Source organism: Hyperoodon ampullatus, assembly GCF_949752795.1.
Source record: "Hyperoodon ampullatus genome assembly, chromosome: X".
NCBI lineage: Eukaryota > Metazoa > Chordata > Mammalia > Artiodactyla > Ziphiidae > Hyperoodon > Hyperoodon ampullatus.
Window position 1 is genome coordinate 133,004,760 of NC_136913.1, and position 144,179 is coordinate 133,148,938.

At 37.6% G+C, this 144,179-nt stretch overlaps 2 protein-coding genes across 3 annotated transcripts; one reads left to right on the plus strand and one right to left on the minus strand.

Moving 5' to 3' along the window:
- Nucleotides 1-15,341: 15,341 nt before the first annotated feature.
- Nucleotides 15,342-32,515, plus strand: LOC307069861 (protein eva-1 homolog C-like; the record flags this gene model as incomplete). Its single annotated transcript, XM_079728161.1, has 6 exons — nt 15,342-15,629; nt 16,965-17,088; nt 17,546-17,698; nt 18,434-18,571; nt 19,670-19,813; nt 32,133-32,515. 6 exons carry the CDS (start codon nt 15,342-15,344, stop codon nt 32,513-32,515), a joined length of 1,230 nt encoding a protein of 409 aa, XP_079584287.1.
- Nucleotides 32,516-42,057: 9,542 nt separating this feature from the next.
- On the minus strand, nt 42,058-89,713 carry TMLHE (trimethyllysine hydroxylase, epsilon; the record flags this gene model as incomplete). Of its 2 annotated transcripts, none has more annotated exons than XM_079727260.1 (7): nt 42,058-42,189; nt 42,882-43,020; nt 62,046-62,282; nt 65,424-65,543; nt 67,139-67,418; nt 67,686-67,862; nt 89,533-89,713. In XM_079727260.1, the coding sequence occupies 7 exons, from the start codon at nt 89,711-89,713 to the stop codon at nt 42,058-42,060; spliced, it is 1,266 nt and encodes a 421-aa protein (XP_079583386.1). The 2 variants fall into 2 exon arrangements, with proteins under 2 accessions (XP_079583386.1, XP_079583385.1); XM_079727259.1 differs by having other exon boundaries at nt 42,855-43,020.
- Between the last annotated feature and the right edge of the window lie 54,466 nt (nt 89,714-144,179).

Here is a 144,179-nt window from a genome sequence, read left to right on the forward strand (position 1 = left end):
ATAGACAAAAGAAACTGTACATAAACAGTGTATCTAAATGGCAAAGTTGTTTCTCAAGGGGATATGGGTAAATAATTTGGAAACAACTGTATATGAATACTAGCATTGAAAAATAAGTAAATGGATGGTGGATGGAAGAAACCAGGGTTTCTCATTGTCTGAAAGAAGTTACAAATAAGGAAGGGGAAAGGGAAGGCTACAATGAACCATGTGGTACTGGATTAGATTCAGAGACATCAGTATGTACTTATATTTAACTTAATATATATATATATATATATATATATATATAGAGAGAGAGAGAGAGAGAGAGATGAATAAATACAAAAATTAGATATGTGTATATACATGAGTCAATATACACAAGTAAATTTCCTAGCTCTGACAGCTGAGAGGGTCCAGAAGCAATGGTACTCTACTAACAACAAACACACCCAATACCAAGATACTGGTTTCACACCATTCTCCAAAGAAAAGAACAAGGGTTCATTGGAGAAGTAGCTTATTTTAGTGTTGGGGCAGGGACAAATACAAAATGAGCCTGGAGCATTTTGAAGAACCAGAAAGTGAAGAAGTGCTCAAAAAACAAAAGTATGGGTGCATGGCAAACGGACAGAGGAGCCAACCTGAAAGAACTCCCAAAGTTGGAACAATTTGAGCAACAAAAACAAATACTGTTGTATTGGATTATAACCCAAAGTATAAAATAAATACACATGAGTCTATATGGATATAAATAAATAAAAAGTAGAGAAGAGGCAAATCTCCCATAGAGAAGAATTCCAAATAATTTAGGAGGTACTCCCTTAACTCTAGGGCTTAACTCCTAAAGTGTGGGCTGCACTTAGTGACTTGCTTCCAAAGAGTATGAAAGTGGGGATGAGGTGGGAGTATTTGTCAGGGTTCTCCAGAAAAACACAACCAATTAGATAACTATAGATATATATGAGAGGAGATTTATTATTGGAATTGGCTCACACAGTTTATGGAGGCTGAGAAATTCCACAACCTGCCCTCTGCAATCTGGAGAATCAGGAAAGCTGGTGGTACAATTCAGTCTGAGTCCGAAGTAGGAGGCACTCACTGGTGTAACAGAGTCTGAAGGCCCTAGAACTATGAGCTCCAATGTCCAAAGGCAGGAAAAGATAGATGTCCCAGCTCAAGAAGAGAGGAAATTGGCCCTTCTTTTGCCTTTTTATTCTATTTGGGCCCTCAAAGGATTGAATGATGCCATCCACATTGCTGAAGGCAAATCTTCTTTATTCAGTTTGCCACTCAAATGCGAGTGAAACATCTTCACAGACACACCCAGAAATAATGTTTTACCACCTATTTTGGCATCCCTTAGCCCAGTCAACTTGACACATAAAATTAACCATCACAATTCCACCCCTTTTCTACTTGGCACCTATACACATCTCCTTACATCACACTTACTCTCCAAGTAAAGACAATAATAGATCATAATTCCATCTCATATGATATAACTTTGCTGCAGTACAAACTAAAACACACTAACGCCTTCCCCAGAAGAGGAGGTTAAGTCCTCGAGTGATGTTTCCAACTCTTCCCCGGTATCCTTAACTTGAATAATATCATGGAAAGTTAACAATACTTAAATACTATGATATAAAGTCAATAACCTCTATACGATATAGGTTACATAGTAAAGCAATAGAAGAATAATAAAAACAAAGATATATGCTTAATATATGTTTACATACACACAAACATATTCATAACAAAATAAGGAGGAAATACTCACGACAATTATAGCTCTTGTTTCTGTAAGTGGTCACATGTTCATCGCTGCTTTCATAATTACCTTCTTCCACTATCTGTTCCATATTCCATTTGTCCTCAGCAAACACCTCAACTGGTTGTAGCTCTTTAGCTGGTAGGATGACCCAAACTTCATTCCTCTAGGATATGGGCCATTAGTACTCCTGCCTGAATCGGGTTATTGTAGTTTTCCACTGGCTTTAATCATAGGGCATGGTAAGTAATACTAAGAGACACCCTAAAAGATGTCCCATATTCCAGACATAGTCTTCCTTACCTCCAGTGTGGACCAGCAGTCCAACTTCCCCTTGGTAGTCAGGATCAATAACCCCAGCCAGCACAGGAAGTCCATTCCTTGCCTGTTGATTCAGATGCATGAGGAGCCCAAGGTGGCTGAGTGACAGTTTTAACTTCCAGTTCAATGGAGTCATTGTTGTGTTTCCTTGTGGAAGCCTCCGCCCTCTGGAGCTGAGACCTTTAGGCCAGCAGAGCATAATGCTGCAGAAACAGGAAGCAAAGCTTTTGCCCGTGGGTCACTGGAGGTAATAGAGAGTGGTGCCACCCCCATTTCTAGCCCCTGATGCTTGCACCGTGAATCCTGGCTGTGGGAAAAACAGCATCGTACACTGAACGCTGACTCTGAGTGTATACAGCCTTCTGGAGAACCTTGCCCCTGCCCCAGAGGGTATCTCCACCTAGCTGTCACTGTAAGTGAGTCTGCAAGGAGCCCTTCCACCCATCTACCAAGCCAGCTGCCCTTTCCACAGTGGAAGTGGTCAAATGTAATCAACCTGTCACCAGGGAGCTGGCTGATCAGTCTGGGGATTGGTACCATATTGGGACTCGGTACTAGTCTCTGTTGCTGGCAGATTGGCACTCAACAGTGGCCATAGCTGGGCTGGACTTGGTGAGTGGAAGTCCATGTTGCTGAACCCACATATCACCTCCATCCCTGACACCACAGACACTTTGCTGTAGGAAAGAGGACACTTTGTGTCTGGGGAAAGAGGCCAATTGGAATCCACAGAACGGGTCACCCTATCTACTTGATTATTAACGTCCTCCTCTGCTGAGGTGACCCTTTGATGAGCATTCACGTGGGACACAAATATTGTCACATTTTTTTGCCCATCTAGAGAGGTCTATCCACATACCTCTTCCCCAAATTCCTTTGTTGCCAATTTTCCAATCATATTCTTCCCAAGTCCCTGACCATCCACCTAAACCATTGGCCAGGGCCCATGGACTGGTATATAACCACACATCTGGCCATTTCTCCTTCCAAGCAAACAGTCAGGTGCATTGCTCGAAGTTCTGCCCACTGGGAGCATTTCCTTTCACCATGTCCTTCAGGGATGTCCCAGAGAGAGGCTGTCGTGTTGCAGCTGTCCACCTGTGGGTGCTGCCTGCATATCGGGCAGAACCATCTCTAAACCAGGCCCAAGTCTTTTCTCCCCCTGGAAACTGATCATAGAGAATGCCCCACGAGGCCACAGGTGCAGGCTGGGGCAGAGAAGGCAGTGTAGCAAAGATAGGGACCATGGGAATTTGGGCCACTTCTTCATATAACTTATTGTGCCTTCAGGGCCTGCTTGGGCCTGGTTATGTATATACCACTTCCTTTGGATGATGGAGTGCTGCTGTGCACCCCAAACTTTATGGCTTGGTGGGTCAGATACCATCCAGTTTATGATGGGCAGCTCAAGTCGCATGGTAACCTCGTGGCCCACGGTTAAGCATTCAGCTTCTACTAAGACCTGGTAGCCGACCAAAAGCTGTTTCTCAAAAGGAGAGTGGTCATCTGCAAAGATGGCAGAGCCTTGCTCTAAAATACTGTAGGGGCCTACCAAAGTCTCCAAACAGCATCCCTATCTGCCGCTGACACTTTGAAGCACCATTGGGTCTGCTGGATCATATGGCGCAAGTGGCAAAGCAGCTTGCATGACACCCTGGACCTGATGCAGAGTCTTCTATGGTTCTGTGCCCTATTCAAATTAATAGCTTTCTGAGTCACTTAGAATGGGCCAGAATAACCAACACTGGACCCCTAGATATTTCACTGAGATAGAAGACCCCTGAATTGTAGTTGGATTTATTCCCACCTCATATAAGTAGACACCTTATCAGTAAGTCTAGGGAAGTTGCTACTTCTTGATCACTAGGTCCAATCAGCATAATGTCATCAGTGTAATGGACTAGTGTGATAGCTTGTGGAAGCAAAAGGTGATCAAGATCCCTGCTAAATAAATGATGACATAGAGATGGAGAGTTAATAGATACCTAAAGTAGGATGGCAAAGGTGTACTGCAGCCCTCACAAGCTGAAAAAAAACTGCATCTGGTGGGTCTTAGGGACAGGGATAGATAAAAACGCATTTGCCATCTAAGTAGCTCCATACCAGGTAGCAGTGGAGATCTCAATTTGCTCAAGCAATGAACCCACATTGGTACAGCACCTGAAATTGAAATCACCACCTAGTCAAGCTTATGAAAATCCATTGTCATTCTCCAAGACCCATCTGTCTTCTGCACAGGCCAAATAGGCTAGTTTAATGGGGATATGCAGGAAATCACCACTCCTGCATGTTTCTAGTCCTTGATGGTGCCACTAATCTCTGAAATCCACTCAGGTATATGCAATGCTTTTGGTTTACTATTTTTCTAGATAGAGGCAGTTCTAATGGTTTCCATTTGGCCTTTCCTACCAAAATAACCCTCACTCTGCAGGTCAGGAAACTGATATGTCGTGGGGTCTGCCAGTTGCTGAAAATGTCTCTCCTAATTTTGCCTTCCAGAACTGTGGACATAACCACAGGATGGGTCTGGGTACCCACTGGACCCAATGGAGATGGGCCTAAGCTAAAATCTCATTGATCACCAGACCTCCATAATCTCCTACTATAACTGATGGACCATAGTGACACTTTGGGTCTCTTGGAATCAGTGTGAGTTCATGGCCAGTGTCCAATAGTCCACAAAAGGTTTTACCCCCAATTCAAAATCACAGTGATTAAAAAGGTGTAGGTCCCTTTCGAGAAGGCCAGGAAAAAGATTAACAGTATACATTTTGGGGAGTGTACCAAGGCATGGAGGACTCACACTTCCCTATTCCAAAACTTAGTCCAAAGCTACAGTTATCAAAACTATGTGATACTAGCATAAGGATAGACACATAGATCAGTGGAGTAGAACTACGAGTCCAGAAATAAACCCATAGATCTATCCCATGGGTTGTAAACCCAAATGAGTTGAAAACAGGTGTTCAAGCAGAATCCTGCACAGGAATGTTCAACAGAGCACTATGCCCAACAGGCACAAAGTGGAAGTCACCCAAATGTACATCAGCTGCTGAGCGGATACAAAACATGTGTGGTCTAGCCACGTATTGGAATATTATTCAGCCAGGAATTTTATTCATTTGGAAGTAGATATATAGTCGTGATGGTGGCCCAGCACCGCCAGCGTATACTTGGTGTCCCTGGATGTTCCGCCATTAGCTGCCTTCTCTGTACAAAGTTCCCGTCCGGTGGACAGTGAGAGTTCCACCAAAGAGAGAGTCCAGCGAGCACAGCGAGCAGGATCCTGCCAGCGCCATTTCTTTGCAGGCCCAGGACCCCGGCAGTGGGGGTGGGGGCGGACTGGGGCCTGGGGTGAGGCCGGACAACGGAAGGCTCCCCCGTTGGCTCTGAGCAAGTCGGAGCCAGGCCGAAGTCCCCAGAGGGACGGGGTTCCTTGCGGCGGCAGTCGACACTGTGAGGGCGGCGTCGTGATAGGATGAAGGTGCCAAGGCGACCGACCGCCCTGGGTGCGGGAGGCAGGGGTGGGTGGACAGAGCGCTTGGCATGGACTCCCATGGGGCAGGGGCTTTGACGGGAAGATTGAGGCGTGATCGGGATTGGGGTGGGCCGGACACGATCAACACATAGGCAAAGTCGGAAGTAGGGTCACGCGGGGTCAAGAGTTTTTGGTTGTGTTCCCCTAGAGATGCCAAGGGATGCCCTGCTTGGCAACCTGCGTAACAAGCTGTCACCTAGCAACAGCGGGCGGGCGCCCGGCCAGGCCCCACCCCAGCACCTCTGGTTTGCATACGAAGCTTGCACCAGGCACGGCCTCTCCCCTCAAGATTCCTGCATATGAATCTTGCCACTGGAAAGTATTTTCTTCCAAACCCTCAATTTGCATATGTGACTTTCGCTGGACCAGGCTCCGCCTCCGATCACTGAATTTGCATGTCACCATGGAAATGGCGGTTTAGCATAGAAAGCTAGAGTAGTAACCACGTGTGAGACCCACGTTTTAAAATTAATTCTATTTCTTTATGCTTTACGTAGTTTTGATTAGTAAGAAACTTTATGCCTACTGCTTCCCTGATAGGGTTTTTAATGAAAAACCTAGCCTTTTAATGAAATTTAATTTCTTCATTTTTAATAATGAGAGTGCAATACCTGCCCACCATTTCAGAATAATGATTAGAAGAGTTAGAGAGAAATTACATATATTTGATATATATACATGATATATAATATATAACATAAAATATATTTTTAAAATATATAAAAATATAGTTGTGCTAAAATAAGAATTTCCCAAGTAGTGGGGATAGTACTGCATGCAGTCCATGGCACTCTGTTATTTCTTTTTTTTTTTATATTATGCAATAAAATCACCCTCTTTTGGCGCCCAGTTCTATGAATTTAGCACATGTATATATGTGTATATCCACCACCACATTCAGGATATGGAACAGCTCCAGCAACCCAGGAAAGTCCTTGGTCTGGTACTGCTGGCCCTGTTTAAGTGCTTGATTTTTGCTAAAATAACGTTTGTTAAGTAGAGTCCTGGGTGGGGAGTTGGATGGTGAGCCAAGCCTCAACAAAGACCGCAAGGGAAAGTGAAAGAGAGAAGTTTATTACTGTACTCACAGGTCCTGGATGAGGTACACAGCACGCCTGGAAGGCCACACAGGAGGTCAAGGCAGGGTACGGGGCAGAGGGCAAGCAGCAGGACCTGCAGCTTATGCCTTTATTAGGGTCCATAGGTGATGTGTTTCTGAGGTTCCCTGGATAAGGCCAGATTGGCAATTCAAAACCATAAAAAGAGCAGGGTTTTCGTAAGCTCTGTGGGAGTCCTATCTAAGGGACCCACAAGGGGAAGGAGCTGGGAGGCGGAAGAGACTGTTTTATCACCAGGGGCTTTGGGGGACTCATATCAGTTACACTTTCTTGTGACTTTGCTGGCTGTCATCCAGGGCATGCCCTTGAGGTTAGGTTTCTGCCCACCCAAGGCCCCTGCAGGCCCCTTAGCCACACAAAAAGAATGCAGAGGCTGCAATATTATGGAGTAGTTTAACTAAACTCTCAACAGTTGTCAAACTCTTTCTTCAGACCTAACCCTTGACAACCACTGCTCTGTTCTCCATCTCTAAAAAACTGCCTTTCCCATATGTCTTGCAAGTGGATTCATAAAGTGTGTCAGCTTTTGATGTTGGCTTCTATCACTAAACATACTGCTTTCGAGGTTCATCTAGATTGTTATGTGTATTAATAGTTATGTTCTATTGTTGAGTAGTATTCCATTGTGTGCATGTACCACAGTTTGTTTACCCGTTGGCCTATTGTAGGACATTTTGGTTGTTTCCAGGTTTTGCAAATTTTTAATAAAGCTGATATGAACATTCATGGATAAGTTTTTGTATGAACTTAAACTTTCATTTCTCTCGGGTAAATACCCAGGAGCTGGACTGCTGGGTCATATGAAAAGGCTCCTCAGGTCTCTTTCCAATTAGCCTCATCCTCATCCCCAATGGGCAACCGCTGTTCTTATTTTTTTCACCACATATTACTTTTGTCTGTTTTAGAACTTCAAATAATGGAATCATACATGTAAATACTTTCAATGAAGCCTCTTTTGAGATCCACTTATGTTGGATGTGTGCATCAATGATTCATTCCTTTTTATCACCTAGTGTTATTTAGCTATATTGGTAAACTACACTTGATTTATACATTCAACAGTTGATGGACATCTGGCCTGTTTTCAGTTCTTTATTATTATGAAAAAAGCTGCTATAAGCATTTGTGTTCAAGTAATTGTGTACACTTATCTTTTCATTTTCCTTGGGTAATTCCTAAAAGTGAAAGTGTTTGGGTAATAGGTTAGGTGTATATCTAGCTTTATGAAAAACTGATAAACTATTTTCCAAAGTGTTTGTACCATTTTACACTCTCACTATGTATGAAGGTTCCGGTCATTCATTTATCCTTGCCAAAATTTGATGTTGTCAGCTGGTTAGTTTCAGCCATTCTGGTGGATGTATAGTGATATCTCATGGTGGCTTTAATTTGCAATTACCTAACGACTAAAGATGTTGAGCATATTTTCAATTTGCCAATAGAGAGATATTAAAATCTCCAACATAATTGTAATTTTTCTAATATCTAAATAACCATCCCAGTTTTCTTAGGCCTTCTGTTTGTATGGTACATATTTATACTTTTACTTTCAGTCTTTCTTTGTCCTCATATTTAGAAAGCATCTCTTTTTAAATTTTTATTTTATTGTGATAACCCTTAAAATGAGATCTATCCTCAATACATTTTTACTGTACAATATATTATCATCGACTATAGATACAATGTTATACAGCAGATTTTGAACTAATTCATCTTGCTTATCTGAAACAATGCCCATTGATTAGCAACTCTCCATATCCCCTTCCCCTTAGTACTTGGCAACTACCATTGCAGTCTTTGATTCTACAAATTTGACTACTTTAGATACCTTGTATAAGTGTAATTGTGCCATATTTGTCTTTCTGTCTTATTTCACTTAGCATAATGTCCTCAAGCTTCATCTGTATTGTTAAGAGCATTTCTTATAGCCAGAATATAGTCAAGTGTTGCTTTTATACACAGTATGATCATCATATTAGTCTGCTATGTTGCCAGAGCTGAAAGTAAGTCCTATCAATATTTTAAAGATGTTGGAACCATGTTTTAGTTGGAATTCAGTTTCAAAATACTCTTTGCTCCTCTTTCCTTGGTGGCCTTTGCATAATAGGTTTCCACATGCTCATGTATTGGGAATGAGAACTCAGCATCTAATTCCCCATTCCACTTCTTGCTCCAGATATATTTCTTTTATATGTACAATGATTTATGGAATTTAAAAATCTTAATTAAACTCTTTAATGTTTAAAAAAATTAACAGTGTTTCTCCAGGCCTACCTAGGATTCCAGAGCCAAAGATAGAGTTGAGGGTTCTTTGTAAAAGGCCAAGAATTTGCTTCCTTTTTTAGCAACTTTCTCAAGGTTTTCAGACCATCAGATTGGTGCTGTCACATGTAGAGGCTTGGACTATCAGTCTTTCTGCTGAATACTCACTGAGTAGGGTAGATGGTCACATCTTATATTTTCCCATCTCTATCTTCTCTGGTCATGTTTACTTAATGTTACAGACTATTTTTACTCAGGGATTTTCCTCAGCCCCTAATTTATACTTAACATTTTTAGTTAATACTTTTCTTTATCATCATTTTAGACATTTTATAATGAGGAACTAATAATCTATACATATACAAACAACTTCCTAGTTTCTATTTTATAAAAAAAGATTTTCACACACAGCAATACAAACTCAAGTAATATTTGTATGGGACCCTTGAACTGGAGGTGAGTTCTTGGATATTCTTTGTGTATATGTTCCCTCTACAGGTAATGGTTTGACTTCATCAGCTGCAGTACTACAACATTAGGCTATAGACAAGAATTTTGCATTACATATCAAAATTACCTTATAGTACATTAAGTGGATGGGGTTAAGGCAGGCAGAGAAGTACATTATTTCCCTTTTTTTGTCACTAAAATATTAATTCATTTTTAATATACATTTATTTATTTATTTATTTATTTATTTTTGGCTGCATTGGGTCTTCATTGCTGTGTGCGGGCTTTCTCTAGTTGCTGCAAGTGGGGGCTACTCTTCGTTGTGGTGGCCTCTCGTTGCGGAGCACAGGCTTTAGGCACATAGGCTTCAGTAGTTGTGGTGTGCGGGCTCAGTAGTTGTGGCTCATGGGCTCTAGAGCCCAGGCTCAGTAGTTGTAGTGCACAGGCTTAGTTGCTCTGTGGCCTGTGGGATCTTCCCAGACCAGGGCTCGAACCCGTGGCCCCTGCATTGGCAGGTGGATTCTTAACCAGTGTGCCACCAGGGAAGTCACTACAACATTCTTAACTGACATCATTTTTCTAGTGAAAGCCAAATCCATAAACTAGTTCAATGCATAATACCTACTTAGGCTCTGTTGGCCCTTCAGATGATCAGTTAAAATGATGCATTTTGCATAACTGTGAGAAATAGTCTTTCTTTTTGCTTTTTCTTCTTATCTTTCCTTTTTTCTCTCTGGGTACAGATCTCTCTCTCTCTCTCTCTCTCTCTCTCTCTCTCTCTCTCTCTCTCACAAACACACACACACCCAAGAGACAAAGAATGGACTCTGTTTATAGACAATGAGGGTCTTTTAGAAGCTTGAGGCTAGTGATTCTGAATCCCAGTGCCATTGTGAGCTAGATGCGGGCAAGTGAGGAAACGCACCAAATGGCTATTCTAGGACAATTTCTGAGATGCACAGGCTTGCATTTTCGATCAGTGCTGAGTTGTCTCTATTTGGCAGTTGTGCTGGAAGCAGTCCCAGAATTTTCAGGTGAGTTGATAATTTCTGATGCTGTCTTTTCTTTTGATACTAGGACAGTCTCCATCCCTACCCACCACACGCTTAGTTATTACTGTTACTAGTTATTACATTTAGTTATTTTGGTATTACTCGTTACTGTTGTGGAATGAGTATAGAAAACATCTGTGAGTTGATACATCCTAATATCATCTGATCAGCACCAGTGAAGAGGAAGGGAGCTGCACTGAGCCAAAGTATTCTTAGAGCACAGAGAATGAAGCTGATTTTGGAGTGAAATGTAAGGGAGAATAAGAAAATTGAAGTGAGAAGATAGAAGATGAGATTTTCCTCATTATAAACCCAAGAGGCGCACTTGAAAAAAAACCCACTTTCCCAAGCATTTCTTGCTGTTTTGTGGACATAAGAGTCTTGTGTTTATATGCAGAAGGAAATTGTATGCTGTCAGGGAACTGCTAAAGCAAGAAAAGGAAGTCAAGAATAAATGGCCTATGAAGTCTTCTGAGAGAGATACCAAATACCTCTTTTCTGCAGAGGTCTGAATATTGTTTGGCTTTTGTGAATGTTTCAGAGTTAGGCTTCTTCCTGTTGATACTGAAACTATCCCCAGAGCCCAGGTTACAGAAAAATTATTTCAGAGAAAGAAGTGGGTTCAAGATTAAATACTTTCCTGGAGAACAGAAAAATGGAGCCTTCACCAGCAGAGCAAAGTAGATCCTCAACACAATTACCTTAATTATTTAGGCCAGATGTCTTGTCAGCGGGGGACAGACTGTATCAGATTTGGAGGATTTTATGCCTATATTAACAAAATTCACTACAAATATATCTTTCCATTTGGTTTATGTAGCCACAGCTCTTGACAGTCCTTCCCTCTGCTTCCCTCCAGAGGACTCTTGGGGACATTACATAAAGTGACACTGGTGAACATCAGCCCTGGCCTAAGTGTCAGGAAAATGTATTCTTTCCTTGCTATATAGATAGGGAAACTGTGATTGACTCTGGGAACAAGTAAGTGGAAAAGCCAAATCCACTCTTTTAAACAATATGATGATTTGTATTATTCACAGCATCACTAGAGCTTGTGAGATAACTAAATTTTTAACTGTTCTTCAGTTTATTCTGAAGCAAGTTGGTGGCTCATGATTTAATGTTGGAAACTTATTGTTACTGTTATTTAGTTGAGTCAATAGTTTAAATGCCACATTTGATGCTACTATCCTGTTTAATTTGTTTCATTTTTGAGGATTGTATTTTTGTTGTTGTTGAAAGTATAATAAGGTTCTTGTTCCAATTCTAGAAAATACGATCATAACTCAAAGCCACTAGGATCCAGAGCCAAACTCATACTCTTATTATTACCTTTTCATAGAAGAGTAACTTCAGACACAGAGAGATTAAGTAATTGAGGGAGAAAGGAAAGAGGAAGTCAGTGCTCAAGGTCTAGTAACAAGTAGCAGATGTGAAGAGGGGGCATCAGGGTATAGATAAGAGATGAGTTGAGGGTTCTGCACCTGAGAAGTTCAGAAATTGGTCAAGAGGTAGAGAGCACAAAGGATGGAGGGTACCAGTTCAGCAAAGAGGATGTGAGGAATTGAAAGCTTCTGTCTCTTCTGACTAGGGAGTTGTTTACATTTTACAAGGGCAGGATTGTTAGATTCCATGCCTGTGTGGGATTCCACCTTCTCCCCTCAGGCCTTCCCTGTTGGGTAGGTCATAGATGAACTATTTTCCATATTTTCTCAGTAAAAGGCTACATTGTACTCTGGAACAGATTTTAGGTAGGGTATGAGATTCTGTGAACTTGTATACCTTTCCCATTAAGTCATAGGCTGATACCTTTCCTATTAGATCATATATCAGAATTGGCTTTAATGACAAGTGATTCTAAGATCCCTACATTATATGATCTGATCCTCATCAGAATATATATGTTCTGGTCATTTGAATGGGTATAGGTGTGTAGAGTATAACAGGAAATTAAAATAAGCTAAATGTACCAATAAAAGTTGAAGATGAGTGGTTGTGCATGAATCCAAGAGCAGAAGGCAACAGTGTAAAGTCAAAAGCCTAGATTTGAGTTCTAGCTCCATAACATATTTGTTTATTTCTTATCAATTTCACCTGTTGATTCTCTCTGTATTCTGAAAGTATTTCTCATACTAGTCCTTCTTGTAATATATGTGATTTTCTGTAATGATGACTTATCTTTGCTGCTTATGTTGGCTTAATCTGTAATCATCTTCTTTCCTTACCTTCTCTCCCTAATCCATTTACTTCTTAGTTTCTTAACTTTCTTATTTGCTCCATTTTTAATTTGTGCATTCTCATGTGCATGTCTTTCATCAGCTCAGGAACGTTTTTCTTCCAGCTTTAAATTTGATTATTTCTTGTGCTTGTTCAATAGTAGGCTGTTCCTCAAAAAACATCAAATATCAACATATTAGCTTGCCATTGTCTGAAAAAGATTATCTAGTTCATCTTTATCAACAATTTGATTTTATACACCAATGCATTGTTCTTGAATTATTTAAGACTCATTTTTTTCATCCATAAAATAGATATTACACCAACCTTATTTTATGAATCTCCTTTCCACCCAACTTTGTTCTCTCCTTGTGATGTCCTACTACTATTGTAAACAGGACTCATTTTTGGAAAAAAAAATCAGAAAGTTTATTCTGTATTTTGTAGATTATTTTGAAAGATATGCTCTTTTTCTGAGTTAACTAGCTCCTCTTCCTTTCTCTTGTTCTTCATTAATTTTTAACTTAAACTTCACATTAGTTGCTTTTTTCTTTGTTCAGTTTCAGGAAATATTGAGATTTGTCCTGATTAATTGTCTTTAGCTAGAGTGAGTTAACTACCTTTAGTTCTTCTCTATGTCTGCTTGCATCTTACTCTACTTTACTTTTGATATCTACAGTGATATTTTAGCTTGACTAGAATTCTAAGTTTTCTGCTCACATTACTCTACAATACTGATATGACTGCTTTATCCTGGACAAAAGTCCAGGACCGAATGTCTTCACTGGAGAATTCTACCAAACATACAAAGAATTTACACCCATCCTTCTCAAACTATTCCAAAAAATGGAAGAGTAGGGCACACTCCCAAATTCATTCTATGAAGCCACCATCATCCTGATACCAAAATCAGACAAAGACATTACCAAATAAGAAAATTACATCTTTGATGAATATAGATGCAAAAATCCTCAACAAAGTATTAGCAAACTGAATCCAAGAAGATATATAAGGATCATACAACATGATCAAGTTGGATTCATTCCATGGTCACAAGGATGGTTCAACATATAGAAATCAAGTAGTGTGATACACCACATTAACAAAAGGGAAGACAAAAGCCACACGATCAACTCAATAGACCCAGAAAAAGCATTTGACAAAATTCAACATCCATTCATGATAAAAAAAAAACTCTCACCAAAGTGGGTATAGAGGGAACATATCTCAACATAACAAAAGGCATTTATGACAATCCCACATAATACTCCATGGGGAAAAGCTGAAAGCCTTCCCGCTAAATTCAGGAATAAGACAAGGATGCCCACTCTCACCACTTCTATTCAACATAGCATTTGAAGACTTAGACAAATAATCAGACAAGCAAAAGAAATTAAAGTTATCCAAATTGGAAGGGAAGAAGTAAAAATGTCATTATTTGTAAATGACATGATACTGCATATAGAGAACCCTAAAGTATCTGCACAAAAACTGTTAGAACTAATAAATGAATTCAACAAGGTAGCAGGATACAAGATTAATGTACAAAAATCTCTTGCATTTCTTTAATAATGAAATATCAGAAATAAAAAGTAAAAAAACAATTTCGTTTAAAAACACGTACAGGGCTTCCCTGGTGGCGCAGTGGTTGAGAGCCCACCTGCCGATGCAGGGGACAAGGGCTCGTGCCCCGGTCCGGGAAGATCCCACATGCCGTGGAGCGGCTAGGCCCGTGAGCCATGGCTGCTGAGCCTGCGCGTCTGAAGCCTGTGCTCCGCAACGGGAGAGGCCGCAAGAGTGAGAGGCCTGTGTACCGCAAAACAACAACAACAACAACAACAACAACAACAAAAAATAAAACCAAAAAAAAAACACGTACAAGAAAATAAAATACTTAAGAATAAACCTAACCAAGGCGGTGAAAGATCTTTACACTGAGAAGTATAAAACATTGATAAAGGAAATTGAAGATGATTCAAAGAAATGGAAATATCTCACTTAGGGTTGGGAAAACTGCTGCCACTCACACACAAAAAATGGGGCTTCTGTTAGTAAATAAAGGGAGAAATAAATACTGTGTATTTCATTAAAATTGTCTGATGCAGGCTGATAAGACTTGAGACAATGGAATAGTATCCTGAGTTTCAAAATAGAAGAAAACAGTAGCTGCCAGAAGCTACATTGTACTCTATTTTGTTCAGACTCATCTGATATTGTTTCCAGCACCTTAAGAAGTTTATTGTCAAACGAGACAGGATTCATAAGAGATTTCCACGTATGGTGAGGAGTTTGAAAACCATTTAGAAAGAAGAAAAGTTGAGAAAATTTGGTTTGTGATCCAAGAAAGTCCAAGAAAGTCACTGTGCTTAAACATCTAAGGAAGCTTCACAGGAAAGCGGGCTCAGTCCTGTTCTATGTAACTCCACGTAATAGAAGTAGGATCATTAAATAGAAGTTGCAGCAGGGAGGCCAGGGTTTCAGTCAACATGAGAAAACACTTTAACAGAACTATCCAACGACCATGTTTCAAATCCCCTGTTACTAAAAGGTGTTTAAGCAGATGCCAGAGGACCAATTGCTGGGATTCTGTAAAAGATATTCAGGGACTGTGTGGCAGGCTAGCCAAGATGAATTTGGAGGTCCTTCACCCTACACAAAATCCTTTGGGAGTTATACAGTATTTTGCTCCATTGTCTATCTCTAAAGTTCCCTCAGGCTACCTAAAGAAAGTCCTGAAGAACCATACAGCTCATGCCTGTGAAGGAGAGAAACTGGGAATCACTTGCCCACAAAAGACATCTATCAGCATCCTTTCTGCTTTTTATGGTCGTAAAGTCCCTGATGAAAACTTTTGTCCAACTCTAACTGGTAAGACCAGTGAAAATGCCACCTGTGTGTCAGTCACAGCTAGACAGGTAAGATCCAACTTCTCAGAAAGCAAGGGCCCAGGTAACTTTGCATTCAAAAGGAAACCTATCTAATTTTATTTGAGAAAATAGTAGATTAGATATGTAATTACCAGGGAAATGTGAGTAAAATGGAAAAGAAAGAAATTAATCATAGATGGCTTGACTACACCGTTTAGATTAGAACAGTTTTGATTTTAGTTACATAATCTTAATTTGACCATTTACCTTTCTCTCTCATATAATAATAGCTAACATTTTTTGAGTACTAACTATGTGCTAGGCATGTTGTTTGGCACAGTACATGAATTCTCTCCTTTAATACACATAACCATGTGAAGTAGATACTATCTTTAAATATCATTTTATAGATGAGGAAACTGACGATCAGATAGGTGAACTGATTCTCCCAAGGTTACACAGCTATTCAGTGATAGAGGTTATTGGTGACCTAGATGGAGCTGGATTAAGGTATCTATCATTTGGGAAGCTTCCTAGGAGCGCAGTATCTAATAGAAGCTAAAATATACCTGGAATCAATTGAGAACATTATAGTTCTCCCTAGAGGCTAATGTATAAGCAGCTTCCTGACTGACATCATTTAATCCTTATCTGCTTGAGAGAATACACTCTCCATCTTTACTTTCTTGGTAGCAATTCACTTAACCTTATTCCTGCCACCACTAACTCCACTGAAGTCACTATTGATCCTCATGAAGTTACCTTTGATGGATACTTTTATGTTTTAATCTAATGTGACTTCTTCGTGTCATTTGACATAGTCTACCATTCCACCTTTCTTTAAACACTCAGTTCCTTTGGTTCTCATGATACCATGCTCTCTTGTTTTTTTTTTCTCACCTTTAAGTGTTGCCTCTCTCATTCCTATTTTAACTAACCACAATAATTGTTAGGCCACCTGGTGTTTTTAACCATTTCCAGAACCAGAGAGTATTCAACTTGGCCATATATTAAAAGCTTTCATTTCTGTATAAATTAGATCTGAAAATAGCCTTTTGCTTAACTTGTGCCAGGAATTCGTATCTCTATTTAACATACAAAGAAATACAATTTCACAGAGGCAATTTGTTGATAATCACATAGCAAGTAAGTAACAGAGCTGTAATTCAAGGCCTTAGTGTTTATGTCTAATCCATCACTATACATACATTCTCTTCTCAGAGTTCAGGAAATAGAATGTCTAGATGTCAGGGGAAAAGGAAACATTTTATTGGAAAGTTAAAGAATTTAACTTTTTAAAATTTTGTAAAATTCATTAGTGGAAATAACACATTGATGTGAACTTTTATTCAGTAATTTCTCTCTCTTTTCCTTCTTCACAAGAAACTCCTGGATGAGTGCAAAGACCAACGCTGGTGTCAGATATCTGTGAATAGTCAAATGTTTGGACAAGATCCATGTCCTGGCACATACAAGTATCTTGTAGTATCTTATAAATGTAGACCAGGCAAGTTTCACAGCGGCATTTAAAATCAAGAGGGAATTTACCAAAAAGGATGGGACCTACATAGTTTGTGGGCTCATTTATAAGTGCAATTTCTGTTTTCATGCTTAGCAATTTAAAAAGCACTGCATAATACCTTAAGCTGTATAACCCAGAAACACAAAATACTTCTTGGTGACAGAGGCTTACTTCTATTCTATAATTAAAGAAAGATTTGAAATTTACCTAAAAGTAAGAGCTTTAGCCCTCCTCTTATTTAAAAATTTTTCATGGAATCCCAAATTTGGGTTGTAATCCTTCTGATAGCTGATTTCTACAAGTTCAGATGACTCTATTATATATTTCTCCTCATTTTAAGGAGGCTTAAACTATCAGTGCTTCAAAACAGTTTAAAAATATAAATGTTGGAATGTAATACTGAATTTGAAAGGGAATCTAAAGTATCAACCTTGTTTCCTAGTGAACTACCGAATAAAGACAGTATGTGAGAATGGTACGCTGAGGCTTCGGTGCAGAAATAAATCTGTCTTGACAATTTTCTCTGCAAATTATGGCAAATTCATGGAAGGAAAACAAGAATGTGATGTAATGAATAAAAATGGACCTGTCATAGGTATGTTGGAAATAGAAGACACACAAATCTACAAAAGACTTTTCCAAATTCTCTGTTCAACATTAGTGATTTACTGAACTTTAAATAATGGACTAATATATTCCAGATCACTAAGATATCCAACATATAAGCAATGTTATGAGACTAGCATTGAATACATAATATGTACATTCTCAGCTGGTTCAAAACTATATTATGAGCAAGAGCATAATCTTGATCAGCTAGTTCAGGGCCACAGAAATGTTGGTTTTGAAAGCTATGCCTTATATGTTTTGCAGAGACAGTGTGGGTGTAAGACAATGCTTAGTTTTAAAATGTGCAAACTCAGTAGCCTCTGCCTACTCCAATTTATCCTGAAGTGTATGCCACAGAAAAAATTAACATTCTTAAGAATTTAATTGGAAAACCCAGTTACACTGACATTCTCAGTTAATAATGCAACATTGTATCACATTATTGCTAAAGTGTGTTGAAATTTCAGTATCAATAAATAGAGTCTGTGTGCAATTTCCAGTGCTATAATTTCTGTCTTTGGCCTATACTGCTCTCATTTTCAGTGATGCTGCTCTGTGATTATTGTTGCATTGTGTTGCTTCCTGGTATATTCATGGTTCTGTAGAAGGCATGTTTCTTGAATGATTCAGGTCAAAAAGCTTTGAATAACCTTTGTTGATTTGCATAAACCTTGGCATAGTTCAGGGCAAAATCTTCATAAACCTTTTTCTTATTACACAGGATTATGCACAGGATTATTTAGTTTACCTCTGGTCCAGCGATTCTCAATCAGAGGTGATTTTAACCTCTTTCCCAAAGACACTGTGTCTGGAAACATGTTTGGTTCTCACAACCGGGGGCAGTTGTTACTGACATCTAGTGGGTAGAGGTCAAGGATGCTGTTAAACATTGTACAATGCACAAGACAGCCCCCTACAACTAAGAATAATCCAGCTCTAAAAGTCAATAGTCCCAAGGTTGAGAAACTCTGCTCTAGTGATAGAGCATAAGATACCTCTGACCTGGCTCCCTCATCTACACTTCAATTCCTTCTTCTGTAAGAGACAGAAGAAAATTAATATTTAAAAATTTTAGCCATAAACATTTTCCAAGTCACTAGTCAGTACTAATATCTTTAATTGCTAAATACATATAGTTGCTGAAAATCTAAAATAATACACTGCAAACTCTATATTCAGAGCAGTAAAAAGAATTTGAGCTGGTAGGAGCTTGGAGAAAATTAGAATCTTTAAAACCCTTGGCAAACAAAAATTGTATTGCACGTTTTCAAGTACAAAAATCACAAGAGTTTCTTTCATGCATTTCAGAGGAGAGAAAACCTAAGACTAGGCATTATTTGGTATTTGACAAGAACCTGGGAGGTCCTATGGTTTTGCTTCCTAGGGAAGATAAGCCAAGATGCTGGCTTCTCTCTAAGCCAAAAGACAATTCTGGACCTGGTGTTGTGTTAAAGCCTGGCAGTATGATGTGACAGAGAAAAAAAAAATCAAGATTACCCTTTCCATCCAAGAATAATGTGCATTTGTTGCTGTTGCCCAGCATCTATTTTCCCGTCCTACCAACATCCTGAATTTCCTATTAGGAAATTATTAACATCGACTATAGTCTAATGGGACAATACTATTCACTAGTCAAAGAGTGGGCATGCTAGCCAAGTCAGGCCAATCCAGTACATATTCTTTCCATGATCATTTGTGTCTCAAGTAAAGTGATAAAGAGGATAACAGTATCCAGATTCATTTACCCCAGTGGTGGTATCCTGAATAGACTGTTTTGACTGCAAGACCATCCTTTTAGTTCTGTTTCCTTGAGACCTCAAAATATTTTGCATGTTTAAAAAAAAAACACTCTCAAGGCTGCATTGCAGAAGTACCTATTCTTGTTCTCCTATGCGTTCTACCCCTTTTTTTCTTCCCAACTCTCAAATTATTTGTTTGTTTGAATCATAACCAACAGAGTGCTTAGCTCCTGATGCTCTACAAAGAGTCTTGAGACAGTGTCAAAAGAGAGAAAACTGTACGTTGTTTGCAGATACAGCTACTTTTGGTGAACCTTGTTTCCCAGGAGTGAAGAAACAGCTGCAAGTATCTTACATATGTGGTAAGAAAAACAGGTTATCTCTATCACTTAATAAATTACTGTGAGAAAGCTACAATATTATAAATTATATTTTACAATTACAATAATAGCTAAAATCTGTATAGCACTTTTCAGTTTTAAATTTTTTTGACATCCATGTTTCTCACTTGATCATTACAATAATCCTGTGAGGTAGGTATGTATTATTCCCATTCTATAGAAAAGCAAACAGAGGTTCAGAAAGAAGAAGTAACATGTTCAAGGTTATACAGTTATTAAGTGACTTTGATTCCATTCCTGTGAGATATTCAGGAGAAAATTATAAGTAAGCAGGTATATATATATATGCATATGGATCTGAGGGTGAGACCAGTACTGAGGGTATTAGGAGCTGTATCTTTTGGGGATGCTTAGGTACAAGCGGTAGAGGTCAACGTAAGCTGATTGAGCAGAAAAAGAGTTTATTAAAAAGGCAGTGGATGTCTCAAAGCCGTTATTGAGAAGGATGTATAACCTGGCTCAGCTATACACCAAAGAAAAATGCCCCAAACTGTACTTTGGAACTTTCTGGTAAGAAAAATGCTTATTCCACTAAACAGCTGCTGCCACCAAAGAGAGAAAACTTATGTCTCTAGCTTCCAAGTCAATCTGGCATAGACACATCTGATTGGGGGAGCCTAGGTCATGTTACAAATCCCTAGTTGTAAGGGAGATTGGGAAAGTCAGTATGTAGAATTTTCATCTCCTGTGATAGGAGGTAGATTTTTCTCTGCACAAAAACCCATAATGTGAGTTAATATTGCAGTCATAGAAAGGGGTTAAGGCTTTGAGTAGCCAAAGCGGTTAACATAGCTATCACTCATATATCTTAAAATATGCTTACATTCTCCTTAAAAGGTTAATGATGTTTATCCTACTAATATTTATAGAACGGGGAAATCTCCAAACAATAAGGTGACCTAGCATGATAACTGTTGTGTATAGTTTGAAGAGAAGAGGGGCTAGAACAAAGTCCAAAGGAATATTAGCCTTAAGATACTTGCAGAGAAAAAGAGATTTCAAAGGGGACTAAGAAGAGATAAGTAAAGTATGAAGAAGATGAGAAGAATGTGATGTGAAAGCATAAAGGGAGAAGACTGATGGAAAGGAAGAAGTGATCAACTGTGCCTATAATGTTAAGAGGGACAGTGAGATGAAAACTTAGAGATAGCTCTAAGGGGATGTGAGATCACAGAGAAATTTTTATTTTTGATTTAAAATATATCAACTTTTTTCTAAACTGAGAGGAAGGAGCCATTCCATACATCAAAAATATGGCCTCATCTTCTTTGGTTTTTGGCAAATCCTTATTTTGAAATTGCTTCAGTCCAAACTCTTCACTACTTTCCAGTTCAAGAGTCCTTAGTACTTAGTGTACACTCCTTACTTCTGTGCTTTGAAATTTCATTAGTTTATTTTATTTCTTCCTCTGTTCTGTGACAATGCTTAGACCATTACCTGATTCAATGCTTAGAAATTATTCCATGGAATAAATAGGTATGATAATGCTGTCATTTAAAACTCAGGTTTAACACTAATTTAGTCTCTCACAATATATTATTTTTTTAATGAATGTCTGCCAAATATCAACTTTCTATCCATCCCCACTATATGAACAGTAACTGCAATTTCCATGCCAAATTTTCTGTTTCTTGATGTTTTGCATTTCAGTGCCTATAAAGCTGCTGCAACAAATGGACCATAGCTCACTGGACCCATTTACACTGTCTGATTATATATATGGTAAGTATCAGAAGACAATCTGCATAGTAGGACTGCCTACAAGTGAATGATTAGAAATGGAATAGCTAAATAGTTTTATTTAACACTAACTTTTCTTTTCTTTATCCTTACCCCCCTTAAAAAACTTGGATCCAAGCTGATCTCTTTCAGAATGCCTTCCTATAAAATATCTCTTCCATTCTGACACAGTCATGGGAATTTAATCTAATCTAGAGAGTCTTAAGTACAAAAATAAAGCCTCATAAAAATAGAATTTAATATTTGAAATGGTACTTTATTGTCTAACTATTGGAAATCTTGCCTAGAATGTCTGACAGTGGAGAGCTTCTTCCATAGAGTAGATCCCTTCCATGCAAACAATCTCTGGGACTCAGATGTTATATCATAATTAGATATTTAAATTATAGAGTTAAAATATAGAGTTAATATATAATAGCAGAGTCTAAGGTGATTAGTCCAAACTTCATTAATATTTGACTCATTCTCAAATGGCAAACTTCCTCCAAAAAGTTTTCTTTTATTTCATTTTTTTGCAGATTTTTGGAGGTATAATTTACATACCATAAAATTCACCCATATTAAGCATACAATTAGTGATTTTTAGTATATGCACAGAGTTGTGTAACCATTACCACGGTCACATTTTAGAACATTTTATTACCCCTAAAAGAAATCCTGTACCCAGTAGCAGCTTATATTGGATTCCCAAGAGACCTATTGACTCAAAAATAGTTAAGAATACTGATATATTATCAGTCCAATGCAGTTTTCAAGTGACTGTCAAACGCCATAGACCTTTTTGGTGAAAGTATATGTAGAAGGGTGAATTTTTGAGTAGGTCCCTTATAGATGCTCCTAGATGACTCTGCCACTCCAACATACCCAAAGCTGGCCAACAAATTGGGGAGACAGAATAGGTTACCACTCCCTTGAGACACATTTCCCATAGGGTTGACTCACTTCCTATATGGTCGTCAGGAAAAGAAGTAACCCTGCTTCATCTTATACAAATTACTCTCAGAAACATGCATGCATCTTCATTCCTTGAAATCTCTGGCACATGGATGACAATTTTCTTTTCTGTAGTAATGAGTGAAGTGTTCTGTTTGTGACTATTAGATCAATAAATTGTGTTGAGTTTTCACATCCCTCCTTTACTCCTGTGAGTTTTTGATTATGGATGTTGAGGCTATGTTATCACTTGCCTAAGATATTACATCATCCTGGTGTATTGACCTTTTATTTGTATGTAGTGACCTTTTAAGTCTTCAGTAAGTTTTATTACCCTAATGTCTATTGTGTTTGATGTTAATATAGTTGCACCAACATTTTGTGGTTTGCATTTTCCTGTTATAGCTTTAAAGTTCCTATTGCTTTCTACATTTCAGGATTGGCGTATTTTCATTTTATCCTGATTTTCAAATTTATTTGCATAGAGTTGAGCAAAGTAGACTCACATAGAACTTTTAAACTTTTAATTTTGAAATAACTTCAAACATATAGAAAACTTTTAAGAATAGTACAAAGAACTCACCTAGGTTCTCCATTTAAAAATATTTTTTGTACATCATGCAGGGACTTCCCTGACAGTCCAGTGGTTAAGACTCTGGGCTTCCACTGCAGGGGGCATGAGTTCAATCCCTGGCCAGGGGACTAAGGTCCTACATACTGTGTGGCAAAAAAAAAATATATCACATTTGCTTTGTTATTATATCACCTAACCATCTATCTCTGGGTATATATCCATAATATTATTTTTCTGAACACATTGAGGATATGTTGTAGATTTGATGTCCCAGTATTCTAAAGTAGTTCAGTGTATATCTTTAAAACTACAAGCATCTCTCATTCATAAGCATGGAACAAAAACCATAACCATTGTATATCCATACAATCCATACAAAGACATACATACAAACAATTGTATATCCATAAAACCCTTGAAATCTGGGAATTAACAGTGACAAAAACCACCATTTAATCCAGATACCCTTTTCAAAAATTTCCAATTATTTCAATAATGCTCTTTATAACTATATTTTTTTCTGATCTAGGATTCAATACATGATCATATGTTGCATTTACGTTTCATGTTTTTAGTTTCAATGTAGTCTCTTACAATCTGTAACAGTTCCTTTGTCTTTTCTCTCATGATCTTGACATTTTTGAAGAGGCATGGACCCACAGTTTTGTAGAATGCCCATAAGTTCAGTTTTGTCTAGTGTTTCCTAATGATTAGATTCATGTTATGCACTTTTGGCAGAAATACCATAGAAGTGATGTATTTGTCCCATTACTGATCATGTTATCTTTGAAAACTTGGTTAAGGTCATGGGTTCCAGTTTTCTTTACTGTAAATAAATTTTCCCTTTGTAAGTAATACGTATCTTGTAGGGAGATGCTTTATATGAATGTCTTGTTCCTCAACAAACTTTCACTCACTATCAGTGATTTTTGCCTGAAAGAATTAATATTTTGGTTGCAAAATAGAGATTTTCCAATTCTCATTTCTTCTACATTTATTAGTTGTAATTCTTTTTTTTTTTTTTTTTTTTTTTTTTTGTGGTACGCGGGCCTCTCACTGTTGTGGCCTCTCCCGTTGTGGAGCACAGGCTCCGGATGCACAGGATCAGTGGCCATGGCTCATGGGCCCAGTCGCTCCGCGGCATATGGGATCTTCCCGGACCAGGGCACGAACCCGTGTTCCCTTCATTGGCAGGCGGACTCTCAACCACTGCACCACCAGGGAAGCCTAGTTGCAATTCATTTTTAAAAAGAGGTTTCCTTTCCCCTCATTTATTAAGATACTTCCATTGGTTTTTTTTTCTTTCATTGGTTTTTAAATGCAGTGTCTAGGTGTGGATTTCTTTTTATTCACCCCGATTGGCATTCATTGGAATTACTGAATCTGTGGACTTCATCAGTTCTAGAAAATGTAAGCCTTTATAACTTCATATATTACCTCTGCTCAGTTTTCCTCTCCTCTCCTTCTAAGCCTCTGATTAATCATATAGTAAAGTTTCATACTCTATCCTTCATGTTTTTTATCTCTTGTATTTATTTGTTATCTCTATGCTGCATTCCAAATAATTTCTTCTGGTCTATCTTCCAGTGCTCTAAATTCAGCTGTATCTGATCTGCTGTTAAACCTATCAGATTAATTGTAATTAAAATTACTATATTTTTATTTACAGAATTCCTTTCGGTTCTTCTTCAAATCTACTGGGTCATTTTTATGTTTTTGCTCTATATGCATATTTTCAATCTCTTATTTACATAAAATATATTAAACAATGTTATTTTATATAGTGTTCCTGATAATTCTTTATGCTCCAAATCACTATACTGCTTCTGGATCCTTCAGGAATTAGGAGTAGGTTGGAGTACGAGAGAGAAGTAAGGAGACAAAATGGTTTTAACTGAATAGTGCTGTTGTAATATGGTATTAGTGTCCTGTAGGTGGCAGGTGCGCTAATGTTGGTTGTTTCCCTTTGGGGATCCTTTTGGGACGTTCAATACTGCACTTTTTCTGGACATAATGATGCACTCTTTGTCTTAACTCTCATGAACCTACACAGCTTTTAAGTTTCATTAGGTCCCATTTGTTTATTTTTCTTTTTATTCTCATTACTGTAGGAGGTGGGTCAAAAAAGATCTTGCTGTGATTTATGTCAAAGAGTGTTCTGCCTATGCTTTCCTCTAAGAGTTTTATAGTTTCTGGCCTTACATTTAGGTCTTTAATCCATTCTGAGTTCATTTTTGTGTATGGTGTTAAGTAGTGTTCTAATTTCATTCTTTTACATGTAGCTGTCCAGTTTTCCCAGCACCACTTATGGAAGAGCCTGTCTTTTCTCCATTGTATATCCTTGCCTCCTTTGTCATAGATTAGGTGATCATATGTGCGTGGGTTTATCTCTGGGCTTTCTATCTTGTTCCATTGATCTATATTTCTGTTTTTGTGCCAGTACCATACTGTCTTGATTACTGTAGCTTTGTAGTATAGTCTGAAGTCAGGGAGCCTGATTTCTCCAGCTCTGTTTTTCTTTCTCAATATTGCTTTGGTTATTTGGGGTCTTCTGTGTTTCCACACAACTTGTAAATTTTTTTGTTCTAGTTCTGTGAAAAATGCCATTGGTAATTTGATAAGGATTGCATTGAATCTGTAGACTGCCTTGGGTAGTATAGTCATTTTCACAATATTGATTCTTCCAATCCAAGAACATGGTATACATCTCCATCTGTTTATGTCCTAGTCACATTCTCTGATGTCCACTCTGGCTCAAGGGAAGCAATACACTTTATCTTTCAACCAAAACTTGGGCAGTGAAGGCTGCTCCTCACCAACTGTATCTCTGCTTTGTTATTTCAAACAACTCCAGCTAGCCTCTTGTTCCTGGACTTTTTAAAAAAGAGCCCGTTACCAAGTTCTGTGTGCTTCAAACTCCAGGGGATACAGATAAAGCTTGCTCCAAAATTATCTTACATGTTTTACTTCAGTAGTAGTACAAGGTAGGCCTGTAAACTTATTTATCTCAGCACATCCAGCAGAGATGATGTGGGGTTGGAGGTGACACATCCATACTTTATGAGGGTAAAAATTTCCTCATGTGAAAAAGGATAGTGTATGAAAAGCACTTAACCAGAGAGGGGAAACAGCACTCCACACACTATCACCTGGTGGAAGATGCTTCAAAGAAATTTGTGCTACCAGCTTCTTTCCACAAGCACTCTCTCATTCTTTTATATAGCCTGGAGATGGATGATTACGAGCTAGAAGTCACAAAACTGTTTCGGAGTCAGCCCTTTATAAGTCTTGCTCAGATGTATGGTCAACTACCTCTCTTTAATGTGGAGGTACTTGGACCTATTGTTCTCAACAGCAATTCTGTGGCAGGAAAATTCCTATTCTAGTATCCGTTTTTATAGTGTATTCTAACTTTTTGTGCTCAGTGGCAAAAATTTAAGGTAAAGTTTTCATCACAATCACCTTCTAAGATAAGGCATAAGGCTACTTGAGGGAGCAGCTGTTGAAATGATTAGAGCTTTAGACTGAGAGATACATAAGTGAGTTTAAAACAAATTTTGTTCTGTGCGGTGTGTAACACATAAAGCTGATGTGCTTTAGTCTGTGAACAGTGTCATGTCTAAGAAGCACAGTTCAATAGCTGAATATATTTTTAAAAGAGGTAAAGTTCTTTACTTTCATTTCTTAAAATCTTGAAAGGGTATATGTAGACCATAGCAACGTTTCTTTAAAACTCCTTTTCAAGCTTCTGTAGGACTTTGTTAAATATTAACTTTTCAGAGCTTTTTTTGGGAAACATTTGTGTTTCTTTTACACATCTTACTGAGAATCTTCAGGGATGGGGTGGCAAGAAGGCTGAGTGTCATATGTCTATTGAGGAGACTGTATGCTTTCTGAGGGCAAAGACTTCATTCATCTTTATTGTGTCACCAGCAGTATAGTACCTAGAATTCAGAGGTGGGTAATAAATATTTGTTGAACATTTCACTGATCAAAGCAAGTCACGTGGCCATGCTGGGTTCAGTAGGAAAGGGATGTATAATGCTTCTATGGGAAGCAGCACTTCATGGTAAAAAACTGGAATATCTGGTGATGTTTTGTGCTGGTCTCGGACTATTGATAGTGATGTCATCAGCTAGAAATGTCTAGAGGCACTCACTTGGACCCATAATACACATAGTGAGCTCCTAAAGACATTTCCCTTTTCAGAGCCAATGTTGTGGCTGGAAGAGCCCTTGTGGTTATTATGATTGCAAGACACACCTCAACAACAAACATCAGGGAACGCTGAAAAAAATCAAAGCAAGTTTTATTATTTATAGATCCTGGATGCTACACAGCATACCTGGGGCCACACAGTGAGGTCCCAGGTAGAGAGAGGATGCGGGGTTCTGCCTTTATTGGGATTGAAGGTAGGGTGCCTAGAGTTCCACAGGTTCACTCTTTATTGGTGAATTTAAAACATAAGAATAGGAATTAAAGTGCAGGAAAGGAAAAGCCAGAGCTTTCTAAACAAAAGGAAACTTGGGGTTGGGGGTGCCCTGACTCTTTATCTAGTAGCTGGCAATGCGTTTGTTTGTGATGGATGTCTTTGAACATCAGAAATCAAAAGCTAATAGGCACTTACACCACGGGTGAACAATAAAACCATCTAGCATGAGTTATCCTTCAGGTCACCAAATATTCAGTATGGACAATACAATTACCTATTATCTATCAAACAATAAATCACTCATAAGTCCTAATCACTGACTGTATTGAGCTCAAAGTTTGGGATCTCTAGGTGGTATGTGGTAGTCTCTACATTAAGTCCAGATATGACTCCTCTTTTTTTTTTTTTTTTTTTTGCCGTACACGGGCCTCTCACTGTTGTGGCCTCTCCCATTGCGGAGCACAGGCTCTGGACGCGCAGGCTTAGCGGCCATGGCTCACGGGCCCAGCCACTCTGCGGCATGTGGGATCTTCCCGGACCGGGGCACGACCCCGTATACCCTGCATCGGCAGGCGGACTCTCAACCACTGCACCACCAGGGAAGCCCAATATGACTCCTCTTGATCCAGAAACACCTGAACTAAAAGTGACCGGAGGTGGAAAGTATTGTTTGATTAGGCCTTTGTTCTGTTCCCTGGGAGTAATTATCCCACTGTGTCCTTAGCTATGAATCTTAGCATTTTCCTTTAGAAAAATCTTTTTTTTTTCTTTTATTCTTTTTGGTAATATTTGAAGGTAGTATTGAAATATGAGGCTGTAGTTAGGGGCTGAGAAGCTCTCTGGGAATACTTCTTATCCATGAAAGGGTTATTTTAAAATCCACAACCATCATATTTTCCATTAGTTCAGACTTATTTTTATTTTAGCAGTACATTTTCTAAAAGTTATTCAACTTTTTAGCTATTTTGTTTCAGTCAGATCCATGTACCAATAGCTGTACCCATAATATTTTTTAATGTTAATTTTATTGGAATATAGTTGATTAACAACCTTGTGTTAGTTTCAGGTATACAGCAAAGTGATTCAGTTATACATATACATATATTCATTCTTTTTTAGATTTTTTTCTCATATAGGTTATCCCAGAATATTGAGTAGAGTTCCATGTGCTATACAGTAGGTCCTTGTTGATTATCTATCTTATCTATAGTAGTGTGTGTATGTTTATCCCAAACTCCTAATTTATCCCTCCTCCACCCACATTTCCCCTTTGATAACCATAAGTTTGTTTTCCATATCTGTAAGTCTATTTCCATTTTGTAAATAAGTTCATTTGTCTCATTTTTAAAAAATTAGATTCCACATGTGATATCATATGATATTTGTCTTTGTCTGACATTTCACTTAGTACGATAATCTCTAGGTCCATCCATGTTGCTGCAAATGGCATTATTTCATTCTTTTTTATGACTGAGTAATATTCCATTGTATATATGTACCACATCATCTTTATCCATTCCTCTGGCATTGGACATTTAGGTTGCTTCCAGGTCTTGGCTATTGTAAATAGTGCTGCAATGAACATTGGGGTGCCTGTATCCTTTCAGATTATGGTTTTCTACAGATTATGTGCCCAGGAGTGGGATTGCTAGATCATATGGTAGTTCTATTTTGAGTTTTTTAAGGAACCTCCATACTGTTCTCCATAGTGGCTGTACCAATTTACATTCCCACCAATAGTGTAGGAGGGTTCCCTTTTCTCCACACCCTCTCCAGCATTTGTTGTTTGTAAACTTTGATGATGGTCATTCTGACCGCTGTGAGGTGATACTTCATTGCAGTTTTAATTTGCATTTCTCTGATAGTTAGTGATGTTGAGCATCTTTTCATGTGCTTTTTGGCCACCTGTATGTCTTCTTTGGAGAAATGTCTATGTAGATCTTCTGCCCATTTTTTCATTGGGTTGTTTGTTTTTTGATACTGAGCTGCATGAGCTGTTTGTGTATTTTGGATATTAATCCCTTGTCGGTCACTTCATTTGCAAATATTTTCTCCCATTCTGTGTACCCACAATATTTTTAAAACATGTTCTCTCTCTACACTTAATTAAATCTTACAGATTTCTGTAGGAGAACTATAACCTTAATTTCTTTTCCCTGCATCATTTTTTATTTTATACACCATGAAAGGATTTAATAGGTACCAAATTATTTGATTCAGAGTTTAACATTTCTCCATCTTTGAAAGACATTTTTTTCTGGACATAGAACCCATTGTTAAAAGTCTTTTTCTTCTATCACTTTAAATATGTCATCCCACTGCCTTCTAGCCTCAATGGTTTATGATGGGAAATCAGCTGTTAAAATTATTGAGGATCCTATGTACATTATGTGTCACTTCTCATTTGCAGGTTTCAAAATTCTTTTCATCTTAAACTTTCAACAGTTTTGTTATGATATGTCTAGGTATGAGTATCTGAGTTTTCTAACTTAGAGTTTGGTGAGTTTCTTGGATGTGTAGTGTTATGTTATTCACCAAATTTGGGGAGTTTTCCGTCATTATTTCTTCAACTACTCTTTCTGCCTATTCAACTCTCTCCTCTCTTTCTGGGACTCCTATTATGCATATGTTGGTATGTCTAATGGTGTCCCACACGTCTCTGAGGCTATGTTAATTTATCTTCATTACTTTTTCTTTCTGTTTCTCAGACTGCATAATTTCAAAGAACTAAAGGAAAGTATGAAAATGATGTCTCACCAAATAGAGAATTTCAATAAAGAGAAATTATAAAAATTAAACAATATAAATTCTGGAGCTGAAAAGTATAACTAAAATGAAAAGTGCACTAGAGAGCTCACAGCATATTTGAGATGGCAGAAGAAAGAATCAGTGAAATTAAAAATAGGCCTATTGAAATAGGAGGGACAGATTCTCTAAAGAAAGCAAGTTGAAATAGGAATGATAAAATAGGTATAGGTATGGATTAGTTCAGATTAAGGAAGATGAGGGAGTTTGTTTTTGAGAGTCGAGATAGGAACGAATAGGTGGGGCACTGTAATGGTAGACACATAACATTATGCATTTATCAAAATCCATAGAACTGTACAACATAAAGAGTGAATCCTAATATAAACTATAGACTTTAGTTAATAATAATATATCACTATTGATTCATCAATTGTAACAAATGTATTACACAAATGAAAAATGTTACTGAGTTGGCCAAAAAGTTCATTTGGGTTTTTCCATAACACGGTTAGATCCTATAGAATATAAAGTCATTAAAACAAATTTAGAAAAATACCTGAAAGATCTACATCAAAATGTTAACAGTTAGCATTCCTAAGTGATGATATTGCCGGTGTTTTTTTTCCATTTTCTGAGTTTTATCATAATATATTTCATGTTTATAATTTAAAAAGACAAAGATAAAAAGTTAATCCATCTCTCAGTGGGAAAGAAAGGCTATCTGGTCATTTCATGAAAAGATCATAATATTGTGAACATAGAACTGCTATAAAAATAAAGTCCTTTTAAAAAAAAAAAAAGAAAAAAGATAATACTGTATATATAATGTTATCTGCTTTTTTCCAAGTAAACTCTCAGTAGCAGTTTCCCCTGTCATAATAAATAATTTTTAGATATCCAAAAAGACAGCTAATTATAGGTAAAGGTAATAAAAAGATAAATTCTTCTTTCTGAATTGATAGCAAGGGGAGAAATATGTGTCTCTCTGGTGCACTGTGTTGCATTTAATATGGAACTGGTGTGAAATAAGCACCTTCTTTGAAGGTAGGAATAGGAAGTGTACCATTTTATTCTCTGTACTTTGAACTTTGACAAATGAAAAATGCATATCCAACTACTATCTTTTGTTTGAGACATTAGGAAAAAATCCCACTGAACCATGCTTGGGCTCCACATTTATAAAGATTAAATAAACATGAAGTCCCAGTCCAATTCTTATTCAATGTCTTAGTGTGCTCAGGCTTCCATAAGAAAATACCATAGACTAGTTGGTTTAAACAACAGAAATTAATTTTCTCACAGATCTGGAGACTAGAAGTTTCAGATCAAGGTGCCAGCATGGTCGGTTTCTGGTGGGAACTCTCTTCCTATACTGTAGACATCTGCCTTCTCACTAGATGTCTTTAAATGGGAAAGAGAGAGAGAGACAGAGAGGGAGGGACACAGAGAGACAGAGAGACAGAGAGAGACAGAGAGAGAGATCCTTATGTTGTCTCTTGTTATAAGGGCACTAATCCCATCATGAGGGCCCTACTATCATGACCTTATCTAAACTTATTTTCCAAAGGTTTCATCTCCAAATACCATCACATTGAGGTTAGGGCTTCAAAACATGAATTTGGGGGTAGCTACACAATTTAATCTCTAGCATTCAGGAATACAAAACCATCAAGAGACTAAAGAACTGGTTTGTCATTTATTCTTTGTTAGTTTTAGTATTTCTCATATCTGCCCCATTACAGAGTATTCTCAGAAGGATCTACCTTCGCTAAGTGATGAGATCAATAAATACTTGTCTCCTTGAACAATGCCCATGATCCTTATGGGTGACTGGTTTATTGTTTTCCTCACAGGCATCCCTGAGAAAATGGGCCTGTATTTCCTGTGCGGTGTCTCCGGAGGTCTTATCTTTCTATTATGCATCTTTACTCCCAAAGTGACCTTTATCCAGGACTTGAAAGAAGTTTTCTGGTGTATAAATTCCAAGTTGGGCAAGAGAAAGCTACAGGACCAAGAGGAAGAAGAAGAAGATAACCACAACGATGACAGTTCTTCTGGCTCCTCTTTCCATCATTTTACTCACACCTATCCAGCCTCAAATAGCCTGTTTTGCCCTGAACTGACTGCAGTTTTAGAGCGTGCAGCTAAGGAAAGAAACCAAGAAAGAGATGAAATCTGGATAGCCAAAGAACCTAGTCCTTATGCCATTTACAAAGTCAAATCTGCCACAAAATAAAATGACCCAGAATATGCTATTTACCTGAGTACCAAGTGTAAAGACAGATGATCGTATGTTTTAAATACAGAAATGCCACAAAATACTGGGTAATAGGGATGGAAAAGTATTATTGTTAATATATCAGTTTTCAAAGGTCTGATTGAGACCATGAGCTTTCAGGTTACAGTAAGGCCCCATAAGCTATATGACCATACTAAATTTTTTAGAAAGGTCTACAAAAAGGAAAATAGAAATGAGGTCATTAGTGTGAAAGTTTATTAATAAGCAGGGGAGTAAGCCCTGGAATTTTTGGTAGATAGGGAAAGAAATTACAACATATAAGCCTAGGATACTACCTATATCAATGAGTTCACCTGATGAAAAGATACTTTTAAGCATATATTTAGGATTTTATAAAGGCTCAGAGATGAGGTGGAACAAACACTTGACAAGGAGTAGTTACAGGACACATGAACATCAAGAGGTCACTCAAGTTCTCCATTTTATAATCTATAAAATATACTTAAAGTTGTGATTGTCTAGAAAATCAAATGGATTATTGTATGTAAAGGTGTTATATAAAATGTAATTTAGGGTGGCAGGAGTTACTATGTTCCAATTGTTGGCACTTTAGAATCTATCTATATTCAAAGGCAAACCAGCAAAAATACTAACCTTATGTGGTACAGTGGATTATTCATTTGTGGATTGTCAGGTGTGAAATACTGCCTATTAAATGTCCTTTTAAAATAATTCATTCATTTAACATCTCCAAATGCTGGGTATTGGGGATATAGAAATGAATAAGACAGCCCCTGCTCCCAAGGAGTTCACAAATTAGTCAGGGGAAACTGGCTCTTAAACAGAATACGGGGGAAGCATAAGGTGCTAATGTGCAAAGGACTGAGGTCAGGGAGAAGGCAAAATAATAAAGAACATTAATAACTAAAACATACAGGGTAAAAAGAGGTGAGGCTACGATTGAACTTTGTAGGATGACTAAAAGTTTGCTAGGCACACTAGATGGTGGGAACATGGCATTCAAGGAAAAGGAAAAAGCATGTGAAAAGGCACAGAGGCAGGGGCAGGCATGGCACGTCGGGGGAACTGCAAATAATTATATATAAGATAATGTGGGGCTTCCCTGGTGGCGCAGTGGTTGAGAGTCCGCCTGCCGATGCAGGGGACACGGGTTCGTGCCCCGGTCCGGGAAGATCCCACATGCCGCGGAGCGGCTGGGCCTGTGAGCCATGGCCGCTGAGCCTGCACGTCCAGAGCCTGTGCTCCGCAACGGGAGAGGCCACAACAGTGAGAGGCCTGCGTACTGCAAAAAACAAAACAAATAATAATAATAAAAAAAACCAAAGATAATGTGTACAATAGTGTGCAGTTTTTTTTTGTTTTTTTTTTTTTGCGGTACGCGGGCCTCTCACTGTTGTGGCCTCTCCCGTTGCGGAGCACAGGCTCCGGACGCACAGGCTCAGCGGCCATGGCTCATGGGCCTAGCCGCTCCGCGGCATGTGGGATCTTCCCGGACCGGGGCACAAACCCGTGTCCCCTGCATCGGCAGGCGGACTCTCAACCACTGCGCCACCAGGGAAGCCCATAGTGTGCAGTTTTTAAGGGCCACTCTGGGTTCAGTATGGAGATTCAATTAGGAACAAGGACAAGAGTGAAGGCAGAAACATGTTAGAAAGAATATTTTTAAACCTTTTAGAAATGTTTAGCTAAAATATATATAAATACATTTTAATCTGTAAACTTGTATTGATATTGACAAATTGCCCACAAAATTTACTCCCATAAGATAGACATATACCAAAGAGTGTATGAATTCCCACTTCTCCACATCTTAACAATGCATACTAAAAAAAATACTAAGGGAATCTACCCCAAATATGCTTCTCACCTTCCCTCCTATAAGTCTGAATTCTTTCTATATCTTTATTTATTGTCTTTTTCACTCATGTCTGAAAGTGTGAAGCACAATTTCTTTTTAAGTCCAGCTCACAATAATTGCAAGAAGTGTGTGTTTATTTCTGCATGTTTTCTTTTTAAAAAATATTTCAGACATACAAGAGTGTAGATGATAATATAACAAGTAACAATCTACTTACCACCAAGTTTTAGCTCTAAAGCATCACAACAATAGTTGAAGCCCTTGTGCATTCTTCCTTGATCTCATGGCCCTTTATTCCTCCAGTCCTTATTCCCCAGAGGTCATCATCACCTGAATTTGTAATTTATCATCCACACAAAGATTTTTATTCTTTTGTTACATATTCATGGATTGCATAAAAATATCAGAGTGCTGTTCTGCCTTTTAAAAAACTTCATATAATTGGTAATATATTGTACATATCTTTGTGCAGGTTGCAGTGTTCACTTAATCTTATGTTTGGGGAATATGTCCACTTGGGTAATCATGATGATGCAAATTGTTATCAGTTGTGGCAGGATGATGTTCATTAGGAAGTCAAGACATTGGGATGTCAAGTAGCATTTACTACCTGTGCAGTGATTAGAAAGATGGTGAAGTCACTAGGCTTCTTATGTATCTAGAGATGTGCTGTCAAATAGGGTAGCTATTTGGCCACATGTGGCTTTTTATATTTAAATGCAAATTGAATGAATTTGAAAAATCAGTTTCTCAGTTCCACTAGCCATATTTCAAGTGCTCAAAAGCCACATGTGACTAAGGGCTACCATATAGGACAGCACAAATAAGAAAACTCTCCATCATCACATAAAGTTTCTATTATATACCAAATGGTGAGATTTCTATTATATCCCAACTTAACTCATTTGTTTCACTCCTACAAAAGACGGTTGGGTCCTGGAAAATGACAGCAGATCATCACAGATTTAATTCAGTGGCAATATCAATTGCAGCTGAGATTTCAGATGCGTGGTGAGTTCTGGAGCAAATCGACAACCCACAAAGTTTCTTTTCTCCAGTTCCCCACGATAAGTAAAATCAGAATAAGTTTGCATTTACAAGGAGTATTAATTTCACTGTCCATCCCTCAGGGCAATGTCAGATCCCTTGTTCTTTGTTGTGAGTTGTGATATATATATATATCTATCTATATCTATATCTATATCTATATCTATCTATCTATCTATCTATCTATATATATATCTGCCATAAGGAGGGAGACTAAACTCTGTGGAAATTCTACGGAAAGTCAGGATATTACTTCTTAAGTGAGAGCAAGTTGTTGCACCTCACACTACTTATGATTAAGAAAGAGGCACAATAATTGGTGTGTCTCTTTGGATTTTGAAGACTGTGTACATTGATTTTGTATCCTGCTACTTTACCAAATTCATTGATTAGCTCTAGTAGCTTTCTGGTGGCACTTTTAGGATTCTCTATGTATAGTATTATGTCATCTGCCAACAGTGACACTTTTACTTCTTCTTTTCCGATTTGGATTCATTTCTTTTTCCAGAATCCTCTAATCTCTCCCTCTTCTCTGACTAGCTCCTTTCCCTTCAGTAAGAAACATACTCAGGTCCACTCTCCCTTTCTGAAAATAAATATCCTCAACTGGATGGGTCTCCTCCTTCTCATCTTCCTCACAATGTCAAACTATATGCTTCACTGTACAGTAATCCAGCTGGGCCCTTTTTGGGGACACTTCAGTATCAATATCCTTAGATATTTTTCTCTTTCGTTGGTCAGATGGCCCACAGAATACTCCTTCAGCTGCCAGAATTTTAGGGTCAGAGTGGGAGAAGACTGGGGGTTTATAGCTTTCAGGGTGCATACCTCCACTTAAGCCCTCTGTTTTCAATATGAGACTCCAACTGTTGGCTATGTTTGGGAACTCCCAGTCCAGATTGTCTCTGCTTTACCCTCTCCAGAGAATAACACTTCAGACTTCTGTCAGGGCAGGGAAGGGCCGGACACTCAGTGCAGGCAGGCATCGACTACAGAAAGGGATTTTGAAAAGAATCTACTTCTTACTTTTCAAAAACCCTCATTAGTTTGGTACCCACTCCCCTTTCACCTCCCCTTCCAGAGTTACCTGTTTCAACCTTTGAAGATTCTGGTGAGGAGCGAAGGGGGGGTTAGTAAATCAGGTTGTTTTCTGGCTTTTCCCACTAAGGGCTTAGAATTCCTAGTTTGTGGACTTCTTAGTTGTCTCTTTTCCTGCTCTTCTAATCTTTTCAAATATCGTTTTATCGTAGTTTCAGTGGGATTTTGGAAGGTGGTGAAGTTAGATGTGGAAGTATCATTGTAGGCACGGATGTCTCCCTGCCTGCCTCATTCACCCTACACATCTTTGTTATCAAGCCACACTCCCTAAAACACTCCAGACTCAGCTTTTCTCATCAGGCTCTCTGATCTCTTCTATGACCTTTCTGCTCTTTCAGCTCTCAGCCCTTGGACAACCTACCCCAAACCAACTTCCTGTCCATAAAGGCCATGCTTGATGTTCAGATGTCTTGCCAGTAGTTCTGCAATTCACGACCTGTCTACTCTCTCTGACCCTTAGCATTCCACATACTTTTCTAGCTCTGACTCCCATAACTTTGCTCTTTCTAAGTAGAATGCTGATTTCTATCAAACTCACAGGCTAACCCTGGTCTCTGCTATTTGTTCAAATAATGATATTGGTGACAATGATAAACTACTAAGTACTGAGTGTTTATTATGCGCTGCTCACTATGGTAGACACTTTATACATGTGACCTCATTTCATTCTTTACCACACGTTTATCAGATAGATGTCATTTTTTACCCCACTTTGAAGGTTAAGAAACAGAGGCTTAAGGAGAGAAAGTGGCTTCCCAAAATTCGCCAGGCTAGTAAGAGACAGAGGTGGAATTCAAGCCAAGGTTTGTTCAAGTCCATGCTCTTCCTACAACAATATGCTGCCTCAGTCAAGGTATCAGAGAGGGAGTTAGAAAGCAGAAGGTGAGAGGACACTGAGTACCTGAATTGGAGGGAGTTAACCACCATCAATGGGGCAAAGGGTAGACCAGAGATAATGATGGGGCTAATAGAGAAAAGCCTTCACTGACTTCAAAGGTTTGCATAGCATTGACCCTTGTGATCTTCACTTGTGCACACGATAAATTACCATGCTTATCCACCCACATAGAAAGTAAGTTAGAACACCACTATTAATCAATATAATACACACATACATGGCTTAAGACAATGTATCACAATTGTAAGAGATGTTTGATTAGTTTTTTCGAGAAAGGAAGCTTGGATTCCGTTAATCAAGCTAAGACTTTATACTGTTTAATAGTCTGGCACAAAACCAGACATGATAGCGATAAGCCTGATCCATCAAGAAAGTGTGCAGTCATATTTTGCAAACTCAATTTAGGGAATCAGGGAAGAATAATATCAATATGGAAAAGATTTCCATTCAAGATGTTACAGTAAGTTCATGCTGTGGCTAGCCTTGTGCTCCAAACACACAGCAATGATGGCAAAATATAAAAAGGTAAAATAAAAAAGGAATGGTCAACATACACACAAAAAGGATAATTGTCTCTGTGCTGAAGCAGCAGGCTTTTGCTGCACTGGAAGCAAACAATGGTGTCTAAAAGTTAAGCTCCTGCAGTATATAATGGTCCAAAAGGACTATGAGCAAGATGGAAGCTCACTGCTTAAAGCCAAGAACCAGGATGGAATTATCCACAAACCCACCAACCCCTGAATGTAAATCAGGAAAAAAAAGAGCTACTACCAAGTCTCCCAGCATCTTTGGCTCTGGTGAGCTGCAATCTTGAAGAGGTGAGGACACAGACACAGGCTGACCTCACAACTAGGAGCTGAGCCAAGCCATCAGCTGGCTCTGTGAGTGGATCTCCAATATGCCCAAGTGCTGGGGCAGTGATGTGAATAGGTCCTGTAAGGTGGTTTTTTTTTTTTTTTTTTTTTTTTTTTTTGCTGTACGCGGGACTGTCACTGTTGTGGCCTCTCCCGTTGCGGAGCACAGGCTCCGGACGCGCAGGCTCAGCGGCCATGGCTCACGGGTCCAGCCGCTCCGCGGCGGGTGGGATCTTCCCTGACCGGGTCACGAACCCGTGTCCCCTGCATCGGCAGGCGGACTCTCAAACACTGAGCCACCAGGGAAGCCCTATAAGGTGCTTTTGATCTTAACAACTGACTGGTATTTTGCAAGATTGTTGTAAGAAGGAAATATGCTGAATAGGTTGATTGATTTCCTTCTATCATCAAGGTTCCACCTTTGAAAGAGGTAAAATTAGAGAAAGTGAAGAACAGTTTTTAGAAAGTTGAGGGGGGGTTGTTTGTGGATGTTTGCAGAGTATCTGAAAAACAAATGTAGATATTCTCATGGTTCTTTTAAGATTTTTTGGGAAAGACTGTGAAAGTGGAGATGATTATTATCCATGATTGGTCAGCTAGACTGTGTAAGTATGGGAAAGGGGGGTAGGAATTAACATTTATTGAGCAGTATGGCAAATTACTTTAAAGCACTGTCTCTGTGGCCAGACTGTGAAGGTTCTAATCCAAACTCTGACACTTATTTAGCTATGTGATCTTGGGTAAGCCACTTAATCTCTCATTGTCTGTATTTGTTTATTTCTAAAATGGGGATAGGGTTGCTGTGGGGATTAAAAGAACTTAGAACTGTGTCTGGCACATAGTAAGCACTATGTAAGAGTTAGCTATTATTATTGGTCATTATTATGTGCCGCAAACATCTTAGTTAATAATCAGAAATTTGTCACAAAACCCTGTAAGGTAGGTATTTTCCTTACTGTACCCATATAAGAAAACTGAAGTGATGAGAGGCCAAACAAAATTACAGAATGGCACAGCCTTTAGATGCTACTTAATCCAAGGCCTTCATTTTAAACTGAAGAAGAGAAAACTGAAGAGCAAAATGCAGCTAGCTGCAAGAAGGTAGGACCAACAGTCATGATTTGCGTGGGACTTTCCCAGTTTTAAAACTGTAAGTTCCGCAGCCCAGGAAACCCCTCTCAGTTTGCGCACACTTGAATGCTTTGTCTCTCTAGATGAAGGTGAACAAAATTCAGCGCCAGTTAACTGCCAAACACAAAAAGACATACAGAGAATGTGATATTTTCTGGTGAGTTTGTTTGAAAAGAATTCATTAATTTATTCTCATTACAACAAATCCGTATTATGATATGATTATGTTAGGTGCTATAACACCATATTAGGTGCTGTGCTCTTGACTCTCTACTGATCCCATCCCACTATAGCAAAAGGTAAAAGTGACTCTACAGTGAGCTTGGTTGACACACACCCATGCTTACATTTTCAGGGACACCAGAAAGAGATGTGAAAAAGAAATCTCTCACATAGAAAGTTGTCAGTGGCCATGATCATCACTCAAATAATTCCTTTTCCTCTTTCTTCCTCCGAGGAGAGTACACTGTAGAAAAGTATTGATTGAAAATTTAGGAACATGAGGATGAAATAATTAATGAATCAAGGTCCCAGGGAAGAGAGAAGGTAAAGGGAGTCCTTCAGTAAGGGAGAAGATTGATCTGTGTCCTTATCTCTCCAGGGCCATGAATATGTTCTTTCCTTGTCATAAAGCAAGGCTGACCTCAGTTATAGTGTAATTTTCAAGGCTAATTTAGGCAAAACTTCAAAAAAGGTAAATATCCTGATGAAGACTAAGGAATGGTAACATATTTTAAGCGTACATAATAGTACAGAGGAAAGGCAGTATGTTAAAATGTTGTTACTTTTCTATTCTAATTGCTAAAGGGTATACTCTTTAAGACGTGAACTTAATTATCAGTCCTTTGACCTAAGAGGAAAACACATTTCATGGAAGACCCCAAAAGATTCCTATATAGTACAATTAAAATGCAGAAATATTTGAGAACATATTTTGGAGCACTGGATGGGTCAATAAAATAATGTATAAAGTATTAAATGTGAACTAGGAACTTCCTGAAAACATCAGATTACGCTCTATTCTCTGTCAGAATACTGACTTTTCTTTGATTTGTGACTCCTAGCCTCACTAATAATGTTTTTTTCCTCTTGTGCACATCCTAGCCTGGACTGTCTTTCATCATTTTATAGCAGTCAATGTGGTTATTGTACAGCTTCGCTTTCAATGAAAGCCAAGGGAAAATAAACCTCACACCTATCTCTCTGTCTTTATCTCTGTCTCTCTTTCCCTCTCTCTCTCTCCACATATAAAGGAAAGCCATTAAAAAAATAAAAGAAACAAGGTATTATACTTAACCCAGTCAAATCTTGGCAATTAACATGTATAATATTTTAAGATAGGGAAAAAAAAGGAAAAAAAAAGATTAGCAGAAATGGAGGAAAACAGATTGTATCCTAAATTCCATCAAAAGCCAAAATGCAAGTTTGGATAGTAATCTCCAGTTCTTTGGAGGCACATTATCGATTGTGATGAATTCCCTGAACAATCTTAGAGACTAACCCTCTGTACCCTCTGTTGTGTTTTGTGTGTATGCACACACGCACGTGCATGTGTGTGTGAATTACTATATGGAACCTCAGAAACGTCTAAAGACTTTCTGCAATTATCTCTCACAGAATTACCAAACTGATGGGTTTGTTTCACAGGAGCTATTGTGACTTCTTAGTTTTATTCCTCAAGAGATGACTTAGATAGAGATAACTCTTCTCACAAGATAAAACACTCTGTATTCAGTTCCCACCTTATCACTGAGCTTGTAATATGAAGCAATTCCTACAATATCTATAGCTCTAGGAGACCACAGAGAAAAATTTAGGGTTCCAGTTAAACTCTTTAATCCATAGGCCTATGTAAAGGACTGTCCCAAGGTGTCCTGTAGCACACTGGTTCTCAAAGTGTGGTCTAAAGACACCTTTAGAGCAGTCCATGAGACCCATTTAGTGGGTTTGTGTACTAAAAACAATTTTTAATAACATTAAGATGATATTGCCTTTTTCACTCGAATTATCCAATGAACGTACAGAAGACTTTTCCAGAAGCTACATGACATGTGGTGATGTCATCTCTCTGATAGCTGATGGATGTGTGCTTTTTTGTCCTTAAATTTTAAACATTTCTAAGTTTTAATATCTAATACAATTAGTAGCAATAGATACGACCCATATCCAAGCACTCTTTGGGGTCCTCAATAACTTTTAAGAGTGATTAGGTGTCTTAAGACCAAAAATGTTGCAAATCTCTGCCCTATTAAGACTTTGTTATTCCTAGAATGCATTTCTTTTTAACAGATCCTGTTGAAACAAATTTTTACCTAGTGACTATTATTGTTTCTCTATCAATGTGGTGATTATATTTCTGAAGCAGATTGACCACAATGACATCAAAAGGTCCAAAAACCAAATGAGTCCATGTTATAACTTGGGGAAGAAAGCTACCATACTAGATGGCTGACACTGGCTATCTCAGAAGCCTCTCTCCAAGGTTTTCCCTATTAGAGAAAGGGGAGGTTTTTGTTTTGTGTGATGAGGTAAGGAGACAGTTTGAAGTCAGTATTGACACAGTAGTATTCTGCTGATATGAATTCTGGTAGCCAGGTTGTCAGGTGTGTTCATAATACCAATGCTGCCCATTTTAAGCCTGAAGACCCAAGAGACGAGCAGTGTTTAATACATCATCCCTTGTTAAATAGCAGCCACAGAGTTGTCGGTAGCCAGTGAAGGATTCCCTGCCATGTAGGACACGCCAGTTGTCTATAAATAGGACCTGTGAATGGGAAAAAAAGAGAGAAAAAAACACTCAGAACAAGGGCAGACCAAAGGAACCCTAAATCAGAAGAGATCATTTAAAATAAAAGCTTTAGGTTGTTCTCTGGTTACATTCAATGAGGTGTTTTTCTCTTGAGATTAAACAAACATTTGGAAACTAGGATGTACATAGCTCTGTAGTAGGCTAAATGGAAGTAACAAAGGTAACAGCAGGTTACAGGCCCTGAACTTTGAGGAGCTTTTATTCCTTGATTAATTATTCTCTTATCAAAGCAAACCAGATCATTGGTTTCATTTTTTTCCTTCTCTTTAATTGTTATTATATGTGTTCTCAAAGAGTTAAGCTATTTCATTATGTCTTATGCTAAGCTAGAGATATTCTTTATCCAGAGGAAATATCAAGAGCAAAAAAAAAAAAAAAAAAAAAAAGGAATCATAAAGCCAGAAGGACCCTTAGCCCATAGGGACTATCTATTTCAACCCCCTCATCATACAAATAGAGTCACTGAGTCAGTGGGGAGAACCTGCTTCTAGGTCATTTAGTGAGTGAGTGGTAGGACCAGGGCCAACACCCAGGACTCTTTTCTCTTTTTCCTTTGCAACATTTTGACTCACATATTCAATAAGTACTCATTCTTCACTGCTTCAGTATAACAAGCTTACTTGACATCTTTCGAGTTTGGCACCCACCCTGCCAGGCTTTAATTTGACCCAAAACTCATTCTCAGGTTTCCTCAACTCTATTGTTAGAGTCCGGTGTGCTGTATACCAACGATGGACAACATCATAAGGTACGGTATTGATGACAGCCCGGTCATAGTTGTTGTACCTAAGGTGAAATTGTGAGAAAGAAAGATCTCCTCAAACACATGTTAAAGACATCTGTTGCTTATTTAGCAATTTTATATAAGCTTTCCCTATACTTATTACTTGTCCCATGATGAGGTAACAATAATAATGTTCTCTCATGACTATAGGATTTTAGAGAAGAGCTCCACAGCCTGTTGACCATATTTTGTTTTCTTTCGGAAAATCTGAGGATAGGGGATAGAAGAAAGTTTCAGCTGGTTTCTACCATCTTAGAATATTATGTTTTATCTAAAGAACGTTCCCTTGGCCTAATTTCATAGAAACATTGGGGAAAGATCTGAGCTTTCTCCTCACCAAGCTGAGGTTGGCAAGAGTTTGTACTAACAAAGCTTTCTTTTTAATAGGATGACTTACAACTTTTCAGGTGTTTTCCTTCATGGGAGAAATCCTAGCTACAGCCTAGTAGAGAGTTTACCCAGGAATCTTCATTGATTCATTCATTCAACCCTAACATTTACATGAGCACTTGCTATGTCCTAGGTGGTGTGTCAGGCATTAAAGATATAATGGTGAACACAGCAGACATGATCCCAGCCTTTGGGGATTTTACATTCTATTGAGAAAGATAGATGATGAACAAGTAACAAATACATAACTAGTTACAGATGTTATGTAGAAAAAAAATAGTGTTAAATGATAAAAAAAAAATTGGGAAGTCTATTTCAGAAGGATTGTTGAGAGAAGGACTTTTTGTTTTTTTTAAAGAAATGACATTTGAGCTGGTACTTGTATGATAAGAAACCAGCAATGTGACAAGCTGAGAGAAGCGTGTTCCAGGCAGAGAAGAGCAAGTATAAAGTCTTAGGGTGGAAAGTAGTTTTATGTTTGCAGACAAGTGAGAAGGCCATGTGGCTGGAGCTGAGTAACCAAGGGGAATAATGGTAAGAAAGGGAAGTGGAGGAGGGTAGCCATGGGCCAGATCATGTATAGCTCTGTAGGCTATGGTAAGGACTTTGGATTTTATTCTAAGTACTGTGGGAAGCCACTGAAAAAGCTAAGGTATTGGATTTCTTTTTTACCTAAGGCAAATTAATTATTTTACTGAAGTACACTATATATACAGAAAAGTACACAAATCATAAGCTTGATGAATTTTCACGATGTGAACACATCCATTTCACTAGCACCCAGGTCAATACATAGATAATTACCTGAACCCCAGAACATTCCCTGTCCCCCTTTCCCATATTATCTCTCCCCTCACCCAAGGATAACTACCATCATGACTTCTGTCAGCAAAGATTAGTTTTGCTTATTTATAAAACTTTACATAAATGGAATACTACAGTATGTACTCTTTTGTGCCTGCCTTCTTTCATTTAACCTTATATTTAGGAGATTTATCATCATTGTGCTATATGGCAATAGTTCATTCATCCTTCATGTTGAATACAATTTTATTGTGGGACTATACCACCACAATTTATTCATCCATTCTGTTGATGGACATTTGAGTCATTTCTGGTTTGTAACTATTACAAATAGTGCTGGAGGTTCTGGTCCATGATGGAAATATAGGAGGCCCCTGAACTCACCTCCTCCCATGGACACAGCAAATCTACAGGTACACAGGGAACAATTCTCTATGAAGAAATCTAGAAACTAACTGAGCAACTCCTACACATTGGGTGAATGAGAATGTATAAGAAGGGATGAGACAATCTTGCCATGGCCCTACCCCTGATTCAGTGACATATAAACATATAATCATGTAGAAACTCACAACTCCCAGCTTCTCCCTGAGGATTGAAGGGTTTGAACCCAACATTTAGTGTCCCAACTTTTAAGACTTCCACCTGAGGGATGGGTCCCCAAAACACATAGCTTTGAAAGACAATGGGGCTTGCAATCATGAGACCCAACAGACTATACCAAACAAAGAAACACTTCTTAATAGGTTTGTGAGGACTTATTGTGGCTATCCACCCCCAGGCCTACCACAGAGACAGCAGACATAAACAGTCATATCCCAAACTTTCCCTAAAAGAGGTCTATTTGAATACCTTAAAAGCTGCTGCCTGAGGGTCAGGCTTCTAATTTAGCACACATCTATGGACAGACTGTGATCCTCCCTGGAGATGGGAAAGGCCAGTGGGCACCATCTTCACATTCTTCCTCTGGCCCACTCCAGGTCACCAGTGTCTCCCTGGAATGAGCTTGTATACATGTTTGGTAACCTGGTTTTTGTGACTGCTGCACAGGGGACACCCCCTTTGATCACATGGCTCTGGTAGCCAGTGGGGTTTGAGTTACAGAATCCACAGGACTGTAGCAAACAAAGAAACACTTCTTAACTGGCTATCTCTTCATGGCTTAGTGCAAAGAGCCCAAGCAGAAGCCCTCAGCTCCCAGTCTTTCCCTGAAAGAGGTCTACTTGTATACTTTAAAAACTGCTGTCTGAGGCTTCCAATCAGCCTGCATCTGGGCTGACTGAGATCCTTCCCTTTGGGACACTGACAGGTCTTGACATACCCTCGACTACTGCGAGCCACTGAGAACAAAGAAGTCACCTTAGACGATCACAAAGGTTTGAGAGACAATCAAGAGGTAGAGCTGGGCTGAACAATAAGGTTCATCTCCTACATGAGACCACTCTGTCAAAACTGAGAGAAGTGTGAAAAACCACAGAGAATCAAGGAAAATGAAGAAACAGAGGAATATGTTATAAACAAAAGAACAGATAAAACTCCAGAAACAGACCTTAATGAAACTGAGATTAAATGATTTATCTGATAAAGAGTTCAAAATAATGGTCAAAAGATTCACACCAGGTTAAGAGAACAATGCATGACAAAGTGAGAATTTAAACAAAAAGACAGAAAATATTTTTTAAAAATGTACCAAACAGAAAGCACAGAGTTGAACTCTGGGCCATTTGGGTTCACAGTTAATAGCTGGGTGTTAAGTGACCTTTAACAGATTCTGATTTTAATAACAAAATTTGATATACTTACATATTTCATTTAGTGTAGGATGTCAATGTTTACAAAACAGACATACTGTATGTAGTATTACAAATATGCTGCCTATTAAACTGCTACTTTCTCAACAACAACAAAAAAGAAAGTGCAGAGTTGAAAAATATAGTAACTGAACTGAAAAGGTCAATAGATGGATTAAATAGCAGAATAGATAAAGTGGAAGAAAGGAACAGTGAACTCCAAGACAGGAAATTGGAATTATCCAATCAGAGGAGAAAAAAAAAGAATGAAAAAGAGTGAAGATAGCTTTAGGGAATTATGGGACTCAATCAAGCAGACCAATATTTGCATTATAGGGGTCCCAGAATGAGAAGAGAGAAAGGATCAGAAAGCTTATTAAAAAAAAAATAATAATGGCTGAAATCTTCCCTAATCTAGAGAAAGAAACAGACATCCAAATCTAGGAATCCCAGGGATTACCAAGAAGATAAATCCAGAGACCCGCACTGAGACACAATATAATTAAAATGCCAAAAGTTAAAGACAAAGAGAGAATCTTAAAAGAAGTAAGAGAAAAACAACTTGTTATATACAAGGGAACCCTCATAAAACTATCAGCAGATTTTTCATCAGAGACTTTTCAGGCCAGAAGGGAGTGACATGACATACTCAAAGTGCTGAAAAAAAAAAAAATCCTCCAATCAAGAATACTCTACCCAGCAAAACTGTCAGCTAGAATTGAAGGAGAGATAAAGAGTTTTCCAGACATGCAAAAGTTAAAGGAGTTCATCACTACTAGACTGGTCTTACAAAAAATGTTAAAGGGACTTCTACAATATAAGCTGAAAAGAAAAGGTGCTAATTAGGAACAACAAAACATATGAAAGTATAAATCTCACTGGTAAAGGTAAATACATAATTAAATTCAGAATACTCTAATGTTGTAATGGTGGTGGGTAATCACTTATAAATTCAGTATGAAGGTTAAAAGACAAAAGTAGTAAAAAGGACTATAACTACAATAATTTGTTAATGGTTACACAAGGTAAAAAGATGTAAACTGTGATGTCAAAAACATAAGACACAGGAGAGAAAGTAAAAATACAGAGCTTTAGTATGTGTTTGAACTTAAGTGTTAGCTTAAAATAGACTGTTATAAATATAAGATGTTTTAGATAAACCTCATGGTAACCACAAAGGAAAACCTATAATAGATACATGAGACAAGGGAAAAGAAATCTAAGCATAACACCTACAGAAAATCATCAAACCACAAAGGAAGAGACAAAGAGAAGAAGAAAGGAACAAAGGATTACAAAATAGCCAGAAAACAAATAACAAAATGGCAATAATAAGACCGTATCTATGACTAATTATTTTATTTTTTAATATATATATATATATATATATATTTATTTATTTATTTTATTTTTGGCTGTGTTGGATCTTAGTTGTGGCATGTGGGATCTTTGTTGTGGCAGACGGGATCTTTTGCTGCAGTGTGCGGGCTTCTCTCTAGTTGTGGTGTGCGGGTTTTCTCTCTCTAGTTGTGGTGCATAGGCTCCAGAGAGCGTGGACTCTGTAGTTGTGGCATGTGGGCATTTACTTGCCCCGTGGCATGTGGAATCTTAGTTCCCTGACCAGGGATTGAACCGGTGTCCCCTGCATTGGAAGGTGGATTTTTTACCAGTGGACCACCAGGGAAGTCCCTATCACTAATAACTTTAAATGAAATGGACTAAATTTTCCAATCAAAAGACATAGAGTGGCTGGAATGGATTGAAAAATAAGACCCATCTATATTGCTGCCTACAAGATACTCATTTCAGCTTCAAGGACACACACAGACTGAAAGTAAAGGGATGAAAAAAGATGTTCCATGCAAATGGAAACCAAAAGAAAACAAAGGTAGATAAACTTATATCAGACAAAATAGACTTTAAGCCAAAGACTAATTAGAGACAAAGAAGATTATAATTTAATGATAATGAGGTCAATCCAAAAAGAGGATATAAGATTTGTAAATATTTATGCACTGAATTTAATAGCACCTAAATACATAAAGCAAGCATTAACAGACATAAAATGAGAAATTGACAATAACACAATAACAGTAGGGAAGTTTATCATCACCATACTTACTTCAATGGACAGATCATCCAGACAGAAAATCAATAAGGAAACAGTGGCCTTAAATGATACATTAGACCAAATGGACTTTATATATATATATATATATATATATATATATATATATATATATATATATATATAAAAAACATTCCATCCAAAAGCAGCATAATACACATTTTTTCCAAGTGCATATGGAACATTCTCCAAGACAGATCACATGCTAGGCCACAAAACAGGTCTCAACAAATTTAAGAGGATAGAAATTATATCAAACTACTTTTCCCAATTACAATGGTATGAATCTAGAAATCAATTACAAGGAGAAAACTAGAAAGTTCACAAATGTGTGAAGATTAAACAACATGTTACTGAACAACCAATGGGTCAAAGAAGAAATCAAAAGAGAAATAAAAAATATCTTAAGACAAATGAAAATGGAAATATAACACACCAAAACTTATGGGATGCAGCAAAAGCAGCTCTAAGAGGGAAGTTCATGGCAATAAACACCTACAGTAAGAAATAAGAAAGATCTCAAATAAACAATGTAACATTACATCTCATGGAATAAAGCCCAAAGTTAGTAGAAGGAAGAAAATAACAAAGATCAGAGCAGAAATAAATGAAATAGAGATGAATAAGACAACAGAAAAGATCAATGAAACTAAAAGCTGTTGTTTTTTAAAGCAGATACACAAAATAGACAAGACCTATAACTAGATTTACCAAGAAAAAAGAGGACTCAAATAAAATTATAAATGAAAGGGGAGATATTACAACTGATAGCACAGAAATACAAATGACAATACGAGACTACGATGAATAATTATACATCAACAACTTGGGCAACCTAGAAGAAATGGATAAAAATTCCTAGAAACATACAACCAACCAAGACTGAATCATGAAGAAATAGAAAATCTGAACAGACCAATTACTAGTAAGGTGATTAAATCAGTAATAAAAAACCTCCCAACAAAGAAAAGTCTATGACCTGATGGCTTCACTGGTGAATTCCACCAAATATTTAAAGATAAATTAATACCAGTCCTCAAAATCTTCCAAAAATTTGAAGAGGAGGAACACTTCCAAACTCATTTAATGAGGCCATCATTACCCTGATACCAAAACCAATAAGGACACTACAAGAAAATAAAACTATAGGCCAATATAATGGATGAATATAGAAGCAAATATCTACAAAATATATTAGCAAAGCAAATTCAACAGTCCATTAAAAAGATCATACACCATGATCAAATGGGATTCATTCCAGGGATGCAAGAATGGTTCAACATCTATAAATTAATATGATATACCATATTAACAAAATGAAGGCTAAAAATCATGATCATCTTGATAAATGCAGAAAAAGCATTTGACAAAATCCAACATCCATTCATGATAATAACTCTTAACAAAGTGAGTATAGAGGGAATATACCTAGACATAATAAAGGCCAGATATGACAAACCTACAACCAACATCATACTCAACTCTGGAAAGCTGAAAGCATTTCCTCTAAGATCGGGAACAAGACAAGGATGCCCACTCTCACCACTTTCATTTAACATAGCACTAGAAGTCCTAAGCACAGAAATCAGACAAGAAAAAGAAATAAAAGGAATGCAAATTGAAAAGGAAGAAGTAAAGCTGTCTATATTTCCAGACTATGTGATATTATATATAGAAACTCTAAAGACTACACCAAAAATAAAAAATAAAAATAAAAAAAAAAATAAAGACTACACCAAAAAACTGTTAGAATTAATAAACAAATTAAACTGCAAAATATAAAATCAACATGCAGAAATCAGTTTCATTTCTATGCCCTAACAACAAACTATCAGAAAGGGAAATTTAGATAACAATCCCATTTACAATTGTATCAGAAAGAATAAAATATCTAGGAATAAATCTAACCAAGGAGGTGAAAGATCTGTATACTGAAACCTATAAGACATTGATGAAAGAAATTGAAGATGACACAAATAAATGGAAAGATATTCCATGCTTATGGAATAAATTGTTAACATGTTCATAATACCCAAAGCAATCTACAGATCCAATGTAATCCCTATCAGGATTCCAATGGCATTTTCCAGAAAAATAGAAAAAGCAATTTTAAAATTTGTGTGGAACTACAAAAGACCCAGAATAGTGAAAACATCTTGAGAAAGAGGAACAAAGCTGGAGGCATCAAACTTTCTGATTTCAAACTATATTACAAAGCAATCATATCAAAACAGTATGGTACTCACATAAAGCCACACACATAGACCAATGGAACAGAATTGAGAGTCCAGAAATAAGCCCATGCATATAATGGTCAACTAATATTTGACAAGGGAAGCAAGAATCCTCAATGCGGAAAGAAGTTTCTTCAATAAATGGTGTTGGGAAAACTGGACAGCCACATGCAAAACAACTGAACTGGTCTCCTATCTTACACCATACATAAATATCAATTCAGAATGGATTAAAGACTTGAATGTAAGACCTGACACCATAAAACTCCTATAAGAAAATATAGGGTGTATGCTCCTTCACATTGGTTTTGGTGATGATTTTTTGTTTTGACAAATAAAGCAAAGGTGACAAAATAAAAAATAAAGAAATGAAACTACCTCAAACTAAAAAACTTCCCCACAGCACAGGAAATCATCAACAAAATGAAAATGCCACTTACAGAATAGGAGAAAATATTTGCAAATCATATATCTGATAAGGGGTTAATATGCAAAATATATATAGAACTCATACAACTCAATGGCAAAAAACACCAAAAAACAAACCCTTAAAAAGTGGGAAGAGGACTTGAATTAAAAAGTGGGAAGAGGACTTGAATTAAAAAGTGGGAAGAGGACTTGAATAGACATTTTTTCCAAAGACATATAAACGGACAACAGGTACATGAAAATGTGCTCAACATCAGTAATCATCAGAGAAATGCAAATCATAACCACAATGAGATATATCCTCACACCTATCAGAATGGCTATTATCAAAAAGACAAGAGATAACAATTGTTGGTGAGGATGTGGAAAAAAGGAAACCCTTGTACACTGTTGGTGGGAATGCAAATTGGTGTAGCTACTATCGAAAACAGTATGGAGGTCCCTCAAAAACTGAAGAATAGAACTACCATGTGATCCAGAAATTCCACTTTTGGTCATATATCTGAAGGAAGTGAAATCACTATCTCAAAGAGATATCTGCACCCCCATGTTAAATGTAGCATTATTTCTGATAGCCAAGACATGGAAATAACCTATGTAACCATGACAGATGAATGGATAAAGAAGATGTGGTAATACACACAGACACACAGACACACACACACTGGAATATTACTCAGCCATAAAAAGAATGAAATATTGCCATCTGTGACAACATGGATGGACCTTGAGGGTATTACGCTAAGTGAAATAAGTCACAGAGAAAGACAAATACTGTATGATTCCACTTATATGTGGAATAAAAAAACTGAACTCATAGAAACTGAGAACAGATTGGTGGTTGCCAGAGATGGGGTTGTGGGGTGGGTGAAACGGGTGAAGATGCTCAAAAGGTACAAACTCCCAGTTAAAAGATAAGGCCTAATGTACACTATGGTGACTAATTAGTTAATAATACTGCATTGTATATTTGAAAGTTGCTAATAGAGTAGATCTTAAAAGTTCTCATCACAAGAAATAAAAAAAACTGTAACTAAGTGGTAATAGATGTTAACTATTGTGGTAATCATTTCACAACATGTACATATATCAATCAACACATTATGTTATATACCTTAATCTAATACCAATGCTTTATGTCAATTATAGTTCAATAAAACTGGAAAAAGAAAACAAATAGTGCTGATAAGAACATTCTATTACTTGTCTTTTGGTGAATATATATATATCTTCATCTATGTTTGATATAATTTTAAGAATGGAATTGCTGGGTTATAGGGTATGTATATGCTCAGCTTTAATAGATACTGCCACAGCTATTCTTTTTTTTTTTTTTTTGTGGTACGCGGGCCTCTCACTGTTGTGGCCTCTCCCGTTGCGGAGCACAGGCTCCAGACGCGCAGGCTCAGCGGCCATGGCTCACGGGCCCAGCTGCTCCACGGCATGTGGGATCTTCCCGGACCGGGGCACGAACCCATGTCCCCCACATCGGCAGGCGGACTCTCAGCCACTGCGCCACCAGGAAAGCCCCAAAGCTATTCTTTCAAAAGAGAAAAAAACATTTAATGGTACCTTTTTTGGACATCATACAGTGTTCATTAGTGTTAGATAGTACATGGCACAATCTGAGCCAATACCCTTAGTTTTCTCACATACAAAAATGAGCATAACAACATCTGCTTAGCTGACCTCATAGAGCTATTGTGAAAATCAAATGAAAGAATGCATATAATAGCCCTTCATCCCAGGCTTCAAGGAGCCATGCGCACAGGGAAAAATGGGTGAGGAAGCATAGTTTTCACCAGGGTCTTGACACTCACTGTCATTTCCAGAAGCCCTCAGTGCTGTGTTAGGCACTCGATCAAATATTATTTCATTTAATCCTTTCATCACCCCAGAAGGGAAGGTGGTATTAGCCTCCTTTCACATGTGCAGCAACTGAAACTCAGGTTAAACCTGCCACAGAGTTTATAAATAGCAGAGTGGTTTTGAAATCAGGTCTCCATAATACTTTAACTCATTGTTTGTACCAGAGAGCAGAACAGTGATCTAATTCCTGTGTATGCTGGTTCATAAGGTCAACTTTTACACATCATAATTGTGATCTCTTGACTTCAAATAGAGATTTGAAGTTTATAAGTGTTTTCATATACACAATCTCATTGACCCTCTATCTGATAACCCTGTGAGGTAAGTAGCACAGCTATTAATTATTATCTTACTTTATAGATAAGGAACATAAAGATAAGATTTGTCCAAGGTCGAATGAGATCTAGTATTCACTATTTATATTATATTAGATGATGTTGTTTTCTAAGGCTAATAGCAAGAAGCAGCAGGAAAAGTTTATTACAGATTAGTAAAATGGATTTGCAATTTTTTATATTTAGAATAAGATGACTTCTGGACTTTTGCACAAAGTGATGTCATTATATTATTGCATAATTTGTCTGTTTGTTTTTTTTTTCCTGCTTTGATATGATGCAAGAAAGCCCTGGAAGTAGAGGAAAGAAAATAAAGCAGATACCTATCTGACAAGAATATCTAGGGAGTCCTAATGAAACTATTCCTCTTATTAGCGGACAGAAAATTAAAGATTTTCCAAGTACAGAGAGCTCAGTGATTGAATGGAAGATGCATTTGATGGGCACTGTACTTTGACAGATCACTGCTACAATCCCAGTTCAGATGTGTGACCTTAGAGAAACTATTTGATCACTTTGAGCCTCAATTTCCCCATCAGAAAACTGAGAATAATAATAACTTCCTTATATGCTTATCAGGATTATATGAAGTATTATATATTATGAACTAACACCGTGCTTGACACATAGGTGGTCAATAATGTTAGCTAAAATAAACACTAGTTAACTATCTCAAGCCACAAAAATGAGCCCTAGAAACCATGAAAGTCTTCACAGTAAGTTACACTCAGACTTGGAGGACAGGGTTAGACCAAGCTTTGAATAAGAACAGCTGAAGGATAGGTAAGTAGTTGTACCAAAATATTTGCATTTTAATACCTCTTGCTCTAAAATGTTTTAATAAGGTTTAAAATGTGAATAGGTATTGCACCTATTATAATGTCTCATTTATAGAAAAAGCTTACTTATATACAGAGCATGCCATATATATATAGCCGTGCCACGCAGCTTGCAGGATCTTACTTCCCCAACAAGGGATTGAACCCAGGCTGTGGCAGTGAAAGCATGGAGTTCTAACCACTGAACTGCCAGGGAATGCCTAAGCATGTTATATTTTTATTTTATTAAAAAATATTGAGCACTGTGTTCTGCTTCTGATAATGGCTAAGTAAACTCCTATTACATCAACCTGTTCCTCTCATAGGTGGCAATTTAAAACTCTGGACAAAATACAAAAACCAACTATCCAAAGGTACTGTACAGGCAGATATTGGAGGGGAGGAAAGAAAGAAACTGTACTGGGTGAGTTTCCCATTTTCATGGCATCTAGCCTGAGGGTATGCTACAGCCTTTACCATACAGGGCAGTTAAAACCCCAAAAGAAATCTCTCAGTCTTTCTGTCCTGAAGAATCAAACGACAGAGTTTGGGGAATCCACTGCCACTAGAAGGTGAAGAGGAAATCCTGGAAAGGAGAGAATCAGCGAAGAGGAGCACAAAGCTTTATAAGCTCTACCCAAATATGTGGATTACCCCTAAATTTCACATGTGCAAGAGAAACTCCCAGCATTACATCCAAAGCTAAAATAACTGAAGTTTGAACTATCAAAGAACGAAGTTTGAAATCTGAGCACAATTAAATTGATTGCCTACTAAAAAAAAACCCAAATCAACATTCTTTAGAGAAATATAATCTAGAGTCCTAATAACATAATATTCACATTCTTCAGAATTCAATTCAATATTATTCAATGTAACAAGGACCAGGAATGCAACCTATTATCAAAGGAAAAAGACAATCAAATAAGGTCAGCCCTTATATATCTCAGATGTTGGAATTATCAGACTTTTTTTTTTTTTTTTTGCGGTACATGGGCCTCTCACTGTTGTGGCCTCTCCCGTTGCGGAGCACAGGCTCCGGACGCGCAGGATCAGAGGTCATGGCTCACGGGCCCAGCCGCTCCATGGCATGCGGGACCTTCCTGGACCGGGGCACGAACCCGTGTCCCCTGCATTGGCAGGCAGACTCCCAACCAATGTGCCACCAGGGAGGCCCCAGACAACATTTTTAAAGCAGCTATTTTCACTACATGCAATGAGGTAAAGAAAAATATGCTTGTAATGAAGGGATAGAAACTCTCAGCCAAAAAAAAAAAAAAAAAAAAGAAACTATAAAAAAGAACCACATGTAAATTTTAGAACTGAATAATACAACATCTGAATTAAAACATTTACTACATGGACTTAACAACAGAATGATGCTGACAGATAAGAGTCTGTGAATTTGAAAACTGGCTAATTTCATTTGATCTATCTGAAGAAAAGATTTAAAAATTTTTTGAAAAGAAAATGAACAAAACATCAGGGACCTGTGGGGCAATATCAAAAGGTCTGACATGTGTGTAACTGGAGTTCCAGAAAAGAAGAGAGAAAAGGGGGCAGAAAAAATTTTTGAAGAAATAATGACCAAAATTTGGTGAAAGACATAAATTTACAGATTCAAGATGCTCAGAGAATTCCCATTTGGAAGAAAATAAAGAGAACCACACCTAGGAATATCACAGACAAATTGCTGCAAACCAAACATAAAATCTTGAAAGCTCCCAGAAAAAATGTTTACATGGTGCATAAATTAAAGTATAATTCAAAACATGTATTAAAATAATCCGTAAGAAGGTAGGTAAGGAGGAACAGAAAAAAAAGATCAGGCAAAAAGAAAACAAAAGATTAAAAATAATATATATTTGGTTGATTATCAATAAGGGTGCAAAGACCATTTAATAGGGGAAAGGATATAATCTCTTCAACAACAGTGTTGGGACAACTGAACACCCACAAGGTAAAGAACAACATTGGACCCTTAATTCACACCATAAACAAAAATTAACTAAAAAATGGGTCAGAGAGCTAAATGTAAGAGCTAAAACTATAAAACTCTTTGAATAGATCACAGGAGTAAATCTTCATGACGTTAGTTTAGGCAAAGCCTTCTTAGATACAAGACAGAAAAACACAAGCAATGAAAAAATAGATAATTTGGATATCATCAAAATTTAAAACTCTAGCACAACCAAAGAACACAGGGGAGTAAAAAGACAAGCCACATGCTGGGAGAAAAATAATTGTAAATGACATATCCAATAAGGAACTTGTGTCCAGAATATTTAAAGAACTCATAAAACTTACCAACAAGAATTCAAATGATTTGCATTTTCCTGATGATTAGTAATGTTGAACAGCATTTCCTGTGCCTACTGGCCATCTGTATGTCTTCTTTGGAAAAATGTCTACTCAGGTACTCTGATCATTTTTAAATTGAGTTGTTTTTTGATGTTAAGTCGTATGAGCTATTTATATATTTTGGATATTAACTCTTAACAGATGTATCATTTGCAAATACCTTCTCCCATTCAGTAGGCTGCCTTTTCATTTTATCGACAGCTTCCTTTGCTATGCAAAAGCTTTTTAGTTTGATGTAGTCCAATTTGTTTATTTTTGCTTTTGTTTCCCTTCCCTGAGGAGATATATCCAAAAAAATTGCTAAGACCAATGTCAAAGAGCATATTCCCTATGTTTTCTCCTAGAAGTTTTGTGGTTTCAGGTCATATATTTAAGTCTTTACTCCATTTTGAATTTATTTTTATATATGGTGTGAAAGAGTAGTCCAGTTTGATTCTTTTGCATGTAGCTGTCCAGTTTTCCCAACACCATTTATTGAAAAGGCTGTCTTTTCCCCATTGTATATTCTGCATCCTTTGTCATAGATTAATTGACCATAAGTGCATGGGTTTATATCTGGGCTCTCTATTATGTTCCATGGGTCTATTTGTGTGTTTTCATGACAGTACCATACTGTTTTGATTATTGTAGCTTTGTAGTACAGTTTGAAATCAAGGAGCGTGACACCTCCAGCTTTGTTGTTCTTTCTCAAAATTGTTTTGGCTGTTCAGGGTCTTTTGTGTTTCCATACAAATTGTATAATTATAGTTCTAGTTCTGTGAAAAATGTCATTGGTATTTTGATAGGGATTGCATTGAATCTTTAGATTGCCTTGGGTAGTATGGACATTTTAACAATATTAATTCTTCTAAGCCATGAGCATGGTATATCTTTCCATCAATTTGCATTATCTTCAATTTCTTTCATCAGTGTCTTGTAGTTTTCTGGGTACATGTCTTTTACCTCCTTGGTTAGATTTATTGTTAAGTATTTTGTTCTTTTTGATGCAATTATAAGTGGGATTGCTTTCTTAATTTCTCTTTTTGATTGTTCATTGTTAGTGTATAGAAACACAGAGATCACTTCACACTTATCAGAATGGCTATTTTCAAAAAGATAACAAATAACAAGTGTTGGAGAGAATGTGGAAAAAAGGCAACCCTCGTGCACTGTTGGTGGCAATGTAAATTGGTGCAGTCACTATGGAAGACAGTAGAAAATTTCCTCAAAAAATTAAAAATAGAACTACCATATGATCCAGCAATTCTACTCCTGGGTATGTATATGAAGAAAACAAAAACACTAAATTGAAAAGATATGTGCACCCCTATGTTCACTGCAGCATTGTTTACAGTAGCCATGATATGAAAGCAACTTGGGCTCCATCAATAGGTGAGTGGATAAAGACGATGTCACACACACACACACACACACACACACACACACACACACACACACACACACTGGAATATTCCTCAGCCATAAAAAAGAATGAAGATCTTGCCATTTGTGACAACATGGATGGACCTAGAGGGCATTGTCCTAAGTGAAATAAATCAGACAGAGAAAGACAAATACCATATGATAGCACTTATATGTGGAATTTTAAAATAAAACAAATGAACAAGCAAAACAAAAGAGAAACAGAGTCAAAGATACAGAGAACAAACAGGTGGTTGCCAAATGGGAGAGGGGAAGGGGGATGAGAGAAATAGCTGAGGGGCATTAAGAAGTACAAACTTCCAGTTACAAAACAAATGAGTCATGGGTACGAAGTGTACAGTGTGGGGAGTATACTGAATAATTATGTAATAACTTTGTATGGTGACAGATGGTAAGTAGACTTATCATGGTGATCGGTATGAAATGTATAGAAATATCGAATCACTGTGTTGTGCACCAGGAACTAACATAGTGTTGTAGGTCAATTATACTTCAAAAACAAACAAACAAACTCTCAGAAAAAGAGATCAGATTTGTGGTTACCAGAGGCAGAGGGTAGAGGGGGGAGCGGGAATTGGATGAAGATGATCAAAAGGTACAAACTTCCAACTGTAAGATAAAAAATTACTAGGGATGTAATGTACAACATGATAAATATAATTAATACTGTTGTATGTTATACATTAAAATTGTTAAGAGAGTAAATCCTGAGTTCTCATCACAAGGAAAAAAATATTTTTATATTTCTTTAATGTATCTATATGAGGTGATGGATGTTCACTAAACTTATTGTGATAATCATTTCATGATGTATGTAAGTCAAATCATTATGCTGTACACCTTAAACTTATACAGCACTGTATGTCAATTACATTTCAATGAAACTGGAAGAAAAAAAGACAAATGATACAATTTAAAAATCGACAGAAGATTTGACTAAAGAAGATGTACAAATGGCCAAGAAGCAAAATGAAAGAACAAATGAAAAGATGTTCAACATCATTAATCATCAGGGAAATGCAAATCAAAACCACAGTGAGATACTACTTCACACCCACTAGGATGGTTATAATCAAAGACAGATAATAACAAATGCTGGTGAGGATGTAGAGAAACTGAAGGCCTCATACATTACTGGCAGGGATGTTAACTGGTGCATCCAGTGTGGAAAACAGTTTAGCAGTTCCTCAAAGGGATAAATGCAGAGTTACCATATGAACCAGCAATTACATTCTTAGAAATCTACCCAAGAGAAATGAAAAAAACATGTCTACATAAAGACTTGTATGCAAATGTTCATAGCAACATTATCTGGAATAGCCTCAAACTAGAAATAATCCAAATGTTCATTACTGTTGAATGTATAAACAAAATGTGATATATATAAAGGAATACTATTCAGCAATTAAACAGATACATATTACAGCATGGATGAACTTTGAAATCATTATGCTAAGTGAGTGAAAGAGAGCTGACACAAAAGACTCTGTATTGTATGATTCCATTTACAGAAAATGTCCAGAATAGGCAAATCCATACAGACAGAAAGTTGATAAGTGATTGTCAGGGGCTGTGATGGGATGGGGCTGGGGTGAGGGAATGGGGGAGTCACTGCTTAATGGGCAGGAGGGAACTTTTTGGGTTGACAGAAATGTCAAAAACTGGATTGTGATGATGGTTACATGACTTTGTAAATACAATAACAATCACTGAATTATATACTTAAAACATATTAATTTTATGGTATACAAATAACTTTTAAAATGTTTTAAAGGTTTAAGAAATGTTAATGCACTTAATATCCCAATTAAAAGAAATTGTCAGACTGGATAAAAAAGCAAGACTGAAGTATGTATATGCCATTTATTTAAATACAAAAACACAGATAAGTTAGAAAAAGAAGATAGAAAATTAAATAGCATGCAAAGTGTAAGTATAAGAAGATTGGAGTGGCTATATGAATTTCAGATAAAATAGACTTCAAAACAAAGTTAAAGAGGGACATTTTATGACAAAAGGTTGTTTCATCAGAAAGACATAAAAATCATAAATGAGTATGTGCTTAATAACAGATACTCAAAAAACATGAAGCAAGAACTGATGGAATTAAAGGGAGAAATAGACAAAATCACCATATTATTTGGATATTTTAATGTTGTTTTCTCAGTGGCTGACGGAATAATTAGTCAAAAAAATCAGAGAGGACACAGAATACAAAATAACATGGTTAAAGAAAGAACACATAAGCGAAATCAGAAAATATTTCGTACTTAATTATCATGAAAATAAACATCAATATTTGTAGGATGCAGGTAAAAAGGCTTAGAGGTACAAATATAGTTTTTAACGATTATATTAAAAAAGACTAAATGTATAATATCAATGGTCTAAGGTTCTACCTTGGAGGACTAGAAAAATGAGAATAAATTAAACCAGAAGTATGTAAAAATAAAGGAATAATGAAGATAACATAAATCAATAAAATAGAAACAAACGATAGGGAGAATTAACAAAGCAATACGGTGGCTCTTGGAAAGGACGAACAAAATTGGTAAACGTTTAGCTAGACTAAACAAGAAAAAAGAGAGCTAAAATTACTAATACCAAGAGTCATCATTACAGAGACGATAGACATTATATGAAAAGAATAAGAGAATATTATGAATGACTTTATGACTGAAAAATTGACAACTTAGATAAAATGTACAGATTTCTTGAAAGAACCAGTAGAGAAAACAAAAATCTTACTAGCTCTGTATATACATAAAAAATTGAATTTAATATCCAAAACTTTCTCATAAAATAAACTCCATTCCCAGTTTCCCTAGTAAATTCTAACAAACATTTAAGGTGGAAATAGCACTAATATCACACAAACTCTTTGGTAAACCAGAGTTTTACAAAGTCATTACAAAACAAGAAAACTGTCGACCAATATCCCTCTTGAACCTAGATGCAAAACTTCTCAACATATTATTAAGCTGAAACCAGCTATGTATATGTATCAGTTACCAATTTATTGCTTCTCAGTTCTGAATGCATCCTTACATACAATACATGTTCTTGATTTAAGAATTCCCTTTAGCATTTTTCCTTTATAGCGAGTACAACATTAAACTTTCTCAGTAGCTGGCGTTGGAGGGACACTGCGGGAGAAAGAGGTTCTCTTGCTATTTCTGGCCCTAGCCAGGTCTCTGCTGTGTGGGTGTGAGGGCATCAGGTGGCACCAAACCTCAGGGCCCAGGACACGGTCCCTATGCCACCTTGCAGCCTCATCCTGGTGACAACCTTTCCATAGCCCTCTCAGCATAGTAAACCGGAGCCCCTGAATGACCTGCAGGAGTCCTCCTGTGTTCTGTGGGATCACACACTGAAAGTAAGTCTGAGTGCCAGTGAAAGCAGGAAGACTTAAGAGCACCTAGATTGCATGCTTTCACTGGCACCTAGGCTTCCGTTGCACACTCACACCACCAGTTGCTGATTGCCTGCTTCCCTGCCTGCCTGTACTCTGGAAGGGTGGCCTATTGTTTGCTCAGCAACTCTAGACCAGCTCCTGCCTGGCTAAATCAGCAAACTTCATTGATATCAGGTGGCTGAACCACTCTTTCTTACAGATCTGAACCTCTTCCATGTTTATTCTTCCTTGGATACTCTGCCCCAGCCCTAGGGTACTATAATGAATTTCCTCATATCTTTTTTTAAATTTTGTGATGCATGAAAATTATATGAATTTCAACTCTCAGTGTCCAGAAACAGTCTTATTGGAACATGGCCACATATATTCACTTATATGTCTATGGTGGCTTCCATACTACAATGGCAGAGTTGAGTAGTAGCAACAGAGACGTATGTGGTGCTCTCATCATTTTGCACCACTGCTCAGCACATTACAAATTGTGGTGATACAGTTATTACTATCAGCATTTTGAATGTTACATACTGTCATTCCATAATATTAAATTTTTTTTATTACCAGTGCATACCCATAATGTTGGAACAACAAAAGAGGAAAGTGGACTTAATTGTCATGTGTTTAAGGCACAGAGGAGTATGGATTATTTTGTTATCAAATTAGATGGCAAAGCATTGTGTTTAAAATGCAATGACACTGTAGCTGCTCTGAAAGAATATTATATACATTAATTTCCTCATATCTCATAGTCACTCTTTTATCCTAGTTCCTAATTCTTTATGTTAAACTTTCCCTGTTTAACCTACCATGTAGTATCTATCTATGTATCTGTCCCCTCCAATCTAGCATTCCTTGTCTGTTGGCCTATTTATTATTCCATGGGAATTATAATAAGAGCGGAAATTGTACTAATAGAAAGCTATACAATAGCAATATTAAAATGTGATAGACATAGGATATTAGGAATCTTCATTACATTAGAAGACTAATATCTGACAAATACATTACACTGAGAGATAGTTCTTTGGTACTCACCTGATCATATAGAGCTCTTTATTCCATGGGTAGATATTTAAGACTGGCCCTACCCCAATCATGTGGTTGTGACATTCTCCAACATTTTCAATATATTCATGCTTCAATGGCACTTTGCTGAGGAGTTCAAATTCCTCAGGTGCCTTCTGAAGTACCTGTTCTGCTGCATAGAATCCATCTACTAGCAGTGTCCTGCCACCTGTTCCTTCATGCTTAAGACAGTGAAACACTTGAATGCTAAAGAGGGGGAAAAATTAAATTATTCTGTTCAGTGGAGAAAAGAGAATATATCAACATTTTAGAAAAAATATATATGAAATGATTATTGACACCACTGTGTCATTTTCTTTTCACTAAGAAATAAATCTCATTTCCCAATTGTCTTCCCTTCATAGCCAGCTGTACTTTTTTGTGCTTTGAAATATTAATGCCACTACAGGTTCCTCCTAAGCATATTTAACATGTATTGATGGCTATATGTGACAGACCCGGGGAATACCGTCATGAATAAGGTATAGTCTCTGTTTTAAAGAAGGCCAGTCTACTAAAAAGAGATGAAGCAAGTAAGTACCGACAGGCACTATAATAAAGCTGTATACAAGATACAGTGGGGCCATAAACACAGGAAATTATTGTAGTGGTGTGTTGTATAAAGAAATGTTTTTGGAGGTGGATGAGAATGGTTTTGCTTAGTCTTAAAGAATGAGCAAGAGTTGGGCTGAAATGAGATTGAGGTGAGGAGAAGGCATTCCAGGCCAAAAAAAAAAAAAAAAGTATGACCAAAGATATCAACGTAAAACAACAAGGAGTTTAAACTGAGATGGGTGATGAACTGGTGGGAAGCAAGATGACAACAAACATGGAAAACAACTTGGATAACTGAAATAGCAGAGAAAAATACTGAGGGGTTGAGCTTAGAGAAGGGTTTTATAGAAAAGAGGACACACCTAAGCAACATGACAGAGGATGAAGAACAGGCAAATATCTAGAATGACTGCAGGTTTTTCACCTGGACAACCTGACAAATAATAATGCCATCTGCCAAGAGAATGCAGGCAGATGCATAATTGGATGATAATAAGGGGGTGAGAGGGGTTGAGGAAGAGGTTCAGTTTAAGGACATGTTGAAATAGTTGAGTTATATATGGCTGAAAATTTAACAGGAAAAGGAAATGCAACTATTAATGGACTGGAAAACTAAAGTAAAAATTTCAAATTAGCAAGAGGAAAATAAAATTAATAGTAATTTAGGAAAAAAGCAAAAATAAGGAAAAGTAAACAACAAAGTAAAATAAGTAATAAACATAAATAAAGATAGAAGGAATAAAATCAAGGAGAACCTAGGGTAAATACAATTAAAATGAGAAAGGTCAGTTCTGGCTATGTTGACCTTTCTGTGAAATTTCTAGGTTATGGATTACTTAGTAGCCAGTTGAAGATGTTTACCTTAGAAGAGAGGTAGATTTTGTAGTTGTCTGTAGGTGATAGTTAAAGCCAAGAGCATGGAAGAAGTCATTTGAAGAGATCATTTCAAGTAAGGAAAGAGGGAGAAGGAGAAAACCTTGAGACAACAATATTTACGACAAAGGACAAAGGAAAATAAGCTGGCACAGGAGACTGAGGGAAAATGGCTATAGATATAGAAGGAAAACTAGAAAAGAAAGGATATTTAAGAAGAGGTAGTGGTTAATGGCCCCAGGGGTCAAATAAGATGAAGACTGAAAGGTACACACTGGGTATGGCAATAAGTTAGTTGCTGGTGACTTTGGAGAGATTAATTTTAATTGGGAAGGGGGTGGATAAACTAGCTGACCACAGGTTTGAAGAGTGAATGAGAAGTGAGAATGAAAAGACACTGAATGTAGACAATTATTTCAATAAGTTTAGCTGTGAAGGTGAGGAGTAAGGTGGGGCTGTAACTAGAAGGAGATAGAGTCAAAGGAAGTGTACAAAAGTAGAGATTTAAGAAATGAGAAGCTGATAGGAAGGAGTCAATATGTATGGAAGGCTGAAGATACAGGAGAGAGAAATCCCCAAGGAGGTTGGAAAGGATGAGATCCTGAGCAAAGGTAGCTTTAGAAAGCATAAGGCATATAATGATGATGATGATGATGACAATGGCTAAAATGATAATAATGATAGCTAGTATTTATTGAACATTTATTATGTTCTAGGAAGTATGCCAAGTGCTTTAAATACATCATGTAACTTAATCCCTAAGCAATACAAATGGACAGGTTTTATTACTAGTCCCATTCTACAGATGAAGAAACTGAGGCACAGAGAGGTTAAGTTATTTTCCAAGATCGCAAAGCTAACCTATGTTCCAGTTGGGATACAAATCCAGGTCTGGTTGATGCCATAGCCTGAACTCTTAACCACTCTCATTATACTGCTTATGTACTTGGTCCTTGCTATTGATTAGAAAGGGTTAAATTAAAGGCACAGACAACTGTGTATCTCTGGTAGTAGTCAGAGAGAAAAGAGCTAGTCAATATTTGAACCTCAACCCCTGTCCAACTGTTCCTCATCCCATTTCCTCATATTCTTCCTTCTGCATCCTGTAGAATGAGGATGCAGGGCTTTTTGTATATCGATAACATTGAGCAGGATGTAAAAAAGATGCTTTATTCTTCCTCCTCTGAACCAAATATTCTTAGGTTCCAAACCCTTAAAGGAAATCAATGTATCATGTCAAATAATTACTATTTCTTTTCTGTGGTGAGAAGATTTAAGATCTACTCTCTGTTAGCTACTGGTGGTAATAATATTACAGTATATGACCATATCAAATCAACACATTGTACACCTTATATTTACACAATGTCATATGTCAATTATATCTCAATAAAGCTGCAAAAAAGTATGGTATACGTTATCTTTGACTCAATAGCTTCGGAGTCCATGTAAGAAGGTTATTTTTCATTCATTCCTCCCCTCCAACTTCTTGTAAATTGGATTTAAATTCCTCTTACTACCATACCCAAAGTAGCTGTGTTTAGAAGATTGACCCCTTTGCAATATAATAACTAAATATGAAAAACTGTACAAATTCCCAAACTAATGGTTAATCAATACATTTTTGGTAAGTTATTTGTAATTACTTTCAGAAAAAATGTAAATTAAACAAAATTTACATCCATTTATGTAGTAAGGTAGATTTTCAATCATTTCAAAAATTTTATTCCTATAAGTCTAAAAAAGACTGAGCTAGGGTGTTTAAAAATGATCATGTTTCTAAGGAGAAAAGAAAGGGTCACACAAATCAGCAGCAGCAGCAGATATGATCTTGGTTCAAATAAAACAGAGAATGATTAAGAAACTATTCAAGACCATCACACGTAATGATCTCACTTTGGAAAATTGTAATCCACCTACCCACAGGGCTCTTGAAAATAGGTAGTGTCAGTGTGCCGATCCAGAGCTAGCTTGGTGTATGCAGTGTCACCCCTGGAGAAGTCTGAAGTGAAATACCACATCCTCCCATAGATGGTTTCTCTGTTAAATGAAGTATAGGAAACCTTTCATTCTTATCATTCAAAACTCTTTCCAATACTTTCTTTACTTATTCACAAATAACAATAGATTGTTTGGCTCCAGATTTCCATCTATAAGGTAAATATGACAGTTGAACACATCACCAGTCTAAACAATTCCTCCACTGAGTAATATTCTAGGAAGCTGGGGGGAAAAGGGTGAAAGGATAATATAGTTTGAAAGCTTAGGGAACCATCCTACTCTGTTTATGTTTCTACTTTTAATAGCTTTCACACCCAAACTTCTGTCCTGCACTCACCTTCCTCACATAGAAAAAGATGTTTTTGGGTAGCTGCTTTTAGAAGTGATTAATGTAGATCTTCACCCATCTTTTAGACATGGAGGAATAAGAAAAAGAGAAAGGATAGTTTATATTAGCAAGTATTTAGTGAGAGTTGCTGTATCACTGTTATTGTATCTCTCCTTGAGGAGAGATACAATAACGTCATGGGTTTTGATTTCATAGTTATTTTCCTAGTAGGCTCAGATCTGACTAAAGGTCACTTTAATTCTTTAGCTTTCAGAGTTCATCTTATTCTCTGAACCCTCAAAATACAAACAGGAAATGGTCTTCCTTTTGAACTATAACCTCTAAAGCCTTGTCAATTTATTGCTTACTAGCACAGCTTTTTTACTTGAAAGTTCTCAAACTCTGTTTGAAACTGAATGGTTCACAAATGTTAACTATGCTCTACTAGGATAGGGCAAATGACCCAGCATACTGTCTGCTACACAATGAGCTATATCTGGCTCTTATGAAATAAAAGGAAAGTACTAATTATAACAAAGTTGGTTTACATCACTACAGAAGATAAATCTATATACTACCTAGAAATGCAATGGAAAGAACATTGTATTTAGGATCAGGAAACCTGAGCTATCTGAATCCCAGTTCTACTGCTGACTAGCAGAGCAGTCCTGGGCAAGCCATTTAATACATTTGAGCCTCAAGAGCCTCATCAGTAGAACAGGAGATAAAATACACACTTATCAGGATTACTATAATGACCAATGAAAATAATGGATTTGAATATGCTGGTTAAATGCTATACAGTATAAGGCAGTAGTATTAACAACCAGGCTCTGAATTAAGCCTTAGGAATAATAGAAGGTCAAAAGTAGATGATCTTTAGACACTATCTTATTCAATCCTGTTACTGATCAGATAGGAAAATAGAGGCTACTGTGGCGGCGGGAGTGGGGATTGAGGGTAGGGGTGTGTGTGTTATGCAGTTGTCTATGTTTACCCAACTGCTTGATGGTAGAACTCAGACTACTATCTGGTTCTCTTTACTCACAGTTAGTGCCCTTTCTCGTGTACAATGACTAACTCCTACTTTGAGCATCACTGGGCTGGAAAAAAATACCAATGACTTTGAAGTCTTCACCATATTTAACATGTAAGTGTCTTTAGAGATTAGAAATCTGGGCTTCAAATAAAGCACTATAAATGGGAATCCCGTTATTCAGGCCACAAAATATTCTGGAAAAACGAAGGTGACCATACCTGTCACTGGAAATTAATTTCTGCAGATATCAGGAAACTAATGGCTTACCTGATCAAGCTGATCCTTTCTGCCAACTTCTCTGTGTGTTCCTGAGTAGGAGGGACATTTTCTACAAAAGCAATTCCATAGAGCAGAAAGTTTTGTAGAAAGTTCTTCAGTCCCTCCTTGGTTTCTAAGAAGCTCTGGAAATCTACAGATGGAACTTGGGCTTGCTGGTAGATTTCTGCATTCCATAAGATTCTAGGCTGGATGACCTTTTGTTTCTGCCCTTCATAGCTGTTTTTCACCAGCCAATCCAAATCATATCTAGTCACATGACCATCTGGCCCTTTTAAGGGAAAAATCAAAGGCATTAAAAATAATAATTATAAATACTGCCAATAATTTACTGGTTAAGAATGATGTCAGCTGTAGATTAGGGCAATTTTATTTAAGAAGAAAAATAAAAGGTTCAAAAATAAATGCTTCCAAAGAAAGGAAAAACAAAGAGTAACTAAAAGAATACCCTGTTTTGGAAAGGGGCAAATCATTTTTTGTAAGACAATTGTTCTTTAAAAGAGTACCCCAAAGAAGACCAAGTCTCCTGTCCACTCACAAGTGAAAAAGAGTGTGGTCTCATCCAGACGAATGGTCTTTGGCTGGATACATAAATCCACACTGGCAGTGTCTAGGCTGCGCTGGTGAGTCTTAGAGTTGTAGCAAGATGCTGAGAGGCAGTGGTCTCGAAGCCAGACATAATCGAAGCGCATCACGGTGTTAGCATATTGCAGTTCTAAGGAAAAGATCACACTCTTTTATATTATTATATTATTTTACATTATTTATTTTATAAAAATAAATAAATACTTATTTAGGAAAACTAAAAAATCAGGACCCAGAGAACTTCCTTCAAAAAGTCTTCTACCAAGAAATAAGCAAGAGCAATGAGGGGGACACTAGCCCCCTACTAGATATTAAAACATAGTATAGAACTTCTATGATTAAAACAGTGTGATGTTGGTATAGGAAAAGGCGGTTAAAACAACAGAAGAGTATAAAGAGTCCAAAAATATACATGAATGCATATAGAAATTTGGTATGTAAAAACTGGCAGGTGTAATCACTGTGGAAAATATGAATTTTTAAATAAATGGTGTTGGGACAACTGATAATCATTTGCAAAGAGATAAAATTGAGTCCATATCTCATATTGTCACTGGGTGTCCATGATATATTCAAAACAGATCAGAGTTCTAAATTTGGAAAATGAAGCCATTCAAGTATATAAAAAGAAGACATGGATAGAGGATATAAAGGAGGTCCTTGTACCATTCTTGCAACTTTTCTGTTAGTTTGAAGATGTATCAAAATAAAAAGTTAGCAAAAAATCAAACTTTCTTATACATCAGGTTATTCATTTAGACAAGGTAAATAAAAAGGAGTTCAAATTTATAAGAGGAACAAAAACTATAAAGTGTCTGGGAAAAAATGAAAATGTGGAAGACTACTATGGAGAAATCTATAAAACTATCCTGAAAGACTTGAAGGAAACTTGAATGGAGAAATATGCTCACAGATGGGCAGATTCAATAATGAAAAGATAGGAATTCTCCCACAAATTAATACACAAAACTCCATGTACTTCCAATCCAAATCCCAGTGAAAATTTTCATGTACTGGACAGGCTAATTCCAAGAATCATACTCAGAATTAATAAAGTAACAATTTTGAGAAAGAAAAAGAAAGGCATGGAGGGGAAGTCTTACTATATATAAAAATGTATTATAAAGCTATAGTCATTTAAAAAGTATGATATTCATGCAGAATGGACTAAGAGATCAAGGGGACAGAATAGAGTCTCAAAACAGACTCAACTGTACATGAAAATATGGTATATGTTACAGGTGGCATTTTGTAACAGTGGTGAAAAGACAGATTACTCAATAACTAGTTTTGGAAAAATGAATTTTGAAAAATTGATTCTAGAGTCACGTCAGCCTCAGCAGTAAATTACTGATCGAGTAAAATATAAAACTATTATATGTTGACAACTTTGAGGTAGGAAAAGCCTTTCTAATATGACACAAAAAGCATAAAAGATAATTTGTGTGTATGAAAATAAAAACCTTCTGTTTTGCAAACAATGCAAAAAACAAAGTTAAAAGACAAGTAACAGGAAAAATCTTTTTAACATACAAGGGTTAATACCCAGGATATAGAATAAATCCTTGTGATCATTAAGATAACTCAATAGAAAAATGACCAAAGGATATCAATAGGAAAGTCACCAGAATTGACCAGTAAACACATGAACTCTTCTAACCTTAGTAGTAATCAGAGAAATGGGTATTAAGATATCATTTTTTATCCATCAGAGTGACAAAAATTTTAAAGTTTGATTAAAACATGTGTTTTCAAAAGATGTGGAGAAATGCATACTCTCAAACATTGGTAAAGTGAGTATAAATTGGTGAAGACACACTGAATGGCAATCTGGAAGTTTCTATGAAAATAGTAAAAAATATGTATATTTATTGCTTGACCCAGAAATTCACCTCTCAGTACTTACCTTATAAAAACCGTCACATATGAAGAGGTATGCACAAGGATATTCATAATAGTTTTGTTTATAATAGCAAAATAATTAGAAAATAAGACTAAACGTCCATCAGTGGGGGCAGTTGAGGAATAGCTGAATAAACTATGGTGTATCTACAATGAGATCCTAATAAACAGTTAAAAAATGCAGTATATCTGTACTCCTCAAATTGACTTTGTACAATGTTATCATTCTCACTTTAAGGACAGGAAACTAAAGGTCAGAGATGTTAAATAACTTTGTAAGATCATATAATCATTAGGTGGGGAACCTAGGACGTAAACTCAAGTTGTCCAACCCCAAAGTCCTATGCTAGTGTTTCTCAAAGTGTAGTCTTGGGAATCTCTGAAGGTGAGACTTCAGGAAAGGCAGAGTAAGGAGCTTGGAAAATCCTCTCCCCCAATAACAATGATAAAACTGGACAAAATTACCAATAACAACCATTTTAGGACCTGGAAATTGACCAAAGGCTTACAACAAATTAAGAAGCCTTTAGAGGCCGGAGGAAGATGGCGGAAGAGTAAGACGCGGAGATCACCTTCCTCCCCACAGATACATCAGAAATTCATCTACACGTGGAACAACTCCAACAGAACACCTACTGAACGCTGACAGAAGACCTCAGACCCCCCAAAAGGCAAGAAACTCCCCACATACCTGGGTAGGTCAAAAGAAAAAAAGAATAAACAGAGACAATAGGATATGGACGGGACCTGCACCAGTGGGAGGGAGCCGTGAAGGAGGGAAGGTTTCTACACACTACAAGCCCCTTCGCGGGCGGAGACTGCAGGTGGCGGAGGGGGAAAGCTTCCGAGTAGCGGAGGAGAGCACAGCAACAGGGGTGCGGAGGGCAAAGCAGAGAGATTTTGGCACAGAGGATCGGTGCCCTCAGGCACACACCAGCCCGAGAGACTTGTCTGCTCGGCCGCCAGGGCGGGCGGGGCTGGGAGCTGAGGCTCGGGTATCGGCTTTCAGTCGGAGCGCAGGGAGAGGTCTGGGGCTGGCGGCAGGAAGAGAGCCTGAAGGGGTTAGTGCTAGCCCGGAGGGAGTCCGGGGAAAGGGTCTGGAGCTACCGGAGAGGCAAGAGACTTTTTTCCCTTTTGTTGCCTGGTGCGCGAGGAGAGGGCATTCCCCTCCCTCCCCTCTGCCTGAGTGAGCCAGAGCCCCCGAATCAGCGGCTCCTTTAAACCCGTCCTGTCTGAGCGAAGAACGGACGCCCTCCGGCGACCTACGCGCAGAGGCGGGGCCAGGTCCAAGGCTGAGACCCGGGAGCTGTGAGAGCAGAGACAGGGAAATCTCTCTGTGCAGCCTCCGAGGCAGCGGATTAAAGCTCCACGGTCCATTTGATGTGCCCTGCGTCTGTGGAGTGCATGAATGGACAGCGAATCATCCCAAATTGAGGAAGTGGACCTTGAGGACAAGATTTAAGACTTTCCCCCCTTTTTTTTTCCTCTTTTTACAACGAATTATCTCAAATTAAGGAGGTGGACTTAGCAAGATTTCAGACTTTTCGCCCTTTTCCTCTTTTTACAACGAATTATCCCAAATGGAGGAGGTGGACTTGGAGAGCAAGATTTTTGATTTTTCCCCCTGCTCTCTTTTTGTGAATGTGTATGTGTAATCTTCTGTGTAAGATTCTCTCTGTATAGCTTTGCTTCCACCATATGTCCCAGGGTTCTATCGGTCCGTGTTTTTTTTCAATAATTACTTTTTAATTTTAATAATGCTACTATATTTCATACTTTATTCTATTTTACTTTACCTGCTCTTTCTTTTTTTCCTCCCTTCCCTTCCTCCCTCCCTCCCTCCGCTCCTCCTTTCCTTCTTTCTTTTTCTTTCCTCCATCCCTCCCTCCCTCCCACCCTTCTTCTTTCCACTTTCTTTTTCTTTCCTTCCTCCCTCCCTCCCTCCCTCCTGTCTTTCTTTCTTTCTTTCCTTCCTCCCTCCCTCCCTCTCTTCTTCCATTCACTCTTCCTTTTGCTGTCATTCCTCCCACCCTCCCTCCTTTCTTTCCTTCTTTCTTTCCATCCTTCCTCCCTCCCTCCTTTCTTTCTTCCTTCCTTCCTTCCTTCCTTTCTTCCCTTCTTCCTTTCTTTCCATCTCTCTTTCTTTCTTCTACTAATTATTTCTCTCTACTTTTTCTCACTGTTATTCTGAGCCGGGTGGATGAAAGGCTCTTGGTGCTGCAGCCAGGAGTTACTGCTGTGCCTCTGAAGTGGGAGAGCCAACTTCAGGACACGGGTCCACAAGAGACCTCCCAGCTCCACATAATATCAAGCAGCGAAAATCTCCCAGGGATCTCCATCTCAACACCAGCACCCAGCTTCAGTCAACGACCAGCAAGCTACAGTGCTGGTCACCCTATGCCAAGCAACTAGCAAGGCAGGAACACAACCCCACCCATTAGCAGAGAGGATACCTAAAAACATAATAAGGCCACAGGCACCCCAAAACACACCACCAGACGTGGACCTGTCCACCAGAAACACAAGATCGAGCTTCAACCACCAGAACACAGGCATTAGTCCCCCCCACCAGGAAGCCTACACAACCTACTGAAACAACCTTAGCCACGGGGGACAGACACCAAAAACAACGGGAACTACGAATCTGCAGCCTGCAAAAAGGAGACCCCAAACACAGTAACATAAGCAAAATGAGAAAGCAGAAAAACACACAGCAGGTGAAGGAGCAAGATAAAAACCTACCAGACCTAACAAATGAAGAGGTAATAGGCAGTCTACCTGAAAAAGAATTCAGAATAATGATAGTAAAGCTGATCCAAGATTCTATTTCCCAGATCCAAAATCTTGGAAATAGAATAGACAATATGCAAGAAACAGTTAACAAGGACCTAGAAGAACTAAAGATGAATCAAGCATCGATTAAAAACACAATAAATGAAATGAAAAATACTCTAGATGGGATCAATAGCAGAATAACTGAGGCAGAAGAACGGATAAGTGAGGTGGAAGATAAAATAGTGGAAATAACTGATGCAGAGAAAAATAAAGAAAAAAGAATGAAAAGAACAGAGGACAGTCTCAGAGACCTCTGGGACAACATTAAACGCACCAACATTCGAATTATAGGGGTTCCAGAAGAAGAAGAGAAAAAGAAAGGGACTGAGAAAATATTTGAAGAGATTATAGTTGAAAACTTCCCTAATATGGGAAAGGAAATAGTTAATCAAGTCCAGGAGGCACAGAGAGTCCCATACAGAATAAATCCAAGAAGAAATACGCCAAGACACATATTAATCAAACTGTCAAAAATTAAACACAAAGAAATCATATTAAAAGCAGCAAGGGAAAAACAACAAATAACACACAAGGGAATCCCCATCAGGTTAACAGCTGATCTCTCAGCAGAAACTCTACAAGCCAGAAGGGAGTGGCAGGACATAATTAAAGTGATGAAGGAGAGAAACCTGCAACCAAGATTACTCTACCCAGCAAGGATCTCATTCAGATTTGATGGAGAAATTAAAAGCTTTACAGACAAGCAAAAGTTGAGAGAGTTCAGCACCACCAAACCAGCTTTACAACAAATGCTAAAGGAACTTCTCTAGGCAAGAAACACAACAGAAGGACTATACCTACAATAACGAACCCAAAGCCATTAAGGAAATGGGAATAGGAACATACATATCAATAATTACCTTAAATGTAAATGGACTAAATGCTCCCACCAAAAGACACAGAGTGGCTGAATGGATACAAAAACAAGACCCATATATATGCTGTCTACAAGAGACCCACTTCAGACCTAGAGACACATACAGATTGAAAGTAAGGGGATGGAAAAAGATATTCCATGCAAATGGAAATCAAAAGAAAGCTGGAGTAGCAATTCTTATATCAGACAAAATAGACTTTAAAATAAAGACTATTAGAAGAGACAAAGAAGGACACTACATAACGATAAAGGGATCGATCCAAGAAGAAGATATAACAATTGTAAATATTTATGCACCCAACATAGGAGCACCTCAATACATAAGGCAAATACTAACAGCCATAAAAGGGGAAATCGACAGTAACACAATCATAGTAGGGGACTTTAACACCCCACTTTCACCAATGGACAGATCATCCAAAATGAAAATAAATAAGGAAACACAAGCTTTAAATGATACATTAAACAAGATGGACTTAATTGATATTTATAGGACATTCCACCCAAAAACAACAGAATACACATTTTTCTCAAGTGCTCATGGAACATTCTCCAGGATAGATCATATCTTGGGTCACAAATCAAGCCTTGGTAAATTTAAGAAAATTGAAATTCTATCAAGTATCTTTTCCGACCACAATGCTATGAGACTAGACATCAATTACAGGAAAAGATCTGTAAAAAATACAAACACATGGAGGCTAAACAATACACTACTCAATAACGAAGTGATCACTGAAGAAATCAAAGAGGAAATTAAGAAATACCTAGAAACAAATGACAATGGAGACACGACGACCCAAAACCTATGGGACGCAGCAAAAGCAGTTCTAAGGGGGAAGTTTATAGCAATACAATCCCACCTTAAGAAACAGGAAACATTTCGAGTAAACAACCTGACCCTGCACCTAAAGCAATTAGAGAAAGAAGAACAAAAAACCCCCAAAGTTAGCAGAAGGAAAGAAATCATAAAGATCAGATCAGAAATAAATGAAAAAGAAATGAAGGAAACAATAGCAAAGATCAACCAAACTAAAAGCTGGTTCTTTGAGAAGATAAACAAAATTGACAAACCATTAGCCAGACTCATCAAGAAAAGAAGGGAGAAGACTCAAATCAGTAGAATTAGAAATGAAAAAGGAGAAGTAACAACTGACACTGCAGAAATACAAAAGATCATGAGAGATTACTATAAGCAACTCTATGCCAATAAAATGGACAACCTGGAAGAAATGGACAAATTCTTAGAAATGCACAACCTACCAAGACTGACTCAGGAAGAAATAGAAAATATGAATAGACCAATCACAAGCACTGAAATTGAAACTGTGATTAAAAATCTTCCATCAAACAAAAGCCCAGGACCAGATGGCTTCACAGGCGAATTCTATCAAACATTTAGAGAAGAGCTAACACCCATCCTTCTCAAACTCTTCCAAACAATATCAGAGGAAGGAACACTCCCAAACTCATTCTACGAGGCCACCATCACCTTGATACCAAAACCAGGCAAGGATGTCACAAAGAAAGAAAACTACAGGCCAATATCACTGATGAACATAGATGCAAAAATCCTCAACAAAATACTAGCAAACAGAATCCAACAGCACATTAAAAGGATCATACACCATGATCAAGTGGGGTTTATTCCAGGAATGCAAGGATTCTTCAATATACGCAAATCAATCAATGTGATACACCATATTAACAAGTTGAAGGAGAAAAACCATATGATCATCTCAATAGATGCAGAGAAAGCCTTCGACAAAATTCAACACCCATTTATGATAAAAACCCTGCAGAAAGTAGGCATAGAGGGAACTTTCCTCAACATAATAAAGGCCATATATGACAAACCCACAGCCAACATTGTCCTCAATGGTGAAAAACTGAAACCATTTCCACTAAGATCAGGAACAAGACAAGGCTGCCCACTCTCACCACTCTTATTCAACATAGTTTTGGAAGTTTTAGCCACAGCAATCAGAGAAGAAAAGGAAATAAAAGGAATCCAAATTGGAAAAGAAGAAGTAAAGCTGTCACTGTTTGCAGATGACATGATACTATACATAGAGAATCCTAAAGATGCTACCGAAAAACTACTAGAGCTAATCAATGAATTTGGTAAAGTAGCAGGATACAGAATTAATGCACAGAAATCTCTGGCATTCCTGTACACTAATGATGAAAAATCTGAAAATGAAATCAAGAAAACACTCCCATTTACCATTGCAACAAAAAGAATAAAATATCTAGGAATAAACCTACCTAAGGAGACAAAAGACCTGTATGCAGAAAATTATAAGACACTGATGAAAGAAATTAAAGATGATATAAATAGATGGAGAGATATACCATGCTCCTGGATTGGAAGAATCAATATTGTGAAAATGACTCTACTACCCAAAGCAATCTACAGATTCAATGCAATCCCTATCAAACTACCACTGGCATTTTTCACAGAAGTAGAACAAAAAATTTCAAAATTTGTTTGGAAAAACAAAAGACCCCGAATAGCCAAAGCAATCTTGAGAACGAAAAACGGAGCTGGAGGAATCAGGCTGCCTGACTTCAGACTATACTACAAAGCTACAGTAATTAAGACAGTGTGGTACTGGCATAAAAACAGAAAGATAGATCAGTGGATCAGGATAGAAAGCCCAGAGATAAACCCACGCACATATGGCCAACTTATCTTTGATAAAGGAGGCAGGAATGTACAGTGGAGAAAGGACAGCCTCTTCAATAAGTGGTGCTGGGAAAACTGGACAGGGACATGTAAAAGTATGAGATTAGATCATTCCCTAACACCATACACAAAAATAAGCTCAAAATGGATTAAAGACCTAAATGTAAGGCCAGAAACTATCAAACTCCTAGAGGAAAACATAGGCAGAACACTCTATGACATAAATCACAGCAAGATCCTTTTGGACCCACCTCCTAGAGAAATGGAAATAAAAACAAAGATAAACAAATGGGACCTAATGAAACTTCAAAGCTTTTGCACAGCAAAGGAAACCATAAACAAGACCAAAAGACAACCCTCAGAATGGGAGAAAATATTTGCAAATGAAGCAACTGACAAAGGATTAATCTCCAAAATTTATAAACAGCTCATGCAGCTCAATAGCAAAAAAACAAACAACCCAATCCAAAAATGGGCAGAAGACTTAAATAGGCATTTCTCCAAAGAAGATATACAGACTGCCAACAAACACATGAAAGAATGCTCAACATCATTAATCATTAGAGAAATGCAAATCAAAACTACAATGAGATATCATCTCACACCAGTCAGAATGGCCATCATCAAGAAATCTAGAAACAATAAATGCTGGAGAGGGTGTGGAGAAAAGGGAACACTCTTGCACTGCTGGTGGGAATGTGAATTGGTACAGCCACTATGGAGAACAGTATGGAGGTTCCTTAAAAAACTAAAAATAGAACTACCATATGACCCAGCAATCCCACTACTAGGCATATACCCTGAGAAAACCATAATTCAAAAAGAGACATGTACCAAAATGTTCATTGCAGCTCTATTCACAATAGCCCGGAGCTGGAAACAACCTAAGTGTCCATCATCGGATGAATGGATAAAGAAGATGTGGCACATATATACAATGGAATATTACTCAGCCATAAAAAGAAACGAAACTGAGCTATTTGTAATGAGGTGGATAGACCTAGAGTCTGTCATACAGAGTGAAGTAAGTCAGAAAGAGAAAGACAAATACCGTATGCTAACACATATATATGGAATTTAAAAAAAAAAAAATGTCATGAAGAACCTAGGGGTAAAACGGGAATAAAGACACAGACCTACTTGAGAATGGACTTGAGGATATGGGGAAGGGGAAGGGTAAGCTGTGACAAAGGGAAAGAGAGGCATGGACATATATACACTACCAAACGTAAGGTAGATAGATAGTGGGAAGCAGCCGCAGAGCACAGGGAGATCAGCTCGGTGCTTTGTGACCGCCTGGAGGGGTGGGATGGGGAGGGTGGGAGGGAGGGAGATGCATGAGGGAAGGGATGTGGGAACAGATGTATATGTATGACTGATTCACTTTGTAATAAAGCAGAAACTAATAAAAAAATAAATAAATAAATAAATAAATAAATAAATAAATAAATAAAATAAAGTATCAAAAAAAAAAAAAAAAAAAAAGAAGCCTTTAGTCAAGAAAAACTATTGAACCTTGGGTAAGAACAGTGGGAATCTGTATGTTTTAGCTTGGGGTGCTTCCACTCCCTACCCCACCCCTACCAGCTCCATCAGCAATAGTTCTACCAAGGCAGGCAAACCAAGAAAGCCAGCAGCTTTGCTGCTGAAGGGGACTACATTTATTTGGAGCAGAGCACATAAAAACTCCATGCCCATGAGTGTTGAATACAATCAAGGAAGGCACACTGGTTGGGACAAGCAATAGATCCGCAGAACAGCCAGAAATCTATCAAGGGGATCAAGGGAATGAGACAGCTATAGTGGGCCTTGGAAAGCCCCCTCGCATCCCCGGTGTTTGGTAAGGCTGTGCACACAATAAGGAGAGATGATTGGAAAGGGCCCTAGTTATCTACATGTCCCTGGAAGAATGTGAGGCACAGTGGAGACATGTGAAGAATGGCAGAAACTGAAAGCCTGGGCAGACTAATAAACAGCCTAAACTTTGTGTGCCCCAATCCACACACACATCCATTGGCAAAAGGTGGAAGCCTTACTGGCTTAAGGTTTTTAGCTTAACCACTGACCAATTGTTAGCTGGCCACTAAACTATACCAGGGTTTCTCAAACCTTGGTACTATGGACATCTAGGGCTAGATAATTTTTTGTTGCAGGGCACTGTCTTGTGCATTGTAGGATGCTTAACAGCATCCCTAGTCTCCACCCACTAGATGTTAGAAGCATCCTCCTTGCCAGTTGTGACAACTAAAAATGTTCTCAGACATTGCCAAGTGCCTCCTGTGGTGGCAAAATCCCCCCAGTTGAGGACCATTGAGTTATGCTGACCCCACTGTGATACACAGAAGCCACAGTTAAAAACGAATTACTCCAGAGAAGTCAATAAACAAATAAACAAAACACACATACAGCAACAATCCCCCTGCGAGGTCAGAAATCAGTTTCTATAAGATATAACCTAAAATGTCCAGATTTTCAACAAAAAACCCTGAGATACATATAGAAACAGAAAAGAGTGGCCCATGCAGTCCATACAAACTATCTGAGAAGAGTATTACAAGAAATCCTATTGTCTAAGTCAGGCATGCTGCTAGTAGGTAGCTTATCACCTGGGAGGAAATGCCTTTCCCTTCTAACAGCCTTGGAAGAGAAGCAGAGTGGACCACTGGGGCATCACCTCCATGTACCTATAACATCTTCTAGTTATGAGTCAAAAGTTGGTGTTGAATGCTTGAAAATCCAGACACTGAAGTTAATTGAAAGAGTCTCTGATATAGCAATTGCTGATACTGTGGAATGGGGCTATTATTTGGTGGTGCTCTGGAGTTGGAGTTCTTGACCTAGGATCCATGGAATGATATGTAAAACTGTGTGTGTGTCTGTGTGTGTCTCTGTGTGTGTATGTGTGTGTGTAGTTCGGTATTTTTCTATAGAGAGGATCCATAGCTTGCAACAGAATTTCTAAGAGATTCATAAACTAAAAATATTGAGAACCACTCCCTTAGAGTGATAAAAGTGATTAAGTACCACCAACCCTCATTCAGATTGGTCATTACACTGAAGTAATCCAGGGTTTTGACAAACTATAACCTTCAAGCTCTTGCACATGCAGTTCCCTCTGACCAGAACATTCATCCTTACCTTCTCACCCTTTTTCCCTTGCCTAATTCATATTTAAATATTCATGGCTCTGCTCAAATCCTGTAGGCAGTCATTTATAACTCTTTAGTTTGGGTTAGGTAACTCTCCTCTTTGTTCTTATAGCACTCCACATGCTGTCTAAAAGCATTTATCACACTGTCTTATAACTGTCTGTGTGTTTGTTTTTGCCATAAGACGGTACCTTGAGGATAGGGAATGTGTCTTCTCCATCACTGCATGCTTCGCATTTATCACAACGCCTGGCTCCTGGTACTTGCTCATTCAGGAATGAGAATGATCCTGTCATCAAAACTATGAATGATCTTCTCCTGCCCTATTAGATGGGTGAGAATTTGCCAGGAACATACTGTACAGTAGTGGAATAATTTGTACTATGGGGATGGACTCATATCTTAAAAAGCTCCAGAAAATCCCCTTTATTTTAGTCAAGTTGGTATGCTTACTGTCCTTTCCATGGCTGGAATTCATTATTACCTCTGCTTTTGTCATTTTTCTCCTTAAAATTACAGGCTCCTCTAATTAAATGACCATCTTTTCTTTCAAAATCTAGCTAAAAATTAATTTAATTCAAGGAAGCTTCCTTGACTAACCCTACATTTTCTTTGAAATTAAGTAGTTGGTATGTAACAATTTAATTTGCATTTGCATATGGCATAAACTATTTATGCTTTTTATATTTATTTACTCATTTTATATTTTATGTTTACATTAAGGTAGGGAATATGTCTGCCATTTTTGGTTCTGTATAAAGTTGACACTGAACAAATGTTTATTAATTAGGTCTTGCCAAAATGTCAATACAGAAGAGAAACTTAGGACTCAACTCATTTGTCTTGTAACCTACATTTAATCAATCACCAAGGTTTGTTACTTCCGCCTCCTATATCACTCTGAAATCCACCTGACCTCTCCATTTCCACTTTTTTCTCCTGCCACCTTCAGCCAATCATCATCTCTAACAGTGGGCCTCTATAAAGCAATTTTTAAAATCAGAGTACTAAAACCTGATTGAACTTTGGAAAAACTGCTCTAGTTTCTAGATCACCAGGGAGCAAGGCAAGGCTGTAGTAATCCTGGTAGGATAGTTGCCTCATTGCTGCTTTGAAGCTCATGCTATCTATATAACTCTAAACTTCTTCATTACTCTAATCATGTATCTCCTGAGTCACTTTATTTTTAAATAAATGAAGATCAGTTTACTGTCTTTTACTGTCACCCCATCAGCCCTTCCCCTGTCATCATTCTTGGCAGCTTCATCATTATTAATTGTAATACCTTCATCATTTTCATTTCAAACACCCTATACTCTGACTACCTGTTGTTCCTTTTCCAGCTCAATTATTCAGGCACTCTTCACTGTAATAATCCTTCAGCTACACAAAGAGCTCCAATCCATTGACCATAAGCTCCTTTTTGTTATCCATCATCTTGCCTCCTTTAATGTCTTCGATTCCCTCCTTACAGGGCCCACCTTCCATGATCCGTCATTTTAATTAATTCCTTGCAAACACCCTTAACTCCCTTGCCCCCCCCCCCCCCATATCTCCCTCTGCCATGCTTCCCTGACAAATCTCTGACCCGGATACACTCAGGTCCACACCTCCTCTGTGCCTGCAGCCAAGCAGCTAAACATTGTAAGAGAAAAAAAATTTAAACTGTATTGGTTACTTTCATTTTAAAATCATCACCAAAAATATCAAATGAGTACTCAACGCTGCCAAAAAGTCCTTGCATAATTTCTTAGTAAAATCACTTACTCACTCTCCAAGAACACTATTATACATAGTCCCTTCTCTCCTCAAACTGCCAACACCACCTCTCCCTTCCCACTTTCAACTGATTACCTTGCTTACTCCTTCAAAGAGAATATGGAAGCAATTAGAAGACAATCTCCACAAACCCATGCTCCACATCCACCCACTTACATGCATCTGTGCCCATATATTCTGCCTTCCTTCTTGTTACTATGGTTGAAATATCTGTGCACTTAATCAAGGCCAACACTCTCATTTATGAATCAGATCCTCTCTCTTTCCTACTCAGGTACTACACTTCTGAAATTTTTCTATCCCCTTCTTTTGCATCATCAAAATTTCCCCTCCTACTGGATCATTCTCATCAGCAAACATGTTGCAATGTCTTCCATCTTAAAACAGTATTCCCCCTCCACTACCACTCCACCTCATATTCCCTTTCATACTGAAACTTATGGCTTGAGGTTTCCACTACCTCTCTGTTAATAAATTTGTTTTAAATTTTAGAATGATTTTAAGTTTACAGAAAAGTTGCAAATACAAAGAGTTCCTATATAGCCCTTGCCCAGTTTCCCTTATTACTAATATCATACATTAGTATGGTAAATTTGTCACAACTGATGAATACTGATACATTATTTATTAATTAAATCCCATAATTTATTTGAATCTTATTAGTTTTCCCCTAATGTCTTTTTTCTGTCCCAGGATACCATCCAAGACCCACATTACATTTAGTCATCATGTCTCCTTAGGCTCCTCTGGGCTGTGACTTCCCTTGTTTTTGATGACCTTGACAGTTTTGAGAGGTACTGGTCAGGCATTTTGTTAGAATGTCCCACAATTTGGGTTTATCTGATGCTTTTATCATGGTTAAAGTGGGGTTATAAGTTTTGGGGAAGATAGCCACAGGAGTGAGGTGCCCTTCTCACCATATCATATCACTGGTACATGCTGTCAAAGGTAGTGTTTGCTACATTTCTCTACTTAAGTTACCCCACCCTCCTTCCATATTCTATTCTTTGGCAGCAAATCACCAAGTGCAGCCTGCATTCTAGGACTGGGGACTTAAGATCCACCTCCATAGTTGGGGGAGGAGGAATATCTACATAAATTATTTGGAATTCTTTTGTATGAAACATTTATATGTACTCTCCCCATTTATTCATTTATTTATATCAGCATGTATTCATGGATATTTATTTTATACTTTTGGTTATAATCCAATATTACATTATTTATTTTGTTGCTCAAATTGTCTCAGCTTTGGCCATTAGAAGCTCTTTTAGTTAGCTCCTGTGTCCCTTTAACATTGCCTCATCATTTTTTTGAGCACTTCCTTACTTTCTGGGACTTCAAGATTCTCCAGGCTCATCTTGTATTTTCTCTGACCCAGCTCTGGAATAGTCCATTTTTCTAAGGAGCCCTTGGTTCCTTTTCTTGGAGCATGGTATTAGAAACCAAGATCTGGTTGTGCTCATTGCCACTGTGGTGTCATTGTTTCCAGGACCTCTCAGTGGCTAGAGCTAGGAAATATATTAATCTACGTGTAAAAACATATCTATACAGTCGACCCTTTAACAACATGGGTCCACTGCACAGGTCCACTTATACACAGAATTTTTTTTCAATAGTACATACTACGGTACTACACAGTCTGTGGTTGGTTGAATCCGAGAATGCGGAAATGTGGATACAGAGCAAATGTAGCAGGGAAGAGCAAAATCAGACTCCATGGTGGATCTGTTTCTTTTATTTTAACCTTTGCTCTCCGTTGTTTTTTGTTACTATAATCACTAAAAGGATGTTGTCTATAGCTATTGGCATACATAATGGCCTACCTCGGGGAACCCTGCCCCTCTGCCTGAATGTTAAACTAAAGTGCCTTTGTTCAGCTCACAGGGCAACATCCTGACCCTGCCCACCAGTGAATGGCTGCAAGAAAGAAGAAATTAACACATCCCCTCCCCGAGGCTGGCCAAACCAGGAGATGTTTTGCAAGACTTGTGGGCTTTTTAGTTTACTTCCTCATCTCCTCCCCCTCTCTGTTCTATAAAATAAACTGGCATCCAGACCCCGATAAGATGGTACTCTAGGACGTTAATCCACCATCTTCTCGGAGGCCCGGGTTTCCAAATAAGGTCACTATTCCTTGCCTCAACACTTCATCTCCTGATTTATTGGCCTGTTGTACAGCGAGCAGAGCGAACTTGAACTCAGAACTGTGTATACAGAGGGCAATCTACAAGTTATATGTGGATTTTTGACTGCACAGAGGGTTGGCACCCATAACTCCTGCATTGTTCAAGGGTCAACTGTAATTATTTCTGCATCTATCCATCTGTATCTATATTAGGCTAAACATGAGTTTATACTGATGTGTTCAACTATAATCCAGTACCACATGATTCATTCTAGCATTTCCCCTATACTTATGGGTAACCACACTCTCCAGACCCCTAGCAACCACTGATTTGTTTTCTGTCCCTATAGTTTTGCTTTCAACAGAATGTCAGGTCATACCTTTTGATTGCTGAATAGTATTCCATTGTATGGATGCACTATAGTTTATTAATTAACCTATTGAAGGATATTTTGATAGCTTCCTACTTTTGACAATTATGAATAAAGTGGTTTTTCATGTGTGGGTTTTTGCTGTGGACATAAGTTTACAAATCAGTTGGGTAAATACCTAGGAGTGCAACTGTTGACAAGTCCATGTTTAACTTTATAAGAAACTACCAAATTTTCTTCCATAGTGGCTATACTATTTTTGTATTATTACCAGCAATGAATACAAGTTCCTATTGCTCTGCATTCTTGTCAGCATTAAGTACTGCCAGGTTTTTTTTTGGATTTTAGTCATTCTAATAGGTGTATAGTGGCATCTCATTGTGGCTTTAATTTGCATTTACCTAAAGAAATCATGTTGAGCATGTTTTCATATGCTTATTTGCCATACTTGTCCTCTGGTGAAGTGTCTGTTCAGATCTTTCTACCCTTTTAAAAATTGGGTTATTTGTTTTCTTACTGTTAAGTTTTAAGAGGTTTTTCTAAAATCTGCATACAAATCTTTTCTCAAGCATGTGGTTTGTAAATATTTTCTCCACGTCTGTGTGGCTTTTCTTTTCATTCTTTTAACAGTGTCTTTCACAGGGAAAATATTTTGAATTTTGATAGAGTCCAATTTACCATTTTTTTCCTTTATGGATTAAGCTTTTGAAGTTGCATCTAAGAACTTTTTGCTTAATCCAAGGTAACAAACATTTTCTCATACAAGTTTTATAGTTTTGCATTTTACATTTAGGCTTATGATCAACTTTGAGCTATTTTTTACACAAAGTATGAGGCAGGTGTGAATGTTTTGTTTTGTTTTGCTCTTTTGCATAGGGATATCCAACTGTTCTAACACCACCTGTTGAAAAAAACAGTCCTTTCTCCATTGAATTGACTTTGCACTTTTGTCAAAAATCAGTTTACCATATCTGTGTGGGTCTATTTCTGGGCTCTCAATTTTGTTCCACTGTTCTATGTATCTATCCTTTTGACAACACCACACTGCCTTGATTGTAGTTGATCCTTGAATAACACAGGTTTGAACTGTTTGGGTCCACTTATAAGCAGATTTTTTTCAATAGTAAATACTATAGTACTACCTGATTTGCAGTTAAATTGATCCGTGGATGTAAAACCACATATATGAAGGAACTGTGTATATACAGAGGGCTGACTGTAAGTTACACTCAGATTTTTGACTGCTCAAAAAGTTGGCACCCTAACCCCTGTGTTGTTTGTGTCAACTGTACTAAGGTTAACTTAAGCCCTTTGACTTAATTTTTTTCCAGAAGTGTATTGGCTATTCTGATACCTTTGTCTTTCCACATACACTATTTATTTATTTATTTATTTATTTTAAAATTTTTATTTATTTTTGGCTGCATTGGGTCTTTGTTACTGCGTGCGGGCTTTCTCTAGTTGCGGCAAGGGGGGTTACTCTTCGTTGCAGTGCACGGGCTTCTCATTGCGGTGGCTTCTTTTGTTGTGGAGCACAGGCTCTAGGTGCATGGGCTCAGTAGTTGTGAGCATGGGCTTAGTTGCTCTGCAGCGTGTGGGATCTTCCCGGACAAGGGCTCGAACCTGTGTCCCCTGCATTGGCAGGCAGATTCTTAACCACTGTGCTACCAGGGAAGCCCCCTCCGCATACATTTTAGAATCAGTTTGTCAATATCTATAAAAAAGTCTGCTGGGATTTTTTGAGTGGGATTGCACTGAATCTATAGATCATACTGAGAATTCACATCTTAAAAATATTGGGTCTTCTAATCTATGAGCATGGAACGTCTTTCCAATTATTTATGTTCTTTCATTTTTTTATCAGTGTTTTGTAGTTGTCTGCACACAGATTGTGTGTGTGTATTTATTGCCATACCTCCCCCTCCAACCACTGCTTTCGTTGTTTACCACAAATTTTGATAAGTTCTATATTCATTTTCATTTAGTTCAAAATATTTTTAACTTTCCTTGAGACTTATTTTACTTAGACATTTTTTTGGTAGTGTATAGCTTAATTTCCAAATATTTGGGACTTTTCTGGTATAGACTTCTAGTTTTTTCTGTTATGGTCAATGTACATACTCTATATGTTTTTAGAGTCTTTAAAATTTTTGAGCTTTGTTTTATGGCCCAGAATGTGGTCCACCTTGATGAATGTTTCATTTAAACTTCAGAACAATGTGTACTTTACTGTTGTTGGATGGATTGTTCTGCAAATATCAATTGGGTCAAGTTGGTTGATGGTGCCTGCTTAATCTATCGATTACTGAGAGAGGTATTAAAACCAACTGAAATTGTGGATTTGTTTATTTCTACTTTTATTTCTATCAGTTTTTGCTTCATGCATTTTGATGGTTTATTGTTAGGAGCTACATATTTAGGATTGTTACATGTTCTCTTGGAGAACTGACCCCTTTATCACTATGTTATGTGCCTCTTTATCCATGATAATCTTCCATGTTCTGAAGACTGTTTTGCCTGAAATTAACATAGTTACTGCTGTTTTGATTAGCATTGCATGGTGTTTCTATTTCCATCCCTTAACTTTGAATTAAAAAAATTTAAGTAGACTATTTTTTAGAGCAGTTTTAGGTTCACAGCAAAACTGAGACAAAGGTACAGACAGCTCCATATATCCCTTGTCCCCACATCATCCCTTAACTTTTATCCTGAGTCTTTATATTTAAAGTGCGTTTCTTTTTTTTTAATTAGTCTCTGCTTTACAACAAAGTGAATCAGTCATACATATACATCTGTTCCCACATCCCCTCCCTCCTGCGTCTCCCTCCCTCCCACCCTCCCCATCCCACCCCTCCAGGCGGCCACAAAGCACCGAGCCGATTCCCCGCGCCATGCGGCCACCCCCCACCATCCATCCACCCCAAGCCCGGCAGTGTATACACGTCCATGCCTCTCCCCCGCCCCGTCACAGCCCACCCCCCCTCCCCATATCCCCAAGCCCACCCCCAGTAGGTCTGTGTCTTAAAGTGCGTTTCTTGTAGACAATATATAGTAGAATATTTTTTTGATCCATTTTGACAATCTTTGTATTTTGACTGGTGTGGTTAGGCAATTTATATTTGAAGAAATTATTGATGTAGTTGACTCTAAATCTACCTTCTTGCTGTTTTCCATTTGTTGTATTTACTCCTTGTTTCCTTTCTTTTTTCCTCTTTTTCTGCCTTCTCTAATTTCCCTTGGGTATTTTTTATGATTCCATTTTATCTCATTTCTTGACTTATTATTCATACTATTTTTTAAAAACTTTTTTAGTTTTCCTAATGTTTACAATGTACATTTTAAATAATCTAAATCCACCTTTAGATAACTCTAAAAGTGTCATCCAAAGTGGCTGTACCATTTTGCATGCCAATAGCAATGAAAAAGAGCTCTGATTCCTATTCATCCTTGGTAGAACTTGGTATTGTCAGTTCTTTTGCTTTACCTTATAATAGAATATTTCTAATTTCTCCCTCCTATCCTCTGTTACATTCTTGTCATTTGTTTCACTTTTATATGTGCTATGAACACCAAATACACTGCCATTACTATTTAAATAATTAAAATTTAGTGCAATTGAGAAAAGTTTATATTTTATCTTCATTCATTTCTAACACTCTTCATTGTTTTATGTAGATCCAAGTTTGTGACTTATATCATTTTTCTTCTGCCAGAAGAAATTCCTTTAAAATATTTTGAAAAGTTATATGAGAAAGTCTATTTCTCTCTCACTTTTGAAGGATTGCTGGATATAGAATCCCAGGTTGGCAGTTTTTTCTCCTTTTAATACTTTAAAATTGTCATGCCATTGTGTTCTTGCTTGTATAGTTTCTCATGAGAACTCTGCTATAATTCTTCTGTTTCTGTGTAAGTGAAGTGTTTTCTCCCCTCTGACTGCCTTCAAGATTTGCTCTTTTTTTGTTTGTTTGTTTTTTTGCGGTACACAGGCCTCTCACTGTTGTGGCCTCTCCCGTTGTGGAGCACAGGCTCCGGACGCATAGGCTCAGCGGCCATGGCTCACAGGCCCAGCCGCTCCGTGGCATGTGGGATCATCCCAGACCGGGGCACGAACCCGTATCCCCTGCATCGGCAGGTGGACTCTCAACCACTGCGCCACCAGGGAAGCCCCTGCTCTTTGTTTTTGCTCTTTTGCCTAAGTGTGGGGTTTTGTGTGTGTGTGTTGGGGGGGAGTTAAAAATGGATGCTAAGCTTCTCTAAGCTTCTTGGATATGTGGTTTGGTGTCCGTCACTTATTTTGGAAAGCTTTCAAAAATTATTTCTTCAAATATGTCTTCTGCTTAGTTCTTTCTTTCTTTTCTTTCTGGTATTCCATTCATGTATATGTTACAACTTTTGATATCGTTCCACACTTCCTGAATGCTCTTTTTTGTTTGTTTGTTTCCACTCTCATTTTCTCTGTGCATTTCAGTCTGGGTAATTTCTATTGACCTATCTTTATATTCACTGATTCTATTCCTTGTTGTATCTTATGAGTCCATCAAAGTCATTCCTCATTTCTGTTACTGTGCTTTTGATTTTCTTTTGATTCTTTCTTATATTTTCCATCAACCTGCTGACATTATCTATCTGCTCTTTCATTTTGTCTACCTTTTCCATTAGAATCCTTAAGATATTAACCATAGTTATTTTAAATTTCCTGACTGAAAATTTCAACACCTGTGTCATATGTGAGTCTAGTTTTGATGGTGTTTTGTCTCTTCAACTTGTGTTATTTCTTGCCTTTTAGCATGTTTTGTAATTTTGTTCTTGTAGTTGACAGCCAGACATGTATAGAGCGGTAGATACTGAGGTAAATAGGAATTTATGGGTGACTATATCAATCTGGCCAAGAGTTGGGCTATGTTTGACATTTATTGTCTCTATGGGTACCAGAGGCTTTAAATTTCTCTAGTGATCTTGTTTGTATCCCCCCTCTTGGCCTTGGCCCTTCTCTTTGTGCTTCACCTCAGAGACAGTCTGTCTTTTGCAGCTGTAATCCACTGCTATTTTAACTGGAGGCTTATTAGTTGGTTGTAGTGGGGGGGAGGGGAATTCTCTAATCTTTGCATTAAGTCTAAGTCTTTGGAGTGCATAGTGGGTCTATGTTTTGGGAGTGTGGCCTTCACGATTGTTTTTGTCCCTTTCCAGGGTGCTGTGAGTTGAACTGCATTCCGCAAAAAGATATGTTGAAGTCTTAACTTCTAGTACATGTGAATGAGACGTTATTTGGAAATAGGGTCTTGGAAGATAATCAAGATAAGATGAGGTCACACTGGATTAGCGTGGGCCCTAAATCCAACAAATGGTCCCCTTATAAGGAGAGAGAAATTTGAAGACACAGAAGAGACACAGGGAAGATGATGGAGGCAGAGAGTGTAGTGATGTTGCCAAAGAACACCAAGGATTGTTGGCAACAACCAGAACCCAGAAGAGGGAAGGAAGAGTCCTCTCCTAGAGTCTTCAGAGAGGACATGGCCCTGCCAACATCTTGATTTCAGACTTCCTGCTTCTAGAACTGTGAGAAAATAAATTTCTGTTGTTTACACCAATTAGTTTATGGTAATTTGTCACAGCAGTGCTAGGAAACTAATACACAGGGGTAAAGCTTTTTTCCCCTGTGCCACCCAATACTTTCCCTGGCTATAGAATTTCCAGTCTATGTCTTTGAAACTCTCTCCCCTTTATACTGAGGCTTTTCTTCTTTCTTTATTTTTTCTTAGATGAGACAGGGAGATAGAGTGTGGCTAGGGCACAGCAGACCTCCCTTTCCCTAGCTGGGATGAGATTTTCCTATTACCCTATATTAGTTTTGTCTTTCTTGCAACCTGTAAAATAATCCTGGAAATAAATGGTTAGAAGCCTTCACAACTCCACAGAAAGTACTTTCAGTGCACATGAAAAGTATCTGTCATTGCACAACAATGTAAATATACTTTGCACTACTGAAGTGTACACTTAAAATGGTTACGATATTAAATTTTGGTTTTTCTGTCACAATTAAAAATAAAGTATCTGCCTCTACACATCTTACCAAAATGATCTTCATGTTGCTGCCAAACACAATTCAGAGACTTGGAGGCTGTATGGTGCCAATGGATGGCTAATGGAAATAAGCTTTTGAAGTTGGGCCGTTGAAGGGCCCAACATGTGACTCGTCCCCTCAGCAGGTCCTGGAGCCTGCTTTGTAGATGGGACAACCCGCGGCACCACATCCTAGAAAATTTGAGAATCAGAGTGTTAGTAACAATATAAAACAATGTTTATAAGGCTATAGGAATGACACTACATATCTAACTATGTAAAAGAACAGATTTTATTATCTCAACCACAGCATTAAAGGAGAAATTCTGAACAGCTAAGCATAAGTGGTTGATAACCATTACTTCTATCTTCTCACCAGCCACTCATATTATGCATTGCAATCTTGCTTCCACCCCACTATCTAACTGAAGTGGTTCTTTAGAAAATCACTAATTTTAACCTTCCAACCACATATGGAAGGATTGCTTTTTAGGGCTTATCATTCTGGGACTCTCCACTGTGACACTATTGATCATCCTCATCCTGACTCCTTGAAGCTTTCTTTTCCACTGATTACATGTGATTGTGGGCAAGTTTCTTAAACTCTCAGTGTCTCTGTTTCCTGTTTTGTAAAACGAGGATGACAATAATATTTATCCCATGGGTTTAGTGTGAGGACTAAAGTACTTAGAACTTTGTTGTCACACAGTAAGTCCTATATATGTCCTATATATGATATGCTATCATTCTAATCATCATTATTATTGTGGTTATTATTAGGGATAAACTATATCTATTGGCAAAAGTACCTTGATAAACTTGCTTGGAGTTGGTGACACACTAAGTGTCATGGTTTCAGAAATATTAATAAAATAACTTCATTTGCATAATATCTTAAAAGGAATTAATTCATCCTGTGGGAAAAGATGGAGAAAGCCATGCCACTGCAGAGAAGCTGTATGGTGCTAGACATGAACCTTCTCAATAACCCCTTAAGGTCACTAAACCCGCTAAAAATGCTTATTTTGAGTGGATGTATACATGTTAAGTGTGTGGTGTAAGCTAATAAAGGGACTGATTGGTTTCATACACAAAGGCCATAGCTAGAGACATAATAGAATTTGCTGATGAATTAGGGAGGGTTCTGAAATAGGTTAGGAAATTGAGAGTTAAAGTCTAAGACAGAGGCTGGCAAACTATGGCCCATTCCTATTTTCATATGGCCACATACAGGTTTTACATTTTAAAGGACTGTAAATAAAAACAATAACATTGGACCAAGACCATATGTGGCCTGCAAAGTCTACAATATTTGCTATCTGGCTCTTCAGAGAAAAAAATTTCTAACCCTTAGTCTAATGCTTAATTCTTAATCAAATACTCTTCTCTATTTACAATGGCTTACTCCCCACAAAAAAAAAAAACACTCTTAAGCAAGTGTATTCATTCATTTCTTCATTATTTCACTTGACAAATATTACTAAGCATGTGTAAATAGGGTACTTTCTTAAGTACTAGGAATACAAATATAAATAATCAATCCCAGCCACCATTCAAGCATCTCATAATCATCTAGTATGGAAGAAAGACAACTACTACTATCTATAGTAGTTTTAAACACAGAGTACAGTGAAAAAGTGCAAAGGAGCAAGTGGTTAACTATGCCTAGGAAAACTGGGAGGACTCCATATGATCAGTGTTCTTTGTAGAAGTGCTTCATTGTTTTCTATTTACTTACAAAATAAAATTTGCTCATTGTAGAAGATGCTGGAGTAGAAGGACCCTGAGCTCATCTCCTCCCAGGGGCACACCAAAATTATGACTATTTACAGAGTAGCTATCTATGAGAATGACCTAAACACTAGCAGAAAAGACATTCTGCAACTAAAGATATAAAGGAGAAACCACAATGAGATGGGTAGGAAAAGTTGAGATGCAGTATAGTCAAGACCCATACCCCTGGGTGGGTGACCCACAAGTGGGAGGATAATTACAATTGCACAGGTTCTACCCAAGGAGTGAGGGGTCTGAGCCCCCACATCAGGCTCCCTATCCTGGTGGTCCTGCACCAGGACGACAAGTCCCCAGAACGCTTGGCTTTGAAGGCAAGTGGGGCTTACTTTTGGGAGAGTCAGAGGGCTGTAGGAAATAGAGACTGCACCATTAAAGGGCACACACAAAATCTCACACACTCCAGGACCCAGGGCAGAGGCAGTAATTTGAAAGGAGCCTGGGTCAGACCCACCTGCTGATCTTGGAGAGAGCTTCCTGGAGAGGCAGAAGGCCACTGCAGCTCACCCTGGGGACACAGACACTGGTGGCAGCCATTTGGGGAGCTCATTCTACCATGAGGACACTGGTGCTGGCAAGGAACATTATGGAATCCTCCCTCTAGATTGTTAGCACCAGGACCTGGACCCACTCCCAGCCTGTTAGCACTAGTACTAGACTCCAGGTCCTGACTCTGCCCACCAGTGAGGCAACACTAAGCCCAAGATCACCAGGGCCACAACCCCACTAACCAACAGGCTAACGCCAGTTCCAGGACCTACCTGGGCCACAATCCTGCCTATCAGGAGGCTGACACCAGCTTTAAGACACCATGGGCCCCTCAGCTAGCTGCCCCAGGATCCAGACCCACTCAACAGTGGGCTGACACCAGCTTTGTAATATCAGATGCCACAGTCAGCCATGTCAGGAACTGGCCCCATGCACTGACAGGCTGATGCTTGATCTGGGACAACTGGCCTTGCAACAAGCCACACTCACTGGGCTCTGCCCACCCGTGGGCCAGCACTAGCCCTGGGATTTCCTGGGGCTCTGCAGCCAGCCCTCTTGAGACCCAGTCCCAACCTCCAGTGGCCAGCAGCCTCTGTACAAGGCAGAGCCTGATAATCAGCCAGACAGGGCCTGCCATACCTACCAGACCACTCACAGTAGTCAGCCCCCCACAACAGAAGGGCCCACACAGCCCACACAGGGGGCACCCCCAGGGCATATAACTCTGGTGACCAGAGGGGAGTGCACAGCTCAGACACGTAGGATGCCTCATAAAAAAAGCCACCTCTCCAAAGTTGGAAAATGTAACAACCTACCAGATACATAGAAATAAAAATAGCAAATTAGGCAAAATGAGGCAATAGAGGAATATGTTCCAAATGAAGGAAGAAGATAAAATCCCAGAAGAAGAACTAAGTGGAAATAAGCAATCTACCCAATAAAGTATTCAGGTCATGATCATAAAGATGCTCAAATAACTTGGGAGAAGACTGGACAAACACAGTGAGAACTTTAACAAAGAGACAATATAAAGAGGAACCAAGCAAAGGTGAAGAATGCAATAACTGATATTAAAAAGCATACTAGAAGGAATCGATAATAGATTACATGATACAGAGGAACAGATCAGCTAACTGGAAAACAGAGTAGTGGAAATTACTTAAGCTGAAAAAAGAAAAAAGAATTTTAAAAAATGAAGACAGTTCAAGAGACCTCTGGAACAACATCAAGTGTACTAACATTTGCATTACAGGGGTCCCAAAAGGAGAAGAGAGAAAGGGGCAGAAAACATACTGGAAGACATAATAGCTTAAAACTTCCCTAACCTGGGAAAGGAAACAGACATCCATGTCCAGGAAGCACAGAGAGTCACAAACAGGATCAACCCAAAGAGGAACACACCAAGACACACTGTAATTAAAATGGCAAAAATTAAAGATAAAGTGGGAATATTAAAAGCAGCAAGGGTAAAGCAACAAGTTACATACAAGGGAATTCCCATAAAGTTATCAACTGACTTTTCAGCAGAAACTCTGCAGGCTAGAAGGAAGTGGCACAATATATTTAAAGTGCTGAGAGTGAAAAATCTTCAACCAAGAATACTCCACGCAGCAAGGCTCTCATTCAGTTTTGATGGAGAGATCAAGTTTTACAGACAAGCAAAAGCTAAGAGGGTTCAGCACCATCAAAACAGCTTTACAAGGAATGTTAAAGGTACTTCTCTAAGTGGACTTTAGAGTTAACACCTATCCTTCTCGAATTATTCCCCAAAACTGCAGAGGAAGGAATAGCTTCCAAACTCATTCTACCAGGCCAGCATCACCCTGATACCAAACCAAAGGTATCAAAAAAAAGAGAAAATTACAGGCCAATATCACTGATGAACATATATGCAAATTCCTCAATAAAATATTAGCAAACCAAATTCAAAAATACATTAAAAGGATCATACACCATGACCAAATGGGATTCATTCCAGGGATACAAAGATGGTTCAATATCCACAAATTAATCAGTGTGATACACCACATTAACAATTGAAGAGAAAAAAAATCACATGATCATTTCAGTAGATGAAGAAAAAGCTTTTGGCAAAATTCAACATCCATTTATGATAAAAACTCTCAACAAAGTAGGTATAGAGGGAACATACCTCAACATAATAAAGGCCATATATGACAAGCCCACAGCTAACATCATATTCAATGGTGAAAAGATGAAACCATTTCCTCTAAAATCAGGAATAAGACAAGGATGCCCACTTTCATCACTTCTACTCAATATAGTATTGGAAGTTCTAGCCAGACCAATCAGACAAGAAAATAAAATAATGGAATCCAAATTGGAAAGAATGAAGTAAAACTGTCACTGTTTGCAGATGTCGTGATATTATACGTGAAGATCCTAAAGATGCCACCAAACAACTATTAGAACTCATCAATTAATTTGGTAAAGTTGCAGGATATGAAATTAATATAGAGAAATCTGTTGCATTTCTATACACTAACAATGAACTATCAGAAAGAGAAATTAAGAAAGCAATCCCATTCACAATCACATCAAGAGGAATAAGATACCTAGGAATAAATGTAACCAAAAAGTAAAAGACATGTACTCAGAAAACTGAGAAACCAATGAAAGAAATTGAAGACGACACAAATAGATGGAAAGATATACTGTGTTCTTGGATTGGAAGCATTAATATTGTTTAAATGACCATACTATCTAAGACAATCTAGTGACTCAATGCAATCCCTATCAAAACATCAGTGGTATTTTTCACAGAACTAGAATAAGTAATTATAAAATTTTATGGAAACACACAAAAACCCAAATAGCCAAAACAATCTTGAGAAATAAGAATAAAGCTGGAGGTATCATGCCCCTGATTTCAAACTATACTATAATACTATGGTAATCAAAACAGTATGGTACTGACACAAAAACAGACACATAGATCAATGTAACAGAATAGAGAACTCAGAAATAAACCCACACTTATATGGGCAAGTAATCTACAACAAAGTAGGCAAGAATATACAATGGGTAAAAGACAGCCTCTTCAATAAATGATGTTGGAAAACCTGGATAGCTACATGCAAAAGAATCAAAAGTAGACTACTTTCTCACACCATTTCCAAAAATAAACTCAAAATGGATTAAAGACTTAAATGTAAGACCTGAAACCAGAAAACTTCTAGAAGAAAACATAGGCAGTATGCGCTTTTACATTTGTCTTAGTAATTGTTTTTTGGATATGTCTCCCTAGGCAAGGGAAACAAAAGCAAAAATAAACAAATGGGATTACATCAAACTAAAAAGCTTTTGTACAGCAAAGAAAGCTATCAGCAAAATGAAAAATTTGCCTTTTGAATGAGAGAAGATCTTTGTAAATGATATATCTGATTGGTTAATATCCAAAATATACAAATAGTTCATACAATTCAACATTAAAAAAAGGAAATAACCCAATTAAAAATGGACAGAGGACCTGAATAGACATTTTCCCAAAGAAGACATACAGATGACCAACAGGCACGTGAAAAGATGCTCAATATCATTAATCATCAAGTAAATGCAAATCAAAACCACAATGAAATACTACTTCACACCTGTCAGTATGGCTATTATCAAAAAGCTAACAAATAACAAGTATTGGTGAGGATGTGGAGAAAAAGGAACCCTCATGCACTGTTGGTGGGAATGTAAATTGGTGCAGCCACTATGGAGAACAGTATAAAGTTTCCTCAAAAAATAAAAAACTGAACGACCATATGATCCATCAGTTCCACTCCTGGGTATTTATATGAAGAAAATGAAAACACTAAACTGAAAAGATATATGCACCCCTATGTTCATTGCAGCATTATTTACAGTAGCCATGATATGGAAGCAACCTAGATCCCATCAATATATGAGTGGAAAAAGAAGATGTTACACCCACCCACACACACACACACACACAGACTGGAATATTAATCAGCCATAAAAAAGAATGAAATCTTGCCATTTGTGAAAACATGGATAGACCTAGAGGGTATTATGCTAAGTAAAATACATAAGACAGAGAAAGACAAATTCTATATGATCTCACTTATATGGGGAATCTAAAAACCAAAACAAATTAACAAACATAATAAAACAGAAACAGAGTCATAGATACAGAAAACAAACAGGTGTTTGCCAGAAGGGAGAGCAGTGGGGGGAGGAAAGAAATAGATTAGGGAGATTAAGAGTTGCAAATATCCAGTTGCAAAATAAATGAGTCACCGGTATGAAATGTGCAGTGTGGGGAAAATAGTTATAGCTATGTAATATCTTTGTATGGTGACAGATGGTAAGTAGAGTTATCTGGGTGATCATTTGAAAATGTATAGAAATATCAAATCACTATGCTGTATAACAAGAACTAACATAGTGTTGTAGGTCAATTATACTTCAAAAGCAAACAAACAAACAAACAAATAAATTCATAGAAAAGAGATCAGACCAGAGGCGGGGAGTGGAGGGAGAGGGAATTGGATGAACATGATCAAAAGGTACAAACTTCCAGTTATAAGATAAATAAATACTAGGGATGTAATGTACAACATGATAAATATAATTAACACCATTGAATGTTATACACGAAAGGTGTTAAGAGAGTAAATCCTAAGAGTTCTCATCACAAGGAAAAAATTTTTTTCCTTTTCTTTAATTTTGTATTTATTGAGATGGTGGATGTTCACTAAACTTATTGTGGTAATCATTTCATGATGTAAGTCAAATCATCATGTTGTACACCTTAAACTTATATAGTGCTGTATGTCAATTATATCTCAATAAAACTAGAAGAAAAAACCACTTCCTCACTGTAAAAAGAAAAAAAAAAGAAAAAAGTAATCTAAACAACTGAGAAATATATAAAATAAAAAGTCAAAGCCTCCTTCCCTCATTATTTGCCATTCCCATTCCTTCAAGGAAACTCATCAACAATCAACAGTTTGGAGAACCAACCTCAAGATCACATACAGCCGAAATCTCCACAACTGCCACACATACATACAGAAATACATTTTTTTTTTTGTTTTGGTGAACATAGTTTTTGGATCACTTGGGTAAATGCCAGAGTGCTACTGATGTTTTACTTAACATTACTAGAATCTCTGAAACTGTCATCCAAAGTAGCTGTACTATTTTGCATTCCACCAGCAATGAATGAGAGCTCCCATTCTTCTGCATCCTTGCTAGAACTTGGTATTGTCAGTTTTTTGGATTTAGCCATTAATAGGTTTAGCAACGAATAGGTGTGCAGTAATATCTCATTGTTGTTTTAATTTGCATCTCCCTAATTATGAATGATGTGCATATTTTCATATTCTTAATTGCCACCTATATATCTTCCTTGGTCAAGTGTCTGTTCAAAGATCTTTTGCCCACTGTACAGTTTTTTAAGCAAGATTTTTTTTAGAGCAAGTTTAGGTTCACAGCAAAATTGAGGGAAAGATATAGAGATTTCTCATACACCTCCTGCCCCTATGCATGCATAATCCCCACCATTATCAATATCCTCCACCACAGAGTGATACATTTGTTACAAGTGATGAACCTACATCAACACATCATTATCACCCAAAGTCCATAATTTATATTAGGGTTCACGCTGGGTGTTCTACATTCTATGGGTTTGGGCAAACGTATAATGACATGTATCCTTTATAATAACACACAGAGTATCTTCATTGTCTTAAAAATCCTCTGTGCTCTGACTATTCACCCCTCCCCCACCATGAGTTTTGATATGCAATATTTTCATTTTTCAGCCAATTAACATATTTTCTAATTTCCATTGTGATTTTTAAAATTTGACCTACAGGTTATTTAAAAGTAAACATATTTTAGAGGGATTTTCTATTTATATTTTTATTGTTGTTTTCTAACTTTAGTTCATTGTGGCAAAAAAAACCCTCAGTGCAACTGTAATTTGTTGTTGTATGGCCTAGCATATCATCTATTTTTCTGTGTGAAGAAAATATATATTCTGTAGTTGTTGCATAAGGTCATCTGTATATGTCTGTCAATGAGGTTGTTTGTTAATATTATTGTTCAACTGTTCTATATTCTTATTGGTTTTATTTGTCTTATGATCTGTTAGTGATTGAGGGATATGTATTAAGATCTCTGATTATGACTGAATTTATTTACTGGACATCTGTCCATTTTTGCTTTGTATATTTGGGCTGCATACAAATTAGAACAATAATTTTATCTTCTTGGTGGATGGCCTCTCTTATCATCACAAAATATCCCTCATGTCTAGTAAAGAAACCTGCCATAAAGTCTTGTTTTATATTATTATACCTAAATCGGTCTTTTTTGGGGGGGTAGTGTTTGTGGTGTATATTTATTCCACCCTTTTGTCTCTTATAAACTGCATATATGTAGTTAGATTTTGCTTTATAACCTCATGATTTGTCATTTAATTAATGTGTGAAGCCAAATATTTGCTTTCTATTCGTCTTGCCTGTTTTGTTACCTTTCTCTCTTGCTTTGTTTTGCACTGATTAGGTAATTTGTATCATTCCATTTCCTCCTTTGTTTACTTGTTAGTTATACATTCTTTTACTGTTTTTTTAAAAGCAGTTATTCTAGGGATTATAACACGTATCTTTGATTTTTTTAAATTATAATGCAAATTAAATAATTTATATTAACTCTATCTTCCTTCTTCAACTGCTGTTGTGTATTTTAATTATACACACATGCAAACACACACACATACATCCCACAGGGACATTCAGATCTACCCACATATTTAACCTCTCCATTGCATCCATTTTATATCTCCAAGCTTTCATTTGGGATCATTTTACTTTGTATCTCCAAGCTTTCATTTGGGATCATTTTACTTCAGCCTAAAGATCCTAAATATTTCCTTTGGTGTTTGGCGGAAGGTTCCGTAAGTTGGGACCATCTAAAAACATCTGTTTTACTTTCATTTTGAAGGCTATTTTCATTGGGTATAGAATTTTTGATTGGCAGTTAGTTTCTCCAGCATTTTGAAGATATTGTTCCATTATGTTCACATTGTTTGTGTTGAGAAGTTAAAGCCAATCTGATTGCTACTCCTTGTAAGGTAATACATCTTATTTCTCTAATTGCTTTTAAGATTGTTTCTTTTTCTTTATTTTTTATCAGTCTTTATTAAAATACATCTAGATGAGGTTTTCTTTATTTATTCTGCTCTGAGTTATGGCACTTTTTAAATCTGTGACTTCATGCATGATTAGATTATGTATATGGCACAACTGACATTAAGAAAGGGAGATGATATTTGGTTGGTCTGACCTAATCCAGCAATCCCTTAAAAGGGACAGGGATCTTTCTGGTGAAAGAGACTTGAAGCAGCAGAGGAATCTGCTGTCAAAAAGATTCTCTATTGGCTTTGAAGATGGAGAGGACTATGTGGCTGATATGCAGCAAGGAAACAGCAACCTCAGTCCTACAGCCACATGGAACTGAATTCAGCCAACAATCTGAATGACGGTGGATGTGGATTCTTAGCCAAAGCCTCCAGAAAAGAATACAGCCTACCCAACACCCCAATTTCAGCCTTTAATACACTGACCAGAGAACCCAGTAATGCCATGCCTGGTCTTCTGACATACAGAACTATGAGATAATAAATGGATGTTTGTTTAAGTACTAAGTTTGTGGTAACTTGGTATGCAGCAATAGCAAAATAAAACAATACTTTGTTACTTTTGGAAAACTCTTAGTTATCATCTCTTCAAATATTGTTTCTGTACCATTCTCTCTCTCCTCTCCTAGGACTCCTATTACAAATATATCAGATATTTACATGTACTAGATGCCACGCATTGCTATAAGTGCTGACCCACTGCATTATATCCCTATTTGCTACCATCCCAGTCCAGACCCACCATTATTTCTCAAAGACTGCAAAAGCCTCCCAACTGATCTATCCATACACACATTTGCCCTCCCTTCAAATCATTTTGCACACTGTAGGAATAGTGAATTAAAAAATATATATTAGGGTTTCCCTGGTGGCGCAGTGGTTGAGAGTCTGCCTGCCGATGCAGGGGACACGGGTTCGTGCCCCGGTCTAGGAGGATCCCGCATGCCATGGAGCGGCTGGGCCCGTGAGCCATGGCCACTGAGCCTGCACGTTCGGAGCCTGTGCTCCGCAATGGGAGAGACCACAGCAGTGAGAGGTCCGCGTACCACAAAAAATAAAAAAATAATAAAAAAAAAAAATATATATATATATATATATATATATATATATATATATTAGTATGTCATTCCTTTTGAATGGATCCCTAGGGCCTTCAGGGTAAAGTCCAATTTACTTATCATGTTATGTAATGCCTCCCATTACCTGATCCTGAGCTACCTCTCAGCCTCACTTCCTGTTATTTACCTCCTTGTATTTCATTGTTTATAGTTTCCCAGACCCACTATACTTTCTTAATTCTGAGAAACCCATGTTCATGCTTTTTGTTCCCTCAAACTGGAAGCCGTTCCTACTCTGTCTTTTATACGTCTTTCAAGAATCAGTGGAGATATCATCTCATCTAAGAATTCTTCCTTAAAGTCACAGAATGAACTAGTAGCTTTCTTTTGTTTTCTCATTATAGTCTGTTTATGCCTCTGTTTTCCTTCTCAATATATTTTGTTGAAATTATATGTTTTTATGTCTTTCCCACCAGTAATACTTGGACACATCTCAGTGTGAAGACCTCTGGGTCATTCATGTTTGTACCCTAACAGTGTGCATGGTTTCTAGTACTTAGGAGAATTTCATAAATGTTTGTGGACATTGGATTGAATTACTTTTCTTCCAGCTTCATAGCCTCTTTAAATCTGGTAAGATGTCTGCTCTAAATCTTCAGTTAAGTAAGTAATAAAAATATTGATGATGTCAAGCCAAAGGTAGGGTTTGCAACAGGCCATCTAAAACTCTTCCTTTGCTTATGGTCTGCTATCAGCACTCTTTTAGTCTGGTAATTTAATTAATTAATACATAATTGTATTAATTATATAACCCATCAACATGGATTCATAATTCTTGTTCACAAGGGTGTCATAAAAGACTTGTTAAAATCTTACTGGAAAAATACTTGAACATTGAATGTTTATATTCTGGTTAGTGGCTGATTAATAGTTGCTTAAAACTTTCCTAAAAATATCAGCAAATTGAATAGTAGCCAGGAAAAAAAAGAAAAGAAAGCAAGTTTGATATTCAAACTTTTGAACTGATTCTTAAGTTATTGTCCTTAATGCAAGCCCAGAGAGTTCAGTGGGATCTATTTGTGGGCAATGCCATCTAGCCATTCAGGGGAACCCACTTAAAACCTGGGCTTTGGCAAGCCCTTCCACAACCGAGGTCGCCTCCACTAGAATAAAAACTGCTAATCCCCCCCAAAAAAAATCTTGCTGAAGTTTCATTCATTCATTCATTCAATGTATATGTTATATCTGTCTTATTTCCATAAACACCTCTAATAATCAGAAATAAAAACTAGATTTGTGTGGAATGTCTTTGTTTGTTGATAACACTGTGTAATTTTCTAAGTACTCACTTACTTGAAAATCTGTTCTAGAAGCTAACCCAGGACATATTTAGCTTATTGATTAGTAGATTGAAAACTCTTCCTCCTTTTCCTTTGGTTAGAAGTGGTAATATACTTATATAAATCCAGTGTTAAAGCACCTGTCCTTATTCTCCTTAATTCTTTTGATCATTGAGAATAGTTTAACAATATCAAGTTATAACTTATCCATCCCAGGACACATGTACTTTTTCTTTCTGAGAACGTAGTTAAAATTGTTCTTCTTGTCTTTGCAAATATGTATTTATACAAGCCTGAGGTAATTTGGGGGCTTATCCTTCCAAATACTAATCCTTTAGGCAAGTTCCACCTGTTATATTCATCCTTCTTTTCCATCTTTTATATATTATTCTTAAAAAAATAGCAACTATTAGGTCATTGTAAAACTTCCCTTGGAACCCCATAGCTTCCCTCATTTCTGCTTTAATAGAATAATTTGCTGTTTCATAGTCAAAATGATGTTTTTGAGAGCTTCCCAACCTTTAGAGTCTAAAGCCATCTTAATGTAAATTAAAGTCCAACAAGTATCAATCATAATAACAGAAACTTTTGGAGAACAGCCATAGCTAGAAATTCTAGTCAGAATAAGCAATTACATAATAGGTCAATCTGAATCTTTTCATGGTTATTACTAAGGAAGAAGCATTACCCCCTAAAAGGCTTAAAGCCAAGAGTCCATTTAGCTCCTGTCAATTTTTCCTTCCAAATGTCTCTCAGATTTGTCCTTCTCTTTCCATTCCTATAGGTGCCTTCATCACCTCATACCTGGACTACTGCCATAGACTAGATGGTTTCCTTGCCTCCATTCCATCCATATTCCAATCCACTTTCCATACTATTGCCAGATTAATCTTCTTAAAACACTTTCATCATGTCACTCTCCTGCCTGAGACCTAGCTCAAATGTCACCTTTGTAAAATCTTCCTAACTCCCCTAGGAAGAGTTAGTAGCTGCCTACCCAGTGTTTTCACAGCTCTTTGTGCATACCCTTATTAGTGCACTTACAACACATATAATAATTGCCTGTTTATTTTTCTCTTCCCATTTGCTGAAAGCTCCTTGAGGGCAGACAGAAGGATTGAGTCATCTCTTTACAATGGCTTCACATAATTGGCCCCATCTATCTTGCCCACTGCCTCAGGGCCTTCACATATGTTGTTTCCTTTGCCTACCATATTCTTCCTCTCATTTTTCCTGCACAATTCATTTAACAAATATTTATTGGGTGTCAACTATGTGCCAGGAACTATTTTAGGCACTTGGAATTTATCAGTGAACAAAACAGACAAAAATGCCTGCTTTCATGGAGCTTATCCTCTAGCGGAAGGTGGTAGACAAAGATAAACATAATAAATGAGTAAATTATATAGTATATTAGAAGGCAATAAAAGCTATATGGCAGGATAAAGGGATGTGCTGGAGGTAGTAGGACATTTAAACAGGTGATCAGGGTAGACTTTAATGAGCAAAATGACATTTGAACAAAAAGGGAATTATTCATGAAGATATCTGATGTAAAGTAGGCCAATACGAAAGCTCTAAGCTGAGATTATCTGTCATATCTGTGTCTGTGTTTAACTAGTGCAATAATATACTGGATTACATGAGTTAAAAGAATGCTGCTTTACATCAGGGCCTCAAAATTAAATGTCCACAGGGGCTAGGCAAGTAACATAAATAGGTAAAGTATAAGAGACAATAGGGGATTGTGGTAAGAGTGGTGAACTGAAGAATGCCTGATCTGTCCAAAAATCCTAGCCACTACTCAGCTCTAGCTAATTATTGCCAGACAGTCCGAATGTTGCCAGATTTGAGAGGAGCCAGAAATGCACATTATATAAGAAATCTCCCAATTTGTAATGTTGATAACTGAATTAGTTCAGGTCCTCTGAGAAGGAGATGCCATGACAGGAAGAGATGTACAAGTGGTTTATCAGGGGAAACATATGTGAGAGAAAATGGAGACAGAGTCTGAAAAGACTGGGACAGCTGTTGGGCCATGATGTAGGTCTAATCCCTGTGGAGGCGGGTAAATGCAAATCAAAACCACAAAGAGATACCACCTCACATCTGTCAGAATGGCTATTATTAAAAACATAACAAATAACAAGTGTTGGTTAGGATGTGGAGAAAAGGGAACACTTGTGCACTGTTGGTGGGAATGTAAATTGGTACAGTCACTCTGGAAAACAGTATGGAGGTTCCTTTTAAAATTAAAAATAGAACTACCATATGATCTAGCAATTTCACTTCTGGGTATATACCCTAAAAAGTGAAAGTACTAATTTGAAAAGATATGTGCACCCCTGTGTTCAATGCAGCATTGCTTACAATAGCCAAGACACGGAAGCAACCTATGTGTTCATTGGTAGATGAATGCATAAAGAGATGTGGTATACACTCACACACACACACACACACACACACACACACACACACAGGAATAATGTTCAGGCATAAAAAAAGAATGAAATCTTGCCTTTTTCAACAACATGGATGGACCTAGAGGTTATAATGCTGAGTGAAATAAGTTAAACAGAAAGAGAAATACCATGTGATTTCAGTTCTATGTGGAATCTAAAAAACAAAACAAATGAATAAACCTAACAAAACAGAAACAGGCTCATAGACACAGAGAACAAACTGGTGGTTGCCAGAGGGGAAAGAGGTAAGGGCGGATGAGAGAAACAGGTAAGAGAGATTAAGAGGTACAAACTTCTAGTTACAAAATAAATAAATTTTGTGGATTTAATGTACACATAGGGAATATAGTAAATAACATTATAATATCTTTGTATGGTGATAGGTGGTAACTAGATTTATCATGGTGATCGTTTTGTAATGTATAGAAATATCAAATCACCACACTGTACACCTGGAAGTAACATAGTGTTGTAGGTCAATTATACTTCAATTAAAAAAAACGAAGTCAAAATGGATTAGACATAAATGTAAGATAAAACTATAAAACTTGCAGAAGAAAACATAGGAGAAAATCTTCATGACCTTGGATTAAGCAAAGTGTTCTTAACCAAAAAGTAGAATTTACAAAACAAAAATGATAAATTGAACATAAAAAAATTCAAAACCTTTGTCTTTCAAAAGACACAATTAAAAAATGAAAAGATAAGTCACAGACTGAAAAAAATATTTTCAAATCATATACCTGATAAAGGATTTGTATCTTAAATATATAAAGAATTCTTACATCTCAATAATAGGAAGGGAAAAAACCTTATTGAAAAATGGGCAAAATATTTAATAGACTTTTCTCCAAAGAACATATACAAATGGACAAGAAACAGATGAAAAGATGTTCAATATCATTATGATTAGGGAAATGCAAATCAAATTCCAAATGAGATATTACTTCACACCCACAAGGGCAGCTATAAATTTTTTAAAAGGAAAAATAACAAACACTGGTGAGGATGTGGAGAAATTCAACTTTTATACACTGCTGGTGGTGCATGTAAATGTAATCAATATAAAATGGTGCAGCCCCTTTGGAAAATACTTTGGCAAAAGACTAGACATACAGTTACTATATGAGCCAGCACTTCCACTCCTAGGTACCTACCCAAGAGAATCGAAAACATATGTGCAACCAAAATCTTGTGCATAAATGTCCATACCAGCCTTATTCACAATAGCCAAAAGGTGTAAATAACCCAAATGTCCATAAACAAAAGGTGGTATATACATATATTATATACCATTATTCGGCCATCAAAAGTAACGAAGTACTGATTCACACTACAACATGGATGAAACTTGAAAACGTCACACTAAGTAAAAGAAGCAAGTCACAAAAGACTGCATACTATGTGATTCCATTTATGTGAAATGTCCAGAATAGGCAAATCCATACAGACAAGAAGAAGATTAGTGGTTCCCAGGGGCTAGGGTGGTAATGGGGACTAAGTGCACATGGGCAAGAGAGAGGTGCCTTTGAGGTGATGGAAATATCTAATATTGGATTGTAGTGATGGTTGCACCACTCGATAAATTTACTAAAAATCCTTGAATGTACACATAAAATGAGTCAAATTTGTGGTGTTTAAATTATATCTCGATACAAAATTTTAAAAACACTTTGGGAAGTAGAGAAAATAAAGTCTGTGTCAATTGACACAATTTATTATGGGTCATACAGAGCTCACTGGGCTGTTGTATGTTGTTGATGTTGTCATTGTTGCCGTGGTTATGGTGGTTTTCCCATGAGGGCTGAGGGTCAAGCAGGGATTTGGGTCTTTTACAACAAAAATTTTAAAAATTAACAGAAAAAGAATGTTGCTGGGTTGAAATTCTGAGTAGCAGTGGGGGCAAAGAGAAGTGGATGGGTTTAAAAAAATATTCAGGATGCAGAAGTGACAAGATTTTGTACTGATTAGATATCGGGAATGGGGAAGAGTGAGGATGCCTCAGACTTAACATGCTTCAAGTTGAATTCCTGTTGTCCTCTCAAACTTACTGTCCTCCTGTGCGGCTAATCTCTCTCAGTGAGTGGATCAGCATCCTGGCACAGAGTAAGCATTCATTGATTGCCTTTGGAGTGAAAGAATGAATGAACAGAGTAAAAATATGGCCAACGCATCCACCAGGTCCTGCCAAACAGCCAGTCCTATACTCACCCACAAGGTCAGCTCAGCAGATGTCTACCGGAATTTCCCTCTCACTCTATTGACCATTTGGGAAATCAACAGGTCCCACACCTTGAAGAACACTCACATTCATACCGGTGGCCGCTCCTTGCCTAAACCCTGCAGCTGTGGCAGAGATCAGGTTTTGCCCAAAGCCTCTCACCCTGTAAATTCTTTACACGTGGGCAATGGCAGGTACATGTACAGCCCATATAAGCATGGGGGACGTTTGGCATTGTAGAAAGAGGGTCACAATGGTGCCCAACTGGTGGGTCTATGTTCACTTTGGCTCCAAGCAGAAAGAGACGTTTCCCATCCGAGGGGGTTTATTAATCCAGGGCCCACCGCTCCACCCACCCCCCATCCTGGCAGGCAGAAAACACAGCTGCCAGAAACACTGCAGACAGTGAGTGATCAATTTGGATATTTTACTGCTGTTCCCAGGGTTGACAAGCAGAGATACAGAACCGCTTACGATTCCTGATATAGATACCAAAACCAGGAAGTGATGCTTCCCAGTCCACCCTTCCCAGAAATAGAGGATGAGGTGGGACACGCAAAAGACGCCCCCAGACTCAACTGACAAATTGAAAATTCCCTTCATCATACTGGTTATGGGATAAAGTATAACCTCTTTAAGTATCATGATACATAAGCACATTTACCTCTCATGGTTGTGAAGATTACAGTGTTTTGCATAATATATGGTTGCCGTTATCATTATCACCAGTTCCTTAATGAGGAAGAATCAGAATGACAGCACAATGTCCTTCCATAGTGTTTCTAATTCTTTGCCTTTATAGTTAAGTTAATGTAAAATAAAGTGTAAGTTTTACTACGGTGTTTCCTGAAAGTGCAATACCAAGCTAAGAGGCAACCCTAAAAGACCGCTGTATGGGAAGGGAATATGGAAGTATTCCCACACATGGGAGCTCAAGTTTGTCTTTCAGTGCTTGAGTATATAGTTAAGTCACCAAGTCTTTTATGATTAGACTTTCGTCAGGCAGTGTACTATGCTCATTCAACCCATAAGGTTTTGGTCAATCATCTGTCCTCTGGTTAAAAATTTTAATGGTAAGGCATTCAGAAGCGCATTCTTGAGTTAACATTCAACCAAGGCATTGAATGAATGTTGTTTCCAGTTTTCAGGGCAGTCAGTAAAGTAAGTAAGCCTAAATAGGCTTTTCAGAGTTGTTTTCAGAACAGAGAAAGAGCTGCCTTGCCTAGCTTCCCCAATGCCCTGCCCTGCTACTCCTGACTCTTGCTAGGTTTCCTGCTCAGGAGGGGCAGAGAAAGGGTAAAATCTGGGCAGAAAACATTACCAAGAAAGAAAGTCAGTGCTGCAAGCTCTTGCAGACAGCCGAGTTCCACCTTCCACTGCACTGCCCAGCAAAGTGAAGCAGGGAGAGGGTAGGGACTCGCCGAAAGCTAGACACAGTCAATGACAGACCCAGGACGGGGAAGTCCGATCGAGTTTGAGACAATGTACTCTGGGCGTCAGTCCCAGCGCAAGGTTGCTCCAGCTCTTCCAGCTCTTCCCAAGCACTAGGCCCATCTGACCCCGCGCTGATCTCTGGGCGGGCTGTGTTTCGCGCAGCTGGCACAAACCGTGACGAGAGCCCTGCGGCAAGGCACAAGTGGCCTTCTCCTCTGCCAGGGTAAAGGTGAGTACCAACACCCCGAGGCCGAGCAGCCGCCTCTCACTGCGCCAGGCCTGAAAGCCAGCGGCTGGGCAAATCCACTCATCGCACCCACCCAGAACACCCCTTCGCCGATCCACAGGGCGTCACCCACCTGTGCCGGAGGTCGCGACTCCCAATTCAGCAAAGCGGGAGGAGCTGCAAGCAAAGAGAACCTCGGAAGGCAGCCCTGCGCCCGCCTTTTGCTTTTTGCCCTGAAACTGTCGGCTCCGCGCTCCCCTCCCCCAGCGCGCTCGGACCCAGCGCCTAGCCTGGAGGCCCCGCCCCGCTCCTTCCGGCCATGCAGGGTGGGGGCCTCGCGCGTCTGGGACCAAGCGGGCTGCGGAGCGTGCTAGAGCCTCTGATGCAACAGGGCTGAGCCGAGCCGCTCTGGTTGATTGCCTTCACTTAGCAGATTTGGAACCACAGGCGCAGACGGGAGGATAGATAGACCTATAAAAGTATGCGTGTAAAACCTAGGTCGCCTTGCTTGCCGTTTCAGGACTCCTCCCAGTACGCTCCTATTTATGGTGGTTTATCGAGGGTCGCTGGAACTTAAATTCTTCCAATATCCCTCCACCACTTTCTTGAACTTATATCGCATACCACTCCACTGCTGGACTCCCACCAATTTACTTGAGCACCTTGAATCCAAGGTCCAGGTACCGTGTTAAGTACATTGAGCACTAGAATGGAACGAGCCGTTAAGAGTTCATATCTTATGCATGTAAAAATTGAAGAACAGTACATATTACAAAGAAGGACAAAAAAATTCACTGAAATAGTATGTGCAATGGAAATTCAGGGCAAAGGGAAAAAATTGAGAGCAACAACACATAAGAAATGTAATGTATAGACATTGAAAATGGGAAAGTGAGCAGTATTGTAGTTATTGGAGATTAAAATTGTTACTCAAAAGGGTAATAATAAAGGAAAAGATTTGTAGAGTCAGAATCAACAAAAGAAAAAAAAAACCTTCATACTTTTACCCTGGAATTCTTGCTGCCAGAGGCTTTACCCCTATTTGTCTATTTGGAAAATTGATCCTTTTTCGTGGGTCCAATATGACAAATGTATCCAGCACAGGCCTCAATTATACCACTTATCATTTTGGATTATCATTTCTCTCTTTGCATGCCTGTGTCCCCCAATGAGCACGTACCTTCTTGAGAGCAGAAAATTCATGTTTTTCAAATTTATATTCCAAGTCCCTAGCCCAGACCTAACAAATATTGTGTTTAGTGAATATTTGTTTAGAATTGTGTAAACCAGTGAGTAGAAAGAAAAAAGGCTATAGCTAGGATGTGAATTAATATACAGAGGAATAACTGAATAAAGTAAGATGATAGACTGGTACTCATTCAGGCAGCAAACATTAAGGAGTGTCTACCGAACCCCAGGTGCAGTATTAAGCACTGGGTGTAAAATGGTAAAAAAAAAAAAACAGAGCCAAACAAAACAAAACAGATAGAGTTCATGCCCTTATAGAGTTTAAGAACAAATAGGAATTGGCCAAGCAGCAAGAAAAGGAACATCCCAGATGGAGGGAACGGTATGACCAAAGGTCCTGTAGTAGGAAAGAACATGACAGTAGCCATTAGAGTGATAAGATCAATAAAGGTGAGCTCAACAGATAGAAAGTACTCAGAAAGAGGCAAGAGGTTGATAGATAAAGCCTGTTTAAGAGTTGGATAAAGAAGCCAGTTGCCTTAATAATAGTAACCAACATTTATTAAATTTGTGCTATATGCCAAATGCTGAGCTAAGTGTTTATAACAAACACTTAAGATAAATATTACTGTTATTCCTGATTTAAGGATAAGGAAACTGGGGCACAGAGAAGTTAAGCAATTTCAGCAGGATCACACAGTAGTTAAGTGTCAGGGCTGAGATTCAAACCTAGGTAATCTGGCTCCAGATTGGAGGGCAAGAACTGTAATAAAAGCACAAGTAAAAACTACAAAGAACTCTTTCACAAAATATGTTCATTGTTCTCAGATATTTGGCATCTATCAGAAACAATACTAAGAGCTTCAAGAAACAATATCCTGGACCCAAATATTAATGCTCTAGACTTAAGACTTTGGCACAGACATTGGTTGGTATTGGCAGTGGTGGTGGTGCCTTTGGTAGGTGATACCATTAAGCAGCAATGATCTTAACATTAGGCATCAGCAGCAAGCCAGAGCACAGGAAGTAGAAAATAGTTGACATGAGTGCTCTTTTCTGGAGCACATATGAGATATTGGGCAAAGGATTTCAATTCTTTAACCCTCAATTTCCTACCACAAATGAGCATAATAATAGTATCTATATTACAGGTTTGTGGTGATGAAATGAGACAATATGTGTAAAGTACCTGGCCGTATCTGACACACAGTAAATGCTCCATGAGTATTAGCTGCTATGATGGTGATGCATTTTAGTGACTGGAGGGGAGGCATGACCAACCAGGGAAGGTGTGGTTCAGGTACAATTTGGGGAAGGTGATATGGCATATCAGATAAATATTGAATAGGTAGTGAAACAAAAGTTTATTTCCTCCTCTTTGCATCACTTAAATCATTCCCCCTCTGTTATAATTGCTTACTTGTTGGTTTCCCTTATTATGATTTGTGTGTGTTTGTGTGAAGAAGCTAACATAGTGTCTAGGACAGAGTGGGAACTTAAAGAACATTTGTTGAATGAATGAGTTAATGTCTGAGTAAAAAGCAATAGGTATAAATGTGCTACAAAATAAGAAAAGAAAAAAACCAATGATAGTGTCTGGGTCCTTCTATGTTTTAGCCACTCTGGCCTTCCTTCCTTTATGTTACTAGAACTCACCAGGCTTGTTCCTGCTCTGATTCCAAAAATATAATCTGCTCATTTATTTGTCTCCACTTGTACTGCTAATACTTAAGGCCAAGTGTTGGCAATTTTTTTTTAGGAAAAGGTCAGGCAGTAAATATTTTAGGCTTTGTGGGGCACATGCAGTCTGTCTGCCACTATTCAAATCCATGTTCATTGAGCAAAAGTAGTCACAGACAATATTTAGATGATGAGTGTGGATATGTTCTAATTAAACTTTATTTACAAAGATAGACAGGAGGCAGAATTAGGCCTGTGGGCTCTAATTTGACAATCCCTGCTCTAGACTAAATTACCACCATCTGTTGCATGGCCTATTGTATAAGAAAGGTATGTGGGAGCCACCAACTCTGGCCAACATCTACATCTTGGTTTTATCAGCATCTTAGTGAAACTTTCATGCTTTCTAATCCTGTTCATAACCTTAAGAGTTGTTGAAAAGTGATTCAAAGTGTGTACTGTAATTTTGAATTTTTATTCGTCAAAATGGTCTTTAAAAGAACCAACTACTAGTGATCTTTGAAAGGTTAAAAAATAAAGAAAAGAAAGAAAGAAAATGAACATTCATAATAAAAGTTACTTTTATTATGTAACTAAAAGTGACTTTAGCCAGAAAATAAATATTCTGTACACAGTGCAATGTTGAATTTCGCTGAGGCTTTGGTCTATGACAACAATTCTACTATACACTCTATACAGAAACAAATGAGTGCTAAAACTTTTCAGAAGAAATCGTCTAGGCCATGCAAAATTTCCTTCATCTACTGATGGATAAAAATTTGGTAAAACCTGAAAAGTGTGTTAATTTTGTATATGAAGATATGAACAGGATATGGACATTTCTGACTCTCAACAGAAATATGATTCAGCACAAATTTAGTAGCCTGTACAATAAGTTTACACTGAAGAGGCATTTCATTAGTTTAAATTGACAAAAACCTACCTGAAACTAACTTAAGTGAAAGAGAAATTTATGGAAAGGTAATGGGGTGTCTCACAAAATTCTAGGAGTGGAGCAATCAGAACTTGGAAAGAACAAGGTACAGTTAGGCCTCAAGAATGGCCAAAACCAAGGATTCAAATGCCATCAAGACTCTATCATTCTTTAATCTCTATTCTTCCTCATACATTTATTTGTGAGCTCTCTCCCTCTCTCTTCCTCTCTCTTTCTCTCCCTTTCTCTCCCTCTCTCCCCATCCCTCCAGAGCTCCTTTTGTTTCTTAGGTCCATGCAACAGGAAATATGGTTGCTGACACCTTCCTAAATTTTCATCTTACAGCTTCAACCACTGGAGAACACTATGCCAGGTTGGATCATCTGAAAAGCAGATGCCAAGTTGGCATCTAAAGATTTATTGTGGGTAATGATTAGGAATATAAAGAGGAGGAGCAGGGGTGGGCAGGGAGAGACTTCAGACCACAACACAGGTCTGATGCTTGTTAAAGGATAGGAAATGAAGGAGGAATGGGTAGGAAGTGCCTGAGATTGCAGTGCAACTCTATGGAAGTAACAGCCAGTCCAACTGGGGAATCCAGAGCAAAGGTTGCTGATTAGATGAATCCAGCATTGGACAGAAATGGCCCTAGTATCACTCCTGTGCTCAGAAAATGGCTGGAGATGCTGGGATGGGAATGGTCTTGGATCAAATGATGCAAAAATATCCTAATAGTGTTACAGCTGGAGGCTGTTGGGTGACTACATTCCTCACAGTAGGTTTCTTCTTGAAAGAAAATCTGCAAGGCACCTCCAGGGTTGCCACAGACACTGTGGTCCCATATCCATAAATCTGAGGGAGGGATTCATCAGCCAAGTTTAAGTCTGGTGCCTATGCAGAACCAATCAACTGTAGCTAAGTGAGTGATGTCACATTATATTAAAGGACAGTTTTCAAGAGTGAGCAATCATCCCAGTTTGGCTAGGACTGAGAGATTCCCTGGGATGTGAGACTTTGCTAAAATGAGGATGGCTGGTTATCCCAGAGGTACCCATCTTAATAGGGATGGGAGGGGCACTTAAGACCATCCTATAGGTTGTCTACTATATAAACCATTGCATTTTACTGCATTTTATGGAGGAAATTCTACATTATAATGCTTTTATTGAATTAGGAGAATTTATGAAAGTCTAAGAATTAATCCTTTGAAAATGCCAAAGGTGTCATACTTTATTTCATATCATGCTCAGTCTCCTGTGCATTTATACATGCTTCCTCCATTTAGAAAGCTTCTCTCACTGAAACCTCTCTCCCTTTACCCCTCATACCACCGTGAGAAATGCCTCTTGCCCACTGCTTTGCTTTCTATAAGGAAAGATTCCTCTAAATGAAGATTAAATCACGTAATGAATGCTAAGAACCTATTTAGAGCGTAGCATAAATTGGTGGTTTGCATCAGTCACAGCTCTTAGTTGCCTGCAAAAAAAAAAAGCTGAGTCTGGATGATTTAAGCAGGAAAAACATTTAATAAACCTATACTGTGAATGGCACTAGATTAGCACTCCTGCTGTTACAAAAAATTGTCAAACTGCATAAGATATGTAAGGAAGCTGTTTACAGTTATTGAACAATACTCAGCACAGTGACTGTGATCCACAGGAAAGAAACTCACAATGTAAGCCCTCAGAATCACGTGAGCTTTTTGCCTGTTGACAATTTCCTGACCCCAACACGGAGAGCTGGGATTCCCACCTGAGTTTGGCAGTCTCACTGAGCTCAGGAGGCAAAGCTGTGTAGATGTTGGAATGAGCAAACATATATCTTGGGGCTCTCAGCAAATCTTTAAAAAGAGTGAAAAGGTCATAGAACTTATTGCTCTTGGTTCCAAGACTTACTGTAAAGCTACACTTATCAAAACAGTGTGATACTGGAGTAAGAAATGACAAATAAATCAGTGGAAAAAATTAGAATCCAGTAATAGACCTACACATATATCGTTATTTATTTATTTTATTTTTGGTTTGTTCAATCATTCACCCATCAAAGAACATTTGGGCTGTTTTCAGTATTTTTGTATTGTGAATAAAGCTGCTATGAACATTCATGTACAGGTGTCTGTGTGCACACAAGTTTTAACTTTTCTGGACTAAATGCCTATGAATACAATTACTGGGTTATATACTAGTTACATGTTTAATATTTTAAGAAACTACCAAACAGTTTTCCAGAGTGGCTATGCCATTTTACATCCCCACCAGCAATGTATGAGAGATCCAGCTTCTATGCAACCTTTCCAACATTTTGTGTTGTCAATATTTTTTATTTCAGCTGTTCTGATAGGTCTATAGTAATATTTCATTGTGGTTTTAATTTGCATTTCCCTGCTGATTAATGATGGTGAAAAAATTTTCATATGCTTATCAGCTACCTGTATATCATCTTCAGTGAAATGTGTCTTCATGTATTTTGCCCAGTTTTTGCTTGAATTATTTCTTATGGTTGAGTTTTGAGAGCTCTTTATGTATTTAAGATACTAATCCTTTGCTGGATATGTGGGTTTTTTTCTTTCTCTGTTGCTTCTCTTTTTTTTTCATCCTCCTAAGTATTCCATACAGTAAAAGTTCTGAATTTTGATCAGGTCCAATTTATCAATGTTTCTTTTATTGCCTATGCTTTAGGTGTTGAGTCTAAGGACTCTTTGCCCAAACCTATATCCCAAATAACTTTCTCAGTTTTTTCTAAAAGTTTTATAGTTTTGTATCCTGTATTTAAGTCCACAATCCATTTTGAGTGATCTTTTGTAAAGTGTGAGACTTAGGTTGAGATTTATATTTTTGCCTCTGGATGTCCAGTTGCTCCAGGACAATTGCTTGAAAGGTTATCCTTACTCCATTGAATTGATTTTGCACCTTTGTCAAAAATTATTTGGATATATTTATTTGCGTGGGTCTATTTTTGACTTTTTAAAAAATAAATGTATTTATTTATTTTTGGCTGCGTTTGGTCTTTGTTGCTGTGCACAGGTTTTGTCTAGTTGCGGCGAGCCGGAGCTACTCTTTGTTGTGGTACTTGGGCTTCTCATTGCAGTGGCTTCTCTTGTTGTGGTGCGTGGGCTCTAGGCATGTGGGTTCAGTAGTTGTGGCTTGCGGGCTCTAGAGTGCAGGCTTAGTAGTTGTGGTGCACGGGCTTAGTTGCTCCATGGCATATGGGATCTTCCCAGACCAGGGCTTGAACCCATGTCCCCTGCATTGGCAGGCGGATTCTCAACCATTGCACCACCAGGGAAGCCCTATTTCTGACTTTTTAATTCAGTTCCAATTATCTAGGTGTCTGTCCTTCTGCCAATACCACACTGCCTTGATTACTTCAGTTACTTTTATCTAAGGTCACCAATGCCATTAAATAGGAAAGGAAGTCTCGTAAACCATTGAATATTGAAGAAAATGAAGCTCAAACTTTACCTCATACCACACACAAAATTTAATTTAGAATGAATCATAGACATAAACATAAATGCTAAAACTATGAAGCTGAAAGAAGAAAACATGGGACAATATCTTCATGATCTTGGGTTAGGATGATAGAAAACAGAAAAAATCATTAACTATAAAAGAAAATTGATAAATTGAACTTCATGAGCATTAAAAACTTCTACAATCAAAGACATTGTTATAAAAATGAAAATGTAAACCATGGACTGGAAGAGAAAATAGTCACAATACATATACCTTACAAAGGTTAGGTATCTAGAATACATAAAGAACTCTTTGAAAGATAAAGCACAAACAAGCCCAATTAGAAATAGACAAAAGACTTCAATGTGTACTTAACAAAAGAAGATACATGAATGACCAATAAACACATGAAAATATGCTCAATATCATTTACTCTTTAGATGAAGAGGAAAAATCACAAAGACAAAACACTTCACACCAATACAAATATATAAAATTTAAAAGAATGATACCATCAAATGATGGTGAGAATGTGGAGAAATTTGAACTCTCATACCTTGTTGATGGCAAAATAAAATGGCACAGTTGCTTTAGAAAATTATTTAGTAGATTCTTCTAAAGTTAAAAATACACTTTCCCTATGACTCAGTAATCCCACTTCTAGTTATTTACCTGAGAGAAATGAGAATACAAATTCATACAGCATTTTTTACACAAATGTTTATAGCAGCTTTATTTGTAATGACTCCAAACTATAAACAATCCAAACGTCCATCAATAGGCAAATGTATAAACAAACTGTACATCCATAAAATGGAATACTACTCACCATAAAAAAGAAATGAATTACAAGTGACAAACATGGATCAATCTCCAAGACATTACACCTTGCTTCTATTTTTAAATAAACTACATATTTTGGAACAATTTTACATTTACAGAAAAATTGCAGAGTGCAGAAATTTCCCATATAACCACCACCCAACTTCCCCTCATGTTAACATCTTACAAAGCCATGGTACATTTGTCAAAACTGAGAAAAAACTATCAATTAAATGCCAACTATTTGTATTTTAAAAAGAAACATTATGCTGAGCTAATGAAGCTAGACACAAAAGAATACATACTATGACTCAATTTATAGGAAATTCTAGAAAATACAGAATGAAGGTATGGTGATTGAAAGCAGAATAATGATTGCCTGGGGCAGAGAGAATGTGGGTTTACTGAAAAGAGGAATGAAGGAATCCTTTGGAGTGATGGTAATGTTCTGTATCTTGATTGGGATGTTGGTTAACACAGTGTATACATTTGTCAAAACTCACTGACCTGTACAGTTAGGATTTGTATATTTAACTGTGTATAAGTTATAATTGATAAAAAACTAAGTTGGAAGAAAGAATATTTAGTAGCTGACAGAATCGCTGTGAGGCATGGAGAATCAGGTATAGAGCTACGTTTCCAAGTTCAACAACCAAAAATTCACTGCACAACTGGTGTGGTGAGGAAACCACTATTCATACCACTGCTACTTCTGCATTACTGTAGTCACTTCTATGCTGGAAACTCAATCTGGCAACTGTTATGGCTGCTCACAGAGAGAGCATGAAAGAACAACTAAATTTTCTGATCAAACTCTGTCACAATCATTATGGTCAGTTTACTTATTCTCTTTACGTGATTCTAAATAGTTTTAAACCATTGTTTTAGAAGACGTATTCCATGCATGTCCTGTATTATAAATGGCTTTAAATCCATTTTGGATTTACACCAAGAAATGCATAAAACAATGAAAAAGTATATTTTAGTCACCTCATCATATTAATTTTTCTCTTATTACCTATTTCTTTCTAGTCTTACTGCTGGTGAGGCAAATCCTCTGGGCTCTAGAGTCTGACAAATCTAAGTTTTTATCCAGGTCCCCTTGCATTGTCCACCGTAACCCTTATTTGCACCCACTCTACCACTCCCCCACTTCCATGAGTCTCCTTTTCCTTAAATTAAACATTCCCTGTGGTTCAACTATTTCTCATAAATTGTGTCTTTGGGAGTCTGGAGGCCGAGTTCCCAAATGATGTCCTCTCCACTCAGGGAGTCAGGATGATATCAGCCAACGTCCCTTCCTTCCAGTATGGTCAAAGATTTATTTGGGCTTCACAGGGTACTACCAGTAGTGCTGGGCCTAAATTCTTCAGTATGACTGACCTCCTGGGCAAGAGACTCAGGGTCTCTGGGACTCCAGAGCCTCCCAAGGCATTCAGGGTGCTCCTCATCTATACCCCATTGTACCCCACAACAGCTATACATGTAATAGAGGGACCTCTCCAGCAGAGCTGTACAAGAGACCCCCTGCACTGCCCCTACTCTGCCCATACTTTTACTACAAACTCAGCAGCCAAAGGCCACCCCCAAAGTACAGGCTGGGTGAGAGTTAGCCTCTTCAGAGTATAGGGGCACCCCCTCCAGCTTTGAGGCATTTTTTATTTTTAAAAAATTTTATTAATGGAAAACTTCAAATCTATACCAAGGTAGAGAGAATGGCATAATGATCCCCATATATATATCACCCGGCCTCAACTATTCAGTTCATGGCAAGTTGTGTTTCATCTAGATTATTTTGAAGTAAGTCCCTTATATTTTATCATTTCATTGGTAAATCTTTCACTTTGCAGTTATAAAATAAAAGGACTTTTTAAAATTTGACAGAACCATAATACCTTTATCACACCAAACAGTATTTCCTTAATATCATCAAATATTCAGTTGGTATCCTAATTTCCAGCTGTCTCATACATGTGGTAAATGTTTTCTCTTTTTCAGTTTGTTTGACTCAGATCCCAGTAAGGTCCAGAAATTGAAACTGGTAAGTTTATTTTTTAAATCTCTTTGAATATAGATTTCTACTTTATCTCTCTGTTTTACTTTTTCTCGCCATTTGTTTGTTGAAGGAGTGTTTATCTGTAGTTTCCCAGAGTCTTAATTTTGTGGATTATTTATGGGCATGTTTTTAAATAGATTTATTGAGATATAATTCACATACCATACAATTCACACATTTAAAGTGTACAATTCAGTCACTTTTACTATATTCACAGAATTTTGTATTTGTCATCACAATCAAGTTTAGAACATTTTCATCACGTTCCAAAGAAACCCTGCACCCCTTAGCCATGATCTTCCACTGCCCCTGCCACTGGCAACCACTAATTTACTTTCTATCTGTATAGATTTGCCTGTTCTGAACATTTCATGTAAATTGAATCATACAAAGTGTGTTCCTTTGTGACTGGATTCTTTCACTCAGCCTAATATTTTCAAGTGCAATTCATGTTGTAGCATGTGTCAACACTTCATTTCTTTATATGACTGAATAATAGTCTATTGCATGAATACACTACATTTTCTTTATCCATTTATCAGTTGATGGACATTTTTATTGTGTCCGCTTTTGGCTTTTGTGAATAATGCTGCTATGGACATGTGTGTACAAGTTTTTGTGTGGAGTTATGTTCTCATTTATCTAATAGTGGAGTGGCTGGGTCATATGGTAACACCGTTTAACCATTTGAGTAACTGCCAGACTGTTTTCCACAACAGCTGCAACATTTTATATTCTCACTAGCAGTGTATGAGGGTTCCAATTTTTCTGCATCTGTGCCAATGCTTGGGTTTTTTTTTTAAGTGTTGTTTGTTTGTTTGTCTTTAATTATAACCATCCTAGTGTTAAGTGTTATCATATTGTGGTTTAGGTTTACAGGTCCCTACGGACTAATGATTTTGAGATATTTTATGTGCTTATTGGCCATTTGTATATCTTCTTTTGAGAAATTTCTATTCACATCCTTTGTCCATTTTGAAATTGGGTTATTTGTCATTTTATTATTGAGTTGTAAGAATACTTTACACATTCTGGATACAAGACTTTAGAAGGTATATGATTTGCAAAAATATTCTCCCATTCTGTGAGTAGTCTTTTCACTGTCTTTTTTTAAATTTAATTTTTCTTTTATATTGGAATATAGTTGATTTACAATGTTGTATTAGCTTTAGGTATACAGAAAAGTGATTCAGTTATATATATATCCATTCTTTTTCAGATTATTTTCCCATATAGGTATTACAGAATACTGAGTAGAGTTCCCTGTGCTATACAGTAGGCCCTTGTTTATTATCTATTTTATATATAGAAGTGTGTACATGTCAATCCCAAGCTCCTAATTTATCCCTCCCTGCCACGTTTCTCCTTTGGTAACCATAAGTTTGTTTTCTATGTCTGTGAGTCTGTTTCTGTTTTGTAAATAAGTTCATTTGTATCATGTTTTTTTAAGATTCCACATATAAGTGATATCATATGATATTTCTCTTTCTCTGTCAGACTTCACTTAGTATAATAATTTCTAAGTCCATCCATGTTGCTGCAAATGGCATTATTTCATTCTTTTTTAATGGCTGAGTAATATTCCATTGTATATATGTACCACATCTTCTTTATCCATTCCTCTGGCATTGGACATTTAGGTTGCTTCCAAGTCTTGGCTATTGTAAATAGTGCTGCAATGAACATTGGGGTGCGTGTATCTTTTTGAATTATGGTTTTCTCTGGGTATATGCCCAGGAGTAAGATTTCTGGATTGTATGGTAGTTCTATTTTTAGCTTTTTAAGGAACCTCCAAACTGTTCTCCATAGTGGTTGTACCAACTTACACTCCCACCAATAGTGTAGGAGGGTTCTCTTTTCTCCACACCCTCTCTGGCATTTATTGTTTGTAGACTTTTTGATGATGGCCATTCTGACCTGTGTGAGGTGATATCTCACTGTAGTTTTGATTTGCATTTCTCTAATAGTTAGCAATGTTGAGCATCTTTTCATGTGCTTTTTGGCCACCCGTATGTCTTTGGAGAAACGTCTATTTAGATCTTCTGCCCATTTTTTGATTGAGTGTTTTTTTTTTTAAATAGAGCAGCATGAGTTGCTTGTATATTTTGGAGATTAATCCCTTGTCAGTCACTTCATTTGCAAATATTTTCTCCCATTCTGTGGGTTGTCTTTTCATTTTGTCTATGGTTTCCTTTGCTGTGCAAAATCTTTTAAGTGTAATTAGGTCCCATTTGTTTATTTTTGTTTTTATTTTCATTACTCTAGGAGGTGGATCCAAAAAGATATTGTTGCAATTTATGTCAGAGAGTGTCCTGCCTAAGTTTGCTTCTAAGAGTTTTATAGTATCAGGTTTTACATTTAGGTGTTTAATCCATTTTGAGTTTATTTTTGTGTATGGTGTTAGAGAATGTTCTAATTTCATTCTTTTAAATGTAGCTGTCCAGGTTTCCCAGCACCACTTATTGAAGAGACTGTCTTTTCTCCATTGTATATTCTTGCCTCTTTTGTCATACATTAATTGCCCATAGGTGCGTGGGTTTGTTTCTGGGCTTTCTATCCTGTTCCATTGATCTATATTTCTGTTTTTGTGCCAGTACCATACTGCTTTGATGTCTGCAGCTTTGTAGTATAGTCTGAAGTCAGGGAGCCTGATTCCTCCAGCTCCATTTTTCTATCTCAGGATTGCTTTGGCTCTTCAGGGTCTTTTGTGTTTCCATACAACTTGTAAAATTTTTTGTTCTAGTTCTGTGAAAAATGCCATTAGTAATTTGATAGGGATTGAATTGAATCTGTAGATTCCCTTGGGTAGTATAGTCATTTTGACAATGTTGATTCTTCCAATCCAAGAACATAGTATATCTTTCCATCTGTTTGGACCACCTTCAATTTCTTTCATTGGCATCTTATTGTTATCAGAGTAAAGATCTTTTGCCTCCTTAGGTAGGTTTATTCCTAGGTATTTTATTCTTTTTGATGTGATGGTAAATGGGATTGTTACTTTAATTTCTCTTTATGATCTTTCATTATTAGTGTATAGAAATGCAACAGATTTCTGTGCATTAATTTTGTAACCTGCAACTTTACCAGATTCACTGGTGAGCTCTAGTAGTTTTCTGGTAGCATCTTTAGGATTTTCTATGTATAGTATCATGTCATCTGAAAACAGTGACAGTTTAACTTCTTTTCCAATTTGGATTCCTTTTATTTCTTTTTCTTCTCTGATTGCCGTAGCTAAGACTTCCAAAACTATGTTGAATAAAAGTGGTGAGAGTGGACATACTAGTCTTGTTCCTGATCTTGGAGGAGATTCTTTCAGCTTTTCACCAATGAGTATGAATTTAGCTGTAGGTTTGTCATATATGGTCTTTATTATGTTGAGGTAGGTTCCCACTATGCCCACTTCCTGGAGAGTTTTTAATCATAAATTGGTGTTGAACTTTTTCAAAAGCTTTTTCTGCATCTATTGAACTGATCATATGGTTTTTATTCTTCAGTTTGTTCATGTGGTGTATCACACTGTTTGATTTGCAGATATTGAAGAATGCTTGCATCCATGGGATAAATCCCACTTGATCATGGTGTATGCTCCTTTTAATGTATTGTTGGATTCAGTTTCCTAGTATTTTTTGAGGATTTTTGCATCTATGTTCATCAGTGTTGTTAGCCTGTAATTTTCTTTTTTTGTGGTATCTTTATCTGCTTTTGGTATCAAGGTGATGGCAGCCTCATAGAATGAGTTTGAGAGTGTTCCTTACTTTGCAATTTTTTGGAAGATTTTCAGAAGGATAAGTTTTCACTCTTCTCTAAATGTTTCATGGAATTCACCTGCGAAGCTATCTGGTCCTGGACTTTTGTTTCTTGGAAGTTTTAAAATCACAGTTTCAATTTCAGTGCTTGTGATTTGTCTGTTCATATTCTCTATTTCTTCCTGGTTCAATCTTGGAAGATTGTACCTTTCTAAGAATTTGTCCAGTTCTTCCAGGTTGCCCATTTTATTACCATATAGTTGCTTGTAGTAGTCTCTTATGATCCTTCGTATTTCTGTGGCATCAGTTGTAACTTCTCCTTTTTCATTTCTAATTTTATTGATTTGAACCCTCTGCCTTTTTTTTTTGTTGATGAGTCTGGCTAGAGGTTTACCAATTTTGTTTATCTTTTCAAAGAACTAGCTTTAGTTTCATTGATCTTTTTCTTCAACTCTACTTCTTTTTGTTTTGATCTTTATGATTTCTTTCCTTCTACTAACTTTGGATTTTGTTTGTTCCTCTTTCTGTAGTTGCTTTAGGTGTAAGGTTAGGTTGTTTATTTGAGATTTTTCTTGTTTCCTGAGGTAAGATTGTATTTCTATAAACTTCCCTCTTAGAACTGCTTTTGCTGCATCCCATAGGTTTTGGATTGTCATGTTTTTGTTGTCATTTGTCTCTAGGTAATTTTGGATTTTCTCTTTGAGTTCTTCAGTGATCCATTTGTTGTTTGGTAACATATTATTTAGCCTCCACGTGTTTGTGTTTTTTACAGTTTTGTTTTCTGGTAATTGAGTTCTAATCTCATAGTGTTGTGATTGGAAAAGATGCTTAGTATGATTTCAATTTTCTTAAATTTACTGAGGCTTGCTTTGTGGCCCAGCATGTGATCTGTCCTGGAGAATGTTCCATGTGCACTTGAGAAGAATGTGTATTCTGCTGCTTTCAGATGGAATGTTCTATAAACATCAGTTAAGTCAATCTGCTTTAATGTGTCATTTAAGGCCTGTGTTTCCTTATTTATCTTCTGTCTGAATGATCTGTCCATTGATGTAGGTGGGATGTTAAAGTTTCCCACTATTATTGTGTTACTGTCGATTTCTCTTTATATGGCTGTTAGCATTTGCCTTATATTTTGAGGTGCTCCTATGTTAGGTGCATATATTTTTACAATTGTTATATCATCTTCTTGGATTGATCCTTTGATCATTATGTAATGTCCTTCTTTGTCTCTTGTAACAGTCTTTATTTTAATGTCTATTTTGTCTGATATGAGTATTGCTATTCCTGCTTTCTTTTGATTTCCATTTGCATGGAATAGCTTTTTCCATCTCCTAACTTTCAGTCTGTACGTTTCCCTAGATCTGAAGTGGATCTCTTGTAGACAACATATATACAGGTCTTATTTTGTATCCATTCAGCCCGTCTATGTCATTTGGTTGGCGTATTTAATCCGTTTACATTTAAGGTAATTATCGATATGTACGTTCTTACTGTCATTTTGTTAATTGTTTTGGATTTGTTTTTGTAGGTCTTTTTTCTTCCCATCCTCTTTTATTTTCTTCACTTGTGTTTTGATCTGTATTTAGTGTTGTGTTTGGATTGCTTTTCTTTTTTGTGTGTATCTATTGTAGACTTTGGTTTGTGCTTCCCCTGAGGTTTTGATATAGCCGTCTGTTTATATGCAAGATTGTTTTCAGTTGCTGGTCTCTTAATTTCTAATGCATTTCCAATATCCTGCATTTGTACTCTCCTCTTCTCATGATTGCTGCTTTTGATATCATATTTGTGTGTGGATGATTTCCTACCTTTACTGTATGTTTGCCTTTACTGGTGAGCTTTCCCACTGGTAATTTTCTTGTTTCTAGTTCTATCCTTTTCTTTTCCCCCTAGAGAAGTTTCTTTACCATTTGTTGTAAAGCTGATTTGATGGTGTTGTATTCTCTTAGCTTTTGCTTGTCTGTAAAGCTTTTGCTTTCTCCATCGAATCTCAATGAGAGCCTTGCTGGGTAGAGTATTCTTGTTTGTAGGTGTTTCCCTTTCATCACTTGAAATATATCATGCCACTCTCTTCTGGCCTGCAGAGTTTCTGTTGAAAAACCAGATGATATCCTTATGGGTATTCCCCTGTATATTATATGTTGCTTTTCCCTTGTTCCTTTTAATAGTTTCTCTTTGTCTTTAATTTTTGTCAATTTGATTAATATGCATCTTGGCATGTTCCTCCTTGGGTTTAACCTCTATGGGACTCTCTGCACTTCTGGAACTTGAGTGAGTGTTTTCTTTCCCATGTTAGGGATGTTTTCAGCTACAATCTCTTCTCAGCCTTTTTCTCTCTCTCTTATCCTTCTGGGACTCTTATAATGTGAATGTTGGTACATTTAATGTTGTCCCAGAGGTCTCTGAGACTGTCCTTATTTCTTTTCATTCTTTTTCTTTATTCTATTCCCTGGCAGTGATTTCCACCACTGTCTTCCAGCTCACTTATTCATTCTTCTGGCTCATTTATTCTGCTGTTGATTCCTTCCAGTGTATTCTTCATTTCAGTTATTGTATTATTCATCTCTGTTTGTTCTTTACATCTTCTTGGTCTTTGTTAATCATTTCTTGTATCTCCTTGGTCTGTGCCTCCACTCTTTTTTTGAGATCTTGCATCATCTTTACTATCATTACGCTGAATTCTTTTTCAGGTAGATTGCCTATCTCAACCTCCACTTCACTTAATTGCTCTTCTGGGTTTTTTATCTTGTTCCTTTGCCTGGACCATATTTCTCTGCCTTCTCATTTTGTCTCACTTTTTGTGTTTGTGGTCTCCTTTTCCACAGGCTGTAGGGTCATAGTGCCTCTTGCTTTTGGTGTCTGTCCCTGGTGGGTGAGATTGGTCCAGGGGCTTGTGCAGGTTTCCTGGTTGGAGGGACTGGTGCCTGCTCACTGGTGGGTGGAGCTAGGTCTTGTCCCTCTGGTGGGCAGGGCTGTGTCAGGTGGTATGTTTAGAGGTGGCTGTGAGCTCAGTATGACTTTAGGCAGCCTGTCTGCTGATAGGTGGGGCTGTGTTCCCACCCTGCTGATTGGCCTGAGGCATCCCAGCACTGGAGCCTGCAGGCTGTTGGGTGAGGCCAGGTCTCGGTGCCAAAATGGCGACCTCCAGGAGTACTAATGCCAATGAACATTCCATGAGGCCTCTGCCACCAGTGCTTTTGCCCCCACAGTGAGCCACAGCTGACCCCTGTCTTCCCAGGAAACCCTCCAAGACCTGCTGGTAGGTCTAGCCCAGGCTCCTATGGAGTCACTGCTTTGTGCTGGGTACCAGTTCATGTGAAAACTTTTGCGTGCCCTCTAAGAGTGAAGTCTCTGTTTTTCCCAGTCCTGTGGATCTCCTTCACTCAGACCCCACTGGCCTTCAAAGCCAAATGCTCTGGGGGCCCCTCTTCCTGATGCCAGACCCTCAGGCTTGGGAGCCTGATGTGGGGCTCAGAACTTTCACTCTTGTGGAAGAACCTCTGTGATATAATTATTTTCCAGTTTGTGGGTTGCCCACCCAGTAGATATGGGATTTGATTACACTGCAGAAATGCCCCTCTTACCATCACATTGGGGCTTCTTCTTTGTCTTTGATTGTAAAAATATCTTTTTGGTAGGTTCCAGTCTTTTTTGTCAATGGTTGTTCAGCAGTTAGTTGAAATTTTGGTGTTTTCATGAGAGGGGGTGAGCTCAAGTCCTTCTACTCTGCCATCTTGTCAGGAATTGAGGGTCTGCTTTTAGTTTGGATGCTTGCTGCCTCTTTTCTCAGCTTGTGCTGACCATTATCCCCTTGATATGGGGTGTGCAGGTGTGGTGGCCTGTCCATGCTCCTGGGATGGTGGGAGCGGTGATTGGCACCTGGCCCCAGGTCTCTTAGCAGATGTGACAGCCCACGCACTCCCGTGACAGCAAGGGCAGCGATTGGTGCCTGCTCCCATGTCTCTTAGCAGCAGAGGAAGCCCGCATACTCCTGGGACAACAGGGGCAGCACTTGGCACCTGCTTGCAGGACTCTTATTGGTGTTGGCAGCCCAGGCCTGCCTCTAGAGCCTAGGATCGCAGTGGCAACTTGCACCTGCCCCTGGAGCTCATGTAGGCAGTTTCCTGTTGCCTGAGAGCACACACAGGGAAAGTTTCACTGTCTTGATGGTGTCCTTTGAAGCACAAACATGTTTAATTTTGATGATGTCAAGCTTATCTACTTTTTTATTTTGCTACTTGTGCTTTTGGTGTTATATCTAAGAAACCATTGCCTCAACCAAAGTCATGAAGATTTATACCTGTTTTCTTCTAAGATTTTTATAGTTTCAGCTCTTACATTTAGTTCTTTTATCCATTTGAATTAATTTTTGTATATGGTGTAATGTAGGGGTTCAACTTAATTCTTTTTGTCTGTTTTTAATGTTCTGTTTTTAAACCAAAAATTATCACATAAGCAAGTGCTCCCTCAGTTCAGTTTTCTCATCCCAATGTGACATGAGATATCATTAACATTTGTTAGGGAGCTTAAGCTTCATGATCATTCTACTCCAAAGATCTTTCATCAGAAGCCAGAAATGGCATCTCTGACTTTTAAAAAATATTGTTTAGCTCTTTTTTTGGGTTTACTCTTTTTAAAAAAATTATTTATTTTTTTATTGAGGTATAATTTGCTTATAACATTATATTAGTTTCAGGTGTATACAGTAATGATTCTATATTTGTATATGTTGCAAAATGATCGTCATAACGTCTAGTTAACATCCATCACCACACATAGTTAAAAAATTTTCTTGTGATGACAACTTTTAAGATTTACTCTCATCAACTTTCAAATATTTGATACAGTATTATTAACTACAGTCACCATGTTATATATTACATCCCCATGATTTATTTATTTTATAACTAGAAATTTGTACCTTTTGACCTCCTTCACCCATTTAACCCACCCTGCACCTCTGGCAACCACCAATCTGTTCTCTGTATATTTGAGCTCAGTTTTTGTTTTTGTTTTAGATTCCACATATAAGTGAGATCATATGGTATTTGTCTTTCTCTGTCTAAGTTATTTCACTTAGCATACTGCCCTCAAGGTCCATCCATGTTGTCACAAATGGCAAGATTTCATTCTTTTATGGCTGAATAATATTCCACTGTATACCATTATCCATTCATCTATCAATGGACTCTTAGGTTGTTTCCATGTCTTGGCTATTGTAAATAATGATGCATTGAACATGGAGGTGTATATATCTTTTCAAATTAGTGTTCTTGTTTTCTTTGTATACATACCTAGAAGTGGAATTGCTGGATCATATGGTAGTTCTATTCCTAATTTTTTGAAGAACCTCCATACTGTTTTCCACAGTGGTTGCACCAATTTACATTCCCAGCAATAGTGTACAAGGGTTCCCTTTTCTTCACACCTTCTCCAGCGTTTATTTGTAGACTTTTTGATGATAGCCATTCTGACTAGTGTGAGGTAGTACTTCATTGTGGTTTTTATTTGCTTAAAAACATTTTAAATTTGAATGTGACACAAATACAGAAAAGTAAAGATATTATAAGTATACAACTCAGTGATATGCACAAAATGAACACACCTGTGTAGCCACAAATTAGGTCAATAAATAGAACATTGTCAAGACCCCAGGAGCCTTCTTCAAGATAACCAATATTCTGACTTATCGGTATAAATTAGTTTTGCCTGTTTTTGAAATTTATATAAATGAAATCTTATTTATTTATTTATTTATTTATTTATTTACTTAGTTATAGTTCTATCTTCATCCCTAAGCATTAACTTTATGAGATTCATCCTTAATGTTGTGTATAGCACCAACTCATTCATCCTCATTACTGTATAGAATTTCATTGTGTAACTATACCACAATTTATCCATCAATTCTACTGTTGATGAGCATTAAGGTTATTTCCAGTTTGGGGATGTAATGTGTAGTACTGCTATGAACATGTCTGGTACATGTCTTTTGTAGCACATGTGCATGCATTTCTGTTAGGTACATACCTAGGAATACAATTGCTGGGTCATAGAATATGCATATGGTCAGCTTTAGTAGATACTGTCAAATTGTTTTCCAAAGTTGCTTTTCAAGAGGATCTCTATTTTCCTCAAGACCTACTTCCCTACTGTTTTTTGACACTAGACTCATCACTAGAATCAAGATTTCACCATGTTTCTTGTGGGCAAGTATAAAGTCAGACTCAAGAGGAAATAGTTTCTATTTGATCAAAATTTAAAGATTTTTTTATATTTGTTATATTGCCATAAACCTGAGGGAATATGTACCGGAATGGATTCTAAGGGTGTTTTACGAAGAAAGATGGAATCTAACACCATATCAGGCCAAATACATTGATATAGGTATGCTTACCAAAGAGTCTGGATTTAATGCATTTGCTTCTGCAGAAGGAAGTAGCTCTAACAGCTTAACTGGCTAGTTGACTAAAATTTGGACTGAATGGTGGCCTACATTTAATGAGATTGTGATGCTAGAACTTCCATGACATAATGTAGAGGAAAGGCTCTAAAGACTTAGGGGGATAGGAATGATGGAGTGAATTTATGAAATGCAATTTCTACACTCACCATTGCCACTATCACTACCACCACCCATATATACACTCTGTACCTCATGATGGCACAGAGAACATTCCCTTCTCTAAGGCTTTGAGAAATATATTAGTAAGAGGAGCACTGGTATATTAGGCATCTAGGGCTATTTAACAAACCATCCTAAAACTTAGAAGCTTAATAAAAACACTTATTTAAATCACAAGTTCATGGATTGACTGAGTAGTTAGATCTAACTAACAAGAAAACTCCACATCTGATAGAAACTTGACTTGAATCACTAAAATGGAAATTCATGACTTCTAAGAACCCAGTTCAAAGACCTAAGAAGTTCACAGAGACAGAGCTCTGTGACTGAAGGAGAGGCTAGGTCCCTTGAGGAAAGACCCTTCAGCATTGCCATAAATACATACTGTAAATATTTTCCCAAACCTTCTACAAAGGGACCTGTAGCCATTCACCATGGTGACAACACTGAGGAAAAAAATATTCAGTCCTTTTGTGGGAAAACTAGACACTCTCTCTGAGTCAATGTTAATTTCTGAGGACGCAAATCATCAGTCTGATCCATAAGTCTAAAAGTGGGCTTATGGTGGTAAAATGGTAAGTGGCATTTTGACCTATGTTTGAATAACAGTGGCTAAATACGTAAGATAACCCTCTCTCTACTTATTCCACCCCCTCCCCCAGTTCTTGAATATATATAGAGCTGACATATTCAGACAGTGGCAGAATCTCTACATTTGCTCTCTGATCTATGAAATAAGAGCTATTATTGCAGGAGGAACCAAGTATAAGCCTCAGGAACTTCCTGTTTGTACACAGATAGTAAACCAAAAGCAAAACTTAATGCCTGTGGAAACTGTAGGAATTAGTGACACCATCACAGACTTAAAAGAAGGAGGGTGTTGATACCTATCATATCCTCATTTAATTCCCCTGTTTGGGCTGTGCAGATACAGGATGCATCTTGTGAATGACTGTGGACTCTTGTAAACTTCACCAGATGGTGACAGCTGCTTTCCAGATGTCCTGTATTTACTAGAGCTAATCAATACATCCCCTGACCCCTGATATGAAGCTATTGACCTGGAGAATGCTTTTTCTTTCTGTAAGTTTGCAAGGATCACAAGAATCAGTTTAGTTTTACCTGAAAGGGCCAACAGTACACCTTCATAATCTGGCCTCATGGCTACATCAACTCTACTACTCTGTGCCATAATATACAAATATGATGACTATCTTGAGTTCCATAAAATGTTATGCTAGTCTTCTACATTGATGGCATTACAATGATTGTACCAGATGAAGGGAAAGTAGTACACTAACTAGAGAACTGGAAACAAACCTCATAAAAATTGAGAACACATTGAATGGTCTTGACACCTTCAAAGAAAATCTATTACACATGAAAGTTTGAATTCATTCTTCAACTCCCAATTCCATTTCAATGATTTATAGATTCCATTGTGTATGCTTATGCCAGTACCACAAAGTTTTGGTTGCTATGGAGCTATGGTCTGAATGTTTGTATTGCTCTAAAATTCCTCGGTTGAAATCCTAACCCCCAAGATGATGGTATTAGAAGGTGGGGCATCTGTGAGGCTACAGTGGAAAGATGGCCATCTATGAACCAGGAAGTGTCATGATCTTGGACTTCCCAGCCTCAAGAATTGTGAGAAATAAATGTTTATCATTCATAAGGCACCCAGTCTATATTTGTTATAGCAGCCCAAAAGAACTAAGACATGTAGCTTTGAAGTAAGTTTTGAAATAAGGAAGTATAAGTACTCTTATTTTGTTCTTCATTTTCAAAATCGTTTTGAATATCCAGATTCCATTACAATTCTGTATGAATTTTGGGGTTCATATTTCCATTTCTTCAAAAAAGGCCGCTGGGACATTGATGGAGGTTGCATTGAATCTGTAGATTGATTTGTGGAGTGTTGCTATTTTAACAATACTAAGTATTCCAATCCATGAACACAGGCGTTTTTCCATTTATTTAGGTCTTCTTTAATGCTAACTTTAGATGTAGTTTGCTCTTCTTTTTCTAGCTCATTAAGGTGAAAATAATTAATTTGAGATTTTTATTCTTTTCTAATGTAGGCATTTAAAGCGTTAAGTTTCCCTGAGCACTGCTTTTGCTGCATCCTATAGGTTTTGGTATGTTGTATTTTTGTTTTCATTCATCACAAAGTATTTTCTAATTTCTTTTTTGTTTTCATCTTTGACCCATTGGTTGTTTAAGAATGTGTTGTATAATGTTGACATATTTGTGAGTTTTCCAATTTTCCTCCTGTTATTAATTTCTAGTTTCATTTCATTGTGGTCAGAGGAGATACTTTGTATGATTTCAACCTTTTAAAATTTATTGAGACTTGTTTTGTGGCTTTACCTATGGTCTATTGTGGATAATGTTCATGTGTACATCAAAAGAGTGTATATTCTACTCTTGCTGTGTGAAGTGTCCTATACTGTCTGTTAAGTCTTGTTGGTTTATAGTGTTGTTCAAGTCCTCTGTTTCCTTAATGATCTCCTGTCTATTTGTTCTGTTATTGAAAGTAGGATTTGTATTTCCCTAATTATTAGTGATGTTGAGCATCATTTCATATACCTGTTGGCCATTTGTATATGTTCATTGGAGAAATGCCTGGCCAGAGATTCTGGGGACCTCTCAAACTTTTGTGCTATTTCAAAATGCTGTTCTTGTTCACAGTGGTCCCCAAGCATCTTGACTATGACAGGTTCCATTAACACTCTTAGACAGGCAAGACAGAAACCAGTGCCTTATGCAGCCTCCAGAAAAAAATCAAAATGTTGGATATATGGTCCAGTCCTTTACTTTTCTCCACAGGGAGAAGCTGGGAGCTGGAGATTTTTCACTTTCACCGAGCTAGGGAGTAGGGCTATGGTTTATGCTAGCTTGCTAGTTCAAACCACAGTTTTTGTTCTTAATGGGTCCCAGGTGACTAGAGTATTCTGGGTCCCATCAGCACTCTAAGGCAGGTGAGACAGAAGCCAATGCCTCAGTCAGCCCTCAGAAAAATCAGAATATTGGTTATATGGCCTTTCATCCCCAGGCATAAGCTGGGAGTTGGGGGTGTTCCTTCAATAATATGGCACTGTGGTGTTAGTAGTGCTTATGTTGACAGGGTGTTGCAAATATTCCTACTGGCTTTACTGTGGCTGGTTTCACATCACCAGGGACACAGGAGCCTCTCAACTAGTTTCTGGATTTCTCACAAAGGGAATTTTTCTGTGTATTGTGTTGAATTTGTGTTTCTGTGGGAAGAATGGAGGATCCAGGGCTTCCTATTCTGCCATCTTGCTGATATCATTCCCCTTCTTTGTCTTGAAACAATTTTTAACTTGAAGTCTACACTTCAAATATTCTGATGCTTTATTGGTTAACTGCATACATGTTTAGGACTGTTATATCTCCATGGAGAATTGACCTCTTATCATTATATAATGTCCTTCTTTATCCCTGATATTTTTCCTTATTCTCAGGTCCACTTTGTCTGAAATTAATATAGCCACTCCAACTTTTTAAATTTAGAATTTGGCATGGAATTTCTTTTTCCATTTCTTAACTTTTAACCTATTTGAGTGTATATATTTTAAAGCAGTTTCTTGTCAACAACATATAGTTGGGATCTTTTTGTAAAATTCATACTGACAATCTATTTCTTTTAATTGGTATATTTAGACCATTTATATTGAAAGTGACTATTGATACTTTCAGACTGGTATCTACCATTTTTGGTAACTTTACTATTTGTTACATTTATTCTTTGTTTTTTCCCCCTCTTTTTCTGCCTTCTCTGGTTTTAATTATTTTATGATTTCATTTTATCTTCTTTCTTAGCATTTCTATTATTCTTCTTTTTAAGTTTTCTTTAGTGATTGCCCTAGAGTTTGTGATATACATTTTTTAACTAATCTGAGTTCACCTCTAAATAACACTAAATTGCTTCACATGTAGAGCATAAATCTTCTAACAGTGTATTCCCAATTCCTTCCTCTAATCACCTATGGTTTTTCTTTCAATCATTAAGCCTTTTTATATGCTATAATCACTCAACACATTGCTACTTTTATTACTTTAAAATAATTATCTTTTAGAGCAATTAAGAATAATAAAACTTTTAAAATTAATTTTACCTTTACTCTTTTTCTGGTGATCTTCTCTTCTCAATGGAGATTCAAGTTCCTGACAGATATTATTTTCCTTCTTCCTGAAGGACTTCTTTTAATATTAATTGCAGGGCATATCTGTTGGTGATGAATTTCCTCAGTTTTTGTTTTTCTGAGAAAGTCTTGTTCTTCTAAAGGTAAGGTGTTTTACCCCTTCTCTGGCTTCTTGAATATGATATATTCTTGATGTTCTCTGAGCTTCCTGGATCTGTGGTTTGATGTTTGTCAATAAGTTTTTAAAATTCTCAGACATCATTACCTCAGATATTTTATCAGCTTCTTTGTTTCTTTCTGTTAACCAATTAAGTGCGTGTTAAACCTCTTGAAAGTGCCCCATAGTTCATATATGTTTTATTCTAAGTTTTCATTAATTCTTTTTTCTCCTTGCATTTCAGCTTGGGAGGTTTTCTTGACCTATCTTTACATTCATTGATTCTCTCCTTGGCAATGTCCAGTCTACTGATGAGCCCATTAAAGATATTCTTCATTTTTGTTACAGTGCCTGTGATGCTAGCATTTCCTTTTGATTCTTTCATAGAGTTTCTGTCTCTCTGCTTCCATTACCCATCTATCTGTTCTTGAATGCTGTCTACTTTTCCCATTAGAGCCCTTACCATATTAATAATGTTTTTTAATTCTAAAATCTTTGTTGTATCTGAGTCTGGCTCTGATGCTTATTTTGTATCTTCAGGCTCTGTTTATTCTTGCCTTTTAGCATGTCTTATATTTTTATATAAGTGATATGTTGAAAGCCAGGCATGATATATTGGGTAATAGTACTGAGATAAATAGGGCTTTGGTGTGAGATTTTGTTTTAATCTTCCTAGAAGTTGGACTGTGTTTAATATTTGCAGTAGCTGTAGATGTCAAAGGTTTCAAATTCCTTTAGTGTTCTTGATTTTTGTCTCATTTTGTCTTTGGTATGCCCTAAGAACTACTCATCAGGTAGAGTCTGCATCTTGCAGATTTTTCATCTGTAATCCACTCTTATTATAATATATAGAGAGTTATTTCAGAAAAAGGGCTCCAGAAGAAACCTGCTCAGAGAAATCTGCAAAAGTTGTGATGTTGGAAAGCTACTCTTTATAAATGAGATGGCTGAACAATGGGAAGGTGTGAGCCAAAGATTTTGTAAGTTAACTTTCAGATATAAATACAAGCTATAATGAGCATGCAATAACTCAGGAAATATTATTCCCATGATACTTTCTAAGAGATTTAATAGAAAAAAGCTTTAGATACCAAGAAATCATAGGAGTAGTTTGTCATATATTCAATGGTGAGCAGTAATTATATTTACCTGTAAAGCTAAGAATAAGTGATGAAGATGGAATGACAAAATAGAGGCAAATATTATATACTCTGAAATATATGTATAATACAAATAACAAAAATGGGTATAGAAGGAAGACAACTTCATAGATATTAACTAGGAGTAAGAAGATATAGGCTTAAATTAGAAGCTGGGTCAGAAGGAGGGGAGAGGCAAAAAGAGAGTACTAGTAAATTTTATTATGATTCATGAAGGGAATCAATAGACAGTATCTTTAAAAGGAAGATAAAAGTATTATATGAAGATATTAGTATAAAATAATGGTTCTTCAAGTGTGGTACTGGACCAGTAGATCCATATCACTTAGAAGGTTGTTAGAAATGCAAATTCTCACGTCCTACCCCAGACCTGTTGAATCAGAACACTGGAGTTGGAACCCAGCAATTTGTGTTGTAACAGCTCTCCAGGGGATTCTGATATATGCTACAGTTTGAAAACCACTGGAATAAAGATATCATTAGAACAAAAATGAAACCTTTTTAAATAGCAAAAGACACACCAAAAAGTAAAGTGAAATATTTTATGTGCATAAAACACACTCACATACACACATGTATTCATATGCCAAAATTGAGAACCCCCCTTCTCGAAGGTACTATTTATAATAGCAACAAAAATTATAAGGTATATTAAAATAAATCCTATAAAAGCTGTAATACTTTTAGGAAGAAAATTATAAAACTTTAATTAAAAATCTTTTAAAAGACCTAAGTGAATATAGAGTTATACTATGTTCATGAGGGGAAGATTCATTGTCATAAACATAGTTATTTTTTTCAAATTATTCTACACATTAAGTGAAAATATAATCAAGATATCAATAGGATTTTATTCTTACAGAACTTGACATGCTGATACTAAAATTTATATTATAATTCATGTAAAAGAAAAATAGATAAGAATGATCATGAAAAATTTGAAGAATAAGCATAAAGAAATTGTACTACTAGATAGCAAAATTTACTACAAATCCATAATAATCAACATAGTGTAGTATTAAGGTACACATGAATAGACAAATAATAGATGGAGAAAAATAATGAACTCATAAACAGAACCAAGTATAAATGTAATCTTATTATATGACACATAGAGAACAGCAAGTCAGCGGGTGAAACAATTGACTTTTCAATAAATGGCATTAGGATAATGGGCTCTCCTTATGGAAACAGATAAATTTAGATCAATGCCTCACACCATTCACAGACATTTAAGAATTTAATTTCTGGGACTTCCCGAGTGGTGGTCCAGTGGGTAAGAATCCATGCTCCCAATGCAGGGGTCCCAGGTTCAATCCCTCAACAGGGAACTAGATCCTAAATGCATGCCACAACTATGAGTTCACATGCTGCAACTGAGTCCACATGCTGCAACTAAGAGTCCACATGCCTCAGCTGCGTCCACATGCTGCAACTAAAGATCCTGCATGCCACAACTAAACATGATGCAGTGAAGGTCCCATGTGCTACAACTAAGAACCAGCGCAGCCTTAATTAATTAATTTTAAAAAAGAATTTAATTTCTGATGAGTTAAACCCTAAGAAAACCCTAAGTAAGAGCATATATATATATATATATAGTTAAAGTGAATGAACTAGATCTATTTTTAAAAACATAGATAAATCTTTTTCTCTTTTTCTTTTTTTTTACAAACTATTCTCTAAGATAGAAAATACTTCATCATTAATAGATAAATCTTAAAAGCATAAAGTTGAGTGAAAAAAGTAAGTTTCAAAAGGTTGTAAAATATGAAACCATTTATATATACATAGTTGTATATATACATTATATATTAATCATATCACAATATTGTATATGTATATATCTATACACACAGTAAGGAAAAAGAGAAAAATAGAATATCTTTTTGATATCTAGGTAGGGAAGGAATTATTTAATAAGACATAAAAATAAACCAGAGGACATAAAACATAAAAATATAAATCATAAAGAGAAAGACTGATAAATTTAGTTATATTAAAATTTAAAATATCTCAGTATAAACAAAGATAAAGGCAAGTTACAGACTGCCATAAAATATTTACAACCTCATATCTGACAAAGTTTTAAAATTATGAATATATATATAATTTCTAAAAACCAAAAAGAAGGACAAACAACCAAACCAAAAATATGCACACATTATGAGCCAGCAACTACCAGAGGAAGAATCCTGAATGACTAGTAAACATATTAAAAGAAAATCAATCTCACTAGTATACAGGGAAATGCAACACAATGATCTATTATTTCATATTCACTGGATTGGCAAAATTTAGTCTGATAACACTAAGTATTGATGAGAATAAGGAGAAATTTTAATTGCTGGTAATTATAAATTGGTATTCCTGCTTTGAAAATAATTAGGCAATATATAGTAAAGTTGAAGATGTATATACCCTATAGAAAATTGTACATATGCGTAAAGATATATGGTAAAGAATGTTCATTGCAGGGCTTCCCTGGTGGCGCAGTGGTTGAGAGTCCGCCTGCCGATGCAGGGAACACGGGTTCGTGCCTTGGTCCAGGAGGATCCCACATGCCACGGAGCAGCTGGGCCTGTGAGCCATGCCTACTGAGCCTGTGCATCCGGAGCCTGTGCTCCACAGCGGGAGAGGCCACAGCAGTGAGAGGCCCGTGTAGCACAGAAAAAAAAAAAAAAAGGAAAGAAAGTTCATTGCAAACTATTTGTATAGGAAAAGATTGGAATGTACTTAACTACCCCTCATTAGAGAAATGGATAAATAAACCATGGTTCATTTATTCACAGAATACTTTGAAGCAAAGTGAATGAACTAGATCTATGTATACCAATATAGATAAGAAATAGAGGAGTGTTTATTTTTTTGTTGTTTTCTTCAAAAGGGAGAGAAATGAAAATGCTTACTGATGAGAAGGAGCCAATTCAAGGTAGAGTTGAAGATACAGGACAAATAGTTGATAATGTTGGGTTCCAAAAATGGTAAGTTTGGATGGGATTTAAAGCATAGAGGAAGAGACTGGCCTTAGCTAGGAGGAGAACAACTCCTGTATTATAATAAGTTAAAAGGAAGTGTAGGGTTGGTGGCAAGAAAATGAGGGAACTCCTATCTGGTGGCTTTTGTTATCCCAGTAAAGTAGGAAGTAACTTTGTCTGCTGGAAGGATGGTGGTGATGATGGTGGTGGGTGTGTGTATTAGTTCTGTTCATCAAGAGATACCATTAGTAGAAGGGAAAGGAGATCCACAGAGTAGGAGAAGATAATTGCAGTACATATATATGATAAAGGGCTCGTATTCAGAATACTTTAAAGACTGTTACAAATCAAATAAAAACAGCAATACCCCAATTAAAATGTGCAAAAACCCTGATCAGACATGTCTCAAAAGAAGATATCCAAATAACAAATAAGCATATAAAAAGATGCTTAACATAATCACCTATCAAGAAATGCACATGAAACCTACAATGTGTCTGCTGCTCATCTACCAGAATGGCTTAAACAGCAGATAATACCAAGTGTTAACAAGTTGTTGAACAATTGGAATCTTATACATTGCTGGTGAGAATATAAACTGGAATAACTTCTTTAAAAAATATTTGACAGTATCTATTAAAGCTGAAAGTATGAATAAATACTTAGAGATTTCACTCCAAAATACATATCCAACAGAAAGAAATTGTGCATGTTCACCCAAAGATATGTATATGATTGATCAGAAAATCATCATTAGTAATAGCCCCAAACTGGAAACAACCCAGAAGTCCATCAATAGTACAATGAATAAAACTTTTATTTGAATACCATTACAAACTATTGACACATATGAATGAATCTCAAAAATAGTTTGCTGAGCAAAAGAGCCAGACAAAAAAGAGTACATTATTCCATTTATATAAATTTTTTAGAAAAGGCAAATCTAATCTATAATAATAAAAATTCAGAATAGGGGTTTCCTCCTGGGAAGGGAGAAATGGAAGACAGAATCAGAAAGGACTAGAGGGGCATTGGAGAAACCAAGATGGCGGAGTAGAAGGACGTGCTCTCACTCCCTCTTGCAAGAACACCAGAATCACAACTACCTGCTGGACAATCATCGAAAGGAAGACACTGGAACTCACCAAAAAAGATACCCCACATCCAAAGACAAAGGAGAAACCACAATAGTTGGTAGGAGGGGTGCAATCGCAGTAAAATCAAATCCCATAACCGGTGGGTGGGTGACTCACAGAATGGTAAACACTTATACCACAGAAGTCCACCCACTGGAGTGAAGGTTCTGAGCCCCACGTCATGCTTCCCAACCTGGGGATCCGGCAACGAGAGGAGGAATTCCTAGAGAATCAGACTTTGAAGCCTAGTGGGAATTGATTGCAGGACTTTGACAGGACTGGGGGAAACAGAGACTCCACTCTTGGAGGGCACACACAAAGTAGTGTGGGCATCAGGACCCAGGGGAAGAAGAAGTGACCCCAGGGGAGACTGAACCAGACCTACCTGCTAGTGTTGGAGGGTCTCCTGCAGAGGTGGGGGGTGGCTGTGGCTCACCGTGGAAACAAGGACACTGGCAGCAGAAGTTCTGGGAAATATTCCTTGGCGTGAGCCCTCCCAGAGTCTGTCATTAGCCCCACCAAAGAGCCCAGGTAGGCTCCAGTGTTGGGTTGCCTCAGGCCGAACAACCAGCAGGGAGGGAACCCAGCCCCACCCATCAACAGTCAGGTGGATTAAAGTTTTACTGAGCTCTGCCCACTAGAGCAACAGTCAGCTCTACCCACCACCAGACCCTCCCATCAAGCCTCTTAGATAGCCTCATCCACCCGAGGGCAGACAGCAGAAGCAAGAAGAATTACAATTCTTCAGCCTGTGGAAAATAACCCACATTCACAGAAAGATAGACAAGATGAAAAGGCAGAGGGCTATATACCAGATGAAGGAACAAGATAAAACCCCAGAAAAACAACTAAATGAAGTGGAGATAGGTAACCTTCCAGAAAAAGAATTCAGAATAATGATAGTGAAGATGATCCAGGACTTCAGAAAAAGAATGGAGGCAAACATCGAGAAGATGCAAGAAATGTTTAAAAAAGACCTAGAAGAATTAAAGAACAAACAAACAGAGATGAACAATACAAAAACTGAAATGAAAAATACACTAGAAAGAATCAATAGCAGAATAACTGAGGCAGAAGAACGGATAAGTGACCTGGAAGACAGAATGGCGGAATTCACTGCTGTGGAACAGACGAAAGAAAAAAGAATGAAAAGGAATGAAAACAGCCTATGAGACGTCTGGGACAACATTAAACGCAACAACATTTGCATTATAGGGGTTCCAGAAGGAGAAGAGAGAAAGGACCAGAGAAAATATTTGAAGAGATTATGGCTAAAAACTTCCCTAACATGGGAAAGGAAATAGCCACCCAAGTCCAGGAAGCACAGCGAGTCCCGTACAGGATAAACCCAAGGAGAAACACGCCGAGTCACATAGTAATCAAATTGGCAAAGTTAAAGACAAAGAAAAATTATTTGAAAGCAACAAGGGACAAATGACAAATAACATACAAGGGAACTCCCATAAGTTTAACAGCTGATTTCTCAGCAGAAACTCTACAAGCCAGAAGGGAGTGGCATGATATACTTAAAGTGATGAAAGGGAAGAACCTACAGCCAAGATTACTCTACCCGGCAAGGATCTCATTCATATTCGATGGAGAAATCAAAAGCTTTACAGACAAGCAAAAGCTAAGAGAATTCAGCACCACCAAACCAGCTCTACAACAATTGCTAAAGGAAGTTCTCTAAGTGGGAAACACAAGAGAAGAAAAGGACCTACAAAAACAAACCAAAAACAATTAAGAAAATGGTCATAGGAACCTACATATCCATAATTACCTTAAACGTGAATGGATTACATGCTCCAACCAAAACACACAGGCTTGCTGAATGGATACAAAAACAAGACCCATATATATGTTGTCTACAAGAGACCCACTTCAGACCTAGGGACACAGACAGACTGAAAGTTAGGGGATGGAAAAAGATATTCCATGCAAATGGAAATCAAAAGAAAGCTGGAGTAGCAATATGCATATCAGATAAAATAGACTTTAAAATAAAGAACGTTACAGGAGACAAGGAAGGACACTACATAATGATCAAGGGATCAATGCAAGAAGAAGATATAACAATTATAAATATATATGCACCCAACATAGGAGCACCTCAATACATAAGGCAACTGCTAACAGCTATAGAAGAGGAAATCAACAGTAACACAATAATAGTGGGGGACTTTAACACCTCACTTACACCAATGGACAGATCTACCAAAATGAAAATAAATAAGGAAACAGAAGCTTTAAATGACACAATAGACCAGATAGATTTAATTGATATTTACAGGACATTCCATCCAAAAACAGCAGATTACACTTTCTTCTCAAGTGAGCACGGAACATTCTCCAGGGTAGATCACATCTTGGGTCACAAATCAAACCTCAGTAAACTTAAGAAAATTGAAATCATATCAAGCATCTTTTCTGACCACAACGCTAAGAGATTAGAAATGAATTACAGGGAAAAAAACTTAAAAAACACAAACACATGGAGGCTAAACAATACATTACTAAATAACCAAGAGATCACTGAAGAAATCAAAGAGGAAATCAAAAAATACCTAGAGACAAATGACAATGAAAACACGATGATCCAAAACCTATGGGATGCCGCAAAAGCTGTTCTAAGAGGGAAGTTTATAGCTATACAAGCCTACCTCAAGAAACAAGAAAAATCTCAAATAAACAATCTAACCTTACACCTAAAGGAACTAGAGAAAGGAGAACAAAAAAGCCCCAAAGTTAGCAGAAGGAAAGAAATCATAAAGATCAGAGCAGAAATAAATAAAATAGAAACAAAGAAAACAATAGCAAAGATCAATAAAACTAAAAGCTGGTTCTTTGAGAAGATAAACAAAATTGATAAACCATTAGCCAGACTCATCAAGAAAAAGAGGGAGAGGACTCAAATCAATAAAATTAGAAATGAAAAAGGAGAAGTTACAAGAGACACTGCAGAAATACAGAGCATCCTAAGAGACTACTACAAGCAACTCTATGCCAATAAAATGGACAACCTGGAAGAAATGGACAAATTCTTAGAAAGGTATAACCTTCCAAGACTGAACCAGGAAGAAACAAAATATGAACAGGCCAATCACAAGTAATGAAATTGAAATTGTGATTAAAAATCTTCCAACAAACAAAAGTCCAGGACAGACGGCTTCACAGGTGAATTCTATCAAACATTTAGAGAGGAGCTAACACCCATCCTTCTCAAACTCTTCCAAAAAATTGTAGAGGAAGGAACACTCCCAAACTCATTCTATGAGGTCACTGTCACCCTGACACCAAAACCAGACAAAGATACTACAAAAAAAGAAAATTACAGACCAATATCACTGATGAATATAAATGTAAAACTACTCAACAAAATACTAGCAAACAGAATCCAACAACACATTAAAAGGATCATACACCACGATCAAGTGGGATTTATCCCAGGGATGCAAGGATTCTTCAATATATGCAAATCAATCAATGTGACACACCATATTAACAAATTGAAGAATAAAAATCATATGATCATCTCAATAGCTGCAGAAAAAGCTCTGGACAAAATTCAACACCCATTTATGATAAAAACTGTCCAGAAAGTGGGCATAGAGGGAACCTACCTCAACATAATAAAGGCCATATATGACAAACCCACAACAAACATCATTCTCAATGGTGAAAAACTGAAAGCATTTCCTCTAAGATCAGGAACGAGACAAGCATATCCACTCTCACCACTGTTGCTCAACATAGCTTTGGAAGTCCTAGCCATGGCAATCAGAGGAGAAAAAGAAATAAAAGGAATACAAATTGGATAACAAGAAGTAAAACTGTCACTGTTTGCAGATGACATGATACTATACATAGAGAATCCTAAAGATGCTACCAGAGAGTGACGGGCGTGGGACGCTGGGGCTGCTGCTGCCGCCGCCAAGAAGCCCGTGTGCGAGCGCAGGTCACTGTCCACACCGCCCTTCCGGGAGCCTGAGCAGCCCGCCACTGCCGGGGTCCCGGGATCCAGGGGCGGCTTCCCTGGGAGAACGCACGGCGCGCCTCGGGCTGGTGCAACGTCACGCCGACCTCTGCCGCTGCAGGCTCGCCCCGCACTCCGTGCCCCTCCCTCCCGCCCGGCCTGAGTGAGCCAGAGTTCCCGAAGAGGCTGCTCCTTTAACCCTTTCCTGTCTGAGCGAAGAACAGACGCCCTCCGGCGACCTACACGCAGAGGCGGGGCCAAATCCAAAGCTGAGACCCGGGAGCTGTGAGAACAAAGAAGAGAAAGGGAAATCTCTCCCAGCAGCCTCAGAAGCAGCGGATTAAAGCTCCACAATCAACTTGATGTACCCTGCATCTGTGGAATACATGAATAGACAACAAATCATCCCAAATTGAGGAGCCAGGAGTCAGTACTGTGCCTCTGAGGTGGGAGAGCCAACTTCAGGACACTGGTCCACAAGAGACCTCCCAGCTCCACATAATATCAAACGGCAAAAATCTTCCAGAGATCTCCATCTCAACACCAGCACCCAGCTTCACTCAACGACCAGCAAGCTACAGTGCTGGACACCCTATGCCAAACAACTAGCAAGACAGGAACACAACGCCACCCATTAGCAGAGAGGTGGCCTAAAATCATAAAAAGTCTGCAGACACCCCAAAACATACCACCAGACGTGGACCTGCCCACCAGAAAGACAAGATCCAGCCTCATCCACCAGAACACAGGCACTAGTCCCCTCGACCAGGAAGCCTACACAACCCACTAAACCAACCTTAGCCACTGGGGAAAGATACCAAAAACAACAGGAACTACGAACCTGCAGCCGGCAAAAAGGAGACCCCAAACACAGTAACATAAGCAAAATGAGAAGACAGAAAAACACACAGCAGGAGAAGGAGCAAGATAAAAACCCACCAGACCTAACAAATGAAGAGGTAATAGGCAGTCTATCTGAAAAAGAATTCAGAATAATGATAGTAAAGATGATCCAAAATCTTGGAAATAGAATAGACAAAATGCAAGAAACAGTTAACAAGGACCTAGTAGAACTAAAGATGAATCAAGCATCGATTAAAAACACAATAAATGAAATGAAAAATACTCTAGATGGGATCAATAGCAGAATAACTGAGGCAGAAGAACGGATAAGTGAGGTGGAAGATAAAATAGTGGAAATAACTAATGCAGAGCAAAATAAAGAAAAAAGAATGAAAAGAACAGAGGACAATATCAGAGACCTCTGGGACAACATTAAACGCACCAACATTCGAATTATAGGGGTTCCAGAAGAAGAAGAGAAAAAGAAAGGGACTGAGAAAATATTTGAAGAGATTATAGTTGAAAACTTCCCTAATATGGGAAAGGAAATAGTTAATCAAGTCCAAGAAGCACAGAGAGTCCCATACAGAATAAATCCAAGAAGAAATACGCCAAGACACATATTAATCAAACTGTCAAAAATTAAACACAAAGAAATCATATTAAAAGCAGCAAGGCAAAAACAACAAATAACACACAAGGGAATCCCCATCAGGATAACAGCTGATCTCTCAGCAGAAACTCTACAAGCCAGAAGGGAGTGGCAGGACATAATTAAAGTGATGAAGGAGAAAAACCTGCAACCAAGATTACTCTACCCAGCAAGGATCTCATTCAGATTTGATGGAGAAATTAAAACATTTACAGACAAGCAAAAGCTGAGAGAGTTCAGCACCACCAAACCAGCTTTACAACAAATGCTAAAGGAACTTCTCTAGGCAAGAAACACAACAGAAGGAAAAGACCTACAATAACGAACCCAAAACAATTAAGAAAATGGGAATAGGAACATACATATCGATAATTACCTTAAATGTAAATGGACTAAACGCTCCCACCAAAAGACACAGATTGGCTGAATGGATACAAAAACAAGACCCATATATATGCTGTCTACAAGAGACCCACTTCAGACCTAGAGACACATACAGACTGAAAGTAAGGGGATGGAAAAAGATATTCCATGCAAATGGAAACCAAAAGAAAGCTGGAGTAGCAATTCTCATATCAGACAAAATAGACTTTAAAATAAAGACTACTAGAAGAGACAAAGAAGGACACTACATAATGATCAAGGGATCGATCCAAGAAGAAGATATAACAATTGTAAATATTTATGCACCCAACATAGGAGCACCTCAATACATAAGGCAAACACTAACAGCCATAAAAGGAGAAATCGACAGTAACACAATCATAGTAGGGGACTTTAACACCCCACTTTCACCAATGGACAGATCATCCAAAATGAAAATAAATAAGGAAACACAAGCTTTAAATGATAAATTAAACAAGATGGACTTAATTGATATTTATAGGA